The following is a 143243-nucleotide window of genomic DNA, read 5'->3' as shown; positions in this document are numbered from 1 at the left end:
CCCCAGCTTCCGGCCTCTCCGGAATAAAAGGAGCGTCAGGGACCCTCTGGTTCCACATTTCTTATTTCACAAACACGAGAGGGTTAAGAACGTGTTTGAGGACAACGCGGTTGGTTTGAGGCCGAGCCAGGATCACTTCCGCCAGGCAGAGCAGCCTCACTGTCTCCCAGGACTCGCCTCTCCCAACACGTGTTTTTAATAATTAAACGCAGGGAGAGACCCGGGGCAGCTCCGGCGGAAGAGGAGTCTGAGCCCTCGGCCCACCCCGCGGGCTCTCCCACCACGCACAGCGCAGAGCTCGGAGCCACCTGTCCCCAGCCTCACGGGAGCCGCCTCCTGGAAACACCGTCAGATGGACGGTTCTGTCCAAGGTCTCTCTCAGGACAACCACCAGCATCCAAAGCCACTGGGTCGGCGGTTCCACTTTTCCTCGCTGGAGGAACCCTGTCTCTTTTGTTAATCATATACAGTTTTTTCCTTTTGTTTTTTACTAAGGTGAAATTCACATAACATAAAAATAACCATTTTAAGGTGAACGATTCAGTGGCATTTAGCACATCCACAATGTTGTGCATCCAACAGATGGGCAGCCACCAATCTGTTCTGTCTATGGATTTTTCCTTTCCCAAAATTTTTCCTTTACCAAAAACATGGGAAAAAATTGACGCTGAGGAAGAACACTTATTGATGTGAAAAGATTTGTGATATCTTGCAAAGTGGAAAAAAAAAAGCAGACCTCAAAATACCCTGCTGAGTAAGCCACTAATTTTGTAAATGTGTGTATTTTATAATTTGATACAAATATATATGATTTTATGATTATTCACAAATAATTTGCAGTCATAAGTATGTGTAATTTGTGTGTGTATGTCTAGGTGTATACATATCTTTAAAACCATAAGATCATTATCAAAATATTCGTGGTGGTTATCCCTGGGTTGCAGGATAGAAGAGAGATATTTAAACTTTGGTGTTTTCTGTGGGGTTTTTTTCCCCAAGTGTTTTGCATTGCGTAGGAATTGTTTGTAATTAGAAGGTGAAGGAGAGCTACGCAGTGGGTACATCTGCCTTTATCTTGGCCAATTGGCAGTAATCTTGGATCTGTGCAACCTACTGTTTAGTTGAACATTTTGAATTATATATAAACTGAACCATCTGTAAAGTTTTTACAGATTACGTTATTTGGTTGTGAAAACTGGTTAAAATAAAACTGATGCATCTTAACACACATATACACACAAGGAAGGTTAAGTGTCACTGAGGCTGATTTGGAGAAAGTCGCTTTGTTTGGTTGGTTGGTTGATTTGGCTCCGTTTGATCGGACCTGGTTTGAATGTGGCCTTGAGACAGGTGTGCCTTGATCTTGGGTTTTTGACCCAACTAGGAGGAGGACCGTAGGACATGTTTAGACAAGGATTTCAAGGACTTTTGCTAAGAAAGGGAAGGTGAGAAATGGGTTGGTAGTTAAGAAAGTGGAGTCGAGAGAGGATATCTTTTCTTCTATTTTAGAAGTAATTCAAGACATACTTATGTCATGGGTGTATTTTGGAAACACCTCTTGTTGTGATAAGATTCTGTTATTGATGTCAACTGAAGAATCACACAATTTGTAAGTTTAGGAGACTTTATTTCTTATAAAGGGTTACAGCCTGCAGGCTGGGAAGCGGACCTCCAGCAGAGGCAGAAAGAAGGAGGAGGCGTAGGGCAGGAACTTGTGCTGAGCAGGTTAGTTAAGTATACGTGTTCAGCAGGTCATGGGAGGAACTATGAATATTCACGGAGGAAGGTCATGTGCACGTGTGATAAGCAAACATGCATGTTACCTATGTCCCTTGTTCACTTTGGGGTGGAGACTTCACATTTAAATGTGTTATGATTCGGCCCCATATGTCAAAATTAAAGCAGGCACAGGAAAGCACTCCTGGGCACAGGCTCCGTAAACCAGCCAGAACCAGCCGTGGCCAGGGGTCTCTCACCAGGAAGAAGTTACAGAAATCAGTCTCTTGTCTGATCAAAGCTGTTACAGCCTGTGGGACACAGAATGGGTTGGATGAGCTGCGGTTGTTTCAATATTGCTTATCCCAAGGCCAGGGCTTGTTTAACTGCTAAAGAAAAAGGAAAAAACCTCATGGCAGCTAGAACACAGTTTGTTCTTTCAGTGTAGGGGTGTGTGACTTAACCCTTGCCTGGGATGGCCTGAGGTCTTGTTTATAATTCAGTACCGTATTGCCACAGAGTCCGTTCTCTCTCACCGAACAGAATGTTATGGGTTAAATCACGTACCCGCAAAAATTCATACGTTGAAGTCCTAACCCCTACAGCCTCAGGATGGGACCTTATTTGGAAATAGGGTCACTGCGGATGTGATTAGTTAAGATGAGATCATATTGGGTGTGCCTTTAATCCAATATTACTGGTGGCCTTATAAAAAGAGAGGAGATTGACAGGAAGACCCAGACACATGGGGAGAAGTCCACGTGAAGACAGGCAGAAGTGGGAGTGATGCACCCATCAGCCAAGGAACCCCTGGGGGGTTAGGATTAGGGTTAGGGTTGGGGTTATGGTTAGGATTAGGGTTAGGGTTAGCTCCAAGGAACCCCTGGGGCTGCCAGGACTGGAAGAGACCAGAAAGGACCCTCCCTAGAGGCTCCAGAGGGAGTGCAGCCCTGCTGACACCTCAGTCTTGAACTTCCAGCCTCCAGAACTGTGAGACTAAACTTCTGTTGTTTTAGCCACTCAGTTTGTGGGAATCTATGACAGCAGCCCTGGGACACTCACAGACAGGATGAAGATGGGCTGTGACAGGAGGAGGCCATGGCCAGGGACATGTCTAGGCAGGAAGCTGCCCCCTGCATGTCCCCAGTGGATGGTGATGACAACAATAGGGCAAGGAAGGAGGTCCCAGGCTTTATGCTACAAGTGAACCTGGGAACACAGCCGTGGGGCATGGTCTTCCAGGCAGACTAGGGGGAAGCTGGAAGATTCTAAAAAAGTCCCTGGGGCACCATGTCCTGCACCTAGAAGAACAGTGGTGGCGAGAAGTGGCCTGAACACAGTGTGAGGGAGTCAGGAGTCTCTGCACGCTGGAGAGGGGATGAAGACGTCCCTGGGAAGACCAGAGACCATGACAGGAGAAAGATGGCCAGGAATACTCATGCCTGTAGCAAATACCCCCAAAAGGCCAAACACAAATCCAGGGAGCGGACTTGACCAGTTGTCCCATGGAATATTCCAGGAAACTCCACAGGGGTGCCCCTAGGGCGTCCTCTAAGCTCTTGAGAAGAAGCAGGAGAAGGTGGCAATTTGATAGATGGAGTCACCTGGACAGAAGGTTGCCAATATTGGCATGGACTACGTTTGCTGTATGGGACTAAAACTAAATGACCACCACCTCTGTAACTGAGTGGCCAGACAGTTCCAGTCACAATTATAGCAAGTGCCAAAATCCTTAGGCTTTTCTGATATCTTAAATCACGTTCTCTGTATGTCATTCTATCTGACTATTTCTTTGTACCAGTTTTCTATCTTTCGTTGGACTGATCATGTTTTGCTTGTTCCATTTTTTCCTAATAGTTGAGAAATTAGTCATTCAAATTATCTTGTAGATTTTCGCCATGCCTATTTAAGTAACTGCTTTGGTATCTCTTTGTAGAGTTGATCCGAATCTTCAGCCTTCCTCACACCCAGACAAGAGTGTGCGCCCTCTCCCTGCCTCTGTCCCTTCTGCCGTCACCTCTGCTGATATCTCGATGCAGCAGCTGAGATCTTGGTTGGTTCATTGTTGGGTTTTTTCTCAACACTCTTTTAGACTTGATAATGATGTTTCCGGGATTCCTTGTTCACTATTGTTTCTCATAACCTGGGTCTACCCCCAGAATCATTTTTCATTTTGCTGGAGGATATCCTTGGCTAATTTTTTCAGAAGCGGTTCTTGGGTGATGAACTTGTGTTACTGCATGTCTGAAATGTATTTTATTCCTACACTTGAGTGACCTCTTGAGTTAAGAATTATTTTTTCTTAGAAAATATAATACTTTGAAAATATAATACTTCAATGTGATCTTCTTGCTCCCAGTGTTGCCAAGGAGCATGTTGGGGACAGTCTAAATTCTCATTCCTTTGCAGTTCATCTGTCCCCGCCCCACTCCCACCCATTTGGCCCTGAAAGCTTTTAGCTTTTTCTCTTTACCTTTGGACCATGATAAGCACTTCAGGAATCTTTAGTTTGCTCTTCCAGTTTACTAATTCTCTTTTGAACTGTGCCCATTCTGCTAGTTTGCAGACGGAGACTGACAGACATTTCTTGAAATATTAATAATCACAGTTATAGTTCTCATTTTCAGAATCTTACATTCTTTTTGATGGAAGCTTACTTGTGTTTCTTGGTTGCAATTATCCACTTTTATTCCTCTGAGGTTATTAGTTAAATATCTCTTCAAGTTTCTACCCAGTTTCTTTTGTTTTTCTTTTGGTATGAATTCTTCCGGGTGTTAATTTTGGTGACTATGTGTTGGTGTTGGCTTTTCGTAACTTCCGGTGGTTCCCGGTTGTATGTTCATTTTGAAACTGGAGATTCCGTGATAGGGTGTCTGGCAAATTCATCCTCCAGCGATTTTGAAGAAGGGGCGGAGTAAGCTGGGTATGCAACAGAGAAAGGCCGGCTTCTGTGCGGGATCCAATACGCAGCAACTGATGACATAAGTGAAGCCAGACAGTGAACATCATGCTGTCACTTGGGGAGGCAGGAGGATTCAGGAATGCCAGGATCGGCTCCTTAAAGTCCTCAGAAAGCACCAGCAGATATTCCCTCGCTTTCACCTTGAGCAGACCCCACCCGAAGCAGGGCTTGGGAAGGCAGAACAGGGTCTTTTTTTTTTTTTTTTTTTTTTTTGACAGAGTCTCGCTTTGTTGGCCGGGCTAGAGTGAGTGCCATGTCGTCAGCCTAGCTCACAGCAACCTCAAACTCCTGGGCTTAAGTGATCCTCCTGCCTCAGCCTCCTGAGTAGCTGGGACTACAGGCATATGCCACCATGCCCAGCTAATTTTTTCTATATATATTTTTAGTTGACCAGATAATTTCTTTCTATTTTTAGTAGAGACGGGGTCTCGCTCTTGCTCAGGCTGGTCTCGAACTCCTGACCTCGAACAATCCACCCGCCTCGGCCTCCCAGAGTGCCAGGATGACAGGTGTGAGCCACTGCACCTGGCCTAGGACAGAGTCTTTGAGGGTAACAGAGGAGGAATACCTCCAAAAGTAGCCGCAAAATCCAACTCCTAAATGTAACAGCATTTCCTTAGAAGTTGAGTGAGCAACCGCCTGGCATCCCCAGGACTGGCAGGTCTCCCAGGGTGCAGGACTTTGGGTGCTAAAACTCAGGACAGTCCCAGGCAAACCGGGATGGCCGTTCTCCCTGCTCGGAAGGCAAGACCTGCTTAGAGCCCAGGTAGGCATCTGGGCAGAAATAGAAGCCCCCTGAGCCAGGGCAGGGAGAGCTGTCCAAAGAGGCTGCGTTTTGAACCCTTTGCAGTAGTGACAGAGGAGGGAGCCCGGGAGACAGAAAGCTGGGGACATTACCTGCGTCCACTCCTCCCTCTAGTGGACTCTCTTGTTCATAGTCCGGGAGAACCCATCTCACTCAACCATGAACAACAGAAAAGGAACATGCTCGGCCTCCGCACAAAGGTGCTATTAAAAAAGGACGAGGAAGAGCAGCTTAGCTTTCCCACAGACAATAAAAACACCCCCGACAAATGAAGCGCAAAATGGATGAAAACCGAAACCCAATAATTCAAAGTGAGCTAAAACAAATTAAGAAAATAATTGAATTTCCAAAAGAACAACACAAACGTGAAATATACAAGCTTAGAGATTATGAAAAAGAAATTGACAATACTTAGAGCAAAAAACTGAAAATCATTTTAGAAACAAGGAATCAATTATAGGGAGGACACGAGAGAATAGACAACATGGAAAGCCCAGGAAGGGATGTATTTTTAAAAAGAAAAAAGAAAAAGAAGAAGAAGAAGAAAGAAAAAGTACAAATAAAATGAAACAGAATCAAGAAAGATTTTTTTTTAAAGTAGTCAAGAATGGGAGAGTCACAGTGCAAACAAGATGGTGTAGAGTGAACTCTCCTTCTCTTCCCCACAAAATACAGCCATAGACCTTAGACTTGGGACATCAGTCCATAATTAGACTCTGGAAAGCGGAGAGAGGAAAGGAGGCTGGCTAGGGACCACAGGACTGAAGGAACACAGTGGCTCTGTGTCACAGGGTCCTACCCAGTGACAGATGGCAACCCAGACCTGACATCCCCAGAGCCCTGTCTTAGCAGCAAAAGATAGTCTCGGTAGACACATTCCTCCTCTGAATCATAAGGGACTCCTGCCAACACCAGTGGCCCAGTCCAGACTGGGAAATCACCCTTTGTCCCTGCAGGCTCCCCTCCCCCACGCAAAGATGCTTGGTGTCCTAATGACACCAACAGGGCAGGGAGCCTGCCAACAACAAAATACTTGACCTGGGGAGAGGCCTTTTGTCCCCATGGAGCCAGAGAGCCCCTTCCCCCATACAGAGGTGCCAGGTGACTCAACAGGGGAAAGTGCCTCCCACCCATGCAGGGGGCACCAACAGAGATCAGTGGGGGCCCAGCTGCACCAGGATGAGCAAAGCAGCCAAATCTCACAGCACAGACTCTGAAAACTAAACTGTCGTTGCAACCAGAGCCTGCAGAGTAGGCGAGGACCTGCGTGCTAACCCTAAACAGAGTGACTGCCTGCTGAAATAGGAGATTAAAATAGGATCCTGTGCTTCTTAATGCAACAGCCAAAATGTCCAGGATAAAGTTTAAAATCATTCATCATCCCCAGAACCAGGAAAATCACAACTTGAATGAGAAAACATGATTGACAGACGTCAACACCAACATGCATCAGATGCTGGAATTTTCTGATTTTAAAGTTGCCATCATTAAAATGCTACAGCAAGCAATTACAAATGCCCTTGCAACAAGTAAAAAAATATATATAAAATCTCACCAAAGAAATAGAAAATACTGAAAAAGAACTAAGTGGAAATTATAGACCTGAAAAGTACAATAAACCGAGTAGAAAACTCACTGAAGAGGCTCAATAACAGTGAATATGACAGAATAAAGAGTCAGTGAACTTGAAGATAGAACAATAGAAATTACCCAGTCTGAAACGCAGGGAGAAAACAGACAGAAAAAGAATGAACAAAGCTTCCCAGATCTTTAGGACAATAACAAAAGATCCCACATTCTTGTCACCTGAGTCCTAGAAATAGAAGAAAAAGAGAGGGGGTTGAAAAAATATTTGAAGAACTAATGGCTAAAAATTCCCCAAATTTGTCAAAAAAAAAAAACAAAAAAAAAAAACCAAAACTACAAATTCAATAAGCAGAGCAAACTACAAACAGGATAACCTCCCCCTCAAATAAAATCCATACCAAGACAGATTATAACCAAACTCCTGAAACCTATAGACAAAGGAAAAAAAATCTTGAAGGAAGCCAGAAAGAATGATGCATCCCCCTACACAGGAAACCGATCCAAATGAGCACAGACTTCTCCCCTGAAACCACGAGGTTTCCTCTCAGTTGGGAGAAAAGTGGCACAACATTCTTCAAGTGCTAAGAGAGGAGAACTGTGACCCCTGAATTCCATACCCAGCAAAGATATCCTTTAGGAATAGAGAAGAAATGTTAAAATTCTCAAACAAAGGAAAGCAATGATAATCTGTCACCAGCAGATGGCCTACCCTTAAAGAGTGGGTGAAGGATGTTTTCCCAACAGAAAGAAAATGAAACCAGAAGAAGGTTGGGAACTCTAGAAAGGAAGACCAATGGAATTGGGAAACAATAGTGGTAAACTTAATAGACTACTCTTCTCCCCATGAAATTTTAAAATCATATTTTATGGTTGAAGCAAAAATTACAATACCATCCCATATGATGCCTAACATGGATATCGGAAGTAGTCATGTTCACTGTGTTTTTAAATTTGGAAGAGTTAAAGGACACAAATGGAAGCAAAATGTCCATACTTCACTTGAAGTGGGAAAACACTGATACCAGCAGACTGTGATAAGTCACATGGGTACGTTGCGATACCTAGAGCAACCACTACGAAACTATCCAAAGCAAGACACTCAAAGCATTACAGATAAACCCAGGTGGGATCCTAAAAGCGTTCACATAGACCAACAGAAGGCAAGAAAAGAGAAACAAGAAACAGAAGAAACCAACAGAAAACAAATAATAAATTGGCCGACCTAAACCCCACCATATCAAAAATTACCTTAAATGTAAAGGGTCTAAGCATACCGAGTAAAAGATGGACATTATCAGAGTGGATTTAAAAAAATCACAACCCAGTGATATGTTTCCTACAAGAAATTTACTTCAAATGTGAGGACACACAAAGACTGAAAGTAAAAGGATGGGAAACTATATATCATGCAAACATTAATTTTAAAAGTAGGTGTAGCCATACTAATGTCAGATAAAGTACCCTTCAAACAAACAAAATTGCCAGAGACAAAAAGGCCCTTTCATAGTGATTAAAAAAAAAAAAAAAATCAATCGACCAGGAAGACATAATGATCCTAAATGCGTAGGCACCAAAGAAAAGAGAGTCAAAGTACATGAGACAAAAGCTGATGAGGCTGAAAGGAAAAAATAAACGAATCCACAGTTCTAGTTGGGAACCTCAACACTGCACTCTCAGCAATCAATAGAACTAGTAGGTAGAAAATCAGCAAGGTTAATAGAAGCCACCAACGGAGTCTACTTGACATATATAGAACACTCCACCCAACAACAGAATATACATTTTTTTCAAACACAAATGGAGCATCTATTAAGATAGACCATATCCTGACTGTGTCGTAAAACAAATCTCAACAAGTGTAAAAGAATTAAAATCCTACTGAATATGTTCTCTGACCGCAGTGGACTTCAACTGGAAATCAACAATAGAAAGGTAACAGGAAAAATCTCCAAACACCTAGAAATCAAATAACGCACTTCTAAATAGTCTGTGTGTAGAAGAGAAAGCCTCAAAGGAAATAAAAAATAGAATTGAATAAAAATGAAACTGGAACATATCAAAATATGTGAGATGCAGTTAAAGCGGTGCAGAGAGGAATTGTGAAAGCTAAATGGTCCCATTAGAAAAGAGGAGAAGTCTCGGATCAATTATAGATGCCCAAAAAAAGAAATCTCGAGGTACTTTCCCTGGAGAGTACTACCAAATATTTATAGCATAATTAGCACGAATTTTGTACAATGTCATCTAGAAAATAGGGTAGGAAGGAAGGAACACGTCCATACTAGCTGTGGCGCTCGTGCAGGGGCACCCCCCGGAGCTCTAGTCCAGAGCCTGCACAGCTACACGTGGTGGCGTGTGCAGACCGTAGTCTGCAAAGCCCAACGCGATCTGGCCATGGCTGCAGCCCAACTTTAGTTCTGCTTTCCAGGTACAATGAGTTAACTGCGGTGTCTTCCAGGAGGCCAGGCTGTCTCTTACCTCCGTGGCTGGGGTTGATTCCATTCAACAGAACAGAAATCCAAAGCTCGGAGAGGCTGAGTAACCTGCCCACGTCCGTACAGCCCTGCCAGTCCCTAGGGCTGAACAGTGAGTAGGTAACGAAGCTACCATGTTCAGGGGGCAGAGTAGATATCAGAATGTCAATCATTCATCTGTGATGAGCATCAGAACGGTCAGACTGGAAGTATTTCTCCCTGTCTGCATTCTCTCCCTGCGTGTGATGACAGGTTCTGTGGAACTGACAGGAGAAATCATCTTATAAAGAACTGGAAACTTCCAAGGTCAACATGAGCACGTCCTCTCCGCAGATCCATATGCAGATCGAAAGGCGATGGCGCCAGCTCCAAGTCACAGTGTGCATTGCCCCCGGGGTGGACACAACATTGCTTGAGAAATGCCTCTTTCCTCCAACATCTTCATCAAAGCACCAAGGACAGAGGAGGGCGAATGCAAACCCCCAGGAGATGTGGAGTTCACATCCAAACTGGCCTGGGACTTTAAAACAAGTGAAGCTGTTCATTCTAGTTCATAATCTATCCATAGGGACTTGCATGTGAAAATGCCCCTCTAAATTACTTTACCACCAGGTCAAGTTGAAACTCCCCGAGGATGCGCCATGTTCACTTTGGGGCTCAGTGTACCCCAGTGCGGTGTCACTCAGGGCTATTACCACAGATTGAAAGCACTTAGATGGGACGTGTCAGACACCCTCCAGTCCTGCTGTCCTGGGGCTCTGCTGTGCCCTTCTGGTGACTTTGGTTCTCTCTGCTCTAGCCCAGCTCATGAGTGAGATACACTTTGTTATCAAAAGGCAACCGTATTCCTCTCTTTTTCTAGTTCTTCTAAGACAGGTGCACACATCTGCAACAGCCCTCAGACACCCACAGCACCTCCCTAGGTCTGCGTCACACTCTGCGTTAGTGTAGAAGGCACCGCCTCTCTGGGGAGGCTTTGAAACATGGGACTGCTTCCTGTTCGTGTTTCCACTCTTAAGCTGTCTGATTCTAGGGCTTTCTGAGCTTTGCAGCGAGAAGCCATGTCCTGCCCAGACCCGTCCAGGACCCCACGGATCCTTTCTGCTCGTGTAGTCATTTGCTCCTCCTTGGAGCTCTACTCCCACCTCGGAACACTTGATTGCTTTCTGTTTCACGGGTCCATTTTCCTAGCAGACGCAGAGCTAATGCCAGGGTTCCCCCCGCCCCCCGACCCCTTCTAATAGCACAGAGGAAAAACAGATCTTCCAGATGTAGGAGTTCTCCTGACAGCTCAAAAAGTGATGGATGAGCTGGGGTCTCCATTCATCAGAACATCAAGGCGTGAAGCTGGCACCTGCCACTCAATCTTCTCGCGTGAGTCTTCCTGCAGTGTAAGACCACACTTGGGTTTGGAAGCAGAAACACTGTTGTCTTCTTGTCAAAGCTGGGTGCACATGTCCGTTCATCCAAAGGTGGTAGGAAAAAGGTGCAGATGGAACAGTTAATTGGACTATTTGCTCAAGGTGAACTTGAAGGAAAAAAAAAAAAGAGGCTGTAGACAGGTGCGTGTGAAAATCAGAGTCCCCTTCCTGCTTTTCCCCACTGTACTTAGGGGGCTCTGTAGTGGCCAAGAAGCCAGGTGGGCAATGTAGATGTGGCGCTTCATTTTCTTATCACTTGTCCCTGCGGTTGCCCTGCAGACACCCCTGCAGAACCGCCTACTCCCTCCCTGCAGCCTCCCCTTCCCCCTGACGACAAAGGCTGAGGAGTGGCAAAGAGAACCCGGCACTCCATAGATCAGAGTTCTCCTCCAAGCCCACGTCCCAACACCCTGGGTCCTGGAAACATCGCAATCATCTGTGAATGCAACACGATCCCCGTCAAAGTTCCAGCTGGATTTATTTAAAAAACTGTACAACTGACTCCAAAATTTATATGGTGGAATAATAGGCTGCAAACAGCTAAGTCGAATTAAAGAAAAAGGGTAAAGCAGAGAACTTTCCCTACCAGACATAAAGACGGGGACAAACAACAAATCTCTGCTAGTGCCACCAAACTCCTGGCCCGGGCTTGTGCATAGTTAGAAAAAGCCACATGGCCAGGCCCACTAGAGCCACCAATGGGCCCCCTAGTCACCAACAGCAGCTCCCCCATTCCTCCCACTGCTTCTTCCCAATTGTCACCGTTCTCGTCAAGACCCTTCTCCGGCACCCCGAATTCCTCACTCTGTGGAGGCAGCCTGGCCTCTCACTCCACGATGATTACAGCCTTTGGGTCCGAAGTCCTTGTTTCTGCTGTACTCACATCTTTCCATAGAGGTGACCCCACCTAGAACTGTCTGTCCACCTCACCTTCTTCCTGACTCCGCTTGAGTGAATAAACCAATGTCCCACTGGGCACAGTGGCTCATGCCTGTAATCCCAACACTCTGGGAGGCTAGGGCGGGAGGATCACTGGAGGCCAGAAGCTCAAGACCAGACTGGGCAAAATAATGAGACCCTGTCTCTACAAAAAGTTGTAAAGTTAGCCGGGTGTGGTGGTGCACACCTGTAGTTCCAGCTACTCAGGAGGCTGAGACAGGAGGATCATTGGAGCCCAGGAGTTCGAGGCTGCAGTGAGCTATGACTGAGCCACTGCACTCCAGCGTGGGCAACAGAGCAAGACCCTGTCTCTAAAAAAAAAATAAAAATAAAAGATAAAAAAACAAAATGTCCCAAATACATACATTTGACTTTATCATCAAAAATTATCTCTGGCTGTGACCAAAGCGTCTCCAGCACTGTGATGGCCCCACAAGGCAGATTACGGCTGATTGAGAAGCAGGTGGGTAGGAGGAGCAGAGACCTGGAGCTTTGGGTGGGGTGGAATGTTCTGGATCTTCATCGTCAGGGAGGTTTCGTGACTATACACATTTGTCAAAATTCATAAAACTGCATGCTGAAAAGGGTGAGTTTCACTAGATGTAAACTGCACCTCAATAAAACTGACTTATACACAAAAACATAAAAATAAAAAATAAATTATTTTTATCCAACAGTGGCCACTTTCCTTTTCAAACCCCTCCTTTTCATTCTACACATGGCATTTCAGATGCCGCTAACCTAAAAGATGATGCGCACCAATATCTCTCCTCCATTTCCCACTTTCTCTATTCGCCAATTTTCTCTTCATTTTCCCCTCAGCATAGCTTTTCCTCTCTTCCCTTAATAGCCTCCGTGCTATAATTAGTCCTCTCTGATAATTCTTTTATCATGTGTGTTTTATTTCTAAAATATTCACTGCCGTGGCTGTCCCCTGACGCTTTATTCCCAATTCTCTGATCGCCGTTTTTACAATCATACAGTATTAATAATATCTTCTATTTTGGTAGTGCCTTTTTTTTCTGTCTGATGAACAAAAAGTACTTTGCAGGCGTGTTGCATCCCTGCGAGGCAGTTAGGGAAGGAAAAGACGTTTTGCAGATGGAAAACATACATAGACACGAAACATTGTGCAATATGCTGTCAGCTGGGGTGGGAAATGACCAAAAATGAAAATGCTATGAGGATACGGTGTTTACCTGGGTAGAATTCTGGGATTTCTCTAATACACAGGCCAACTTTGCTAAATCCCACGAGTCATATTTGTAAACGTGCAACTCATGGGCCCAGGACCAGACCCCAAGCCAGCACCAACCCCACTGTACAGGTCATCCTCTGTATTAAGGTCCCCCTGCCCCCAAGGCCAAGCCACAAAACAAAGACATTCTCCCAGCAAATATGGGGTCTCTGGGTTGTGGGACTTGCCTGACTTTTCCTCCTCTCTGGCAGGACCCTCCCCCAGAATCCACTGTACCCCACCCCCAAAGTCAGCTCCCAACAGTGTCTGTCAATCCTTACAGCAAGGTGGCCACATAGGGTACAGACCACATACACGGTGACCAAGGTGTGCAAGGGGCTTTGCAGCAGACCTGACCAACTGCCACTAGTAGTGTTGCGACTAACCAGCATTGTAACCACCGCGCCGTGAGCGCCCATCCGTGGCAGGCACATCGCACCCGCCGGCTTGTTGCGGATGCAGGAGGGGAGGCAGGGGAAGGTCACCTGGTCGCACCTGGTGAGTGGGATTTGGACCAGGAGGCTTTGCGCCGACCATGAGTTTTTCTTTACATGTATCATCCACGCAGGCCCTCGGTGAGGTTGGCAGTGGATTCCCCTAAACCCTTCGTCTCCCTGATCATTGCCCCACCCCTTTTGCAAAAGCAGCCATGGCAGTATCCCCCATCCCACCTGCTCTTCTTAATTGGAGTGATGGGGGCCACGTCCCCTCCCCTTGAAATTGGGCAGGCCTCTGTGACCACCTGGACCCATAGAACAAGGCAGAAGTGACGTGTGTGACTTCCAAGGCCAGATCGAAACCCACGAATGTCACGGATGTCTGTTTCACGTTGAAACCCGGCCACTGTGCTGTGTGAAAGCCCAAAGGAAAAGCCATGCTGTGTTGTCTTCCGGGCAACAGGCCTCGGCGGGCCCAGACTGCAGCCCGCGTCCCCCGCCAGACACGTGAGAAGGATACCTGTGGACGACTGCAGCCCCCAGCCGCCAAGGCACCAGGCATCGCGGAACAGAGACACCACCACCATCCCTGCTGATCCCTGTCCGTGTTCCTGCCCCACAAAATCCCGTAAATACTGGGCCCATTGGTTACACGGCCAGAATAACTCTCTTGAAGGACCAGATCTTGAGAAGAGGCACCATCTGTCCTGTTCTCTTGTTGGTCCACTTCGTTTCCAGCGCAGTTTTGGTCTCTGGACGAGGAAACCCAAGATCCCAGTCAGGGACAAGGGGGAGTGATGGCATTCACCCCAGCCCGGGGGGGAGAGCCCGGGCGCCTTCCGGGAGGACCAGCACATGCCTTCACCTCCCCAGATAAGAAGCTGTCCTCCTGGGCTCTGCTGGCCTCTTTTTTTTATCCTTTTTATTTTTTGTTGACACGTAATAGTCAACAAATAGTGTATATTTGTAGGATACAGAGGCAGATTTCGATACATGCATACAATGTGTAATGATCAAATCAGGGTAATTAGCAAATACATCACCTCAAACATTTATCATTTCTTTGTGTCTTGTGAACATTCAAAATCGTCTCTCCTAGCTTTTTGAAAATATACAATAAATCATTGTTGACCATATTTGCCCTGCAATGCTAGGAAGCGCTGTAACTTGTTCCTCCTATTTAGCTGCAACTTTGTATCCGTTAACCAACCTCTGCCCACCTTCCCCTTCCCCTCCCTACCTTTTCCAGCCTCTAATAAGTACAATTCTATGCTCTGCTTCTATGACATCAATTTTTTAGCCCTCACATATGAGTGAAAACATGGGGTGTTTATCTTTCTGTGCCTGGCTTATTTCACACGTGGCATCCTGTGCTCCAGGGCATCCATGTTGCTAGCGACAGGATTTCATTCTTTTTCATGACTGAATAGTATTCCACCATGTGTATATCTCATCCTCTTTATCTTTTCATCCACTGATGGGCTCTCAGTGGATTCCAAATCTTGGCAATTGTGCATAGTCCCGCAATAAACATGAGGGTGCAGGCATCTCGTCTACATACAATTTCCTTTCCTTTGGATAAATACCCAGTACTGGGATTGCTGGATGGTACGGTTGTTCTGTATTTTTGGTGTTTTGAGGAAGCTCCATATCATTCCCCGTAGTGGCTGTACTAACTTACACTCCTGCCAACAGTGTGCAGATGTCCTCTGTTCTCCATGCCCTCGTGCCGGCCTCTTTCCAAGCACCACCAACACCCAACACAAACCCTGGACGGCCATGGGGTTCTTCTGGCATATTCTGTCTCAGCGAATTATGCACCATCTACTCAATGAGCCACACCAAAAACCCTCAACCTCACACACCCGAGTGCACACACACATACACACACGTCCAGCAGATGATCACCTGCGAACCAGCTCTGGGGTCTGACCAGATCAGCCCACTGTCTCTTTCCTGGGTGCCCACGCCAGCCTCCTCCCTGGCCTCCCTGCCTCTAGTCCAGCCTCCCCACAGCGATCAGAACAACCCTCCTCAAAACAAGGTGGGGTGCAGGCTGGCCACCTCTCTCCCCTGCTGACCACTCCCTTTAGCATCACTTGTGGTGGCGTGGCAGAGGCGGAACTGAAAACACAGTGAGGAGAGCCACCATTTCATGGATATAAGTAGATTTTATCTACATACAGCAGATGGTACTGTGCACATCACTGTGAGCCATACATCTCTCACTTGATATACTTGGAAGATTTTTCCAAATTAATACATATATTTTATCTCTCTCTCCCTCTCTCGTTTTTTTTTTTTTTTTTAAAGACAGGGTCTCACTCTGTTGCCCAGGCTAGAGTGCAGTGGCATCATCACAGCTCACTGCAGGCTTAAACTCCTGGGCTCAGGAGATCTTCCCTCCTCAGCCTCTCAAAGTGCTGGGATTGCAGGTGTGAGCCACTGTGCCCAGCCATAAGTCTTCTTTATATATTTTGGACACTAGACATTTACTGAATACATGACTTGTAAATATTTTCTACCATTCTGTAGGCTTTTTCTTTTTGTTCTTTTTTTTTTTTTTTGAGACAGGGTCTTGCTCTGTCACCCAGGCTGGGGTGCAGTGGTGTCATCACAGCTCACTGCAGCCTCAAACTCCTGGTCTCAAGTGATCCTCTTGCCTCAGCCTCCTGAGTAGCTGGGATGCGCACAGCTAATTTTTTCTATTTTTAGTAAAGATGGGGTCTTGCTCTTGCTCAGGTTGGTCTCAAGCTCACGCGATCCTCCTGCCTCGGCCTCCCAGAGTGCTAGGATTACAGGTGTGAGCCACCATGCCCGGGCATCTCATTATTTTTGATGGAGGTATACTATGCCATTATGTGAATGCAAATTGCTTTTTAAGAACTTTTTCCAACAACTTCATTGAGGCATAATTTACATACGATAAATGTGCCCATTTTAAGTGAACACTTTGATGAGTTTTGAAACGTGTATGCATCCATGAAATACTTTCTTCATTGTCGATGTAAGGGCACATTCAATGCCTAGTACAGTATCCACCACATAGTAGGTGCACAATTAAATGTCTGGCGAATGACTATGTGAACTAAGGGGGAAAGGAGCGAATGAGTGAGCGGCGTCAGGGGTCGCATGTGACCTACACACATGGACTGACCTGCCGTGTTAATATTCATTTCACCAACTCTAATCTGTGAAATCTCTGAGCTGCTCCTCAAGGTGTCCAGGGGCTAATAGCTTAGCCCTCTGTGGCCTCACAACAGAAAAACCACTGGCAAAGGGTCACGTGGGTGATCGTTGTATTATTCTTATAACTTTTCTGCAGGGAGTTAATTTTCAGAAAAATATAGGTGGAAAGCACTCTATTTGGTGGCTCTGCCTGCTCTCAGGAAGATGTCCACCCCAAGACCAGCACCCCCAAGGCCCAGCCTGACCTTCAGCAGCACCTATTGCCGTGAGCACCGTGATGCTCATCCCAGAATAGGGCCGCACCTGCCATAAGGTCGGCGCTCAGTAAATATTCGTGGAATGAACAGATGAATGAATGAATTAGTGAATGAATGCATCAGGAGGGTTGGGGCCATAATCCCAAAAAACACAGTCCTGAACACCATAATCCCGAATGTCGAAATCCAAAAGGATCAAAATTCCTAAAGTCTAAAATCCCCAAAATCCCAATCCCAAAAGTATAATTCTGGAAAAAAATAGTTTCAAAAATTCTTTTGGCCGGCACGGTGGCTCACGCCTGTAATCCTAGCACTCTGGGAGGCCGAGGCGGGAGGATCGCTCGAGGTCAGGAGTTCGAGACCAGCCTGAGCAAGAGCAAGACCCCGTCTCTACTAAAAATAGAAAGAACTTATCTGGCCAACTAAAAATATATATAGAAAAAATCAGCTGGGCATCGTGGTGCATGCCTGTAGTCCCAGCTACTCGGGGGGCTGAGGCAGGAGGATCGCTTAAGCTGAGGAGTTTGAGGTTGCTGTGAGCTAGGCTGACGCCACGGCACTCACTCTAGCCTGGGCAACAAAGCGAGACTCTGTCTCAAAAAAAAAAAAAAAAAAAAAATTCTTTTAAAGACATGCATTTAAGGCCAGGCATGGTGGCTCATGCCTGTAATCCTGGCACGCTGGGAGGCCGAGGTGGGCAGATCATTTGAGCTCAGGAGTTCGAGACCAGCCTGAGCAAGAGCAGGACCCCGTCTCTACTAAAAATAGAAAGAAATTAGCTGGACAACTAAAAATACATACAGAAAAAATTAGCCGGGCATGGTGGTGCATGCCTGTAGTCCCAGCTACTTGGGAGGCTGAGGCACAAGGATTGCTTGAGCCCAGGAGTTTGAGGTGCTGTGAGCTAGGCTGACGCCACGGCACTCTAGCCTGGGCAACCGAATGAGACTCTTGTCTCAAAAAAAAAAAAAAAAATGCACATAAAGACATGCATTTACAATCTTAAAGAGGATTTATTTGAGAAACATATATAAGCACCACAGAATACATCATAGGCCACTTTACTCAATAACATAGGCGATAATAACATGCATGTTTTTGCAAGCATAAACAGGCATAGGAATGACAGTTGCGTGGGTGTCCCAGTTATGAATATATTCCTAACGAGGTAGGTCAAAAGGGGAAATGTGTAAATGCATATCGCTACGGTTGGTAATTGTGCGCTCCCAGGTTTATAACTGCCTTCATCTGAAATACCCTGTCGGACAATCCAAGTCTTTTGATGAGCTCGATCAAAAACTGCATGGGTCACCACCACGTGTGCAGTCGCCCGAAGAGAAGTTTTATCTTTCACAAATTCAGATGTACAAAAAGGACATCTCTATGTTTATTGGGGAAGTTTCAACATTTTTATGTACATGCACAAGGCTTATACACAAAGTCAATGTTGTGATAATGCTCTTGTGTGGAGTCAACTTTGAAAAAAATGCATAAAATGAACTTGAACTCTAGAAATGTCATTATACAATTTATACCTCCAGTACTGGAAATGGCGCAAAGAGGAAACACGTAGCAAAACACATCGGCGCTGTCTGCGAAGGGGCAGAAGTCATGACACGATGGAATAGTTTGGCTGGGGAGAGTTCTTGGATTTTTCGCCTGCATTTTCACTCCTTCTATGAACTTCGAAACACTTGCCGCACTTGTATTTGGAGAGTGGTTGTGGTCTACAAATTTCATAAGTATATTCTGTCCATTGGAAGGTCTGGTTATTGCTTGGCTGTTGCAATTAAGTGATTTTCTGCTTTCCACAGCACCAATAATAATTAGATTTTAAACTTTGATGGTTCCCCATTAAGTAGCCTCGTACACCATCACAGCCTTTTTTCGGAAGAACAGCTTCACAGTTCTCTTTCATTGTGTGATAAGGAATATGGTACAGTAAGGGCAACCTTTGGCTCCCCCAATACCAAATCTTAATAGTCAGGGTTCTCTGGGGAGACGGCATCAATAGGATTTGTACACAGATTACAAGAGGGGATTTATTAGGGAAATTGGCTCACAAGGTTATGGTGGCAGAGAAGTCCCACTACAGGCCATCTGCAAGCTGGCCACCCTGGGATGTCAGTGGCGTGGCTCAGTCCAAGCCCAAAGGCCTTGGGATCCAGGGAGCCAGTGCGGTAAGTCCTGGAGTCCGAAGGTCGGAGAGCCCGGAGTTCTGATGTCCAAGGCAACAGAAGAAAAGTCTGTGCCCACTCTGGAAGACAGAGACAGACCGATGTGCCTCCTGTGTGTATTCTCCCCGGGCCCCCGGCTGATGGGGTGGTGCCCCCACATGGAGGGCAGATCCTCCCCCCCATAGTCTGCTGAGACTCACTCACAAGTCTCTGCAAACACCCTCACGGACACGCCCAAAATAATGCTTTCCCAGGTTTCTAGGTATCCCTGCATGCAGTCAAGTTGACACCTAAAATGAAGTCCACAAATCCACCCCTGTCAACCTGGCACCCAAAGGCAACTCCTGAAACACGTTTAATTTCCAAATAGAGACGATGACAAGGTGACAGTCGTGCCTAACAACGACCGAAACCACATTAATCCCTTCCCCAGAATTTGGCTTTCAGTATTTCAACATCTGGAATTTGAACTTTTGGCAATAGTGATTTGGGGGATTTTAAACATTAGGGGTTTTAGGCTTTAGGGATTTTGGTCTTTAAGGATTTTTGATATTTAGAGATTTTGATCTTTCAGGATTTCAACATTTAGGATTATGGCATTTGGGGTCATGTCTTTTGTGATGGGCACAGAATCAAACCTACGCAGATAACAAAAACACCAGATTTCTTTGGGTTAGGCAGGAAAAACACCAAAGCAGAATAGTAACACTGGCTCATGTGTTGCCCCAAACCACCGAAAACCCTCAATGACAGGTGACATATGGAAAGAATATTTGCCATTTAATTACCAAAGCAGTACTGCACCCAAAGTCTTTCCAGATATGGAGTCCAAGAAGTAAATAACAGTAACAGTCATTCTTTGAGGCTGAAATCACTTCTTTGGAAGACCAGAGACTCCATTTGTTCACTCGTTTGTTTCATATGTACTTACTGGGTGTCAACTATGTACCTGGCATCCTTGCTCGTACTTTAAATCCTTGAGACTCTACGTTTACATTTTAGGAGAGAAGTTTCTCCCCCGCAGGCTGCTCCCTGATTTTCTCTGAGGAAGGGGGTTATGAAGCACCCAAGGTGATGTCCCCACGGGCACGAGGTAGAAACGGCATGGACCGTGGTGCAGGAAGGACACATCCCACGATAAAGACCCTCGGATCCTTACAGGAAGCCTGGGGCAGTGAGGGTGACCCAGCATTCCCACTCCCTAGTTTGTTTTTAATGCAACCCCTTCCTCTAGAACCTCATCTCCCCCTGAATCATAGCCCGACGCAGTCAGGCATCACACGGACAGGAGCTTGGGAAATGGACCGTTTTGATTAATCGTGTTTCTGGTTGACGGGGAGGGGGCAGGGGGCTGAGCTGAAGCCGTCCTGCCCTGACCCTTGGCCTTGTACAGCTTTCTGCTCTGCAGACGCAGCATCAGCCGGGCTGCACGATCCCATCTGTCCTCACGTTCTCCCCATTCCACAGCTGGGCAAACTGAGGCTCTGGGAAACTAAGTTCCCTGCCCGAGGATATCCTGCGTGTGTCAGCAACAGAGTTTGACTCCTACGCTCAAGCGCTTGCCAGCTGCGGCACGGGCGTCCCGTGCTGCTGGTCCCGGGTCTGTCCGTGTGTGAGCGCTGCCATGACAGGGGCTTAAACAACAGACATTCGCCGTCTCCCAGTTCTGGAGTCTGGACGTCTGGGATCAAGGTGCCGCAGGTGTCAGACCTGGGGGCTGGTTGTTTCCTTCAGAGGCCTCTGTCCTTGACTTGCAGGTGTTGTCTTCACCCTGTGGTCGCCCCTCTGTGCCCGTCTGTGTCCTAATCTCCTCTTCTTAGGAAGACACCAGTCATGTTGGATTAGGGTCCACTCACAAGACCTCATTTCACCTTAATTCCCTCTTGAAAAGCCCCATGTCCATACACGGTCACAGTCTGAAGTATTGGGGATTAGGGGTGCAGCACGTGAACCTCAGAGGGACACAGTTCAGCCAGTAACATGGAGGGACCACCAAAGCTGTGTGCCTCTCCACCACAATCCACGGCATGACTTGCTTCCCTGAAGCTTCCAGAATAGTCACCATGCAGATAAAATTATGCTGTTTCTAAGATCACTCTGACACATTCAGGATTTTATCTGGACAGGGAAGGCAAGCACTGAAAAAGAAATCATGCATTCTATGCAAATAAGAGTGAGAATATGGTATGTGTCAGTGCGTGTAAACCCCAAATAATCTGTCTTCCAGACTTGGGGCAGTAAATCTCTGAAGTCTTTGAAAAATACTAAACCTGTGGATTAGAAGCAATGCTAGAATTTGTATTCCATGGTGGGGTTTTTTTCCCCCTTACCTAAAGCTGAGAGTTGCAGACACCTTTGATACCCTTTGCCAGCCCACCCCCTCCTGTGCCCACCATTTAAACTCCCTCAGACTGACTCAGGGCGCCCACTGCTTACCGCCCCCCACCAGGTTCCGGGCCCTGATTCCTACTGGTGTCTGCCCGGGGATCCCCGTCCCGACCCAAACCTGCTTCTCTGCCTTGCCTCATTCGTCCTTGTCGTCAGGAAGCAAGTGTCTCAGGGGCTGTCTCAGCTGCTGGGCTCTGCCCACGAGAAAGCCTGGGAAGACCCCGATCGGGATCACAGCTGAGCTCAGCGCCCACCCCAGCCGCCTGCCCCTCTGCAGACCCTGTTCCCCCAGAGCCCCGCAGAGGTGGGCGAGGACCGGGCCCTCCCCGCCCTCCCAGCCCCCACACCTACAGCTCTCCAGTTTGAAATTCAAAGCCCCCTTTCATCTGGCCCAGACCTGGCCAGCCTCATCTCCCTTTACACACAGGCACACCACACACGCACACACACACAGGCACACGTTCCACACACGCACGCACGCACGCACGCACACACACCACACACAGCACACACATCCTTCACACATACACATGCACACAAACCACACACAACACACACGTCCCTCACACACAGCACACAGCACACATACATGCACATGAACACAAACCACACACAGAAGCACACACATCCCTCACACACATATGCACACACCACACATGTACACACGGGCACACATATACACACACGTGCAAACACACATGACTCACACGCACACCACACACACTCACTTGGTGTACACACACACGCCACCCTCTGATCCTCCCCGACCTTTGCTGACCCCTCAGCCTGAGACCCTCCTCACTCCTCCTCCCCCTGTCAAAGAGCTTCTGGTTTCTCAAGCCCCAATTCCAACGCCACGTCTGCCCTGAACACCCCGCTGCTCTCCTGCCTCACCCTGCGCCCTGGAACAAATGAACCCTCATGTGATCATTTGTCCCAGACGTGGCCACACAGGGGCTGGGAAATGGCCTTCCCAGGACTGCAGGAACCTCCCTCCTCCTCAGGGGCAGGGACTTGACCCCCCAGACGCCCGGGCCACCCCCGAGCCAGCGCCACGCAGGCGTGCCCACCAAGGAGGGGCCCGACTCTGGCCTCTGGCCCAGCCCTCCCCACCCCGGAGCGTCTCTAAGCTGCTATATTCTTGTCACAGATCCAGAGCAGCCTCTGCTTCTTCCAGCCACAAATCCTGCGTGACACACCTGCTTTCCTCTGGGTTCCAGAAGATCTTTTTCAGGCCTCTGCTGTAAATCCTGCTTCGGTGGCCATATATTACATCCCGCCGTGCCTGTGTGTTCTCGGCTACACTGTGGTGCCCCAAGGAAAGGGTCTGTCTCGTGCCCTCCTCTCCCTTCACTTTCTTCTCCCAATGCCTGCGGTTCACAGGAAGGCTGGCCACTGTGACAAACAAGCCTGAACGTTCGGAGGCTTAAAACACCGGAAAGTACTTCTCGTTCACGGGACAGGCCAGGGCAGAGTGCTCTGCTCCACGAGGTCACTCGAGGCTCCGGCCTCCTTCATGCCACACCTTAGGAGCTTGTCTGCTGTGGATGGGTCTGGGTCTCCTGGACCTCCTGGCTGGCCACAGGGAGGCTCGTGGGACAGAGGGACACAGGACAAGCAGGTGTGCTATGGTCTGGGCGTGCTGGGGACACTCTGGGGGTGGGCAGACAGGTCCCACAGAGGGAGAGAGAAGCAGGGTTAGTGGTGCATTTGAGCCCAGGCTACCAATCAGAAAAGATTCCCTCCTTCTGAAAGGGTCAGAGAGTCCCCCTCGAATGGTGTTTTTCACTCCTAGGGACAGAGAGCCCTCCTTCTCCATGGAAATACTAAGAAAGGAGCAATAAACTTCCCCACAATCGGAGGCTCCCACCGCCTGGCCTGAGCTGTCCCACCAACTCCAGGCCACCCCTGTGTCCAAAACCCCCTGTAGCTTCCAGCCTCTGGGCCTTTGCATGTGGTGTTCCTTCACTGTAAATGCCTGTCCCTTCCGTGTCTAAGTGGAAAAGTCTTATGCACCCTTTCAGACCTGATGTAAATGCTGTCTCATCTCCAGAACATTCCCTAACACCCAGCTCCCCGCAGTGTTGGCTCTTCCCACATCTGTGCCCCGACGGTACCATGTCACTCACGTGGGTGTCGTTTCTGCCCACGCTTTGGGCCTGGAGGGCTGGGTCCATGCATAGGACAAAGCATGTATTCAACACATGATGTTTTAATGAAGAAACAACCAAATGAACACGTCCAACCTGTTCTGGCTTCTGCCCCCTGGAAGAAATTCACAGGCGGACCCACCCCCGCCCATGCCAAAGCCTCTTCCCTCCAGGGCCGCGGCCTTCTCCACGAGGCTGTAGAATTGGCAGGATGCAGGCGGCATCTCTTTATTTTCTTAAAAGGGGAATTTCTCGTCCTCATGAATGGCTACTCCTTCGTGATGCAAATAATCACCTTTCTGTGGCCTGAGAGAAGCTTGCGTTTAATCTAGCCGGCAGATGTCTTCAATGGAAGGATCCAGTGCAAATAAAAGCATGGGGCCGAAATGTCAAGGAGCTGAGCCACTCCCTGATCAGCACGCCAGCAGCCCCTGGACCGTCCCCAGAGTGAGCAGGAGAGGAAAAATGAAACACACTCCCGTCCACCTCCGGCTTCCCACCGCGGTCACCACCATGCTCTGTGTTTGCCCAGCGGTTTACGCTTTCTACAAACACTTCCTTATGCAGATCTCCTTTGATCCCTACCACACCCCTGCAAGGGCGAACTGCGGGGCTGATCATCCCGTGCTATCCCGGCTAAACCCTCGCCGTGAGGACGAGACTGAACTTACTCCGGCAGGAGTGCAGCCCGCCGCTGCCTCTGCGCTGTGGCCAGAATCAAAGATGAACTGAGCTCCCCGGAGCAGCAGGACAACCAGGAGACACCGGCATGAATCAGGCTGCCAACATCTGCCCAGTAGAGAAAGGTCTGTCTGGGAGAGGGGGCTGCGGGGTCCTGCTGGTATGCATGCAAATTAGCTCAGCCTTCCTCAAGAGCTGGCACTCTGATGCCTCCCCGATCCCGGAACTCTGAGACCCCACGGTGGGTGGAGAAAACCCGTGAGTGCAGGACACAGGCTTCCAACTAGGGTTCTGCCGCAGATTGGCCGTGCGACCTTGAGAACAGCGTCAGGTCACTCTGAGACTCCAGGAAGATGACGAGGTAGGACTTGAGTGGTTTCCAGCCTTCAGAGTCTCAAAGCTCATGACATCAAGGACCAAAAAGACCCACATTTCCAAGAAAGCTGTTCCTTGTTCATCTGCATCACATGAACATGTATGATATGACAAAGCACCGGCTTCCAACCTAGATTTTATCTGGTGTCACCAGTGAAGGGGTTCTGCTTCTAAACCAGACACTACCTGGGCAGAAGAGCGGAGAGGGCAGGAGCGTGAGCCCTGCCACTAGTGTGATCTCGGGCAAACTGCGAAACCTCTTTAGTGTCCCATCTGCTTATCTGTAAAACAAGTCTATGAAACGGAGCTGAGAACAGTATCTACATTAGGGTATACAGTCGCTCTGAAGGTTAAATGAGATGATACAGCACCCGACATATAGCAAATGCCGAGAATACACTGGTATGATTATGGTCGTTCTCATTTAACAATGATGATAAAGACAATTACTTCATGGTTAGCTGACTTAGCTATTAGATGCAAAACTAACATTGCTATATAGAGATAAGCGAAAAATGCTTGAGTTCATCAGTTCAGTTTAGAACTCTGTAACATCCAGATTTGGAATTTTCAATTCAGTCTCTGCCCCACGACTTGTCACTTGCCACCTCAGCTCCGATCCCTGAAGGACACCAGATCCTTTCTGAGCAACTTCTAGATGCAACCAGCTCACCCTCAGCTGCTCCCCCTGGAGCCCCCGCCCTGCCCTCACCGTATCTCTGGGCTGCACCGTTTCTTGGCTACTGGATTAAGAAGCACCAACCCCCTTGGGCAGGGCCAGCCCATAAACACTTGCCTTGTGACCCCATAGTTCCAAAGAATATCGTCAGATGAGTTTCTGACTCCAGCACAGAGGTGATGGGAGTTATTTTATCTCACAATATAATGACCATCTTGAATTGGTTTTTTTTTCCTCTTTATCAATGTCAAGATTAGTGATCACAAACGTACAAGCCTATAGCAGCAAGGCAGGTACCATAATAAGCGAAGACACTGGGGAAGGGAATGTGGTACTACATTGCCACCTTGCTTTGGTTTTGCTACTGCCATTGGCACAGGCCTTGGGATTGATGGAGGCTGTGGTGTGGCGTGGCTGGGGTGTGGTGGAGGCCAAGGCTAACTGGGGACACATATAGATCAGCCTCTGTTTTCTAATTTGGGGATGAAGGCCCAAGTTCTCTAGTCCCATTGATTTTTTCATATTTTTAGGTAAAACAGCCCCAAATTTAAAACATTGGCTCAATTTTTTTTTTAGCACTGTGGGTCAAATAAAACATAACTGCAGGCCAGATTCAGCCTCTGGGCCACCATTTGGAGAGCCATCGTTAGGCTTTCTCCACTCAGTCCTCACCATCACCTTCAGTGTGTGTTGACAAGAGTGGAGAATGGTCAGTGTCACCATGTATGGTTGTCTAGGGTGTGCACTGCCCAAGGGCATCACACCTAAGAGGCTGCCATTTCTATCGCAGGCATCCTAGATTCATACTATGAATTTCAATGGATTTCCAGCAGAGGGCAGTAACATGTCACACTCTAACGAAATCAGCCTATCGTGAAAATTTTCAACAGTTGGCAATGAAGTGTCACAGGGAAGGGATGTCCTTTTGTAATTCACACAAATGTGTTCCAAGAACTAGCAGCACACCTGAGGGCAGAGAATATGGAAATTAATGGCCCTATTCTTTCCAAGGAGGTTGTAACATGGAAGTTCCAAACACCAAATGAGGGAGAGGTTACAGAGGAACTGGAATTTCCACATTGCTGGATAAAGTGTAAACCGATACACCTCTGTTTGGCAGCCCCTAAACAAGTTGAACATACAAATATCCATGATCCAGCAATTCCACTAGGTGCATACCCAATGGTGTGTGTACACATGTGCACCCAAAACACGTTCCACCCCATTCATAGGCACGCTCTCTGTAACAGCCCACACAGGAAGGACCCCAAATGCCCAGCACTAGTAGAAGGATAACAACTGTGCTAGATTCTCATAGGGAATACTATTCAGTAATGCAAACTGCTGCTGTGCACCGTAATACGGACAGGCCTCATAAAAGTCACATTAAATCAATGAAGCCAGGCACAAAAGAGAACATCACATGTGATGTCACTTCTATAAAGTGTAAACAGCAGGCAAAGCTAATCTCTGGTGTTAGGAGTTGGGATGGCAGTTTCCCTTAGGGGTGAGTGTTCAGTGGCTGAAAGGAGATACAAGGACTAGGAAGGCTGTTTGGTTTTGGGGGGGTTTTTTTGTTTTGTTTGGTTTTGTTTTGTTTTGAGACAGAGTCTCGCTCTGTTGCCCAGGCTAGAGTGCCGTGGCGTCAGCCTAGCTCACAGCAACCTGGAACTCCTGGGCTCAAGCAATCCTCCTGCCTTAGCCTCCCAAGTAGCTGGTGCTACAGGTATGTGCCACCATGCCTGCCTAATTTTTTTCTATATATATTTTTAGCTGTCCAGATCATTTCTTTCTATTTTTAGTAGAGACAGGGGTCTCGCTCTTGCTCAGGCTGGTCTCGAACTCCTGACCTCGAGCGATCCTCCCGCCTTGGCCTCCCAGAGTGCTAGGATTACAGGCATGAGCCACCGCGCCCGGCCAAGGCTGTTTCTTGCTCTGAGTGGTCACAGGGGTGAATTCACGTTGGAAAAATCCACCCAGCTGTGCACACTCACGCTTTGCGGGTTTCTCTGTGTGCATGCTGTACTCTGATAAACAAATGCCTCACAAGACAATCACGTGTGTGTTAGGCAGGAAAGGGGAAGGAGGGGAGGGAGAAACAACCACCATGTTCACGCATCACTGCTTCAAGGTGTAAGGTTCATTCCGGAACTGCCCGGAATTGTAGGCTTTGCATTCTTGCAGAGGAAACCGGCTTCCTTTGATTGGCAGTGTCAATAGGCCGACTTCCCAGATTTGCTGACCGGGAGTTTTCACTTCTGGCTGCCGCTAAGGCCGGATTGGCATTTGCGATTCTGAACTGTCATTGGCCTTGCTAGTTTTTCCGAGGAAATGAAAATGCTACGCCGGTATCAGCATATCATTTAACAATTTATCACCACGCCGGAGCCTGACAAAGTTGATTTATGAGTCCAGCAAGAAGAGCAACCACCCATCCCCCCAGTTCAGAAATGGAGATGCTCAGGGGATTCCTATGCAACAGGCGACAGGCAGGAAAGGCCAGGAGGTCGGTGTAGACTCGACGTCCCCAAGTCCCAGAGGATGACTGTGCAGACTCTGTCCCCGCTCCCTCGAGATCCTGCCTTGGCTTCTGCGTGCTTTCTCCTGCAGAGCGGCTTTGCCTGCACACGCAGAAAGCGGGAAGTGCTGGGTTTTCAGGCCTCAGGCCAGCTCTTAGCCAATGACAGACAGATTGGAGAATGTGAGAGCCCAGCTCCCCGGCCTGCGTCCGGACAAACCCGGAGACGTAACTTTACAGTCTTCCAGCAGGATCAGGCTGGGCCTCCCTGGGCGGACTTCACCAAAGGGCCTCGCCCAGGCTTGGCTCCTGGGTCTTCTCCTGCTCCCTCACCAGCCTCCCTGGGACCACGTCCTTAATGAATGACTTGCACACAAACCCTCACCTCCGGGTTTGCTTCTGGGAAACCTGACCTAAGACAGAGGGGGAAATGGATTCCAGCATCTTCTAGATTGAGAAACCTGAGACCCAGAGTGGCCTGGCCTCCTCCCCCCGCACACACACAGGCCTGTGTATCAGGTTTCTGCAAACACCAGCAAGTGGCTTGCAACGCGCTCGCAAGCGGCTGTCATCATTTCCAGGATTTGCCATTACTCAAGTTGTAATGTTTTCTTTTCGTACACAGACACAGACCACACTCCAGGGCTCATTCCCATCTCCGTGGCTTGGAACTCGGAACGCATTTTCCAGGACGGCTAATATCAGGTCGGCAACGGCCAAGTGACAAAGCCTGTTCCCAAAAACAGCCTTCTTAACCCATGTGTTGCTGAACCTTAATCTGAGTTCCAGTTTGAGAAGGAAAAGGATTTTTCCCTTCCTAGACTCGGGTCTTCTCTATGGTGCCGCAGGTTAGGAGCTCACACTCCACTCACCAACCATGCACCCGAGAACAGCCCACTGGCCCGCTCTGCCCTCCAAAAGGGCATCTGTCCCCATCTGTCCAAGGGACACAAGAACACCCACCTCCCAGGATCACATGAGAGTTATTCAACAATGATGTGAAATGGGAATGAGCACATGGAAAATTGCTCAACAGCGTTAACCACCAGAGCAAAACAGAGAAAATTACACTGCAGCACCAGATGGGGCAAAGGCAGGCTCTGTCCCATTACCTGGGAGCACAACTTGGTACTGTGACTTTGGAGAAATATCTAAACAGAGCTATTGCTGCCCCGTGCCCCAGCAAGTTCACTCATTCCCAAGAGAAACAAGGGCACGTACCCGCCCAGAGACATGTTCAGGCACGGGCGCCACTGCTGTGTTTGCAACAGGCTAGAGACAGGAACAGCCCAAATGTCCATCAACCGTGCATGGCCAGTAGCCTGCGGTTACTCCAACAACAGAACACCTCGCAGCAACAAGAACAATGGGCTACCATGCCGTGCAACGACCCGGATGAATCTCACAGACACTATGCACACCAAAGAAGCCAGACATAAAACTGTATTACTATACAATTGCATTTAGGAACAGTTCAGAAATAGGCAAAACTAACTGTCTTAGTCCTCTGGGATGGCTAAAACAAAGTACCACTGACTAGGTGGCTCATAAACAACACCGATTTATTTCTCAAAGTTCTTGAGGCTGGAAGTTCAAGAACAGGGTGCCGGCGTGGTCGGGTTCTGGTGAGGGCTCCCCTCTGGGTTGCAGATGGCCGGCTTCTTGCTGTGTCTTCAGATGGCGGAAGGAGCAGGAGAGAGCTCTCTGGAGTCCCTTTGATGAGGGCACTAATCCCACTCATGAGGGCTCCACCCCCATGACCTAATCACCCCCAAAGGCCCCACCTCCTAATACCATCACCATGGGAGGTAAGGATCTTAACATATAAATTTTGGGGGACACAAGCATTCAGCCCGTAACACTAACACTAGCCCCTGGGGATAGAGGCAGAGCATGGATTGCCTTTGCACGTGTGTTGGTGGGGAAGGGGGATGGGAGACCCTCTGAGAGCTGGAAACGTCCCAGAGCCAGATCTGCGGGGGCTCCATGGCGCTGTACTCTTAAGATGTGTGCACTTTCCATTATGTAAGTTATGCCTCAAATAAGAAGAACAGACAGTGAAGAAATGTGTTTCAAGGATCTAGTGCAGTGTCCATCACATTATAATCAGCCCTCAAATTAACACCTGCTAACATTTGCCAAGTACATCCCAAAGCAGATTCTCGAGATGTACTTGGGTCACCTCATCTCTCCCTCCCTTAGCCCCGGCCCCCCACCCAGCCCTCCCCCGCCCGCCCAAGTCCCAATACCTGGGACTGTGCTAAACCGACCACTTTGCAACCCAACCTGAGCCTAACAGGCTCCTACACCCTTGTTAGGGGCTGAGCTGTGTCCCTTGCAAAATTCACATGTGGAGCCCTAACCCCAGCACCTCAGAATGTGACCTCATTTGGCAATAGGGTCTTTACCAAGCTGATCAAGTTAAAGTGAGGTCAGTAGGGAGGGCCCTGATCCAATATGACCGGTGTCCTTATAAAAAGGGGAAATTTGGGCAGAGACAGACACGCATAATAGGAACGAGATGTGAAGGGACCCAGGGAAGGGGGCTGGACCTGGTCCCTCCCCCACGGCCACAAAAGGAGCCAGCCCAGCCAACACCTTCCTCTCGGTCACTGACCTCTGCCCTAGAAGGGGGTTGAACCTTGAAGGCGTAATGAAAGAAACCAAACCCAAAAGGCCATGCACTGTATAAGTCCATTTATAAGAAATACCCCGATAAGCAAATCCATAGAAACAGCCAATTCGTGATTTCCAGGAACTGCGGGAAGAGGAGGGGAGTGACGGCTTGATAGGTGTGAGGTTTCAGTTTAGGCTGATGAAAAAGTCCTGGAACTGGATAGTGGTGATGATTTCGCAACTGAGCCGTACCCTTTAAAATCGTTAAGATGATACATTTTATGTCCTGTGTATTTCACCACATGAAGAACAGAGAGTTACTCTGTGGCTCAGGAATTCCACTCCTAAGTATATATCCAAGGGAATTAAAAACATATGCCCACACAAAATCTATCCCTGAGTGCTAATAGCAGCATGATTCATAATAACCGAAAGGTCAAAACAACCCAAATGTCCGTCGGAGAATGGCTGGATAGATGAGCTGCCCAGGGCTGTCATAACAGACATCACAGACCAGGTCATTTAAAATGATAGAAATAGAGTTTCACGGTTCTGGAGGCTCGGAGTCTGACACCAAGGTGTGGGCAGGGCCACCCTCCCTCTGAAACCTGTATGGGTGGCGAGGGGTCCTTCCTTGCCCCTTGCAGCTTCTGGTGGAGGCCAGCAACCCTCAGCATCCCTTCGCTTACAGCTGCATCACTGCCATCTCTGCCTCCACTGTCACGTGCTTGTCTTCTCTCTGTTTCTATGAACACCAGTCATATTAGACTAAAGTCTCAGCCAGACACAGCAGCGCATGCCTGTAGTCCCAGCTACTGGGGAGGCTCAGGCAGGAGGATCGCTGGAGCCCAGGAGCTGGAGGCTGCAGTGAGCTATGATGACACCGCTGCACTCCAGCCCAGACAATCTAGTGAGACCGTGTCTCAACAACAACCAAAAAAAGGCTCACCTTCCTCTAGCCTGACCTCATCTCAACTAATTATATCTGCAACAACTCTATTTCCAAACAAGGTCACGTTCTGAGGTACTTGGGGTTAGGACTTTGACATTTCTTTTTGGGGGACACAATTCAATGTATAATGATGGATAAACAAACTGTGGGATACCCGTACAATGGAATATTATTCAGCCCTAAAAGGGAATGAAATTCTGATGGGTGCCACAACAAAGGTGAAACTTGAAAACATTATGCTCAATGAAAGACGCCGGACACAAAAGGCCACTTACTGTATGATTCCGCTTAGATGAAATACCCCTAACAGCAAACGCTTAGAGACAAAACGTAGGCCATAGAGGCTAGCGGAAAGAGAACAAATGCTAATGGGTGTGGTGCTGATTTTTGGAGTGTTGAAAATGTTCTGGAATTGAATAGTAGTGACAGCACAACTTTGTGAATATACTGAAAACTACTGAATTGTACACTTTAAAAGGGCCAATTTATGGTATGTTAATTACATCTTGATATAAAAAAAGACCCTGTTAAAAGGATGAAAAGGCAAGCTAAAAACTTGGAGAAAATATTTGCAAACCACAGATTTACCAAAGTATGTTTAGAATATATTTTTTAAAAAAGGAATGGTCAAAGATCAATAGGAAAAAATAAACAATCTAATTAGAAAATGGGCAAAAGAAATAAAGAGACATTTCACTGAAAAAGATGTACGGATAGAAATAAGCCCATGAAAAGGTGTTCAACATTAGCCACTGGAGAAAGGAAAATTAAAACCACAATGAGCTATCTGGGCAGCTATCAGAATGGCTACAGTAAAAAAACAGTAACAATATCAAATGCAGTGAGGATACAGGGAAACTGGATCCCTCAGACGCTGCTGGTGGGAATGTAAACTGGTCCAGGCACTCTGGAAAATAGTTTGGCACCGGCTGTGTACGTATCATACGACCCAGAAATTCCACTCTTGGACATTTATCCCAGAGAAAGGAAAAGTTACGTCCACACAAAAACCTTACACAATTCTTCAGAGAAGCTTTATTCCTAACAGCCCAAAACTGGAAACAACCCAATGCCCTTTAATGAAACTGTAACATCCATACCCTGAATACTACTTAGCAATAAAAAGGAACAAACCATTAATATATATAATTACTTTTATGGGTCTCAAGGGAATTATATTGAGTGGGGAGGGGAAACCAATCTCAAAAGGTTACATGGCATATGATTCCATTTATAAAACTTTCTTTAAACTACAAGATTATAGAGATGGAGAAGAGATTAGTGGTTGCCAGCGGTTAGGGGTGGGTGGTGGGTGGGAGTGTCTGTAACATGTCTGTATCTTGATTGTGGTGGCAGTCACACAGATCTGCACAGGTGATAAAAGTAATACACAAAACACATACACACGCATAAGTGTATCGCTATGGCTGGTAAAACCAGAACAAACTCTGTGGATTGTAGCAGTGTCAATGTCCTGATTGGATAATGTACTGTAGACATGCAAGATGTTAGCATTGGGGGAAACCGGATGAAGGGTACGTAGGAACTCTCCGTCCTTTTTTATTTTATTTTTTTGCAACTTCCTATTAATACCATTATTTCAAAACAAAGAATGTTTTTTAAACAGATGGTTTATTTATAAAAACATTGAATAGCAAATGTTGCTTGGACGCTAACGGGTACGAACAGAGTTTAGCCGTAAGCAACCAGTGTGGCCACAACGGTGTCTCACTGCCTCCCACAGACCCCAGAATGAAACCGGATGGGAGGTGTCAAATGTGTCATGGAAGGCTGTGTCCCAGGATAAGATACGCTGAAAAAATGGCAGGGCTTTTAAGGACGGCTGCTCTGGTTACGCTCCCTGGGAGAGGAGAAAGGAACACCGCTTCCTTAACACAAGGCCGCTAGACAGCAGAGGAAGAAAAATGACTCGACTCCCATGGTCCTGTCACCTTCTCCAAGGCAGTAAACAGGCTCCTATGGGAAACAACCCTGGCTAAATGGAGAGAAAAGTTCAGGGAGTTTATCTGTAACAGAATTTATCTACCACAGTGGAAACTAGGCAACAATGTAAATGCCCATCGACAGGAGACTGATGAAATAAATTATCGTGCATGTCCACGAGAGCCATGGGCAGCCCTTCACAACGGTGGTTTCCCAGCTGAGCCCCACATTTAGCAAAGGAAGAAAGGGACTGCCTGGGCCCCGACTCCAGCACCAATCAGAGCAGCTGCCTTTTACCTATTTTATGAAGTGAGCCTCCCTTTGAGATTTTGTTTACTTTTTTTAAGCTAGAAACCTACCAGTTAGTGGAATTTTTATTGATATAAATAGATTATTCATAGCATTTATCTCTAGGTAGTAGAATCACAGATGAGATGAGCCTTTTCTTTTCCTTGCCTTTATTTTTCTTTTTCCCACAACAGATCTAAATTCCTTGTTTTCGAAAGAAGGAAAAAGTAAGTTACGATGTCCCTATTCTTTGGTTGAATGCCACGGAAAGTAACTCAAACTAATCAAAGTGAAGAAGTCATGGGAGGGATGTTGGTGACTGAGAAAAAGAGTGAGACCTGCCCACCCAGCACCCATTCCCTCCCTCTTACAGCCTGGTTTCAGTCAAGCAGGAATATGTTCAGTTAAATCACACTTCTCAGCTTCCCTTGACATGGGTGGAGGGGAATCATGTGACATTATCCTGACAAATAAGGTATAAGTGGACCACCACTGGGTTGGGATTCTGGGGAAGTTTTCTTTAAGGGGCTGAGTATGCTGATGGTGCCTTTTAACCACCCTCCTGCCTTCTTCCTCCAACCTGGAATACCACCGTGATGGCTGGCGCTGCAGCAGCCGTAATGACCATTGTGCAACCTTGAGGACAGAAGCCTGGAGGACACAGAGGATGGATGGAACAGAGACACAGGGAGAGTCTACGATGTGGGTGACTCCAGGGAGCCACAGACCAGACCTGAGCTGCCCATTTCTGATATTTAAGTCACTCTTTTGCTCTCATGCAGGACTCACAGGATCAGCAAGGATCTGGAGAAGCCAGCTTGGAAAGGGACAAGAACCAAGACAGCTCAAGGATTGAGAAACAAGAACCACAGCCAGGGAGGTGTGGACAGCCCCGTCACCGTCACATGATTCTCCTTCTTGAGGGAACAGCTGGGAATGTAAACAGTTGGTATCTAAAAGCAAGCCACACCCTGCCCTGGGAGCTAAGTTACAGGTTGGGGCAAGGACGGAGACCATATAAGTCTGTAAATTTTCCTTCTAAAAGTCCTCTTTGGAGATTTTTTTCTTGTTTACCCTTACAACGACGTTGCCAGAGTGCAGCTGACCCTCTCAGGGTCCCAGATAAAACAACAGTTGTGAGTAGATGTTCCCACCATTTCGCCGTCGTGAAGGATTTCTCCACCGTGCTCGAGTGTAGACTGGGAGGATCCCTTGTGCCCACATCAGCCTCCAGCCTCGCCAGCTCAGAGCTCCGGGTTGTCTAGACATGGGGCGAAGCCAGTCTCAGCAGAGCGGCAAGCAGCATCAGAAGTGTCTACGGACCACTTAGCATACTGCTCTCCCCTCCCCATGGTTTTGCTTTCTGCAGTTGCAGTTACCCGGGGTCAACCACGGTCTGAAAATATTAAATGGGAGATTCCAGAAATAACAATGCATGAGTTTTAAATTGCACGCTGTTCTGAGACGAGTGACGGAAGCTCGAGCCCGGCTCCATCCCACTCGGGACGTGAGTCAGCCCTTTATCCAGGGTGTCCCTGCTCTCTGCACCCCCCACCTGCTAGTCACTGGTAGCTGTCTCGGTTGTCAGGTAGACAGGTCACAGGAAGAGTTAGTGCCATAGAGTAAGAGACTGCGGGGGGTGGGGGGGGGACCACATTCACTTAACTGTTATTACAGTATATTGTTATAATTATTCTATTTTTATTTCTTGTTTTTAATCTCTTACTGTGCCTAATTTATGAATTAAACTTTATCATTGGTATGTATATATAAGAAAAAAACACAACATATATAGGGTTTGGGACTATCTGTGGTTTCAGGTATCCACTGGGGGTCTTGGAACGTATCCCCCACAGACAAGGGGGGACGACTGCAGTGTTTGATAGGAAATCAGAGAATAGTAAAGCCCTTTGGGGTCCTGGAATTTCCATCATTTTGTAATTTTCAAAAATATAAGTGTGTCTTAGCCCCAGGAGGGGGGTTAAGCCCTAATTTTGACACATCCTAAGACAAAGGGCCCCCCAAGATGGCCTAAGGACGACAGGGAAGAGCCCACTGACTTTTGGCATCATCATCATTTTGCCCCAGATTTGGTCTGCAGAGGGGGCTCCAGCTGGGTCTAGCTGGGGTCATGTGATACCCTTTGGCCTGGGGAGGGCAGAGTCCTGCTTACAAATGCCACCCCAATCCACCGACTGGACCCAAAGGGAAAAGGGCGGACAGTTCCCCAAGGAGAAATCAAGGCGAATGGACAACTGAGGAACTGGGGGGAAAAAAGTCCATTCCAATTAATTTAAAACTTTTTAAAAAAGAAAACTGAGGATCCAGAGAGGCAGGGTGATACCAAGAAAGCACATCTGAGCTTTAAAAGAGTTTGAGTTTCTGGGCCCAGATGGATTCTGTGCTAAAATCAACCTGAACAATAACATGATTCTCTCAGGTGACACAAAGGGAAATGAAACAGTCTCTGACGTCAACGAGTTCCCAGTCTAGCGAGGGAGCAAAGATGCACCAAACCCTACAATGATCAGTAAGAACCGGTTAAAGGTAACCAACCAAAGCACCGTGGGAGAACAGAGAACAGGGTGGCTAACTTGACTGTCAATATCAGAGTGGGCTTCCTGGAGGCGGTGATGTTTGAGTCGGTGATGAGGACAGAGAACAATAATCTTTGAATGTCATGCTGGATTTTTCTATAGAAAACAGTGTCGTTGAAGGTTTTTGAGCAGAGGACTAACCTGATCTTATCTCAGCAGCAACCGAGAGATTAGATTGCCCCAGCGGGAGAGATTAAAGGTTAGGAGATCGATAAGAATGTTGTTGCAATAATTCAAATCAGCAACAGTGAGGGGCTGCTTTAGAGCCCTGGTAACGATGACAAACCACATTCCTGAGCTAGACTGGGCAGATCTTGCTGAATAATTGGATGTTGGGGGTCAAAAGGAAGATCATGCAAGATTTCTGTCTCAGGTGATGGGGCAAATGGTGGTGCTATTAATGAGTAGCTCAGGGGCCATGTGCAGGGGAAGAGGATGAGGTTGGTGGAGGTCAGGTAGACCTTGGGATGTTTCGGAGGTGGAAATGTTCTACAGACAGTTGGAAATCTGAGTCCAAAATTCAGGAAGAAAATGTCACGGGTCATTACCTTTGAGCAGTGGAATTAGGGATGATTTTTATTTGATTATTTTTAGGATCCTTGATAGACATGTGTTACTCTTATAGTTACAAGAGAAAATATGCTATTTTTTGAGAATAACTAAACCAGGAGGCAGGTTAGGATAAGGGAAACGAGGATGACTGCTCACACGGCAGAACTTGTTAACAAGAGTGCAGGATTAGAGTGAGTTCAGCTCAGACCAGCAGTTTCTCAGCATTTCCTCTTTGCTGGGCTCCAGAGGCACTGCAGCAAACAGGACAGGGAGGGACAGATGTGGTCTCCATCCTCAGAGAGCCCCAAGGAGCAGGAAGGTGCAATGAGAAGAGAGATGAACAGATGTCCCACTTTGCAAAGAAGCAAAGAAGGGCAGATTCTGGAAGCTGCAGAACTCTACATCTATGGCTGGGCAAAAATTCTAAGATCTTGTCCACCCCGGGGGGGACCAGGCACAGATGGATGGCCCTTCAGAGACAGCCTGGATCCAGCGAGGACACGCCTACAAAAGGAAGCGCCTTTCCCTTCCTGAGAGGGGAAGACCAACGAGATTGCATGTCCGGATTGCAGCCAGACGTCTGACAGAAGTCTCTCGGTATTCCTGCGGGTGAGCTGGACACATACAGGCTGGAGGGGAGTCGAGTGAGCTGGGTGAGGCAGGGTGACCACACGCAAAGTTTTGATTAATGGGTTGATGCCAACCCCAGGAAAGCTCTCAGGACCTCACCGCTCTCCTCTTGGCTCTGTCCCGTTTATCATTTTTTTTTTTTTTTTGACCAGGAAAACAGATATTGGCTCAGGATAAAGAAAACTTAAACAAGGAAACCTCTTTGAGAAAAGAACTGGGATGCCTTTTATGATGGGGAACTGTCATCACTATGTGTGTTTGAGGAGACCCCAAATGACCAACCTCCTTCCAGGGACACGAAACACAGAATCCAGCCCTGGATGAAAGATCATAGTGATGTCCTCTATGGCTGCGGTCCCCAACCTCCGGGCCATGGAGCAGTAGTGGTCCACGGCCTGTGATAGACCAAGCCACAGTGCTTGCCCCCACCCCCCCACCCTCATCCGTGGAAAAATTGTCTTCTGTGAAACTTAGGAACCAGGGACCGCACAGCAGGAGGTGAGCATCAGGCTAATGAGCGAAGCTTCATCTTTATTTACAGCTGCTCCCCATTGCTCACATCACTGCCTGAGCTTGGCCTCCCCCCTCCACCATCTTCCATAGAAAAATTGTCTTCCTTGAAACCAGTCTCTGGTGCCAAAAAGGTTGGGGACCGCTGCTCTACGATCCTTCTCAACGCTAAGACCCTCTGAGTCTGCAAGCATGCTCTGGACACCGCCACCCAGGAGCCCGCCATCTTTGCAAACTCACTGTGTCTACCCTGATGCTCTCATGCTAGGGACACTCAGTTCTGTGGGAGGCATAGGGTCTTTCAGCCAGCGACAGCGGGTTTCCGTCCCCCACCGCACTGCCCAGGTGTGTGCACTCGAGACAAGTGACTCTGTCTCTCCCTCAGCCCCAGTTCCTTCCCCTGTGAAAGGCACTAATAGATTCTACCCACCCCTTGGAGTTGTGGGAGCTCCATACGGACCTGCTGTGCACACCACGTGTCTGGATACCCCCGACAAAGACAACTAAGCCCTGAGCATCCGTCAGGTGCCAAGTAGTCAGCGAGGAGCTGGGTATTCGAGAGACAGAGCCCCCGCCTTTGTGGCATTCCCTACCCAGGGGAGAGATGGATGACAAATATATAGACAAAGTCGGCAAAGAAGCCAAAGAATATATATTTACAAAATGAGGAGGGACCTGGGGGGGAGGAGTCAGACGATGCCTCTCGGTATCTGATAAATGGTGGTCCACGCCACCAGATCAGACGGCTCAGTCTGTTTCCCCTGAGTGGGCACCTGCATCTCACACCCCCTGCTGGTGCACACCAGCACGTGAGCAAGCTGGTGCCACCAGGGCCCCTCCACCGGGCCCCTCCCAGCCAGCTCATGCCTTCCCCCACCCCTCCTCCAAGGGCGGGCAGCAAACAGGCTCCTACCCCGCCCCCCAACAATGAAACTCTCAGGACCCAGGTCCTCCACCCGCCCCCAACGCACACTCTTGAAGTGTGGGCCACCCAAGGCCCTCTATGACCCATTAATGATGCTGAGAGTCACAACATACACCATCTATGGGCTACCTACTGGGTGCCGTGCGCGTTCACGGCTTCAGTTCTCACCCAGCCCCGTGTGGCTCCTCCCCACTCACCGTTCAGGGACCTCAGTCGGCACAGAGAGGAGAAGGAGCCTCCCCCCAGGTCACACGGGGATCTGAACCCAGGCCCCGATGCACCAATGCACCGGGGTAGAAGGCCCTGCCCAGCCCACCCGTCTGTCCAGCTGGGAGTCCTGTCCTGAATGCCTGCCTCTTCCTAAAGCCTCCATTTGTTTTGAGAAGTTGAAGGGAGGAAAAAAATGCCAATAAGCGAATGAGCAATTCAAAACATTGTTTTTATGCCAAACATGCCTATGTTGCAGAATAGAATGCAAAGTGTAAGAGCATTTTTAAGACAACGCTGGGAGCTTTGGGGGGAGTTTCAGCGAGGTGGATCCTGAGCTTCTCATTCCCTGTGTCTCGGGGAGCCAGGTGGCCACTCCCACCCTGCCCCTGCTCTGCATCCACCCTGCCCACCTGCTGCTCCTCAGTCCTCTCATCCACAGGGTGTCCCCCACCCCCACTCTTCCCCGGACCCCACCCTCTGTCCTCTGAACTCCCTCCTGTCCTCCTCCACCCTCCAGCACGTTGGCCACTTTGTAAACCACATCGCACTGTTCGCTTCGTTTTCTAGAGTAGTTTTCAATCTCTCCAAGGACATCAGTGGCCCTTTGCAGGCAAGAGCCCACTGTTGCTTCTTGGTGTGAACCAGACTTCCCAGGGCCACACCTTGCACGTGGCACACACACTCAGGGAACATGTGCTGAGCACTTCACAGGCAGGCGTCTCCCCACAGTCTGGGGCCATCCCTACCAAAAGTCTATGGCCCTCTCTGAGAGACACACATGTCACAAACTCTGGCTTTGATCGGCTAAGCCTAGTTTGTTACCAGGGAGAAGGGGAAAGTATCAAGAAATCTGTCACTGCCACAGAAACAGAGAGCTGTGCTTTTGCTTTAAAGTCATTAAGCAGGCTCCCGGCCCCCCACTCCGCCACTGTCCCTTAGATCTTACCTCCAGCCGAGGTCAAACCCCTTCTCAGGTCCGTTCTCGGCCCTCCCAGGCAGCACTTGTTCATAGTTCACGTGTACTTAGGTGATGCTTAATCAAAGTTTGCTTTCTTTGCATCAGATCAGTGTCCCCTGCACTTAGCAGGCTGCCTGTCACATAGTTGGCAAATGTTGGCCAAATGATTAAAGGAATGCCCTCTCACCCCAGCGCAGGAACACGAGCCTCCCAGCAATGCCCACCCGAGCCGTGCTGTTGAGAGGTGCTCAGGGCAGGTGCTGGTCTGATGCCCGCTCCAGATTTATTCCAAGAGCTAGAGCCCAGGGTGGGGACCCAGGGAAAATGATAGGCTGCTTCGGTGGCTACAGCCAGACTAAAGGGGTGAAGGCAGGAAGGAGCGCTGCGGATGTTCTGTTCAATCCCCATCCTGCACTGCCATCTCCAGGGCACTGAGCCCTCTCCAGGATGATCCGAGCTGCAGCAAACTCGGCTGGGAAAGCGCAACAGACATCACCCTTGTCACCAGGGCTTCTGACCCAGGAAGGTCGGAGCACGCTGGGAACATTTGCTCATCCATACGCTCCCTTCGCTGTGCAGTGCTGGGCAGAGAGGCAAAGCCAGCTGTTCAAAGCTACCAGAGACAGAAGCCAAAAGCCCAGACGCCCACCAGCTGCCCGTCTCCTACGCTATTAGCAGGCGAGACCTCAGGGCCAAGGCAGGCAGTGCCCAGGCCAGCGCTTAACCCCCAGCGACGGACCCAGGCAAGCACCTGGGACCTGACTGGATCTGCACTGAGTACCACCTACATCTCAGGGGTTCTTAGAACTCTCCAAGTGATCCAGTAGAAAGCAAACTTTGAGAGCTTTGCCTTTTATGGGGATGTTTTATTAGGACCACATTAAATTTTACTAATATGTTCGTTAATAGGTACTAAAACTTTTTTTCTCCTGAGAAGATATACAAACAGCCACAGCACATGAAAAGATGCTCAACATCGTGAATCATTCGAGAAATGAGAGTCAAAACCACAATGAGAGACCAGCTCACACCTACTGGGATGGAGGTAATTTTTTAAGTGGAAAATAACAAGGGTTGGTGAGAATGTGGAGACATTGGAAGCCTCGTACATTGCCAGTGGGGATGTAAAATGGTGCAGCTGCTGTGGGAAATGATTTGGTAATTCCTCAAAAAGTTAAACATAGAATTAACATATGGTCCAGCAATGCCACTCTTAGGTCCATACCCCAAAGAACTGAAAACAGGGACCCAGGTACTCGCACACCCATGTTCATGGCCGGATTATGCACAGTAGCCAAAAGGCAGGAACAACCAGAGCATCCACCAACAGATGAATGGATAAACAAAATGTGGTCTATCCACACAACGGAATATTATTCAGCCATAAAAAGCCATAAGGTACTGACGCATGCTACAACGCAGACGAAACTTGAAAACAGTCTGTGATAAGTTAAAGAAAAGCCAAATGGTGGCCAGAAGCAGTGGGTCACGCCTGTAATTCCAGCACTTTGGGAGGCCGAGGCAGGAGGATCGCCTGAGGCCAGGAGTTCAAGACCATCCTCGGCAGGAGAAAGACCCTGTCTCTAGAAACAAATGGAAAAATTAGCTGGGTGTGGCGGTTCCTGTAGTCCCAGCCACTCAGGAGACTGAGGTGGGAGGATAGCTTCAGCCCAGGAGTTGGAGGCTGCAGTGAGCTATGATGACACCACTGCACTCCAGCCTGAGAGACAGGATGAGACTTTGTCTCAAAAAAAAAAAAAAAAAAAAAGAAAGCCAGACATGAAACAACAAATATTATATGATTCCACTTATATGAAATATCTAGAACAGGCCAATTCCTAGGGACAAAAAGTAAAGTTAGTGCTTACCAGGAGCTGTGGGGAGGCAGAATGGGTAGTTTTTGCTTCATGGTTACAGAGTTTCGGTTTGGGGAGATGAACATTTCAGAAGTAGGTAATGGTGATGGTTGCACAATGTTGCAAATATAATTAATGCCACCAAATTGTGCACTTAAAAGCAGTTACAGTGGCAAGTTGTACGTTACTAATATAGGTAGTGTATTACAATGTAAAAAGTAGTAAAAAAAACCCAAAGTGTATTCAGAACTCCAACACTCCCCATCTGCCCACCTGCACCCACCCTATTTCAACCACCATCCCCCACTGGGTCACTGCACAGCCCCCTCTGTGGCTCCCTGAGCCTGTCTTTGTCCCACGACCTAATAGTCCAACAAAGTAGTTGAGTCATCATCTTTAACAAGTCCATCAAATCATGTCATTACTTTGATTAAAACCCAGCAGTAGCTCTCATCCCACCCAGGGTGAAAGGCTGAGTTCTTAGGAAAGCCACAAGACCCCCCCCAGCCCTCCCCGCCAGCCCCCCACACTCCAGCCTTGGCTCAATCTCCACGTGTAGGTCTCTGAGAACTTGAACCCAACGCTCCAAATGCCTTTTCCCGGCCCTGCACTTCCTTTCTCCACAGCTCATCGCTTTCCAACGTGATGGTACATGCACGTATTTACCAGGTTTCCCCTCTGTAGGCAGGATCGTGGTCTGTTTTGTTCTCTGATGTTGCCCAAACACCCCCTGCCCCGCTCCGGACCCGGTGTTCATGGACACGACCATAATACGTGTTCCATACATACTTCCTGAATAACTGAATGAGTGCTCGTTCACAGACTCACAGACGCCAAATGCCTGGACCATGTTGATTAAACGGTCTCCAGGTGTTTGAGAAGAAAAAAGCCTGCACATCCCACGGCAACTGCCAAGTCAGGAGTTCGAGTCCCAGTTGGTCAGTGACTTGGAATCCTGGCACTATCTCTAATAAACTAGAGGTCACTCGAGAAACTGCTGAAAACCGACCGGCCTCCGTGTCCTTATTATTAAAATGAGAAGCCTAGACAGGAGTTATTTTTAAAATTAACTTTCTTTCATTTTCTTGAGTCGGTAATATATACACATGGAACAAAATTCAAAAGGAACAGAACTGTGACCAGTGACACGTCTGTCTCCCTCCCAGCTCTGTCCCCACCTGCCAGCTCCCTGTCCAGGGACGACTGTTACCAGTTTCCTCAGCATTCAGCAGGGACGTGCACATTCACGCAGACACGTGTGCACAGCCCACTGTTCTCATACACGCTCGCGGAAGACAGGAGAGCCTCGTCCCCAAATTTCTTTCCCAGGCAGATTCTAAGCCCTGAGTCAGAGACTCCTCAGCCAGCTTTGTGTGTCTCTGCCAAGCCTCAGGTGCTCTAGATTTCACCTCTTCATTTTGTAGACCAAGAATGCGCCTCTATGGCTCTTCCAGAAGCTGTGGCTTGCAGGGACCACACCTTGGCACCCTTGGACACTCTTCTGGCTTGTCAAAAAGTGAGTCAGGCGCCTTCTCAACCAGCTCAGACAACCTCCATTCCAATCAGAGGATTTTTTGTGTCTTCTGGATCTTCAAGGGAGGAAATGATTCAGAAAGATTTTGCACATTTTTTAGTTTGTTTTGGGTATTTTCATTTTAGCTTCTATTGTATAAGGGACCTTTGCTAAAGAGCTGTCGTTTGTCGGAATTCTACTGATTTTTAAACATTCATGTATTTACCCACCCACCTTATGGAATTCTTCTTACTGTTCACGGCAGTTTCCTGGAGACCATGAGGTGTAGGTGTAGGTGTAGGTCATGGTCTGCGCAAAACATTCCGGTTCTTCCCAAACTATCTGCAGTGAAGGACCGTGTTTTGGTTGTCTTCCAAATCTGTTTTGTAAAAGAGGTAACAAGTCCGCAGAACCCATTCCTGGATGTCATTGAAATATTTCTAAATGCTTATTTTCCACTTCTGAACTTATCTTGTCAAGAGCAGTGAACATCTGGCAGACAAGAGTGGTCCACAGCCCCCACTTTGAGTATCACGGCTTTAAACCTGTTCTCTAATGTCATTACAGGACGTTAGAATTCCATATCAACGGTCTATTCTTTAATGTTCAGCTACCAAACTTGAATGTTCAGCTACCAAACTACTGCAAGATGATCAACAGCGATTATGCTAAGTACAAAAACATGGATCCGTGAGTTTCCTAGTACTTGGTCATATGCATGTGTGGTTAATACACTTTTTATGTCTAAAATCAGAAAAAAAGAGAAGAGGAAAGGTTAAAACCCCAGGGATATTTATACTGATATTGAAAGAGTTTATGGGTTTTCTCCAAGCTGGGGGCGTGGCGGACGAGGTTGAACCTGAGCCAAAAATAAGTTTTAGAAATTCTGAACATACTACAATTTGGTGGGGAGGAAAAAACTAAAGTCTCAAAACAGATGCCTCAATGAATAGTCTCCTCTTATTAATACTGTTCACTAGTGTCACAAGTGACATTAATGGCCTAATCGTTCCTGCTGCACCATAATTGCCTCCAAGTCTGAGACACTGTAATTACACGTTGAACCACACGTGTCTTATGAGATCTTCCCAGCACACTCAGGATGAGCGGCGTCTGGGATTCCGCCAGTTCCACGGCTTCATTGGCAGAAGAACAAGTCACCTGCAGCTGAGAGGGTGGGGAATTTTCCTGTTGGATCCTCAGGCCCCCGCCATGCTGGCTGGGCCTCCCACCTGCAGTTCTGATTCCCATGGGTCTTCGTTCTAAAACCAACCATTGGTGCCACTGAGGAAGGGGGATGCAGCCAAAGCCTATTTCTCTTTCTGCTCCAAGCACCTTTCTCCCACCCAATCATTGCGTTTCATTTGGTTGCACTTTGTCATCTATCATTAGGGGCCTATTTAGCTCCATTTAGAAATGAGGTGTGACACAAACACACATATATTTTGATAATAGCTCTTCACCACTGTGCTAGTGGGACCCCCACAGTTGACTAAACCCTTGTACTTACTCCCTCTTTCACCTCCAACAAGTTCGGGAGGTGGGGGGAGGGCTGTCATCAGCAGAAAAGCCATCCAGCCTGTGGCTTGAATCCTGGCTCTGCCTTCCTGAACGTCTGCTTCCTACTGTGTAAAATGGGACTAAGGGTCGCTGTGAAGAGCTGTGTTAGTGTCTATAACTGGGCGCAGTGGCTCATGCCTGTAACCCCAGCAGTTTGGGAGGCTGAGGCAGGAGGATTACTTGAGGCCAGGAGTTTGAGACCAGCCTGGGCAACACAGCAAGACCCCATCTCTACAACAAATAGAAAAAATTAGCTGGCGTGGTGGCATGCACCTGTAGTCTCAGCTACTCAGGGGGACCTCAAGCCCAGGAGTTTGAGGCTATAGTGAGCTATGATTGTGCCACTGCACTCCAGCCTGGGCAATGGAGCAAGACCTTATGTCTAAAAATAATAAGAATAATAACAATAAAGTACCTGGCATGTTGTAGGTGCTCGACAAGAAGCAGTTAGGAACACCAAGCACCCCCTGCCAGGCAAACCCTGGGTTAAATCCATCCATTCCTTCCACAAGTATTTACCGAACACTCCCTGTGGGCCAAAACCCAGGCTGGATTGGATGCTGCAAAGACAACTGCAAATGGGGCACACATGGTTCCTGGGAGTGGCCCCGACAAATGAGAAACAGGTAAACAGACAAACAAGATAATTTGAGACAGCGATGAGAGCTGTGAAGACAACACAGGATTGTGACATACAGGGTTTGTGCTACTTGAGGGTGGGACTGTTAAGAAAGGTCCCTCTGAAGAGACATTTGGGCCAAAACTTGGCTGTGACAATGCCCATCCTAAAGCCCTGTCCACCGGCAGGAGCAGGGCAGGAAAGACGTGGTACAGTAGGACTGGATCTGCTCACGTCCCAAGCCCTGAGTCCCACTCCTGCTCTGCTGTGTGCCCTGGGGCCGGCACTCCACCCCGAGGCACCGTTTTCTCTATCTGTAAAAAGAGCTAACATCACCTGCTGCAGTGATGGTAAAACACGGCTCCAAACAACCTGGACCCTCCTCTCACTGAGAGGTGGCATCTCTGTCCCCTCTCCTTGAATCCGGGCAGGTTTCTGATGGCTCCAACCAAATTTGACAAAAGTGACACTATGTAGTGACTTTTGAGGATAAATCCTAAAAGACCATCGTGTAGTTCCCGCCTGGTTCTCTCAGAGCCTTACTAGACAAGAAGTACAACTAAGCCACATGCGGGCACTTCTGACAATGGCAGCCCTATCTGACCTCTCGGCCGTGTGCCAGCATCCCCTGCCAGCCACAGGAGTGAGCCATTTCGGATGTCCAGCCCTGTCCAGCCTTCAGATGCTCAAAGCACCCACCAGGATCTGACGGCAACTGCATGAGACCCCAAGCAGGAATGGATTAGCTGAGCCCTAAGCAAACTCCTGACCCATAAAATTGTGAGCCAAATAAAATGATTATTTTACCCTAATAAGTTTGGAAATAATTTGTCACACCGTTATAGGAATGAGAGTGCCTATCTCTCTGCCTTCTTATCTTAAAGTTCTCCCTTGCATGCATGTACCACCTGGCCCAGTCTTGTTTCTATTCCTCAAATACACCAAAATATTCCTGGCCCCAGGGCCTTTGCACTTGCTGTTCTCTCTCTTCCTGGAAATTCCGTCCTGCCCCCTCTCAATCTTCCTGTTGCTGTCTCCTTCATGCCTAGGTCTCAGGTCAAAGGGCCACCCTCAGAGAGTTCTTCAGGATCACCTGATCTAGGTTAGATCCCCAACCACCCCTACCCTAGCTGTAATCAGATCACCGAGTTTGCCTTAACAGCACTTAGCACCAACCACCTGATATTTTTGTTTGTGTTTGTTGACTATATCCTTGCCAGAGTATGAAGTCTGTGAGAGGAGAGTCCTTTCCTGTTCTGGTCACTTGTGTCTCTCTCACTCCTTTTATAATGCCTGGTAGCTACTAAGGACACATGCCAATAAAATGAATGAACAAACGAGAAAGAAACAGCCATGAGAAGATGAGGAGAAGCATTTCCACCAGGGAGAACAGCAAGGAGCAGCCCTGAGGCTGGGGTGTTCTAGGTCAGGAAGGCAGCCAGGTGGAGCCGGAGGGGTTCTAGATGACACAGGCCGGTGAGACTCCTGGGAGCCTTTTAGATCACAGAAAGGATATTGTGATAAGCCTCACAACGTGAGCTCACCTGTGTTGTGTGCAGTAAAATATGCACAGCATAGAACTGACCATCGTAACCATTTGGGGGTGCACAGTTCAGCCATTAAGCACGTTCACATTGTTGTGCAACCACCACCACCATCCACCTCCACAACTTTTCCATCTTCCTAACTGAAACTCCGTCCCTGTCAAACAACTCCCCTGACCCCGGCACCCTCCTTTCTACTGTCTGTCTCTGTGGAATTGATGACTGCGGGGACCTCATGTTAAGTGGAATCACACAGTATTTGTCATTTGGTGACTGGCTTATGTCACTCAGCATAGTGTCCACAAGGTTCATCCCTGTGGTAGCAGGAGTCAGAATATCTTTCCTTTTCTTAACTGTGATGAAACAGAAAGAACATAAGATGTTCTTCCTTCCTTTTGACGACCGAACAGTATCCCACGGCGTGAGAGCAGTGGGGGCACGGGGTGGGGCTGTCCTCCGGGCAGGTCAGCCTTAAGCTGACGACCACCCACCCCGGCCCACCCTACCAGCAAGGAGCCCCCGGGCGCGAGCGCAGGGACACGCAGCTGGGAGGCGCGGGGCGGGGCGAGGCAGCGCCGCGCGTGAACCCCTCACGTTCGACCCTCCCCGCCGTTTCCTGGCCGCAGCGCGCGACCCCGCCCCGGGGGAGGGCTGGCCGCCGCCCTGTCGCCAGTGCGCAAGCGCGGGAGGAGCCGCGCGGCGCGGCCCTAGGACGCATGCGCGGAAGACACACACGCGCGAAAGGCTCCGCTTCCCCGGGTGTGAATCCACCGATCCGGGGTTTCGGCCCCGCCGGGAGCTCTGTTTATAAACACACCGCGCGGCCGCCGGCCAGGAGTAACCCTAAAGGTAGTGGGGTCGGAGGTCAGAGGTCAGCGGGCGCGGGGGCGCCGGCAGGGAAGCCGGCTCCGCTACCCTCGAGGGCTGTAGGTTGCGCGGCGTGGCTGGCTGGACGGCCCTGCAGCGAGCCGGGGCTGCCGGGGCGCCACGTGGTGCGCACGTGGTCCGGCCCAGCGCGGCGGCTCTCCTCCCCCACTCCGCCGACGGCCCGCAGCTCCCCCTGGCGGTGCCGCGCTGCGCGGGGCGCATGCGCGCAACGCGGCGCGGGGCATCTTCCGGGGGTCGGGTGGCCGGCGGCTTGTTGCCGGCGTGGGGTGGCTGCGCGTGGCCCCCGGTATGGCGGGGCGGGGACGGGGTGAGGACTGGGGGGAGGGGCCTGCAGGACTCCGGGAGAGGCACATGGAAGTATTCCAGAAGTGTCGTTTCAGGTTTTTTGTTATATTACCTACTTTTATAGATTTTATTTATGAAATTGTACATAAAAAAAACACTGTTGGGCGTTTCCTAAGCACTCAGTCAATGGTAGTTTTTATGGCTGTCGCTTTTTAAAAAAACAAAGCTTTATTAATTCTAAAAAGATTTCAGGAGGTCTATAAAGATCAGAAAGAAACTTCCTGACTTTTTCTGCCATTTTTTCATTGAGGCTCAGAATTGCATTGCCACTGCTGGTGGTTCTGTAAAATTAGTGTTCCTCAGTTTATCCACTGCAGCAACATCTTTTAAATACAGTCACGCGTGGCTTGACAACAGGATGCCTTCTGAGAAATGCAGTTAGGCATTTGTCCTTGTGTAAACATCCCAGAGTGTCCTTACACAAACCTAGGTGGCACAGCCCACTACACGCCCAGGCTGTGTTCTGTAGGCTGCTGTGCTGAGTGCTGTAGGCAACTGTAACACAAGGGGAAGTATTTGTGTACCTAAACCATGGGAAAGGTACAGTAAAAATACGGTATTTTAATCTTACGGGACCACTGCTGTATACTCCATCCGTTGTTGACCAAACATGGTTATGCAGCCCCGGATACTGCTCCAAGCTCTGAGGTGCCTGGATCACCTCTAGGTAAGAGGAAAATCCAAAAGTGGTTAAATTATAAAGAAAAGCCAGGAGGTACTTATCCTAAAGGTCAGGCTGATGCTACATGTTTAAAAACCAGCTGGGGAAGGAAAGAGTGCATATGTACATACATATATTCATGTATTTATTTTGAATTTTACTGATACGAAATGTGTAGTAAGTATATGAATTACAAATGATTATAAAACACACAGAACTCTTTTTTGTAAATTCCATTCTTGATTCTCAGAGAATGCTTTCATTTACTTTTACTGAACTCTTGTATCCATGTCCAACCTGTGGTGGAAATTGAATTGTAATCTGCCAAATGATTTGCCTGTTTTCCCAGTAAATTTATTGTCACTAAATATGTGACATGATTTTTGGTATTTTCACTTACATTAACAAGTAAGAAATGAAGCAAGAAAGACATAGAATAAAACTATTTGTTCAACAATGATGTGAGCAACTTCTTTGCTGTATGGAATCATGGTTTTCCATTACAAATATTCCCTCAGCATTTTGTGCTATTCACGATATAATGGCTACATGGCCAGGCATGGTGGCTCACACCTGCAATCCCAGCACTCCTGGAGGCTGAGGCAGGAGGATCACTTGAGCCCAGGAGTTTGAGGTTGCAGTGAGCTACAGTGATGCCACTGCACTCTACCCAGGGCGACAGAGCAAGACTCTATCTCAAAAAACAAAACAATGTAATGGCTACAGATGTGACACATTGTTAATTTTCTCTATTACTTTCTTAGTAATGGGCTAGGGGTTGGTAAACGTGTTCTGCAGAGTCAGATAAGTAAAGATTTTACGCTTTGCCAGACACATACGGCCTTTGGCACATAGTTTGTTTTGTTTTGGTTTAACCATCCTTTAAAAATGTAAAAACTATTTTTAGCTCATTCAAGGGCCAGATGTGGCCTTTAAGCTCTGAATTGTAGCACTTTCCTATTTTCACAGTGTAAATGTCTCTGGAGTGGGTGATGTCAGACTACCAACATGGAGCATCTGAACTTGGAGTTGGGAGAGTATTTCCAGTATACAGTTAAAATTGATGCAGATAACCTCAGGAACAAAGGAAATGATGAGTTTTGAGACCTTGTTTTCAACAGAATTGGTTTCACTGTAAGTTTCTGTAATTTAATTTTAATTTTTAATAACAGCTATGTTTAACAGCCAGCTCACAGAATTGCTGAGAACTTTAATAACTGGCTCTCGTGAGCCAGCTCTGAGTCAGCACTGGTTAAGTGGAGATGGGATCCTGGGGTGGTGGATAGTGTTCTGTTTCTCAGCCTGGGCTACAGTTAGCCACCCTAAAGTGGCCCCCAATAAGTCACACCCTGTATCACCCACTTCCCTTGAGTAGGGCAGGGCCTGTGACATTTTCTAATCAGTGGAATATGGCAAAGAGGGGGTGTCGTTGCCTTGATCAGGCGAGGGGCTGCTACTCCCATCACTCGCACAGTCACATGACATTACCTGAGACCCCATCTTGGCTGCCTGGAAAAGCAGCAGCATGTTGGGAACTGCCCTTGGAGAGGACCCCATGACAGGGGACCATAAGTGGCCTCCAGGACCTGAGGGCACCTCCAGCTGACAGCCAGGAAGAAGCCAGGGCTATTGGTCATGTGGCCATGAGGAAAGGCATCCTGCCAGCAGCATGCACCAGCCTGGGAGATTATTCTTGCCCAGTGGAGCCTCCAGATGAGAACGCGGCCTGACCAGCACCTGGATTCAGCCACATGAGACCCTGAGCAGAGGACCCAGGTAAGCTGTGGTCAGATTCCTGACCCATGTTGCTTTAAGCTGCTAAAATGTAATCCTTTGTTGCACAGCATTAGAAAACTGATACATAATTATTCAGCCGATGTACTCACCTTTTTGTATGTGTGTTATGTTTCTCAATTTTAAAAGGTTAGGGGGAAAAATGTTAACATTACACAATAGAAAAGGTCAGGGCAGAAAAGAACTGTACCCAAATGTTGGCAAGAAGGTGGTCTAACTCCAGGAGGAAACCGTGGTGGGTTTGGTTGGCTTGTTTGACCCTAGAGAGCTTACTGTCGTGACCCTGTGGCCTCCCTGGGCTGAAGCGGTTGCAAAGTTGGGAGCCAGATTGTGGGGCCCGAGTTTTTTCCCCTTAGCTTCAATGCTTCCTCCTGCCTGTGTGTCTCAGCAAGTCTCGATTTGCTCGTCTTTAAAATAAGATGACAGTGGCACCTGCCTCGTGGGAGGATGTGGTGAGCCAGTCATTTCAGTGGACCACACTAAGTGGCCAGCAGCCGTTGTAGCCCTCACCTGCCATGGAGCTGTCAAGGGGGCCAGGCAGGGGGCTGAGTCCAGCTCTGGGATGAGGCCTGGATGTTTCTACACCAGGGGCGGCAATCCCGTCCCCATGCCAGTGAGTGCTTCAGGAATCTAAGTCTGTCATTGTCCACCATCCCTGAGCCGTCCGGAAGGGTTATGCATTCAGTTTGCAGGGGCATAGGGTCGGAGGTTCTGGAAGAGGGTTTCTATCTTCCAAGAGGCACCTGTGGAGAGAGATGGTCTTTCCTTCTCCAGATGCCATTGGGGAGGATGAGCCTTGGGCAGCCGGGGACAACACAGTCACCAGGCCCCCAGGCTGTCTCTGAAGGAGAGCAGAGCCGGCCTCGCCACCCACTGAGGGAGCTGGAGTCCCCGAAACTCCCCCTACATCCAGACCCAGTGACATGGACTGACACACTGCAGCATTGTTGAGACCATGGCAAGTTGGGGTTTCTGGTACTTGACAGGCTGAACTGGCATCCTGATGGGGCAGCTATGTAAAGCCCTTCCCCGGGCTGTCTGCTGGGAAGTAGGGATGAGGGACAGTTGACACTAGATCCTGTGTCTGCAGCTCCCCCTGGACTTGGGCAGGACGGGACCGGCATAGTGGCCGGCACTGTGTCACAGCTGACACCCGCTGAGGCCTCCTGTGTGCTGGCTGCAGCTGCTTTCCCGCCGTCCACAGCGCGGCGTTGCTCAGGCTGCCATACGATCCCATAGGCCGGGCTGCTTCAACCATACAAGTGTGTCATCTCACAGTCCTGGAGGCTGCAAGTCCAGGATCAAGATGTTGGCGGGGTTGGTTCCTCTGGGGCCTCTCTCCTTGGCTTGTAGATGCTGACCCTAGGATACCAGTAGGATTGCATTAGAGCCCACCCTCATGACCTCATTTTACCTCAATCACTTCTTTGAAGGCCCCGTCTCCAAATACAGTCACCTTCTGAGGTACTGGGAGTTAGGGCTTCAGCATGGGAATTTTGAGGGGACACCATTCAGCCCATGATAAACCCCCACTTCACAGATGAGGACCCTAAAGCAGAGAGGCCAGGCCATGTGCACGGACCACATGGCTACCCAGGGGCGGGGCTCACCCCTGGTGCGTCCTCCCTGCTGTGGACTGAATGCTGTGTCCCCCCAAAATTCACGTGTTGAAACTCTGATCCCCAACATGATGCTGTCAGGAGATGGAGTCTGTGGGAGGTAAATAGGTCACAAGGGTGGGGCCCTCATAAAAGCATTAGTGCCCTTATAGAGAGAGACACCAGAGAGCTCGCTCTGCCCCACTCCTCCCGCCACGTGAGGACACAGTGAGAAGGTGGCCATCTGCAAACCAGGAAGTGGGACCCCATTAGATACCAGATCTGCCAGCACCTTGATCTTGGACTTCCAGACTCTAGAACTATGAGAAATGGATGTTGTTTAAGCCACCCTGTCACCGGTGCTTTTGTTACAGCAGCCCAGGCTGACTGACACAGTCCCCTGCACCAGCCACTATTCTCAGCTGCCTCTGACAACATGTCGTGAAGCACCTACATGCTGGGGTGAAAGTGCTGTTAGCCGTGCTGTTTGCCCTCCATGCTGTGCCTACTGACATATTTGGAGCCTAGCGAAGGCTCCATAAACGCTGCTGCGCATCTGAGCTTTGAATTTGCACAGGATGCCACCGTCATGGTCAGGTACTTGGCAATTGTTTAATGAATGAAGGAAAAGCGCTGGACTCTGAGAAAGAGAACCTCCCCAGTTGGTCCACACTATAATGTGACCAGAACAACCTTCTAACCCATGCAGCCTCAGGGACAAATGCAACCCAAGGGAGCATCTAGCCAACGTGGAATCCACAGCAGTGGTGGTTTCCAGCCCGGGCCTGCAGGCTGTCGCTTTCCTTCCTGTTCAGCCTGCCACCTTCCTCTCACTCCCAGAGCTCACGCTGCTTCTATTGTGATATTAGGTGCCCATAGTGTAGCCCAGGCTGGCCCGGGGCCATGTCCCTGTTCGCAGGCCCGCATCTTCTCCCAGCCATCCCAGCCACAGAGGCCTGGGGCTCAGCAGCCCTTGGAGCCCCCCAGGCCTCTTCCTGGAAGCCTGGATACCACCGGCCTGGCCCCTGCATGTTTGCTCTTGTCTGCAGAATTTCACAAAAGAAGCCGAGGGTCCCTAGGCCCCAACTGCAGCCCCAAGAGCTTTGCCAAGGAGACAGGCCCCCACTGATGGGCGGGCGAATCTTCCCAGGCCGGCTTAGGTCGTGAGGTTGGCCTGGCAAAGACCAGACGAGCCGGATGAGAGCCGGATTGCAAGCAAGCAGCTCAGCGGGCTTTATCGCCATTTTCTGCGGAACAAAGGCCTGGCTGGCCCCGGGAGCTCACGCTGCTTCTCTATTGAAATCTGGAGGTGGCTCTCTATTAATCACTCCCCTCGGTGCCTCAGAGGCTGAAAAAAAGAGTCAAACAAAACCTCTTTTCTAAGCAGGAAGAGCTTTGCAGGGGCCTGAGCAGAAAGATTCCCCCAACCCTCGCCAACCTAACATTAACGAGTCGCCTTGGCCTCCTGGACTCGCACGCAAACAAGAGAGGCTGCCGGGCTGCATGGAGAGGGGGGTTTGGAATGCGACCAGCTCCACTCAGTGCAGGAAGCAGGGCCAGTGCGCCAGGGTCTCGCCTTCACGCGGCCCTTTCCTTGTTTTAGTTTGGACACCAGAAAGACCCAATTGTATGATTTTTTTTTTTTTTTAAGTACATGTATATTAGGAGCATGGGAGAGAAAAAAACAAAAATCCCATTTCCTTTCTTCCTTAGATATAACCTTGAACCACAACTCCTTTGTCTCTCTTCTTTCTGATGTTGCTGTTCTGCATTAACCAACAGCTAATATCTCATAATTCATCAATCTGTAAACATGAAGTTTGGCTTCTGCTTTTAAACAGAAGACTACAGGCCAAAACGCCAAGCAGTCATTTCCCCAGACAAGTCCTCATGGCCCCGGGGACCAGGCCTGCTACCTGTGCCCGTGCATGCGGACTGTCCTGTTGCGGAGAAATGCCACCCGTTTAGCCAGAGACTGTGGTTCCCACCAGGCAGAAGGGGCAACAGCCCTAGATTTTTATGCCTCCCAGTGGAAGCACATTCTTTTTCATATAAATTTATTTAAAAATAAAAAAGGAAAAAGCTGGCTCCAATTGCATTTGAGTGTCAGACATTCATATCTGAGGGCAGAAGTCCGTCCAAAACAAGTGCATAACATCAGCTTAGAAAATCAGATGCATAGAGATGCAGCAATTCATCGAAAAAGCACTGTCCTTGGCCTAGCAAGGCAGGGCTATACTTCAAAGTATAGAATTTGGCATGGCTTGGATACGGCAGTCATCTTATGAATCTAAAGCAGAAATAAGACACGACAGAAACAAAGTGTGCACTACAGTGAGAGATTGCGTGGTGGCATTGTTCATTTGTTTGTTTTTGATCGCAGCACAGTGGCAGCTGGCACTTAATATGTATTTAGGAATTATTTAAATGCTATGTGGTAAGTGGTCCCCAGTCCTTCAGCACCCTGCAGTAAGATCATACATCCCCATCTTTTGCCATGCAGCTTTGCATGCCTCCCAGTAGAAAAGGTGGCATTATATCCCCATTGATTTGGGGCCTGGCCATGTGACTTGCTTTGGCCAGTGGAATTCAAGTAGAAGCCCACACTGTGCTAGCTCCAAGCCAAGACCTTAGGAAGCACAGTAAGTTTCTGCCAGTCCTCTTATAGTTCAGCTGTCTATGATAAGAACATGTCCTGCATGGTGACTGGCCCAAGGAGAATGAGGAGCCCACGGAGGAGACCTGACCCCCGATGGCAACCTGGAGCCAGGCCCAGTTGAGCCCAGCAGAGCTGCAGCCAAGCCACAGACCCCTGATGGAGAGATATGTGCTTATTGTTTAAACTGCTAAGCTCTAGGGAGAGGGAGCTGTTTGTTATGCAGCCCTATAGCAGCAATGGCTAACTAGGACATAGTATCTATGTTTCCAGCTGAGCTGAGGCCAAATCTGATTTTGCTCATGGTATCCACAGCTAGTTGTACTTTTTCTGGCATATAGTCGGGGCTCAATAACATTTAGTAAATAGGTGAATGGGATGAGTGACACCTTTTACTTGGAAAACTCTTCTCTATTTTCAGAATGCTTGGATGCGTTAGGTTGGCCAGACAATTTGCTCTTAACCCCATTTTTTACAGATTAGGAAATGAAGGAAGGTCAAAAGTCTCGCCTCTGTTCACACTGACAGTAAGTAGGGAGAGGAGAGACAGAGCCTGACTCGCCCAGAACTTCTGTTGTGAAATTTGACTATCTTGGTGGTAAGCACACATGCTGTGATTCCTCAAGTACAAAGTTTGATGCAGTTTCATCCACTGGATTACAGGGCTTTTTAAATGCCTAGATTCATTTAGAATTTACTATGTGCCAAAAAGTGTCCCAGGCTCTGAGGCAAAGGGTAAACTGAGGCAAAGAAATGACCCATGCACATACCTGGGGAAGGGTCTGAGGGGACTGCGGTGCCAAGGCCCCAAGGCCTAGGCAGACTGAATTTGTTTGAGGAAAGCAAGGAGTAGTTTTCTGTGGCCTCTGTTAACAAATTACCTCCAGCCGGGAGGATTAAAACAACAGGAATTTATTCCCTCCCAGTGCTGGAAGCCAGAAGTCCAAAAGCAAGGTGTGAGCAGGGCTGCACTCCCTCCGAGGGCTCCGGGAAGGGTCTGCCCTCGTCCCTTCCAGCTTCTGTTGGCTCCAGGAGTTGCTTGGCTGTGGCCACAGGGCTGCAGCTCTGCCTTCGAGGTCACTCCGCTGAGGCAGAGCCAGCAAGGGGTGGGGACGGAGACCTCGTAGGGCCTTGGGGGTCGCTATCATCACTGTGGCTTTGGCTTTCCATGAGACGGGAAGCCGCGGAGCAGGGGAGGCCTTACACTTCCAAGGAATCACCTGAGTGCCGCGCTGGGATTACACAGGAGGGACGGAGAGATAAAATGAGGCCAGCAGGAGGCCAGGTCAAGTCCAGGCGGAGGGTGGTTTGGACCAGGGTCATAGCAGTGAGGGGGAGTGGACAGCGGTAGAGGCTGTGCCTTCTGCAGAGGTGGCGAGGGGGCAGCTGAGAGGGTCTTCTGTGGATCCTGAAGAGAGAGGACAAAAAGAGAACTCAAGAACTGTGCCAAGGTTTGGAGCTGGGACCAGGTGGCCACGGGCCAAGCCAGCCCTGCTCGTGGAGTCGGTCCCCTGAGCCGCACACATTCTCCGCTGTTTCACCGCCTACAATGGGAAGCGCTCTGTCCCGTACAGCAAATGAATCAAATCACCAGCGCAGTGCAGGAAGGGACTGAAGGTTGTGCCACCCTCCCAATTTACAAATGAAGAACCTGAGGCACACGCCAGTGATGGGGCTCCTCAACCACCATGATATACCCAATGAGATGCCTGGCCAGGGCTCCGAGCCGGGTGATCCGGGCGGGAGGTGGAGTGCTTATCTCTCCAGCGCCTGCTGGCCTGTCTCTGTGCCGGGCCCTGGGGCTACACACTGGATGCATTTCCAGGGGGGTTTACGTGAGACAGCGCAGGTGCGCTAGGACATTTGCCCCGAGCCTTGACCAGCAGGTCGGGTTTGCTGGCTGGAGCTGAGGCAGAAGAGTCCTTGTCCCTGGAACTTGTGACTATCACTTTATATGGCAAACAGTGTGAGCAAATTACCATCAGAGAAGCTTGTCCCCACTTGTACCACACGTGTCCTTAGAAGAGGGACGCAGAGGGACTCAAGTAGCCACAGGACCACAAAGGCAGACACTGGAGCGATACAGCCACAAGCCGAGGGACGCCTGGAGCCATCGGAAGCCGGAAGAGACTGGGGAGGACCTGTCCCAGAGCCCTTGGAGGGAGCACGGCCCTGCCAGCACCTTGACTTTGGACTTCTGTCTTTCAGAGCTGTGACAGAATACACTCCTGTTGCCTTAAGTCTCCAGTTAGTGGTAGTTGGTTACAGTGGCCACAGAAAACAGATACTGATACAGTCACTTTTGCTGGCTTCTGTGTGAGGAAGTGGTGGGAGATGTAACATAGCAAAGTGGATTCCAGCGCAAGCTTTGGGGTTATATGCCACAGACTGGCCCCAGATCTGCGGCCGACGCCCAGTGTGGCCTCAGGCAGGTTCCGTGGCCCCTGTCTCTGTCCCTGGTCTGTACACTGGGACGAACAACGGCTCGGGGCGTTGGTCAGTGAAACACACCTCCTTCCATTTTTTTCAAGCACCCAGTTTCAGGCTTTTGTTTTCCTACTTTTAAAAGAGACGTAACTCTGTAAGTTCTATGTATTGTCAGAATATCCTCCCCACCCCCACCAGGGCTGGCCACCTCGGTGTGACTGTCCCACTGGGAAGGTTGGACTTCCTGCCCTATTGGCAACAGGCACAGCCTTGTCATGCATGTGGGCCGGTGACAGGTGACTGGAAGTGCCGTGAGCCACTCAGGGCAGAAGCTTTAATGACAATGCTGAGGTTCCACTGTCCCCACATCCCTCTGCACACAGGGCCAGTGTGTCTCAGATGGCAGCTGTTCCCTCGGCCTGGCTTGTGGAGCCGAAGGTGACCCACCAGGCACCCAGCACAGGAATGAAGAAGGCGTAGACCCAAGCGTGGCACAAGTGAGAGATGCGGAGGCTTTTTGTTGTCTTACTAGAACCGAGTGCTATGGTCTGAATGTCTGTGTCCCTCCAAAATGTTCCTGTGTTGAAACTTAACCCCCGTCATGATGTTAGGAGGCGGGTGGAGACCTCCCAGACGGGACTAGTGCCCTTGTAGAAGCAGCTCCTGAGAGCTGCCTCGCCCCTTCCGTCGTGTGAGGACCCCTTTAGCAGGTGCCATCTGTGAACCAGAGAGCCGCCCTCACCAGACACTGCATCTGCTAGCGCCCTGACCCCGGGCTGTGCAGAGCTGTGAGCGACAGGTCTGTGTCCGTACGTATTTGGCCACGCCAGCCAGAAAGAGACTGAAACACCTAGTGAAAGCTGACCGGTACGCACAGGCATGAGAAACAAACACTTCCCTTTTCTCCTGATTTCACCGTAAGAGGAACAACAGCGTGGAGACGCTTGGGAGCTGACATCTGAGTCTCCCCCGGAGACCGCAGTGTGGAGGGTGCTGGCGGGTGTTGTTTCGATGGCTCCAGAGGCCAGAAGCCTGAAGCCAAGTGTGAGTAGAGCCGCGCCCACCCCGGCGCAGACTCCCCTCCACCCTGCGTGGCGTCTCCCCTCAGTGTGTGTCAGTCCCTGTGTCCACATTCCCCCTTTTCATGGAGACCCACCCTAGTGATCTCATCTTCACTGGGTCACCTCTGTAATGACCCTGTCTCCAAATGAGGTCCCATTCTGAGGTCGAGGGGTTAGGACACCAGCGTATCTTTTTGGGGGACACAGTTCAACACAGCAGAGTACCCACAGGAGGAGAGCACAGCACTGATCCCACTCTTCTTCTGTTTATTTTATTTTTATTTTAAGAAAAGCTGCAGATCTCCATATGTTTGCATGTTGGCCACTAATTTGTTAAAACCCAGTGGGGGGGCCGTCAACCAAAGAGGTGTGGAAGCAGAAATAGGCCCACGGGGGCCATTCTGCAATCTCTGGATTAGTTGAATTCCCTCATTCTCCTTTTAATTTATTAAACAAATATGTGTCAGCCTCCCACCCCCACCTGTCACGGGCCCAAGACTGGAGGGCAGAGGAGGCCTGAGTCCCAGCCCAGCCCTGTCACAGGCTTGTTGTGTCACCTGGGCTGCATCCCTCCTCCTCTCTGAGCCTGTTCCCCAACTATATAGGGGGTTCCCCAGGGTCCCCAAGGCCTGGAAGGTCTTTTTGTGACAATTTGGTGAGCAAGCAAGGCTAGGGGTTTGCCGGGTGCTCCTCGGCCCAGCCGGCCGGTGACCGAGTGGTGGGTTCTGCCCCACCACCGTGGATCTGTGGCTCCCACCATCTTCTCTCATCGTTCGCGGCAGGTTTGTCAGAAACAGGCAAGTTCTATGCGGAAAAGCCGGCTCTAGACGCAGCCTCTGGCTCTCCATGGAGTTTCTGATCTACCAGGAGACCACTCCAACAACAAGGTCGGTGTTGTTGCTTTTATTAGGTGTGGTGGGTAATTTTTTTATGTGTTAACTTGGCAGAACCACAGTGGCCAGATAATGGGTCAGACATCATTCGGGGCGTTTCTATGAAGGTGTTTCTGAATGAGACTAACATTTAAACCTTAGAGTAATGTCATCAGTAAACTTAGAATAGCTGCCATCCAGTCACTAAACTTAGAGTAGGTGCCGTCCAGTCAGCTGAGGGCCAGAATAGAACGCAGAGGCCGACCCTCCCCGTCATAAGAGAGAATTTTCCGGCAAGCTGCCTTCATACTTGAACTGGAACATCCACCTTCCCGGGTCTCCAGGTAACCAACTGCCGATCTTGGACTGGCCAGTCTATAATCACATGAAGCAGTTCCTTTCAACAAAGCTATTCACACACACATGCACACATACAGTTGTGTTTCTTTGGCGAATACTAATACATCACTTTTCTGATTTTTTACCTGTTTTTCCCAAACCTATAACCAAGCCTACACACACACTTCATGTCACCAAGAATGAGAAGCGTCCTTAGGTTCGAAGTCCTGGACACCTTCTATGAGCAGTAGTTGCCCTGTGCTGAGCGCTTGCCGTGCACCGGCTTCAATCAGGCAGGTGTTACTTTCCTGTTTTACAGACAAGCATACCAAGGGCCCCTCGGGTCAAGCAACATCCCCTGAGGTCACAAGAACGAGTCACTTAGGAAAGAGCTAGGTTTGAGCCCAGGTCTGTCTTGCTCCAAAGTCCATGTTCTTGCCCCCGAACTTGGCCTCTTGAACAATGAGGAGGATTCAGGTGCAAGGGCTGGTTTCCCACGTCCTGCTGCCTTATAGACCATGAGGACACCATCTCCCATAGGATGGTCAATACGGCGCTTCAGCCTAACGGTCAGGGGCTCTTATCTCTAAGAAAATAAGCCTGAGAAACAGGTATTACTTGACTTGTGATGGGCAATGCCTACTCACTCCTCAGAGATGAACAGAATTAAATGGCTGGGACTTGTCCACTTTGGGTATTGCAGTAGTCAGGGTTCTCCAGAGAAACAGCCAATGGGGCAGAGAGAGGAAGAGATTTGTTAGGAGGGTTTGGCTGACGTGATCATGGAGGTGGCATCCCATGATCTGCCACCTGGAGGCCCAGGAAAGCCAGTGTTGTCATCCCAGTCTGAGTCCAAAGGCCTGAGAACCAGGAACACCGATGTCCGAGGACAGCAAAGACAGGTGTCTCGGCTAGAGCAGAGAGCGCCAGGTGCTTCTCCTTTACCTGCTTGTTCTGTCCAGGCCCTCGACGCATCGGGTGGCGCCTGCTCATATGGTGCTGGTGGGTCTTTACTCAGTGAACTGATTCAAGTGCTAATCACTTCTGCAAACAGCCTCACGGACACACCCAGAAATAGCGTCTTACCAGCTACCTGGGCATCCCTTAGCTCAGCAAAGTTGACACATGGAATTAACCATTGCAGGTGTATGGATAGTCTAGCCTAGCATGTGCTGTGATCATATGGCAGGGAAAACCCTATCATAGCAGTCAAAGACTACTTTTGCTATCGTGAGGTTTTTTCCAACTAAGAACATGACACTCTAGCAGAGGAGATGGATGTAATAAGGGCCCCACAGTGCTTCACAAGGAGCAATCGCACCTGTAAAGGTAGGAAACTTCAGGTAGAGCTGAGGGCCTGCTCACTGTTACTCCCCAGGAAGAGTTCAGGAACCCGGCTGATCCTTAAAAAAATTTCTAAAACCCACAAATTATTGGAAAGTTTTGTGTTTTGCTTAACAGTTTACAGCACAAACCAATGCATGGGTCCTACAAAAAATGCAGAGATGTTTTTCTAACCCCATCCTCAACAGGGGCTTGCTTGCTTTTTTTTTTTTTTTTTTTTTTAAGACATAAGAATAGTGAGGAAGGTTTGCACTTTGGTACCCAACTCACACCCTTGTGCTCTGGTGCTCTCTTGCTATTCTTCCCAAAGCACAAACTTACAGTGTTTTGCAAAGAGCAATCAGTAAGTGCATATACTATACAGTTGCTACAAATGATGTCAACAAAGAATTTGTAATAACATGGGGAAATACCATATCAAGTGGAAAAAAGCAAGATAAGAAACTGAAAGTAGCCAGCGGTAAGATTGCACAGGAGATTAGTTTCTTTTATATATATATATTTCCCTAATTTCCTACAATGAATGCCTGTTGCAGTTCTAATTGAGAGAAGTATAGTTTTTAAAGTGAAATATAATAGAAACTGGAACGCTCTAATATTCTTTTTCTTCCGCATGCTACCTTTTTTTTTTTTTGATGATTGACTTTTGTGGTCCATTTAAGTTCCTTTTGTTCAATTCTTGATATACTCACTCGTTGCTTGGTAACAATCATCTTCAAGGAGGCCTCTTCCTCGCTGGCACTTAGTAGTAAGGCTGTGTTGCACAGTAGTCTGGTGTGAGATGGTTTCAGACCAGGGCAATGGCAAAACTACCTGAGTAATTTCCTGGACATGGCTACTCCTGGCAACTTCCCAAAACATTGCATTTAACAACTGGACTAGAAAGAATAACACCTTAAAGATTCGTGGTTCCTTGTTTCTGCTTCGACAGCCAGGTGTGAACATCTCTGCTTCTCTCCATTTTCTTGCATGCATGCTATTCTCTGCCCTGTTGCAGCAGACACCTTCTGGTTGCCTACATAGCGCCTGACCATGCTTTTCTAGCCAGAGAACCCAGATCTTGCCCAGGTATTCACTTTCTACCAGCTTGAGGGGAGGTGGACCCCAGCCTCTAAGACAGAATCATGGCAGAACCAAGAAACGCAAGGTCATTCCTAAGCCCTTGCCGGGAGTTGGTTCAGGCACAGGCACATGGTGTCATTTTGGCCAATGAGACAAGAGGGGATGTGTGCTGGGGGAAGGGAGAGCCCAAGAAAAGGGTCTCTGTTCCTAAAAAGAGATGAATAAAGCAAAAATGGCCTCTGGATCCTGACTCATGAAGATGGGAGGCCTAAGGTCCCAGCAACCACCTTGAAATCATTAAAGCCAACACACCAAGGACAGAGGATCAAATGGCAAAGAAACTGAGTCCTCCAAGGCATCGCAGAGTCAGAGTCAGCCCACCCAGGATTGCCCCACCTGCTAAGTTCCTATTACGTAAGATCATAAATCTCGTTGGTGTGGGAGCACATTGAGTTGGGCTTTCTGCTATCTGCTGTCAGAAGCCGTCTAACCAAGCCAGCACTTGAGTTAAGTCCGTACGTGGTGTGAGTCCCCTGAGCGCCCTCTCTGCAAGGTGACCCACTCCTCCAGGGTCACCCCCACACTCAACGGACTACACCTGTGACCCTGGTGTAATTATAACAGTGCCTTGTTTTACTCTCAAAAATGTCCCAGTTTCAGATGATCAGTTATGTCGGTCACTGTTATGGGTTGAATTTTGTGCCCTCTGAAATTCACATGTTGAAGTCTTAACCCTCTGTACCTCACATGTGGCCTTATTTAGAAATAAGGGCATTTCAGATGTAATTAATTATGATGAGGTCACACTGGAGAGGGCAGGCCCGTGACCCAACATGACCAGTGTCCTTATAAAAAGGGGAATTTGGAGACAGGCAAACACAAGGAGAGCACCACGGGAAGATCAGAGAGATGCAGCCACAAGCCACGGAGCTGCTAGAGGCTGGCGAGAGGCCTGGGCAGACCCTGCGCCAGCATCTCAGAGGGAGCGTGGCCCTGCCAACACCTTGATCTTGGATGTCCAGCCTCCAGAACCACGAGAGAATAGATTTCTGTCATTTAACCCACTTGGTCTGTGACACTTTGTTACAGCAGCTCCAGCAAACTCATAGGATGGAAATCAGCTCTGTCAGGAGGCAGCCATGGCCCAGGGAACCTTCTAGACAGGAAGTCACCCCCGTGTGTTCAGAGGATGGTGATGCCGGAGGAAGGCCGAGGGGGCCCGTGGTCTATGCAACAGGTGAACCTGAGAACACAGCAGCGGGGCTCACTCTTCTGCCCAGTTTGTGGTGCTCTGTTCCGGCAGCTCTAGCGAACGAATACGGCCATCCTGCCCACAGGTGGTGTCTGGGGAAGAAGGGACCATTTCTGGCTGCAGGTGACCAGAGGTGTTGCCATTTGGGGTGGGGCCTTGAAGGGTGGGTAGGATGTCCACAGGCAAGTGCGGCTTGTGAGGAGAGGCATGAAACGCCCAGGGAAACGTGAAAAAAGGGCAAGATCATAGACAACCCTGTTAACACATCCTGACAATAAGAAAATGGGTGCAAGGAAACAACTAGACCTGAAAACTCCTCTGAGACGGAGAATCCTGCTGCTGTGAGTGGCAGCAGAAGAGGAAACAGGGACCCTCTCTTGACAGTCCTTTGAGGTTAAATTAAACCCCTGGGAAACCTCCAGACTCAAACACGCTTAGCAGCGCGGTGTGGCGGGAAGATAAATGGAGCACATGGCTTTGGTAAGAGCAGCCTGCAACATGCACACTATCACTTACGCTCCACACCCAAGGGCGCTTGCTGCTCTCACTGGGTTTTCAGCTGAATGAAAGAACTGCTGTTGGGCCCTTAAGGAGAATCAGACAATAGTTTTAACAAGCTACATCATACAAACTGCTTGTTCTTGAAAGTTCAACAGTACATCAGGTAAACAGATTATAAGATTACTTCCAGGGCCAACTTCACATGCTTAGACTATTTGCACTGCTTTGTCCAACTCGCAAGCAGGGTGCTTGCTGTAGGGTCACTACAGGACCGTGTGGCACACATCAGACTTAATGATGAAATACTGAAAGTGTTCCCTTTGAGACCAGGAACTGGCAAAGGATGCATTTCTATTCAAAATTTTACTGGAGGTGCTGACCAGCATACTAAAGCAAGAAAAATCAGAAAATTAAGAGTTTAAAAATAAAAAGAAAACCAAAACTGTCATTATTTGCAAATTATGTGATTGGGTATATGGAGAACTCAAAATTATCAACAGATACATGATTAGATTTAATGAGTTGAACAAGGTTGCTAGGTATGCAATCAATTGTATTCCTATATAGCAGTTACAAACAGCAAATGATGTTTAAGAAAAAATACCATGTAAAGTAGCATAAAAAGTATAGAGGACATGGGAATGAATTTAAGAAAAGATATGTACAATATCTGCAGGGATATTATAAAATCTCATTTAGAGGCATTAAAAAGGACTAAATAGATGGACGGATGCACTATTTTTCGTGGATTAGAAAACTCAGTATTGTGAAGATGCCAATTCTTCCCCAAATTGATTTGTAGATCTAATGTAAGCCTAATCACAATCCAAACATTTTTATTATGAAACTTGGCAAGCTTATTCTAAAACTTAAATAGAAACACAAAGAGCAAAGAATAGCCAAGATAAACCCACAGAAGAACAAGGTGGGGGCACTGGCCCAACCAGATTTTAATAATTATTTGATGCTATGACACTTAATACAGTATGGTATTGATTTAAGTATATACGAGTATACCAGTGAAACAGGATGAAGAGCTCAGAAACAGATCAGCTACTTTATCATAAAAGTGTCACTGCAGAGCTATGGCGAAAAGACATACTTTTCAGTCAATGGTGCTAAGAAAACTAGGCATTCATACGATAAAAGAAATTGAACCCTTGTTTTATACATATGGAAAAATCAATTCCAAGTGGATTAAAGAATTAAATGTAAAAGACAAAGCTGTAAAGTTGGGGGTTTTTTGGACATAGGGTCTTGATATGCTGCCCAGGCTGGTCTCAAACTCTGGGCTCAAGCAATCCTCCTGCCTCAGCCTCCTCAGTATCTGGGACTACAGGCAAGATTAAAATTTTGTTTTATTTTTTATTTATTTATTTATTTATTTTGACAGAGTCTCTCTCTGTCACCTGGGCTAGAGTGCTGTGGCATCAGCCTAGGTCACAGCAACCTCAGACTCCTGAGCGCAAGCAATTCTCCTGCCTCAGCCAAGATTTAAATTTTAAACAGACATTATGGGAGAATATCTTCATGATACTGTGGTAGAAAATAATTTCTTAGTTATTAAAAACATTAATCATAAAGGAAAATAGTGATAAATTTGACTGAATTAAAATTAAGAGCACGAGGCCCCAGGTTCATTCTCCAGCACATCCACCAAAAAAAAAAAAAAAAGGTGTTCATCAAAGTACAGCAAAAAAAAATGAAAATGAAAAGGCCAGTCACCAAGTGCTGGAAGATATAACCAACCAGGGCTAGTTTTCCAACTATTCAAAGAACTTCATACCAATAAGAGAAAACAGATGACCTAGTAGAAAAGTGGGCAAAAGAGACAATCCAAATGGCCAATAATAATTCACCCTCATTAGAAGTCATGCAAGTGCCTATTAAAACAGTAATGAGCTATATTTATCCCCTCCAGACTGGCAAAAATTTAAAAGTCTCAGTGAAGTGATGGCAACGATGTAGAGTAATAGGAATGAGTACCCTCCAGGTGGGAGTGTAGATTGGTACAATAACTTTGAAAAACACTTTAGTATTACCTAGAAAATTTGAACTTTTCATATCCTATGACTCAACAAATCTACTTCTGTGTACATAACCCAGAACAATGATTCTCAAACTTTAGCATGCATTAGGATCTCCTGGAGGGCTTTTGGGCCCCACTCCCAGAGTTTGAGTCAGTGTGTTTGGGGTGGGACCTGAGAATGTGCATTTCTAACAAGTTCCCAGGTTACGCTGATGATGCAGGTCTGGGGACCACACTTTGAAAACCACCAGCCCAGAGAATCACATACACTAGGATACATTTGCAAGAACGGCTCATTCAGTAATAACTAAAAATGTCCATCAACAGTTGAATGAATGAAGTATGGTATATTCGTACAATGGAATACTACAAAGCATTGGAAATGAATGAACTATAGCCAGAAGCAAAGTGTAGATGCATCTCCAAACAATTCCCAAAGCCTGACATAAAAGACCATATATAGTATAAACGTAATCATAAAAAGTTTTAAAAAGCAGTAAACTCAAACCATGTTACTAAAGGTTGCAAGCATATGTGATACAACTGTAAGGAAAAGCAAACAACTTATGATCAAAACTATTGGCAGAGAGGCTTCCTCCGGGGAAAAGGGAAGTGAAGTGAAGTTGCCAGTTACTAAGTTATGATCTCTTGGCTTCAAATCCACCCTTTATGCTGGGCTTTGTCCTGCACCATGCTTTTCTGTTCTTAGGCTCTTCCCATAGGTGGCGCTAAAGATGGGCTGCAGGGCCGGAAGAGGAAGGAAGGACTTCCTCCTTCCTGTTCCTTTCCTTTGGGTCTCCACCTGTTTCCTTTCCCTTTGAGCTGGATCCTAGCAAAAACTTCTTTACTCTTGCATCATCAGGTCCTTTCTGTAGCAGCAGCTAAATCTTGCCTGCCATTTTTCCAACACTTTACAGAAGCGCCCTCGTTGTGACCCCCACAGTCACCAGCACTTGCCAGCCCCGTCCTCATAAATTGGAGTTTCAGCTCCTCTAAGTTCCAAAATTCCAATAATTCCAACTTCTTCATTTTGTGCCTTCCCACGCTGTCCCCCAGGTGTAGAATCTACTCCATCCAGTTGCTGCCTCCAAGATACACTTAGAATTCTCTTTTTGCCCTTTTGGTTACCTAGTTTACAATCTCATACCTAGTCAGCAGTTCTTCATATCAGGTTCTTTCTGTTAAAATAACTTGGTGCCTCATTTTCATGCTTGTTCCTTCATGGTCACCTCTAGCATTGAGCCCACTTTTCATGCAGCCAGGAGGGGACAGGCAAAAGGGAAATGGCACTTGTCAGTTGATCTGCCCCTTTCAAAGAGCTTTGTAGTGGGATGACCAGCTGTCCCTGTTTGTCCGGGTCTGAGGCGGAGGAGTTCTTCAGGATGCAGGGCTTTCATTGCTAAAACCAAGAAAGTCTGGACAAACAGATGAGTTGTTCCCTCTAAACTCTGTGACTTCCATGTAAATATGTTCATCATAATGTCTCTGGTCACCTCCGGCTTCAAGGAAGGCTGGGATGTAGGTTTTTAGCTGGGCTCGTTACCACCCCCGGCGAAATCGGAGTTCTGTTCATTAGGAAGAGGGCAGAACAGGTACTGGGGAGGCAGCTAGAGGTTCTGCCCTTTAAACTTCAGACTGTGACCATTAACCACCCACAACACTGCCTGAGATCACACGGCTGTCATCAGAACTGTGACCAGAAGCCAGATCTTCTGATGGTGGCCCCCCACAGGGCACACTGCCTATTTTCCTCCTTGGAACAATGATTCATTTCTGACAGCTTAGAGAGAGAATCATTTCCATCTTTTAGCATTTTCAATCTTCAATGACTAATTATATTTTCTAGGTCAGATGTTTATGCAGTAAAGCTTTCCCCTATGTATTGGAGAGTCATTGAGTGAAAGGGGTCACCAGATGGAACCATGGCCATTTTATGTATGCTCCACTTTTCTTCTGTGTTTGCAGTCAAGCTTGGTTCTTTGCAATTGGGAATCTGGGTTGTAAGTTCCTAGTTTTGAAGGGGGCTCAGGAATCCCATGTCCTATACTCTCTTTTTATTTTGTATTTACTGGTACTTTACTCAGACATGAGTTATCATTTTATCCTAGATGTCTTTATTCTAGGCATCCTTTGGGACCTACAATTACTCTTACTGACTTGGTAAAGAAATGCTTGCTCGGGAAGATTTCAAATCCAGTAAAGCATACGCCGGCTTACTTTCATTTCAACAGCTAGCTGTTTTTGCTTTATGGCATTAATATACATAAGAAGAGGGAAGCAAAATTATGTCATAGTTTTTGGTTTTGTTTTTTTTTTTTGCTACCTTAAACTTCGTAAGACTCTCTTAGCCAACTTGGTGTTTTCCTTGGAAGCATTCATCAGGCAAACCGTACAGGGAAAGTATGATCAGTAGATGTTAAGACAGCAAGGGCTGCTGGGCCTGGCATGCTTCATATGCATTTTGTGCCCCGCCGTACATGGTCACTAGAGGCTGCATATCTGCAGGGTACACGCAAAACAGGAGGCTGCATCTCATCTGCTTTCGATTACCACCTCGCCGAGTGGGATTGGTAGAACCACGCTTCTCATCCATGGCCCATTGTTGGGCTGGAAGCCAGGGCTTCTCAAATTCCATTTCCTTCTCTAGGAGACGAATTTCTTCATAGATGTGGGAAGCTACATTTGTTTTTTCCTCTTCTCCCACTTCAAAACAGGAATATGTTAATATATATTTAGAGCGAGAAGCAAGCAGTTCCTACATCCGGCATGTGATTCACTAACGTCGTATTTCATTTTCTCTCCTTGTCTCCATTTAATTCCTTCTTCCCTGGTCAGAGCTCTGAAAATTTCTAGTTGAACTCCCACGCTTTGATTTTTTTTTTTTTTCATTTAAGCTTTGATTATAATTTTAGGTTGAACCATATGAAAGTAATGATAATTAACCATATTTGACCGTTTTTGAACAGCAGTTGCATGTGATTCAATCTAATCCTAAATTGCACGTATAGAGATCTTGCTTACTGTGCAGGACAGTGCACAAGCTCTTACACACATGACCCTCAGTTAGTCTGGAAGCTTACATGAAGTGGGGAAACTGAGGCACGCACAGAGATTAAGTGACTTGTGCAGGGTCATGCAGTTAGTAAGTGCTGGAGCCTCAATTGGAACCCGGGGGTCTGGCCACAGAGTCTGTCCATGCGCTCAGTGACACCAGCATGCCACCAGCTCTCAAGGACAGAAACATATCATCATCTGCGTGGGTTATAAAGCATTTTGTACAAAAGTACTGAGCAAAAGCTTTTTGCTTATGTGTAATATTTTAGTAATTTGCCCTTCGATTAATAGCTTGCATCAGTTTGCAAAGATTGGGGGTAGGAAGAGCTGCAGTGAGCTTTGGTGTCAGACCGGCCTGAGCGCCAAGCCCAGGCTCTGCTGTTTGCAGCGGCAGCGCGGCCCTCAACCCGGTTACTTCACGTCTTCCAATCTTAGTTTCACTTTTCTGCTCTGTAAAATGAGGCTAGTAAAAATGCCTCTCCCCGGGTGCCTAGCACAGCACCTGGCACACAGTAAGTGCTCTATAAACGTCAACTAAAATAAATTATGACACAGCAAATTGCAAAAGAAAGAGCTGGGGATTAGTAATGGGGAGGTCTGCTTCTGTGACTAGCCTGGTGGTTTTTTTCCACTAACAGTCTCTGTGACCTTGGACTAGTTGCTTGAAGTTTAACTGTCCTTCTTCTCAGGGATAGAAGCAGCAATGACAAGGGTCTCTCCAGGCACGTCACAGGAGGGGGTGAGCGTGGGAAGTGAGTAGGGTGTTGTGGAAAAGACCCTGGACTTGCAGGAGTGAGAGTCCCGGGCTCCAGGCCCCCTTCAGCAGCTTGGAGGCCATGAGGCTTGGGCATGTCACCCGTGCCGTTTGACCCTCAGCCACATGGCCATAAACTGGGAAGGATCATGATCTCTCCCTCTGTTTTGGCATCTGTGAGCAAATCAGACTTTAAAAACAAAACAAAACTCTGAAAATGATAAAAAGTAAGGTGTTAAGAGAGGAAGAAATACTTGATAAAATGTATCTTATATATTTCCTGATACATAAATTTGTATTTTGTTCTCCCAGTGTTTATTTCTGGAAGTAGCCAGGCCCTCGGCTGGTGGAGACTGGCTTGCAGGGCTGGAAGCGGAAGTGTTCAGTGAGGGGCTTATACCAGGACCTCCCAGAAGGGAAAAAGAAAGGGGGGACATTCTCAGAGGAGGTGGCTCCCAGCCCCAGAGGACGGGTCACAAGCCAAGGTCAGGCCGGCAGGATGGCTCACACCTGTAATCCTAGCTCCCTGGGAGGCTGAGGTTGGGGAATCGCTTGAGCTCAGGAGTTCAAGACCAGCCCGAGCAAGAGCGAGACCCTGTCTCTACTAAAAATAGAAAAATTAGCCGGGCATCGTGGTGCACCCTGGTAGTCACAGCTACTGGGGAAGCTGAGGCAGGAGGATCGCTTGAGCCCAGGAGTTTGAGGTTGCAGGGAGCTGTGGTGACACCACTGCACTCCAGCCTGGGCGACAGAGTGACACTCTTTCTCAAAAAAATAAAAAACAAGCCAAGGTCAGGGAAGGATCCAGATGATGGGCCGTTGTGAGCGACAGGGACCCACATCCTGCTCCCTTTGAAGAACTTCGAGAAGGGTCAGCGGAAACTGGACTTCCCAGCCTTGCCCAAAGATTCCTGCACCCGAGCTTAGCCATGCAGCTGGGGGATACTGAGCCTCAGGGGGCCGTTCGGCCTCAGACAGTGGATGTATCAGCAGAGGTCAGTGCGGGCCAGAGGCCCCAGCCTGCTCGTTCAAGACCTGAGATGTTGCCTTTGCACGAGCCTGGAATGGCGAGAGAGGACACCCAGTGATGCCTGAAACTGAACTTTGCACTACTTCTACACCCAAAGAATTACTGGGACTTTTTGAAGAAAGAATGTGAGATTTCCTACATCCCATATGATGGCTGCAAAGTCATACTTATCCAGCCATTCAATAAATAGTTTCCAATCACCTGCCCTGTGCCAAGTCCTGTTACAGGTGCTCAGGCTACCCCAGCAAAGAGAAGCGAGCACCCACCCTCCTGGGGCTTATATACTAATGAATTCTTTGCACATTTTACATTTATAAATTACTGTAAAAATAGAGAAGATCACAATTATGTAGCTCCTGCTGGGAAGTCTGGACTTTGAATAAATAGCATAGTTTCAGGTAAGCAGGGAACTCCAGGCTAAAGTCTGATGGATACATATTAATAAATAACAACTAAAAGTCTGCTATTGTTCAGTGCCCTTCCTCACTGCAGAGCTCTCCAAGGCAGAGTGGATGCCGTGAAGAGTGAATAAAAGAAAGATATCGTAATGGAACCCTGAGGAATAAATAACCCTTGGAACAAATACTTGGTTCAAAGAACATGAAGCTATCCAAGCCAGGTTTGCAATAAGCAAGGTCAGGACCAAACATCTCTCTATTGGGGAGGTCTCTCTTTAGACCTCCAAGGTGAGCTGGTGGAATGCGGCCTCCCAGGTGAAGGGCAGATACGCGGGGTTGGAAGCTGGTGTCTCCCGAGAACGTGTACAGTTGCCACTGCCGTTCTCGTACTGCTCAAACACTTGGCTATTTGTCACTTCAGGGTAAAAAATGAAGTGTGCAGAAGGGCCCCATGAGCTGCAGTAAAGTCTGCTTACCATGACTCCACGTAAAACGAAAACCAAAATTTTTGAATTTTGCGAAATTTTGTGAGCATTGTAAAAAAAAAAAAGATATGATTCAGTCTTTACCTATAAAGATGATCAACATAAGTTAGTTTAACTTATATTTAACTGAATTTTATTCATACAAAATTTACCTAATTTTTTAACAGCTCTGAGATACAATTCACGCACCATAGAAATCAGCCATTTTGCATGTGCAAGTCAGTGGCTTTTAGTCTATTCACAGAATTGTGCGTCCACCACTACCGTTAATTTTAGAATGTTTTCATTACAATAAAAAGAAACCCCACACCCTTTGGCCATCACAGGGGGCCATCCCCCCCTGTCAAACCCCCGTCCCATCCAGCCCTAAGCCAACAATTAATCTACTTTTTGTCTCTAGTGGATTTGCCTGTTCGGGACATTTCATATGATGGAACCACACAATCTGTGGTCATTTGTGACTGGCGTCTCGCTTAGCACAATGTTTCCAAGTTCGGCCATGTTGCAGCCTGCATCAGTACTTCATTCCTTTTTATTGCCACATAATATTCCATTGTACTTTGTTTATCCATTCACAGTCCATGCACGTGGGGTTGTTTCCACACGTTGGCTATTGTGAATAGGGCTGCTACAAACATTCCCGTACAGGTTTCTGAGAGGATGTATGTTTTCATTTCTCCTGAGTAGATACCTAGGAGTGAAACTTGTGCAAATTCTTAGAATGAAAAAAAAAGAATGAATTAACTGTGGGGTTTTTGTTTGTTTTTGTGTGTTTCTGTTGTGTTTTGGGGGGGCAGGGGTCGGTAGAGACCTGGGAAGGAAGCTAATGTAAATGCTCAGTTAGGGATGATGTTTACATTATAACAACATTTCTTTTCCATCACAGCTGCGCAACATTGGGGCTTAGATGTTGAGGACCCTACAATGTTGCAATTAAAAGTTGCCTTCTTTGACTTGGAATTGGAAATCTAACTTTACATGTTATTTCATCAGATCCCAAAGAAACCAACTGCCATTTCCATCATTGAAGTCTCAACAAACATCACTGTGCACTGGCCTGGCCACCAGTGGGAGGAGTGTCTGTTCCACGAATTCCTACCACATCGTAATAAAGAAGTGGGAATAATGGTCGAAATTTTCCTTCGTTTCTCCCAGAAAAAAAAAAAAAAAAAAGGTAGTTTCCACTGAGCAATTAGATTTTTTGGCTTATGGGCAGTGAATCTTGTAACCAACCATATTTCCTTCTTTGTTTTGGCTGTTAGGTAGCTCAGAACTAATTGGGATCCATCTCGACCAACTTTGTTAAACTTTAAGGTTTGTATTTTGTGTACTGACTGTATCCTTGGCTTAATCCTGTTTTTTTTGGTCACTATTTCCCTGTTTTCCAGTTTCCTCATTTAACAATTGGCTTTTATTTTTATTTTGAGATATATATGGGTAAGCTATCAGAAATGCTTTTTTAAAATATATTAATAGTTCAGCTGAACTTACACACCATGATGCAATTGGCAAAAGTCAGACTGTGGGAAATTCTAATGAACAAATGACCTAGTTTCTTAAATACATTGAAAGGGGGCAAAAAGGAAGTGGAGGGGAAACATAGACGAAAAGAGATTACAAGAACCCTCCTGTGTTGTGGTTGGGAATGTCAAATCCTGCAGCCACTTGGGGAAACAGTCTGGTAATTTCTCCAAAAGTTAAACATACACTTAGTATGTAACCCAGCGATTCCACCCCTAGGAATCTACTCGAAAGAAATGAAAACACATGTCAAAGACTAGTCTGTGACTGTTCATACCAGCAGCATTATTCATAAAACCAAACACTGGAAACATTGCTGTGTCCGTCAACTAGGGGGTTGATTTTTTTTAAATGGTAGTGTAGTCATGCAGTAAAGGATTATTAGCAATAAAAAGGACGAGTGGCTGATACGTGCAACAACATAGATGAACCCACAAACCTTGCGCTTAGTGAAAGAAGCCAGACACAGGCCGTGTGTTGTGACACTGTGTGAAGCTGGCAGATGAGGTGAAATGAGCAAGGGGAAGGCGGATAGGCGGTTGCTTGAGGCCAGGGCTGGAGTGAGGATTGACAACAAGGGAACAGGAGGGAACTTTCGGGGTGATAGAGATTATGGTTTATGATGATGACTGGACAACTGTATAAATCTGCTAACAACCATCCCACTGACAACAGCAGAATTTTATAGTATGTAAATTATACCTCAATCAAATTGTTTAAAAAAAAAAATGAACATCCAAACACTGGCCAGAAATCTGATAATATTAAGGTGCTATTGTATTAGAATCCTTTTAGGGATAATAATGGCATAGTGGTTATGTTTTTTTAAAACGAGCTCTTTTCTTTTAGAGATACACACTGAATTCTATGAAATGATACAATGCCCGAGATTTGCTTCAAAATAATGCAGAAGGGTCCAGGTGGTGACAGCCGAAACAAAAGTGACCATGAATGGATCATTACTGAAGCTGGTTGGTGGGGGCATGGGAGGTTGTTTTACTGGTGTGTCTTCTGTTGTGTATGTTTTCAATGTTTCCATGATTAAAAGGTTTAAAAAATAAACTTGAGTCGGTAAGAAACGAAACAGTGACCTGACGCATGTGGCTGGAATGAGGCAGTGGACATCTACTGTTCTCGACTACTCAGCACGCCCTTCCCCTCTGCTAACGGCAGCCAGACTGTGCTCTGAGGAGCAGCCAGCCCTCTGCACGCAGCCCACGAGGGTCTGCCTGCCCCTTTGGCCCAGGCCTGGGCACAGAACCTCTGCAGAGCCCGTCGGCCTCCCTCCCCTGGGGAGTCTAATCTTGTGTAGAATGATGCAAGAAGGGGAAAAGCGCAGAGCTGATTAATCCCAGTGGAGCCACCCTGAGACACCGGCCTTGGGTCTTTGCTGCTAAATCCACACAGCAGCCCTTTCTAATGCCTGGATCTTGGCTTCAGTTATGGGAACCACCTCATATCAGGCCAATAAATTCCCTTCTTGTTTAAGTTGGCCAGAGCTAGTTTCTGTGGCTCCAAAGCAAAGCGTCTATGGCAGAGCGTCTGCAGGTCAGCAACGGTTCTGCGTGCTCCTTTCCCCACCTCCCTTCGCCTCCGACAGCTCCACACTCAGAACCCCTTGGACATTATTTTATTTTATTTTATTTATTTTTGAGACAGTCTCGTTCTGCTGCCCAGGCTAGAGTGCCATGGTGTTATGGTGTTAGCCTACCTCACAGCAACCTCCACCTCCTGGGCTCAAGCCTCCCCAGTAGCTGGGACTAAGGGCATGTGCCACTATACCTGGCTAATGTTTTTTTTTCTATCTTAGTTGCCAGGCTAGTTTCTTTCTATTTTTAGTAGAGATGGGGTCTCACTCTTGCTCAGGCTGGTCTTGAACTCCTGACCTCAAGTGATCCTCCCACCTCGGCCTCCCTGAGTGGTAGGATTACAAGCGTGAGCCACCATGCCTGGCCACCCCTCGGACATTATTAATAAAACTTACATAAGTCCTGAGCCTGTAGTAGTGTGGTGGTGCCTGCCTGTAGTCCCAGCTACTTGGGAGGCTGAGGCGGGAGGATCCCTTGAGCCCAGGAGTTTGAGGCCAGCCTGGGCAACATAGTGAGACTCTATCTCTTAAAAAAAAAAAAAAAAAAAAAGGAAAAACTTACACAAATTGAGCTGATAGCTAAAAGAGGAAGCAATACAAACAATACAAAGACAATTGATTTATGAGTCCATGCTCTGCTAAAACACAAATTCAAAGCATTGTCATTAAGACAGAAACATCTATTGGGATCAAAAAGGTTTCATTGGTCTATAACAGCACTAAAAATGTAATGTGAGCCACAGATATAATTTCAAATTTTCTAGTATCAGCATTAAAATGGCAAAGATAAATAGGTGAAATTAATTTTAATAATATATTTTATTTAACCCAATATATCAAAATTATTATAGTCAAAATAAAAATTATTTTATTTTATTTTTTTAGAGACAGGGTCTCACTCTGTCACCCAGGCTGGAGTGCAGTGGTGTCGTCATAATCACTTCAGCCTCAAACTCCTGGGCTCAAGCAATCCTCCTGCATCAACCTCCCAAGTAGTTGGAACTACAGGCATAGGCCACCGTGCCTGGCTACTTTTTAAAAATTTTTGTTAGAGATGGAGTCTCGCTATCTTGCCCAGGCTAGTCTTGAACTACTAGCCTCAGGCAATCCTCCCATATCAGCCTCCCAAAGTGCTGTGATTACAGGCATGAGCCACCTCACCCAGCCCCAATATAAAAAATATTAATGGGATTTTCCATTCTTTTTTTTTTTTAGCTAAGTCTTCAAAATCCAGTGTCTGGTGTGTGTCACACTTAATGGCACATCTCAATTGTCATCAGCCACATTCCAAGTGCTCAATAGCTACATGTGGCCAGTGGCTAACGTATTGGAAACTCAGGTGTGTAAACTCTCCCTCGGGCATTTCTGCATGTGTTGTCCTGGATCGTGAAGCCTTAGGGTGGCCACCATACCTGCCCCACTGCACTCTCAGGGTTCTACCTAAAGGCTCCTGCCAGGGCACAACTGTGTGGCTCATCCTTGCTCAGCAGTTTTTGTCTGCAGTGGGGACTCCTACGCTGTGATGACCAGGCACAAGGAAGGCCTGACCCCACGCTGACCACTGAAGGACAGGGAGCCTGGCATGCTGCATTCACCAGTGACAAAGGCCACTAACGGGGCCTGGCGGACGTCTCTCTAGAAGAGCTGGCACTTAAGATATTAAAGAATGGAGCAGTTGGTGGTGGAAGCAGAAGCTTAACCTTCAAAGAGCAGCAGGTAGTTACTGAATTACCATTTGCAGTTGACTTCCAGTCTCCAGGTGGGCATGGAAGGAGCTTAGTTGAACTCACCGTTCCATCCATCTAACGCGGAAGAGATGAATGAACTGAAAACCAACACCTCTTCTTAGATCATCAGGGAAGTGAGGTCACAGAGCAAACCACTGCCCCAAAATTGGAGAGACAGACAGATACAGCGTGGTGATGGCTCATGCCTCTAATCCTAGTGCTTGGAGGCCAAGGCGGGAGGATTGTTTGAGACCAGGAGTTTTAGGCCCACCTTGGCAACACAGCAAGACTCCCATATCTACAAAAAAAAAGGTTTTTTTAATTAGCCAGGTGTAGTGGCATGCACCTGTAGTCCTAGGTACTCAGGAGGCTGAGGCAGGAAGATTGCTTGAGCCAGAGAGTTTGAGGTTGCTGTGAGCTACGACCACACCACTGCACTCTAGCATGGATGTCAGAAGAAGATCCTGACCCTGTCTCCAAAAAAAAAAAAAAAAAAACAGAAAACGAGGAAGCGAGGAAAGGACAGGTCTAAGAGGTAGAAACTCCGGGGAGACCCAGTCCTAGGGAGGCCCCCATAAGTTTGTGAGTTTTGCCTCTAGAAACCCTGCCAGATTATCACAGTAAAGATCAGACAAAAACAAAACAGAACTCTCAAGCTTCAGCAGGGGAAAGGGGGACACAGCCATCTCGAAGTACACTGGGGCATTCAGTTATCCTTCGCAGGGCATGCCCTCAAGGGAAGCGGCCTTCGCAGAGCCCAGCCGACTGGGGTTTAGCAGAGACAAAGCAATTGCTCATCTTCTTCTCATGCCTTAATTTCCTCATTTATAAAATCAGGGTAATAGCCATAACTGGTCTCCCAAGGTTGTTGGTTGTGAGGATGAGAGGATTCATGCTCGTGAAATGCCCTGAGTAATGCCTGGCACACGGCACATGCTCGGTACACATGTATGTGCCATTGACATTCCTATTATCATCACCTCCTGCTGCTAGACAAGAGGGACACGCAGATACTGGTGTAGCTTGGGATCCTGATGACTGTCCCATCCCCAAATTGCATCTAGTCCCAGAATTCCCAGGTGAGGAGCTTTTGGTGGGGGGTCACTGTGGAGCTGGTATTTGGGTTAAGATTCTTGCCTTCCTCATTTCCAAGTCTGTTCTTGCAGAACAGGCTTCATTTCTTGAGGTGACAAGAGTGAGTTTCTGAGTGTCTTACAGCCCCACTGACATCATCTCTTGGAATCCTCACTTAATGGTAGAGGAAAGTGAGGCCCAGAGAGGCCAATGACTTGTCTAAGGTCACACAGCTGGTGAATGGTGGAGCTGGCCCCAAAGTCTATGCCCTTTCCTCTGCATCATGATGCTGGTTTGATTTAATGCAGCAATGCAAGTGTTTCTATTAGTTTCACTTCACCTGTCCATCCAGGTCAGGAATGGACTTATTCAAATTACTTCCATTGTTATCACTAGCACATTGTCTGGCTGGTGAACAAATGTAAGGATCATCAACTCCCCTCTGGCATCCGCACCTCTGTGCAGTCCCCTCCCATATTGAATGGGGCCAACCTGTGTAGCCACTAAGATATTGTGGATGAGGCAGAGCAGGACTTCCAAGGCTAGATCATAAAAGACCCTGTGGCTTCTCTTTATTGCCTCTTGGATTCCTTGTTCCAAGCGAAGCCATGTTGTGAGGACACTCAAGCAGCCCAGTGGAGAGGTCACGTGGTGTCCTGCCAATAATAGCACCAACTTTCCCAATGTGTAAGGCACTGCCTTGGAGGTGGAAACTCCAGGGTCAGGCAAACTTTGAGAAGATGCAGCCCCAGCCAACATCGCGGTGCAACTTCACTAAATCCTGAGCCAGACCCATACAGCTGAGTCATTCCCAAATTTCTGACCCATAGAAACTGGGAGATGATAAATGTTTATCATTTTAAGCCACTAGGTGTAGAGTCATTCATCACACTGCAATAGGTGAGTAACACACAGCACCTCCAACACCACTGTACTCTGTCAAGAATGTTTTTCACCCTTGCTTTGGTTTGAACATGCTTCCTGTGGTGTTGGAGTCAGACTTCTATTTTCCAGAATTGGTGTTTAAGAAATACATGCGAGTTCTAAATGCAGAGTGGCTGTAAAAGAAAAACCAGTTAGCCTGTGAGAAGCAAGCTGAGGAAACGGTTCATCTCGCGTAAGTTTCTAGGCAATGTCTCAAATTAAGGACAGGTAATGGTAAGTGGGTAAGGAAGTGTTTCCATGGAGGATTCTGCCTTACACACACACACACACACACACACACTCTCACACACACACACACACACACACACACACTTCTGGCCTCCCTGTCTTTTGCAGTAATACAAAAATGCAGTCCTTTTGAGGAACAGTCAGAGTTCCCATAACTGTGTGATAGGAAATCCTAGGGGACAGGCAGGAGCAACACTGGGGATGCAGGAAGGATGCAAGGAAGACATAAAAGCAGCAGGACATGACATCCAGTGGACAGGAAAAGGAAGGGGACAATGAGAAGACAGAAGAATGGTGTGAGTTCCCCAGTCATTCACCAAATATTGAGCTCCAGGCCTCCGAAGACACGAGTGTGGACCAGTAGCTTTCAGACTGCGAATCTTCTCCTCCTTAGCGTCATCCACCTGCTCTCAGATGCAGCCGGTACTAGGGTTCAGGGATCTCCATGAGGATCCTCTCTTGTGATAGGGACCATATTCTGCTGCCTTGCATGTACTTACCTGGGAACAACAGTCAAAGCAAGGATCCCTTAAGGGAGGGGAATGACCCCATGACTGCCTCTCCTTGGTCTTGCTAGTCAGCTACTGTGTGCCCAGCACATGGTGCATGGCGTGATTCCCGGACTTCAGAAGGTAAAGGGAGGAGAGGGTAGAAGTAGCAGCCCCGCCACACTGTGTCCTCTAGAGCAGCACCGTGCAACAGAACTTTCTGCACTGTTCGATGTCTGCACTGACCAGTACAATAGCCATTAATCACCTGTCGCTACTAAGCACTTGAAGTGTGGCTCATGCCACTGAGGAACAGAATAGTTAATTTTAGTTAATTTTAATTAGAGTAGAAATTTAGGTAGTCATATTCGGTAAGTGGCTTCTGAATGGACAGCATAGCTCTTAAGTCTTGTTTGGGGTTTATAAGCAATCTCTCTAGAGATTTAAAAAAACTTTTAAATTAAGGTGCAATTCACAGAGTAAACTTATCTTTCTAGTGCACAGTTCTGCTACTTTTGTCAAATATGTATAGTTCTATAATTGCCAGCACAATCATCATGCCCACCCCACCCCCAAATACCCTGCATGTCACTTTGCGGTCAAACTCTCCCTGGACCTCCAGCCCCTGGCAACCACCCATCTGTAGTTTTGCTTTTTTTCCAGAATGTCATAGAAATGAAATCGTACATGGTCCACTGGAGATTTACCCATGTTGCTCTGTGTATGGGTATTTTGCTTCTTTTTATTGCTACAAAGTATTCCCTTGTATGGTTGTGCCACAGCTTGTTTATCCCTTCCCCAGCTGAGGTGCCTTTGGGGTGTTGGGTTGTTTCCAGTTTTGGGTGATTATGAATACAGCCACTATAACATTTGTGTAGAAGTTTTTATGTCAACATAACTTTTCATTTCACTTGGATAAATGCCGAGGAATGGGACTGGTAAGTGTGCAGTTTAACTTTGTAAGAAATTGCCAAGCTGTTTTCAAAGTGGCAGTACAATTGTGCATGGCATTAACGACGTAGGAGAGTTCCAGGGGCTCCGCATTCTCACCAATGGTTGATATCGTCGCTTTGATTTTTAAGGGCTGTTGTTAATAGGTGTGTTATCCTATTGTGGTTGTGACTTGCTCCCTAATAATTGCTGATGTTGAGCATCTTTTCATATGCTTGTGTGTCACCCAGATATCTTCTTTGGTGAAGTACCTGTTCACATCTTTTGCCTACTTTTTTTTAACATTGTTTCCCTAGATATTTTATTGCCTCTTTAGCAATAAAATTAAATGAATTGTGCCTTTAACACAGCTTTAAACACCACCTGCCAACACAGCATAGTTGTCTTGTGGATGGCTCGGTGCATTGGAGTTAGTTCTGTTCTTTTTGTTTCTGCTACCAACTCCCCAGGCTTCTGTCAAGGTGAGAGGCTGGGTGCTGAGGGGCTCCAAGAGGTTGACTAGGTTCTTTCTTGAAAACTTTGTATTTTTCTTTTTTGGAGTGGATGCATTGTGAGACAGCTTTAGCATGCCCTCTCGACCTGGGGGCAGTGAGAGAAGAATTCATTTTCTCATATTTGGGTTGTTTAATGCCTTTTTAGTGGCCTTCTTATTTAACCTGCTCTGTGGAAGCCATCACTATATCCAATGACTTACTGTGTAAGGAAAAAGGAATTGCAGATGACTAAATAGGTGTCCAGACTTGCCAAGGTTACTGTGAGTCAGCCCTGTGAGCTCCTTGCATTACTGTTGCAGAGTTTCTTGCTCCTTGGGAAAAGAATCATCTAGGTTTGTCAGTGTGTGCACAATCCTTTACATTAAATATTAAGTTAGGCCTGAGGTGCCTGGAAGTACACACCTGCCTCTTGTCATCAAACAGACCTGTCATTAAAAAGCGAGAAGTCACCTCAGATGAGTCAGAAGGAAGAACCTGGGAGGTTGTATGTAAATCAATCTCTCTCTCTTTTTAAAATTGTGGTAAAATACATATAACATAAAATTTAGCATCTTAACCATTTTTAAGTCTGCAGTTCAGTGGCATTCAGCACGGCCACATTGGTGTGCAACCGTCACCACCATCCACCTCCAGAACTTTTTCCTCTTCCCAGACTGGAACTCCAGACCCATGAAACACTCACTCCCTAACCCCCCTTGCCCAGCCCCTGGCACCCTCTGTTCTACTTCCTGTCTCTCTAGGAATTTGACTACTCCAGGGACTTTACATAAGTGGAATCATACAATATTTGTCTTTCTGTGACTGGCTTATGTCACAGAGCATAATGTCCTCAAGGTTCATTCATGTTGCAGCAGGTGTCAGAACTTCCTTCCTTTTTAAGGCTGAATAATGCTCCATTGTGCGTGTGTACCGCGAGTGTGGATGCGCACCCTTCGCTATTGTGAATAGTGCTGCTATGAACATGGTGGGTGCAAATGTCTCTTTCAGACCCTGCTTCCAATTCTTTTGGGTGTACCCCTGTCACTGTTTTCTGCTAGGCCACCCCATTTTTCATTCCCACCAACAGGGTGTGTGTAGATCTCCGTATGCGATAGCATTTCCTGAATCCTTCGCTGGGTCTGGTGGCTTCCAAACTGGCCTCCCACAGTCACTCCGGCTCCTTTCAGGGTCCGCACGCAGCCAGAGTGACTGGATTTCAGACAAGCATGCGGGTGGCTTTCCATTGCTCTTGGAATCAGACCCGATCCTCCCGATCCACCTCGGCCCCTCCCTCCTCTTTGGCCTAACCTGGTTCAGGTGACGTGGCCGCTCGGCTCCACCCACAGTGGCCGTCTGTCTGTCCACCCCGCAAGGCCCGGGCTTCATTCTCCAGCCCCTGCGATCCCTCCTGGAACGCTGCCCTCACACTCCCAGGCCCCGCCCGGATCCGCGCAAGCACCCATTGGACCTCGGGGAGGAGACCCCTGGACCCCTGGACGTCTCTTAACAGCTTCTCCTAAAAGTGTGTCCCGTTTACCTTCCGTCTGCATCCATGTATTCAAGCATGTGAGATTGGATCAATACCTATTTCCGCCCCAGACTGGAGAGGGGGTCAGCAGGGAAGCTTCCCACCCCAGGCAGGCCAAATCTCCCTTCCGCACTCGCCTGTGCCACAATCCCTCACGGGACTTACCACAGTTGTGATTTCACATTTAATAGAATGTCTTTATTCGTGCCTGTATCTCCCACTCGACTGCCAGCTCGGCCAGTGCGGGAACTATGTCTACTTTCCCACCCTCAGTGGTGATTAAATGAGGGAAATGCGGAAACTTCACCGTTTTAGGGGGACCTGAATTAGCAATGCATGACCGGGATACTGAAGTCCTAAAGGGATCCGAATGATACCCAAATGTGTCACTCCGTGTTTTCAGCTAAGATCTCTCTCCCGGGCATCTGCAGCCCCGGGGCCTCGCGTGGGTCCAGCGTACTTGCTGAGCGGACGACGGCTCCAAAAAGGAATAGAGGGGCCCAGGGGTCCATCGCGAGCACCCCTGGGCAAACTTGGTCTTCAGTTAGTGTGAAAAACCCTTAATTTGGGTGCTTCTGGGTTGGTGGATGGAGCGCCTCGAGCCCCAGAGACTGATGAGGTCATTTGTCCCTCTCTCCAGTGTCCCAGGACCAAAACTCTCTTGTTAGACGTTTCTGGGGTGCCCCTGACCCCTCGCCAGGACGGAGGGGAGGGCAGTCTGCAGCTGCGGGCGAGGTGCCAGCCACAGGGGCGCCCGGGTCCCGCAGCCCTCGGGCCCTGCAGCCCCCAGGCCCCCCAGCCCCCAGCGCGAGCTTCGCTCCAGCCCCGGCTCGCGCGCAGCGGGCGGGGCGCGAGGGGGCCGGGCAGGCTCCGCTCCGCGCCGGCGCGATCCGGCCCGGGTTTCCGCGCCCACCCCGCGTCCCGGCCTCCCCGCCCCCTGCGCCGCCGCCGCCGCCTGAGGCCTCCCGGAGCTGCGCGAACATGGCCGAAGTCGGCGAGGACAGCGGCGCCCGCGCCCTGCTGGCGCTGCGCTCGGCGCCCTGCAGCCCCGTGCTGTGCGCCGCGGCCGCCGCCGCCGCCTTCCCCGCCGCCGCGCCCGCGCCGGCCCCCGCGCCCCCGCCCGGGCCGCCCGCGCAGCCCCCGCCCGGGCCGCCGCCGCCGCCGCCGCCGCCGCTACCGCCCGGCGCGATCGCTGGCTCCGGCGCGGGCGCGGCGCCGGCCCTGGTGGCCGCGGCGGCCGCCTCGGTGCGGCAGAGCCCGGCGCCCGCGCTGGCGCGCCTGGAGGGCCGTGAGTTCGAGTTCCTGATGCGGCAGCCCAGCGTCACCATCGGCCGCAACTCGTCGCAGGGCTCGGTGGACTTGAGCATGGGCCTGTCGAGCTTCATCTCGCGGCGCCACCTGCAGCTCAGCTTCCAGGAGCCTCACTTCTACCTGCGCTGCCTCGGCAAGAACGGTGTCTTCGTGGACGGGGCCTTCCAGCGGCGCGGCGCGCCCGCCCTGCAGCTGCCCAAGCAGTGAGTACCGCCTGCGCCCGCCCGCCCGGCCTGCTCCCTGGCCACCACGACCGCGACCCCTGCCGGCCTGGACCTCGGCGTCCCCCCCCATCCCACCCGGCCTGCCCGGGAGCCACGGCGACCGCGACCCATGCCGGCCTGCCCCCCGGGGCCGCCGGGACCCCTGCTGGCCTGCCCCCGGGCCACAGCGACCGCGACCCCTGCCGGCCTGGACCCAGTGTCCGCCCGACCCCGCCTGGCTGGGCCTCGGGGCCACCCTCGACCCCAGTCCCTACCTCCTGAGCCCTCAGGATCACCCTCAACCCAGCCCGCTCTAGACCCCCGGAGTCACCCCTGAACCCCGGCCGGCCTGGGCAGCAGAGTCACCTGGTCCCTATCCCCGCCGGGATGGACCCCAGTGGTCACCCCAAACCCCGCCTGTCCTGGGCGTGGGGATCAGCCCCAACCCAGCCTGGCCTGGACTCCTGGTGTCACCCCCAACTCGGCCTGATCTGGGCCCCTGGAGTTACCCTCCGCCCCGGCCACTCTCACTGGGCTGGGCCTCAGAGCCACCCTGGTCCCCATCCCCGCCGGCCTGTCCCGGGGCCCTGTGCCGTCGGGTCTGGCCTCTGGGCGGCATCTGGCGGCGGGAGGGTGTCGCTCGGGAAATGTGGAGTTCCCGGGGGCATCGGCACCCGCAGAAGGCCCGAGGCTTGGGGTCGGAACCCCCGGCAGTAGGGCCGGTCTGAAGGGTCAGAGGCTCGCGGGGAGGGGCCCGGACGGGAAGCGCCGTGTTTCAGTGTACCTCGCAAACACCGCAGGGAACGTGGGGCACCTTTGTGAGCTGCTCACATGGGGCAGTGGGACCCGGAGCTGGACCGGGCGCTTCAGAGCACAGACTCCCTAGGCCGGAGGGGGCTGGATGGCCACCCCGCTCCAGTGTCCCCTCCTTTCCGGTTCCACACTCCTTTCCCCACCCCAGCTCTGCCCCCAGAGATCCGGGATCTCAAGATCTGTTGATCAGGAGAAAGCCTAGTTAATTACTCATTTCCTCAGTAGGCACTTTCTTTTTCTATTTAGTAATTGCTTCTAACGCCTCGCTAGTGTTTATATTTCTTCACTGTGGTTCATGTTCAAGAGCTGTCTTGGACTGTCTAATTACTCTCTTTTATAAGTGCCTTGCATCCAGGGAATTTTTTGCTGGGGTAATTCCCAGAGCTCAAAGTTCATTTCTGTAAACTTCTTCCCTTTCTAGGGTCTTGGCATGTATGGTTATAAATTTATGGAATAATTTTTAAATGCAACATCAACAATGAATCACTGCCACTTAGCCAGTGAGAGGAAAGGGAAACTTTCATTTTCCAGCGTGAAAGGTGTGCATTTATTTCAGTGAAATCAGAACTCTGCAAATGACAGAGTTACCCTGTGCCTCAGTTACTTCTCTGTTCTGTCTTTTCCATAACCCACACTCTCCATTCTGGGTCATCAAGTGCATTTCCTGGCCAGTGTCTCTAGTGAGAAAATGACAGGTAGACAGCCCCACCCCACCCCCCAACCTTCCCCACTTAGAGGCTTGTTCTGCCAGTGCACTTCTATATGATTCAGGTTCTATAAGTGCTTCGATTAAACAATTTTGTTTTCGGGGTTTTCTGTCCCAGCTGTTGAACAGGTACACTCCTGACTAGGGCTCAGCTTAGTGAATCTTGAAGGAGGCTTTCACACTCTCTAACTCAAGGGGAAAAAAATTTCAACCCATGGAGTTCTCGGATCGTCTACGGAATAGGCCAGTTCCAAGTGTATTATATATGAGATGTTATTGGTATACATGGTGCCCTGCACATTTATACTACAAGGAGCCCACATTCTTAGTGTGTGCATTATGGACCATTGTGGGAGCTGGCAGGCTGAACGTTTGCCCGCTGTAGATGCTCCACGGTGCCCGTCTGCCTTTATTTGACTCTACCTGTGCTTCTGAGCAAGACCCATGTAGGCAGTGATGTAAAATTTACAAGAACAGAACAAATGTGCAGAAGGAAAGACATCAAGTGGGGTGCCCATGTCTACACTCCCAGAGAGATGCTGTTTGCTTCTGAAAGCTGTTGACGCCTGTCAAAAATGTTCAGCAGTTCGAGTGGTTTCACATTGTGTTTTATTGTAGAAAACTTAAACCTAAGTAGTCACATATAGAGAATGGGCTGTTGTGAGCTTTTTTAGAGTTAGGTCAAGGTTCTGAGGCCTATCACATTGAAAGTAATCAAGAAATTTTAATGAATTAAGAGCAAGGAAATTAGCTGCATAAATTCTTGTCACCCAGAAATGGGAGATTCGTTATCGAATGTCATTAAAAGAATGTCAGTAATTATTGTGTCTATTTTCTGTCAGGCTTCGGTACCCAGTGTTGCCATTAATATGTGAAGTTTTGAATTTCTCCACCGTAAAGTTCAAGTTCTCGTGTTGGAGTTCTGTCGACCCGAATATGCCTGGCTTCAGTGGAGATTTTGCACTGCGTTGGCTCCCGCACTGTTTCCCAAAGCCTTCTTCACCACCCCTTGGGACAGGTGACAGCCACATTGCTGACATTTGCACGCACCACGCACTGCCCTGTACAGCTCCCACTCAGAATTTACCACCAGAATTTATCCCCATTTGTTCCTAGAAGTATATCTCTCCAAATCTTCAATATTTTTAATTATCAGTAGGAACAAAATGACTTGTGGCCCAGCGTAGGGCCAATCTTGCTGTGCGGCAGTCTCTCCCGCAGGGGTGGGGAATTGCTCGGAGTCGTCAGGCCGAGGGGAGAGCGTGGTTCTGATCCACGTTTGCCTTGTCTTGGCTTGGCGGGACTGTGCGGGCCACATCTGCACCCTTTCGTCTAGCCATGAGCTCACTGCATCTGGGGCCGAGAATTTGTTATCTTTAACCAGAGACGGAGCGCAGGAACTGCCTGGCAGTAGGTACACAACAGCTGGCTTATGTCTGTTGGATGAACAGACTAATGACTCAATGAATTTGCAGCTTCCATAGGAGTAAAACAATGTCATTGATTCTGACTGGTTTCCTAAAATGGACAGTCAGCACGGTGTGGGGAAATTCGGACAGCCGCCTTTGGTTTACAGGTGGGTGTGAGGGGTATGTGTGTGTGCATGTAAACTATCCAATTCAAAATTCAAAACATGTGTTTTACATGTGAACCTAAAGAAAAGACCCATACGTACCCCTCATTTGCTCTTCCCTCTTTTTCTGCAGCCTTTTGTCCCTCGATACCTTTATAGTAAACGTGGATTACTTGAATAATGACAATGAAAACACGACTTCTGTTTGTGGTAGCTTTCAGTGGTAAGGTTTATATGGATGCCTTTTATTTCCCTTATGCTTTATTTGTGTTTTCTAAATTTTCTACAATGAGCCTGGTTACTTTTTTGTTTTAATACTTTTTATTATGGAAAATTTTAGACATAAACAGAGTAATGAACTTCCACATACCTGTCACCTGGTGTCCGGTGTCCGCAGTTGTCAACTCAAGGCCAGGCTTGTTTTACCTTCATCCCCCAATCCTCCCTTCTTCCCCCTAGTTATTTGCAAGCAAATCCCAGGTGTCATCTCAGTCTGTCTGTAAATATTTCAATATATCTCTAAAAGATGAGAATTCTTTTTTAAAAACATGGTGGGCACAGTGGCTCACGCCCGTAATCCTAAGCACTCTGGGAGGCCAAGGCAGGAGGATCTCTTCAACTCAGGAGTTTAAGACCAGCCTGAGCCCTAAGCAAGAGCGAGAACTGGTTTCTACTAAAAATAGAAAAAACTAGCCAGGAGTGGTGGCGCACGCCTGTAGTCCCAGCTACTCGGGAGGCTGAGTGAGGCAGGAGGATCAGCTGAGGCCAGGAGTTTGAGGTTGCAGTGAGCTAGGCTGATGCCACGGCACTCTAGCCTGGGCAACAGAGTGAGCGTCTGTCTCAAAATAAAAAAAGAAAGAAAGAAACTTAACCACGATGTCATTATCACACCTAAGTGATGAATGATAACTTCACCAAATACTTAATCAGTGCTCAGTTTCCCTTCCTGTCTTCGCGATTTCTTTTCTTACAGTGTGTTTATTTGCGTCAGGATCGAGTTAGGTCCAGACATGGGGACTGGTCGATGTGTCTCTTCATCTCTTTTTATCTCCAGGCTCCATCTCGCCCTCTTTTTTCTCAGGGGTCATTTGTCCTGTGTAGTTTCCTGGACCTGCTTTTACAGACTGGATTCCAGCGGCGTCCGTTAGATACCTGCTCTGCCCTGTCATTCCTGTAAATTGGTTGTTAGACCCAGGAATTGTAACAGACTCAGGTTTGATTTATTTATTTATTTATTTATTTTTTTTTTTTTTTTTGCCAAAACTGCCTCATAGGTGGTGTTCAGCATGCATCTGTCAGGAAGCAAAGATGCCTGGGTGTCTCTCTTTTTGTAACAGTAGCAGCTTTTGATGGTCATTGCCTGGGTCCCCTAATGTGTTTATCGCCTGTACTTTGTAGTTCATTTTGGCTGCAGTGCCAGGCACTTGGCTGTGCTGACGTGCTCCGCCCGCTGGGAGACACGTTGTGAATGACAGATGTTACGGATCACAGCTTCTGCATGTGTGCCATGAGTAAAAGTCATCAGTTGTAACCACCAAAGCATGTTACTACAGAAATGTTTTAGGCCCTCTGGAAACATACAGAACGTAGTTTCTCATTGCTGTCTCCAACAGATCACTTGAAGAATATCAAATTTATTATTAATAAATTGATATTTATTGATAATATATATTTATTATCATACAAGTTACCAGGTTGACATTATTTTGAAATTAATTGGGAAATGGGCCATATTTAGTGAAGACAGCAAGTACGTGTTGGAATGCCCCATTACCCAGCATCTGGGGGACAGTCACAGCGTTCCTTCCCTCCTGGGGGCCTCACCTCTGTCACTCCCCTTGCCCAGGCCCAAGAGAGCTGCTGGGTCCTTAAGTGACCCGGTGCCGGGGTCATGGTTGGTTGGTGCAGGAGTGGGCACATGTGCTGAGCTGGGTTTTGCACTTGGGACAGGAGAGGGTGTCAGATCTGTCTCTTTCTGGTGGCCGAAGCTGGAAGGTGTGAATGCTCAGCTTGTGCTGGTTCTCTTCACAGAGAGAGACCAGCCTGCAGGCAAGCGGGAGGAAGAGCTGTCGTCAGGGAGGGGTTGACCTGTTGGTGACAAGAACCAAGACAGTCCTGAGGCCTGACTCTGAGACCTGGACGGGGTGGCCCGGGGACTGGAGAGGGCAGATCCAGGTGCAGGATCTTCTGGGTGACCATTTGGGCAGTTGGATCAGCGAGATGTGGGGAGAATGATACCCGCTGTGGGGTAAGGCTGGGGTTGGCGGGGGTAGCTGCCAGGTGGAAGGAGGTGAAGGTTTAGTTTCAGTTCTGTTGTGGCTTGATAGTATGGTCAAAATACAAAATTGCAGCATCTTCTCTAAATAAAGCCTTTATTCTGGTTTCTTGCTAGTTGGCAGTTACTGTGTATCACATGTATTTGTTCCAAGTGAGACCGTCATCTTGTTAAAAAGTTACTTTAAAAGGGTTTGTGGGAGTGTAGCAGATTGGGAGCTAGTACATTGAGTCTGTGTTAAAAATATGAGCCACTTTCTAGTATCTAGTTTGCAAAGTTTTGGGGCTTATCACCCATACAAGAAAATGCATATAGAATTTTAAAAATCAATCTATGAGAAAGCTGTTATTTATCATGTAGTACTATGAATTGAATTTACAATAGCTATATGAAAGCCTTCGTCATATTGATGGAGGAATAGGGTTGATAAGTGCAAAAAGTGTTATCGTGTAGAGTCTCAATGCTGTTCATATTTAATACTTTTGAAACAGACACAGCCATGTTTAAAATTGTGTGCTGAAATGAGACTAAAGCATTTGATTTGGAGATACAGTAATTTGCTATTTGCTGTTTTTGCATCTTGTGAATGTCAGAGGATAAACTCGCTAAATTAATGACAACTCAAATTGCAGCAATGCCTCATTTCCATAATTACCCTACATTTAAAGCATTTCATATTAAAATGAGAGGATTATATAAAATGCTTTTACTTTGATTTCCTGGAAATAGGCCCTTGTATTGTGACTTGTTAGGAGATCTTGTAGTTAATTTTCATTGCCACTATTACTTTTCATGAGTTTCTAGTTTCTTGGTAAAATGTTGCTGGATAATTAAAAAGAATGACAAACGGAATGTGTGTGAACACAGTCGGTGAATTTGTAAAGGGAAGCCAAGACGACGTGATGTGTGGGTCTCTCGGAGTCTGGGGAAGCAGGTCCCGAACCCGCCTCGCTTGCCCGTTTCTGAACTGCTGACCGTACGCGTTTTCCTTGGACACCGCGGGATGAGCCCAGGGGTGTTTTGCTTCACTCAGACACAACTGTGCCATCTTTAAATCATGAACTGCGTGCAGATGTGTGGCTTTTCCCTCCTAAGCATAATTGCCAGTAGTAGGTAGTCACCACTGATCCATAGACATACAGAGTGCGGATGAGTGTTTTATACATGATTTGATTACGAAGAATCTTGTGTGCTCCCAGTCATCTGTGACTTGTTTAACCTTGCTGAAAAAGGTGTGAAACGGCTTCCATTAATTTCCATTTAATTTCAGCGGGCTCTCATTCTTCCCTATGCTGCACAGCTGCCCTGCCCAGAAACCTCGATGGCTCCCTAGTACCCTGGAGTGTGGGGCTCTGTCCCTTAGCCTGCCACCCTAAGTGTCAAAGGACACAATTATCTTTGGGGCAGAATTGCCTCTGGACGTTCTTTGCCTATAACAGCAGTTCTCAGATTTGGGGGGCTCAAGACCCTTTTATACCCTTACACATTGCCGGGGACCCCAAAGGGCTTTGGTTTATATGGGATATATCTGTTGACATTGACCATATTAGAAATTAAAATGTACATATTAATTCATCTACTTAGAAATAGCAAGAATAAGTTTATTTCAAAAATAACTATTGTTAAAAAAAACTTATTAATATATTTCCCAAAACAACCACAAAAAAATTTAAATAGGAGTTTTTTTGTTTTGTAAAACTCTGTAGGGTCTGGCTTAGTGGAAGACAGCTGGAGTCTCATAGCTGCTACATACAGTCTGTTGTGTTATGTTGTTTAGGCTGAAGTATGCGAAGAAAATCCAGCCTCCCACAGATACGCGGTTGGAAAAGGGAGCAATTTTTCGTAGCCTTTTTATAAAAGGATGTTCTTTGTGGATGTTCTCTGATGCCTCACCAAAACCGGACAAGTGGTAGTTTCTTAAAGGGTAACTGCAGTGTGAAATATGAAACTAAGTGGATGGATGTTTTGTGTTCTGTTACATTAAAATCCATTGCTCTGTCTCGCATTTTGAATGAATCTTTTACCCGCATGCATGATTTTGCAACATTGGCCATTGGGAAAATTTTGATGGAGTTAGGCAGATCGTCTAGTGTCGATACATCTTATTATCCAAAACAAAGCCTGTTTTATCCTCGGGTTCAGTTGGTAGTTAAACTTGATCCCCTTGAGCCCAATAAATCATGTTTTTTAAAAATAGAAATCTTTTATGGGAACAAGCTTTTTGATGTCACTTAATTTTTCAATCTATTTTAAAAGTTGAGTGACACAGCATATTTTTTAAATGAACCTCTTTTAGAGCAAATGTAGGTTCACAGCAAAAGCATATTTTTATAGTTATAAAAAGTTATGTGATTTAGTCATTGGCCTTATTAGCATATTGAGGCATAATTTAGCTAAATTTAGTATTTCTTAGGTGCGTCACTTCTTGATTCTTTCTAGGCCACTGTCCATCTTCTCGGTCCCCGAAGCTGCCTCCAGTGGCCACCCCCCTGACCCCCGCCCCCATCCCGCTCCTTCAGCCACAGGTGTGGGCCCCCAGAGGACAGCAGAGTCACCGGGAGGCAGCACAGGGCGACGGTGTCCTGGGTGAGTCCTCAGCAATGTCAGCGACAGAAGGTGTTTTTATAGGAACGTTCGTTGCGTGCACGGGCTTTTATAAGCACGCGTTGGAAAAACTGTGCCACTCTTGATAAACGTAAAAACTGCTTTTCTCCCTCCCCAGTCTGGTAGGAAGCCCTGGAGGAGATTTGTCTCTTCCCCTCTTCTCAGTATTCCACAGAGGACAGAACTGGTCTCTCTGTCTGTTCTGAAAAAGCTTTGCTTTTCTGTGGTTTGTATCACAGCGACAAAGCGTCCTTACTGTTTTTCCAGTGGACAGGGGTAGTGGTGAGGGGGTCCCCATCGCCTTCTCTCGCACAGACACATTCTGGGGCTTGCGGTTTTTGTTGTAGTTGTTGGCAGCATATAGGATTCAAAAACTAATTTCTTAGCGTAAGTTGGGATTTTGTGGCAGTTTTCTCTGTCAGGTGGCCCGTGCGGGTCTCACTTGGTGGCTGACCCACGGGGGTCAGTCGAGTCAGAGCCGCAGTCAGAGGCCAACTGACACTGGAAACACGGGCATTGGGGTGACCCGGGCTCAGACGAATGCTCAGACTGTGGGGGGATTAGTTGTCTATAGAAAACCGTCCCAGAAATACACCCTCCTGTCATGTGACTTGGGTACAGTTTGCTGATGAAACGGAGGAACCTCTTACATGTTACCAAGAAGCTGTGGCTGGAATGTGGTCAGTGAAAAAATGACTTGGGAACTTAGTAACTCTTCGGAGCTGGCTTTGAAAGAATGTTAAAACGAAAGCTGATGCAGAAACAAAGCCAGTCCTAGGTACGAGGCTGTGGAGGGAGGAAAGTGGAGAGTCAAGTCTGGACTCCCCACTTCTGCCCCTGGGACGGAGCGTCGGGCTGCCTGGCCGGTATATCCCTGTGGCTGGGAACAGTGACTCATCACAGCCTGACGGAAACATCTTTCCCTTAAGAATACGCAGCTCCCGTTGGTTGGATTCCTTATTAACTGAGCTGCGTTTGTAGCCCCAGTCTGGCTCCTAATGTGCAAGAAGATTCTAGTAAATATTCAGCTTCTTTGACAATTATGTTTTTCTTTGTCAATTGTGGTGTAAAGAGACTTTCTGGGCCTGCCTACCTTGGATTGGCTAACCAGGGATGCCAAGGAGAGTCTAGAACTTTCTGCAGTGATAAAAAATATTCTCTATCTGCACTGTCTTCCGTGGCAGCCACTGGTCGTGTGTGGCTCTGGAGCATCTGAAATGTGGCTAACGTAGCTGAAGGACTGGATGTTTAATTCACTTTTAGTTTTTAAGTTAAAATAAAATGACCACATGTGTCTCTGCTTATTGGTTTCCTTAAAGAGGTTACAGATCTGCAGCTTCCTGGGGCTAACAGGTGTGGCCACTATCTCAGTTTACCCCATTTATGTCGGAGGCACAGGTGTGACTTTCTGCAGTGTGCTCCCAGGTGAAAAAGGTCAGGGAGGTCCAGTCTGGGCCGCGCGATTCGGGCAGACCCAGCAAAGTTGTCTGCGGAACCTGCCAGCCAGACCCTTGTTAAAGGCTCTATGTGAAATGTTTTGCTGCTGACCAGGCTGATAACCCCTGACCACCGATGGTAAGTTAGAGTGGAAGGCTTCTGTTTCCCCTTTATTACCCTACTTCTTGAAGCCAGAGGAAAAAAGTAAATCGTATGAGAGGTGATCCCTGCAGTAATAAAAAGGAGAAACAAGTGTGCTTGTTTAGGAGGGAAAAAAACTCTTGGTGGCCCTCTCTGGCCTGGATTGACTCTGCACGTTGGCTGTTGATGGTTTACACGTGAGTCCAGCTCCTTATATTTTGCTCATCGCCTTGCAGACTTTAACATTCCTTTATAAACGTGTGTATGTGGCGTGTGTCTACTGTCTACACATCACACAGTTGTACCAGGTGGCCCTGGTTTAATCAGCCCTCATTGTGCCTGTGCTTTGAGCTCATGGGACCTGCCCTGGTGGGTCATTATACATTGGTGTGAGCGTTGGGTAGCACCACGAGGGCACGGGCTGGTTCTTTTGTGAGGCATTATGTTCCCAGCACCCTGCCCAGTGCCAGGGAATACTTGCAGACATAATCTTCCGTAACCTGTGGGTTCTTCTAATAGGTACGTTCCCAGATCTTTCTCATGGAAAGTCCAAGATAGGTGTTTGTGATTGGTGGGCAGAAAACACCTCTTACAAGGGGTGATTCAGGGACTCAGGCAGGCACTGTCGGGGGACTGCAGCAGGCTGGGTGCAGCTACACAGGCTGCAGAGGCATCTGCCTCTGGAGGGAGAGAGGGAGGGTTGCTGGGGACCAGGGGAGGCCAGGCCAGGCCAAGCCAGAAGCAGCGGATTTCACTTTCACTCACACCACTCTGTCCCTGGCCACTCCAAGGGAGGGCAGCGGGCCCAAGAGGGAGACGGCAGTTGTTTGCTGAACACCCAGCCAGTCTCTGCCGCATTTCAGATGAAGGTAGCCAGCTGCAGCCTGTGGGCCAAAACCTGCCGGGTGTTTGTAAATAAAGTTTTATTGGAGCACACCATGCACCTTTGTTCACATGCTGTCTGTGGCTGCTGCAGAGACACACGGAGACACGTGGTCCACAGAGCCTGCAGGGTATTTCCGTCTGGTCCTTGGCGGGAGCAGCGTGTGCGCCCCTGCCCTGGGTCCCAGTCTCTGTCGTCTTCTGTGTCCGAGCATTTATTGAGATTCATCCAAACCTTTGTGTTACTGGGATTTCTTCACATAGAGCCCCTGTGTTTCTTGTCATGTTTAATCCGAGGTATCTTATGTATTTGTTTTGGGAATATGAGTGGGATCTTGTTTCTTAATATTTTCAAACGGTTAGTGTTTACATGTAGGAAAGGGAGGGGGAGTGTGTGTATTTTCTTTGGCATAAGTTTTATAACACTAATTTTTTTTTTAATTTTATATTTAAAAAAATTTCAAGCTTCCAAAAAGGTTGTAAGACTAGTATACTAGCTGCTGTGTGTCCTCTGCCCAGATTCGTTCACTTTTAGACTTTGCCGTGTTTGCTTCAACGTTTTCTCTCTCTGTTATTTGAGAGTGAGCTATATGGTGCATGCACCTTTTCTTAATACTGCAAGATGTATTTCCGAAGAAGAGGATGTTTCACATAACCACAGCCTCTTATTAAATTCGGGACCTTTAGCTGATCCCGTGCTGTTCTCCAGTACGCAGTCGTACGCCACCGTTGTGCCACCGTTGTCGGTCGTCCCCATCAACAGCCTTCGTGGCATTTTGCCCCCAGGGGGTCCTGCCCAGGATCGAGCTTTGTGTTCACTTGTCTTGTCTTTTGCCACTTTTTCGTCTGGAACAGTTCCTGAGGCTTTTTTGGTCTTCATTGACCCTGACATCATTAAAGAAAACAGGCCAGTTATTTTATGGGTTCTCTCTCAATTTAGATTTGTCTGATTTGACAAAATCCTGGTTAGAATGAGGTTAAGCATCTCTTGCTGAAGTGTCAGGAGGGGGTCGTGTGTCCTTCTCAGGCTCCTGCAGGGACCTGGGGTCCTCACCCTCAGGGTTAGTTTTGGTCACTTGGTTTAGGTGTTGTGTGACTTTTCTACTAAATAAATAGTTACCTTTTTTCTTTTGTAATTAATAAGTTATTTTTGAGATTCAAGGCCAGTATAAAATACTACTTTTGTATCTAGTCACAGTTACTGTTTCCAGCAACAGTTTTTCAGTTCACGTGCTTGCATTTCCTAGGTCGTGGTCCTCATCTGCAAATAATGATCATTTCATCTCTTTCTTCCACATTTTACATCTCGTTGTTTTGTTTTGTTTTGTTTTGTTGAATTGGCTAGCACCTCCAAATAACATGAGTAAATTCCATGATGATGAGCTCCTTTCTTGTTTCTAGCTTGAAAAGGAATGTTTATGGAGAATTTGAGAGTAAATACAGCTTTCACTGCCTAAAAGCCACTTCCTTAAGGAGGCTCCCCCCCCACCCCGTCCCCGGCTGAGGTTGGATCCCATTGGCGGTGTACTGGTAGCCCTGACACCCCATCAGCACCCCATCTGATCCTGTGATTGTTGTTGTCATTGTTTGTACTTGTATTTATCTGGTAACCCTGAGTGTGGGAGCAGCACCAAGTTGTTCTTGTTTACTGCTGTAATCCCATTGCATGCCCAAGTGCTTAGCACATCATTGGCACTTCGTAAATGATTGTTGGCAAAGCAAGTGAACAAATAGGAGAGATCTGAGTGCAAAACTAACCTGGTGTGAGGAAGTAATCAGAGGTTACATTGTCTTAACTTTTTGAAGACCTAGCCTGGTCACTTTAGCTGGGTGCCCTTGGGACTTAATCACTGAGCTCCTGTTTCTTCATCCATAAAATGGGTACGCTTCCTCCTTCTTAGATGATGATGAGAATGACAGGAGATGTGTTAGAAGTACTTACCTCAGTGCCTAGCACAGAGACAGTGCCTAGCGAATAAACGCCCCTGCATTTATGCACCTGTTGTCGTGAGTGAGAGGGACGGCGTTCATTCCGTGACGTGTCTGGATGTCCGAAGTCAGATCTGTTCAGTGTAAAGGGAAATGTTGCCATGCTTTGAGCTGATGACGGTGGGGTAGACTGGCCCTCGGGTCTGGTGAGTGCTCTGTCCCCAGCCTGTGCCAGCAGCTGGTCACCTGGCGAGGGTGTCCTAGGTAGCGTTGTGCACTGGCTGGAGAACAGGCTGGATATCTCCAGGGTCCCTCTGGGCTCTGAAGTTTGTATGATGAGAGAAAAATCATAGGGTTTGTTTTCCAATGTCTTTCTGTGAGCTGCCTGTCTAGAGATTGGGAGCTCAAAGTACAGGGCCTCTGAAAAGACAAACTCAGGTTTCACCTTGAGTTCGTTTGAATAACCTTTGGAGGGTGCAGGACTGGCGGAAACTGAGGGGGATGCCGAGAGGTATAAGGCGGGTGCTTTGATCCCGGGCCAAAGTGTAGCCAGCTCCAGCCTTGACGTGTCCTGACCGCAAACTGGGATGGGGGGGTGGTTCGAGAAGGAGGGTTATGAATTGGAGATGGAAACACAGAATTGATGAAATGATTTATATGTATTTTAAGGCATTTAAAAGACACAGCAAAGTACAAAGTAGAATTTATAACAAGAACTCGAGTACCCTCCAAGGATTGGCACTTGTTCACATTTTATTATAATTTTTTCAAACCCTATTTAAAATAAGAGAAACATAGCCTTGCAGGTGGCGCCGAAGTCTCCCGTGTTCTCCTGTCCCGCCCTGTCTCTGCCTTCTCCACAGCAGCCCCCTGGGGAGGGGGTGTTCCGCTCTAGTCCTTTCCCCTGCTGCGCACACTCACATGGGTGTCTGAGAATAATTCATTGTTTAGCTCTGTGTGGCTTTTCAAATCTACGTAACTGGGGTCACACAGTCTTGTCCATGATCGTATTTGTGCTTTCTACTTCTCGGAAAACATCACTTTGCAGGTGATGATGCCAGACGGGGCCCTGGATGTGGCTTTGCAGCCTCACTCTCCACCTTTCTCCTCCCCTCTTACCGCTTACTAGAGGGGCTTCCTTCCCATTCCTCCAGTGGCCACGCCGACTCCCACCGTGCTCCCCTCGGTGTCAGGTCCAGTGGTGCCTCCCCCGTCCCTCGTCCCTGCCCCCAGGGCTGCACGGACAGCTCACCCCTCCCAAAGATGCACCTGCATCTCTCGCTGGAGCTGGGCTAAGACAGGCGTGCCGCTCTCTTTTAGGATGTTCTGGGAGGGCCCTTCTGAGGCAGTGATGTTTCAGCTGAGGTCTGAGTTACACGCAGAAGCTCAGGGGAGGGGAGTCCAGGAGAGACCTCCAGCAGTGGAGCCTCAGGCGTGGTGGCTCTGGGGCCAGGGGAAGGAAGCGGGGACCAGAGGGAGCTGGAGATGGGCGGGTCAGGGTCCCCACACATGGAGGGGACAGATGTGAGGCCATGCCCAGGCACAGGGACTGGGCATTTAGGATGTTAAGCAGGTAGGGCTTGGTGACAGGCTGGTTCTGAGGGCACAGTCGGGGGGTAGGAGACTCAGCAAGGTCAGTGGCCCTGCAGGGCTGCTCTCTAGCACAGGGCGGGGTCCCGGCATCCTCACCCTTCATGGACTCCTCTGGCATGGCCTGACCTTGCCACACAAGAGGGAAGGAAAGTTACATAAAATTGAGGGTACCCAGGAGACTTGGGTGGATTTTATTCATTTTAGAGTTGGGGACAGAACATCATTAAGAATTGTTTTTACCATATATGGCAAAACTAAAAGCTTGAATGTTGAAACCACATTCCCCGGTAAAAGCCCAGGCGGCAGCAGGCCCGGAGCTCCCTGCAGCTCAGAAATGCCACTCAGACGCTGGAGTCCCTGCAGCACTGGGTGCATTTCTAGCCTCATCTTCCAGAACATTGTGACTGGAATCAGCCTGCTGAGAGCTCTAGAGATCACCCTGGCCGGGATTTAATATGGGGAAGGGAGAAAAGAAGCCCGTGGTAGTCACATAACATTACACCAATGAGGGCTGAATACTGCCTCCCTCACTGTAAATACAGAAAACCCAAATACGGTAGGAAAAAACTCGTGTCTGTGTTCTTACATGGGGAAAATTGGCTGTTGCTTGCTTAATAAAATAACCTGGGAATAAAGTACTCACACAACTAGTGGTTGCAGGCTTCAGATCAGCGTCTTACCCTCGATGCTTTTGCTAACAGCGGCGCTGAAGCATCTTGCTCAGAGGACGGCCAAGTGCTTTGTTCGTAAGTGTCATCCGTTTCAGAGGCTGATACGCTGAGGTCCATACAGCACGGGCTGTCAGTGTCCTAGGAGGACCCACAGCAGTGAGCGCAGGACCCTTGCGCAGAGTGCTGCTCCTGAGGCCAGCGGAGGGGCCAGCATGCACCCAGGGTCCAGCCGTGCCTGGAGACTGGGGTCTGGCTGGCAGTTCCAAACAAAACCCAAAGGATTTGTCTCTGGCTGAGAGAGCGTCCTGTCCTTGGCCCTGGAGAGACCGACAGAGACAGACGCGGTCCCTGGGACAGGAGCCTACGAGAGGGCTGAGGGGGTTGAAGGCTGGAGCCTGGGCGAGTCAGGGTTTCACAGAAAGGGGGGGCACTGATGTGTGGGGGCTGCCCTGGCGCATCCTCACAGAGTGGGGAGTTGGGGGGGCCCTGGTGCATTTTTACAGAGAGTGGGGGGAGGGGGGGCCCTGGCGAATCTGCACAGGGTGGGGAGTAGGGGGGGCCCTGGCGCATCCGCACAGAGTATGGGGGGTGGGGGTCCCTGGTGCATCCGCACAGAGTGGGGAGTGGGGGCTGCCCCCCGTGGGATCTGAGGGTGGGAGCTCCCCAGGCCTGGCAGGCAGGTGGACACTGGACCCTGCCAGCTGCTCCCCAAGCCTGGCCTGTGGTAGCTGCTCTCCTGGGGGGGCATTTCCCTCCACATCCAGGCAGCCTGTCCTTTCCACAAGTCAGGACCCTCAAGTGTTGCTCCCAGGATCCCTCTGGCTTCTTGGAAGTGCCCTGGGGGGAGCAGGGGGAGGCTGAGGGGCTGCCCGGGCGCAGGACAGTTCTTCATCTGTCTTGTACGTGGGCTTTCGTGGAAGGGTTTCCCCAGCATTTACCGATTATGACTTAGGAGATTGTATCAGTCCAGCAAATTTAATTTTTCTGAAAGAGATTGGTTTGGTTTGTTTTTGAAGTGCCTGTAAGGGTTGCAGTGGGTACCCTGGGGGGGTTTAAGCAAGGTCACCCCCTGTCTGATGCTGCTGCGTGGCCTGGGGTGGGGCGTAGAGACTGCCCAGAGAGACCAGGGGCAGTGACGGTGGTGGGGGCTCTGGGACTCAGCCACTCCCAGAACTTTCTCAGGAGCCCTCTCCTCTCCGCCCACCACCCCCGGGCCTAAGCCGTTCCTCTCCCAGGTCCACTGTGGGAGGAGCCTCCTGACTCATTTCTTTCACTGTGGTAAGATACACATAAAATTGACCCTTTTTAAGTGAACAGTTAGAGAGGCTTGAAGCACATTGTTGTGCAGACCTCTCCACCATCCACCTCCAGAACTGTTCCTCTTCCCAAGCTGGAACTCTGTCCCCATCAAACACTTAACTCGTCAGCCCCCCTGCCCCCCACTGCAGCACCCAGCCCCTCCTTCCTGTCTCTGTGGATCCGATTCCTTGTTGTACCGAGTCCATTCCCATGCACCCTGCAGCCAGTCTGAGCCTGTGCGTCCGTGGTGTTCCCAGCGTTTGCATAAACTCTCCACTGGCTCCCTAAATCTGTAGTCATCCCCCAACCCTGAGTGCCTGTCTCTGCCACTTCCCCCGGGATTCTGCCCTCTGTGCTGGCTGTCGCCTGCCTAGGCAACACCCCCCAACCCCGCCCTCTGTGCGGTTACCCTCATCACTCCTTAGGACCAGTCTGGGCAGTTAGTGTCATTTACGATTGTGTATTTTTATGTGATACATTTGTGTGTCCTCCACCACCTTCCTGCCGCATTAATCTCAAAGTTCCTTGAAGGTCGGGACCGTGTATGGAAACGTTTCCATCACTGTTTGTAAGGATCGATTTGAACACGTGACTAGAGCCAGTAGCAGCGGCACCTGGGAAGAGGTGAGCTCAGGCCTCCCCCTGCGGTGTGCTGGTCCTGGGGGCCGGGGCCTGGCGCGTCGCCTGTGAACGGTCACTGCAGCCTGGACGTGAAAACCCAGGGAGGGGCTGCTGTGGGATCCTGTGCCCATGTGGTCCTGTGGTCTCTCTATACTGTCCGGTCTGTTGGTTTTTGTCTGTCATGGTGGAAGAGAGTCCGAATATATTAAACCTAATTCTGTTCCACGAGCTTCTCACCTTATAAACTCTCAGCCTTTTCAGAGTCACACTGTAATTCTAACATTCGGCAAGTCAGTGCCCATGTTTGTATTTGTCCTTTTTTTCATCAATACTTTTATCAACTTTTTTATTGTAACTCCTTGTAGCTTTCATCTTTTCAACCTTAAGAGTGGCAATTTCATTTTGTTTGCTGTCATCTAAGAAACTAGGGAGATGTGATGTATTTTAATCAATATAACTGTAAAAAATGGGTAAAAAATGTTAAATTTAGTAATTTTTTAAAGGAACAGATTATCTCTTTGGAGAACTCATCTATCTGAAATGACTTTTTTCCAGAGGACTCCAGATAATTAATATTGTTGAGTTAACAAAAAGTTGTCTTGGCCGGGCGAGGTGGCTCACGCCTGTAATCCTAGCACTCTGGGAGGCCGAGGTGGGCGGATCGTTTGAGCTCAGGAGTTCGAGACCAGCCTCAGCAAGAGCGAGACCCCACCTCTACTAAAAATAGAAAGAAATTATATGGACAGCTAAAAATATATATAGAAAAAATTAGCCGGGCATGGTGGTGCATGCCTGTAGTCCCAGCTACTCGGGAGGCTGAGACAGGAGGATTGCTTGAGCCCAGGAGTTTGAGGTTGCTGTGAGCTAGGCTGACGCCACGGCACTCACTCTAGCCTGGGCAACAGAGTGAGACTCTGTCTCAAAAAAAAAAAAAAAAAAAAGTTGTCTTAAACTTTTTAAAGGTTTTTCTAATCAGCCTTCATTCTCTCATTTTTTTAAAGTCACAATTCCTTTGACAAAATTCCTTTTGTAGAAGCCAATTTTAAAAGAAAGCCAAAAAAGTGCACTTTAGCTTTTATGTTATATATCTGTATAAACTTTATTATCTCAAACCTTTTTCTATTCTATATGTAATTCATGCTTATAGAAAAATGGGGAAATACAGAAATGTGAAAAGGGGAAAAGCCACATAACTCTCAACAAAGATGACCAGAAATACCATTTCAGTGCATTTTTCTTGTGTCTTTTTATTTTTATTTTTATGTTTTATTATTTATTTGTATAGTTTTTTAGAGACAGGGTCTTGCTTTGTCACCCAGGCTGGAGTGCAGTGGTGCTATCATAGCTCACAGCAGCCTCAAACTCAAGCGATTCTCCTGTCTCAGCCTCCCGAAAAGCTGGGACTACAGGTGCGCCCCACGACACCTGCCTAATTTTTAAATTTTCTGTAGAGATGGGGTCTTGCTTTTTGCCCAGTCTGGTCTCAAACCTGGCTCAAGTGATCCTCCCAAAGTGCAGGAATTACAGATGTAGACCACCGAGAGCGCATTGTTGCTTTTTTAAAAATCTATAACAGGAACTTTGTTGAAACTACATATTCGAACATTCACAACTGCTGGTGATCAGAATCCCAACTGGTAAGGAACTTAAATACTTAAAAAAAAAAACTACTCTATATAGGAGTGCTCTGTTTAAATATGTAGATTAAAGTGCTCGGCCTCCCTAAATTAGTTTATATCTGTGACACTCCCTACTGCTAAACTGAAAAAGAACGTGGTCACAGCAAGGTTCCAGGAATACAGGCCACGGGGCGGGGCCCGGAGCAAGGTTGGGTCGGGCAGGGCTGCCGGATGTCGTGGCAGCAGGGCTTGGTTTCTGTGATTCCCTCTTATCACGAGGGAACCTCCCCACCTTCCATGGGGGAAAAACTGGATCAGATAATGCTGACAGTCACCAACGAGCCAAATGTGATTTTTTGGTTCTTTCTGGGTTGTTTTGAGAGTAGAGAAAAGTCAGAGACATCAATGTGTATCCTAGTTACAGACTTAGCACAGGGGTGAAGCGTTTGAAGAGTTACTTGAATGAGGAATTAATTCCTTTACTTCGAATATCAGCTAAGTCATCTTTGACCCCCGAGGTCAGGGTTGACCTTCCTTAGTGGGCCTGGATGCCCGGCCAGCACACCTGTGGCCCTGTCTTCCTCTCGGCCCCCTGGGAGTTCCTTCCCGATGGGGGCTGTGCCCTGGGCTCAGGTTCCACCTCCACCACCTTCCGTAAGTACTTGTGAAAAAAAATCTTGAGAAAATAACAGCTATTCTGCACTCTAATTGAATTCCATGGCACTTTCTTCTTAAAAATAAAAACTAAAACCTAAGGGCTTTCTGCCCTTGTCTATAGTGGAGAAGAGACACGTGTGGACACCTGGGGTCTCTGGAGGGGGACAGGATGCTGGGCAGGGCCCCCTCTCCAGTTGCAGAAAAGTAGCAGCGTCCCCTCCCGTTTCCTGTAGCGTCACTCATCCCTGTTTGTCATAAAGCCCTGGTGCTGAGGACGAGGACCTGCACAACACCAAAGGAGAGGAATTTAGGACATTTGGGGGTGGCGCACCGGGAGGGCGGGGCCGGCAAGGCAGGTGTCTGTTCAGTTTTTATTTCAGAGAAAACTGTTATGATGAACAGGCCGTGAGGGATAAATCAATGGGACTGAGGGTGCAATTTACATAACAATTAAACCAGTTCAGTGTATCCTGCAACTGCTAGAACCAGGCCTCTCCCCGGGCGGGTATTCAGTGTTATTAATCTGTTTTATGACCCAGTTTCCCCAAATGGATAATTTCGCCTTCATAGTGTTAAGATATATTTAGCGACTCAGGTAGCAGCAGTAGCAGAGGGTGGATTTAAAAGTCCATGCAATGGCCTGGTGCACTTTCTTCTCACCGTTTGCCTGGAAAAGCCGCCTTGCCAGGGGATGGCCTTGTGGTTAGAATGTCCCATTCTTCTGATTGATGTGTGTGGAACCGTAGCCTGCCGTGTTTCAATATGCAGTGTTTCAAATATTTTCTGAAATCGGAGTAAATATGGAGGGAGAGGTTGCCCCGGCAGAGGAACCCCGGTTGTAGCTGGTGGGGGAGTGAATTGGAAGGGCCATCGGGTTCCCTTTCTGAGGGGAGGGGACCTGTTCCGCTTCCCCGGAGTGTTTGGAATGCGTTTTGTGAAGGGCAAAATTCTATTTGGTGCTAACTGCTGTGCTACTCCGCTTTGCTTTGGTTTTATCCGGGGTGGCTGAGGTCTCTACAGATGAGCCCGTGTTGCTTTGTAAACATGATCTGGCTGCCAGCTATGGTCCCAGCTGCCCTTAGGAAACTGGAAACTCTTCGATGGTCAGGCTCCTCTTATCAGTGGCTGCTGGTTTGGGGAATTAACTAGAAGGCTAATCAGAGTGGTCTTGGGAAAAGGCCATTCCCTGGGGAAAGACTATTCCCTTGGGAAAGATTGAACAGGTTGAACTCTAACTTAACCTTAAATTATCCAAAGTCATTTTCTAGATTTAGTGTGGAATTTTATATGTCAGAACGAGAACAAAGATGACCAAGAGTAGCAAACTGATGCCATGAAATTAGAGCAATTTGCCCTGAATGTGATAAACTTGGGCTTCCATGTGACCTGGGAAGGCGTGCTCTCCCTAGCGTGTCTGTGGCTGTGGGAGGCTGTGTCCCACCCTCCTCTGGTCTCCCAGCCTGGGGGCGACCCCTGTTCCTCCTGGCTTCTCCTCCTTGGTGCACCTGGGTGGGTAGGGGGTGGCAATCAAAGGCTGCTTCTGGAAAAGAGGCTACTGGGACATCCTGGCTCCTGAGAGCCATCGCATGCCTGTCCCTACGCATGCTGGGGAGCTGGACCCTCCCCCCCCACCTTGTCCACACTGTGTGTTGCCTAGAGCTAGAGCGTCGTCCCCACCCCTGTCACCTGGGAAGCCCCGCTCTGCCTTCCAGACCTGGTCAAGCTTTATCTCCCCCCACCCTTGTTTTACCAGGTCACAGTGAGGCCCCAACTCTGTCTCCTGGTCGATGATCATGTTGCTGAGTTCATTGACCTCCTTGGCTTCAATCAAGAGTTTCTATTGAGGAACTTTTATTTCTGTTCCTAGGGCCTGTGTTGGGCCAGGCACTTGACAAGTGCTGATAGATGTTTGCTGGTGCGCCGACGGCTGGACCAGCACAGTGGACTGGGCCGTCTCCCGCTGGCTGCGGCTGAACCACCCCTGACCACCAACCACTGCTGTGCTGGCCGGCATGTGCCTGATCCACAAACCCCCGTGCGTGGGGCTTGGTTTCATGGCAGGCGTGTGTGGTCTGCTAACACAGGAGAGGTGTCAGAAGAATTTAACTGTGGTAGACCGTGAATTAGTTTTGCCACAATGAAGTTTAATTCACATGATAAAAAAATGTCAAATTGTGTATCATGCCATTGGCTTAAACATGTGCGCAGTGAAATTCCACAACGTACTAATAATTCCTGACATTGAGTCACCCCTGGTATTGTCCTGAATTAGGAATTGAGAGTTAAAAATTTACGTAGAGGACTATTTTATACTCACAATTTAAAAATCGCTGTGGATCTCAGAGAAACTGGTGCAGCCAGGTTTACGGCTTCCTGCGGTTCGTGCTGCAGCCGATGTCTCCTCGCTTTGGAGGGCAGGCGGCATCGAGGGCAGGGGCAAGGCCGCCCCGCAGGGCGAGGGGCACCTGTTCTGGGATAGTCTGAACGGGCCACGGCTGCTTTTAATAGAAACTGAACTCAGATGAGCCACTTAATCTCCACCACTTGGAATTACAGCGATTCCACATCGTGAGTTTCTCCCATTGGGCCACATTCCGTGGCCACTGGAGAACCGTCAGAGGCTCCCAGGGCAGGCGCAGGTAAGGTCAGAACCAAGTTTGAGGGTCACAGTGAGACCTTCAGGAGAATAGTAACGACAAAGCCTCCTACGCTCACCAGTCCTTACGGTGTGACCTGGCTGAGGGCATCACACTCTCTTATCCCTGTCACCCGACTTTAAGGGGTGGGTGGTGTCACCACATGTGACCAGAACAACAGCCCTGGGTCACACATTGGGCTGGGCCCAGCAAGACGGTGCTCGCAGGATCTCCAGAGAGCTGACAGCTGACGCGCAGACCGGGACCTGCCGAGCGATCAGGGAAGAAAGATCACGGCCAGACAGTGGTCGGGAGACGGGAGACGGGCTGGGCCTGGAGTGGGGCGTGGGCGGGGACTCCAGGAGGAGTGTTGTGGAGAGGCCAAGAGGCCAACGGGGGAGATGGGAGCAGGGAGTTCAAATTCTTTGGTATTCAGAGGTGGATTATCTGTGCTTATTTTTTTAATCAGTTCCTTGTTTTTTATCCACCCTCTCATCATGACGGTTCACTTGCCTTTATCCATAAGGGGGGAGGAGAGCAGAGGTGGAATTCAGACGCATCCACTCCCGCGCCCTGTAGAGCGACTCCTGCCTCTCGTGCGGTAATTGACGTGAAGCGATTTACTCCGGCATTCGGTCCCTGTCTCCATAAATACGGTTACTTGACGTGGAAACAGGAAGAGGGCGTAAATTGGTATTGATTGCCCGCGGTCTGGGATAACCAAACTGAGGATCGGCTGCTCCTGTCGGGTCCCCAGCACCATGCACCTGCCGTCACTGATGCAGGCGAAGGAGACTGTTGGTGTCAGTTTGGTCGTTTACCCTCAAGGAATAAACATTTCTGAGAGGAGTGGAATCCACCTGTTCTACTTTACGTGCTTCCTTGGAAAAGAGTCCTAAGAGTTCAAATCAAACCACTGCTGTCAGAATTCTGGATTTATTATTGTCATCTTGAAAGTGGTCATGCCTGTATTAGATTTAAATGTACCAGCGATCCAGCTTCTCACTTTACAACTGGAAGGTTTCTACCCTCTCTCCTCGCCAGTCTGTCGCTCTCTCAGACAGGTGATACTTGGTTCTGTTTATACTCCGGAGTGTGTTCAAATCCATTTATGATTAAACACTGCTCAAACAGCCGGAGTGAGATTTATTGACACACGGCGGGGTTGATGGGGATGGAGTGCCACTGGGGGAGGCGTCACCTCTCTCTGTTCTGTTTATTTCCAGTTGACAAGAGATGACATTTATTTTTAAATTGTGGTCATAGTTCTGTGACTTCTGCAGAACTCCAACTGCAGATTTCACTTTACAACTACAATGACCAGGGCTTCCGCGGGCTGTGCCACTCCCTGGCCCTTTAGGGTGACAAACTTCCCATCTAGAACGCACAGTCACTTAACTTTGGTTCAGGTAATTTATCCAAGTAAATCTGTGACTTATTCTCTTCCTGCCCTATTAATTTGCCAGTTACTTAATGTTCTGAAATAGTCAACAAAGTTCGTAACTCTGTTTACAGCCCGCTCTGTAATTTTAAAGTAGTGAAAAATATTTCTTTCATATAATTATTTCAGCATTGTTGTGTGGCAGCCCAAGCCGGGCCCCGGGCTTGGCGTTCCCCCCTTCACCGAGCTTGGTGTCTCGGAAAAGCTAAGGCGGAGAAGGAACGAGAAGACTGCACAGCTGCGGCACTGCTCATTCTAGAAAGGCCCGTGCCAGGTCAGGGACCCAAACAAAAGGATTTTCAAAGCCATATCCTTTATTTTGATTTCTTACTCATCTTCAAGGTGTTTTTTTAAGTCGTCTATTTTTGGGCCCTGAAAACGTGCTTTGTGACTCCCAGAACTGTCACCTTCACGACACAGTGCAAGGAGAGCGAACATCATCTGTTCTCGCCGGCCTTATTTTAGCTTTGGGAGGAAAGGCTTAGGTTTGAAGACAATTCTTCTTACAATTCTTCTTACATTCTTTTATAAAAGTCAGGGTCCTTTTTTTGTTTCGTTTTCACAAGGCACATTTATGAAATTTGCCTTAAATATTTTCTGAATAGGTGACACATTCCCACAGTTTGAAACTCAGAAGGCCCGCCGTGAGACGATTTTCTTTCTCTCTCATCCTGGTTTCCCTCCCCAGGTAATCAGTTTCTGGGGTCTTGTCCAGGAACAGCACAAAACCCCATCCTCTTTCCACCCCGAGTTCCGTTTCTCCGAGAGAACCGTGTTTTACGTGTGCTTGCAGGAGTTTGTGTGCGTGCGGAGGGGACTCCGGAGAATCTTGTCGTAATTCTGTCGTGCGTCTTTTTCCTTGGTGCAGAACAAAAACCACAGCAGTGATAATCAGATTTTACACAGGCACGGAGGGGTAGCCTTTCTGGTCAGGTGAGTTTTGTGGCTTCGTCTAGTGCAGATGACATTCAAAGCAAGTGTAGATGGAAACGTGATATAGTGCATGGGTGTTTCATTTCGAGGACAGCTCATCAGTGGTGGCTTCAGTTTGGTGGCAGAATGTGTCTTGGAGAGAAGCTGGTAGGGTCAGTCCCGGGTGTTCTGGGGGCTCAGGTGTGGTGGCCCAGGTGCGGGCTCTGGTGGGATCGTTGTGTGGGTGGCCAGGTCGTCCATGCAGCCCGGCCGGGCCCAGCCTTCCTTGTTGACAGCAGTTGGCTGGGACTTGGGCCTGTGCTGGCCGGTGGCAGAAGCTGGAATGCCCGACCTTGGGGAAGTCTCCACTTATCAGCAGTCAGCTTCTGACTCGGGCAGAGCCAAGTTTAGAATGAATGAAGAAGATATTTTGAAATGCTCTGGTGTTGTGAAATACGGAACTTTGTGAGTTCCTGTGGTCGTCCGCTTTGTTCCTCGCTGTGACTCACTAGCAGGGATCAGGTCTTGCCAAGTCACTCTGTGGCTAGCACTGTTAAATTGGGTGTCATTGACCAAAACACTGCCAGGCACCCTGAGGTTCTCTTGCAGCAATTCCACCCGAAAGAGTGCTCACCGGTAGCTGGCTCTTTGAATACAAGGAAGTGTAGGAGAAACAAAACACGGGATACAGCCTATCACAGGATGGAAGCTCCCCACGCCAGCCTCAGCCCCAGCGTCTGCACCTGAACCTCACCTCAGGGTCAGAGTTGTCGGTGGGCAGAACAGGTGCCTCTGAAGAGCCCTTGGGGTCGGGAGCCTGGCTGTCGCCTGCGAGGAGATGTCTGACATTCCAGCACACCCGGAGCTGCACAGTGGTGAGAACGCACAGGATGCAACAGCTCAGCCCACTCTGCCCAGTTCTGGGGGGAAGGGAGAGAGTGTCCTGCCTGTGGCCTGGGCCGTGACCGCTGGTACAGCCGGGCCCTGGTCCTTCTTGTCTGGGGCCCACCCTGGCTCAGAGCCGTGGGGCACAGGCTGCGCTGTGCGGAGGTAATAACCGTTTGTTTAACCCCTCACTTGTTGAGGGATGTTTTAGTTTTTCCCAATTTTTGGCACATTACAGATGAAGCTGCTGTGAACGATCACAGGTTTCCAGTGCACACAAGTTTCACTTCTCTGGGATAAACACCCAGGAGTGCAGTTATTAATTCCCATCATCGGCGTCTGTTTAGTTTTTTAAAGAAACTGCCGAGCTAGCATTTCAGAGTGGCTTTCGCATTTCATACTCCCTCCCCCCCTGGATAAGAAATCCTGTTTCTCCGCGTCCTCGCCGGCATATGGTGCTGTGTTTTGTGTTTTGGCCATTTTGACAGGCGCGTGGCACCATCCTAACCGGTGGAGGATGTTGCACTTCTCACGGGCTCGTTTACCATCTTAGATCCTCCTCGGTGAAATCAGTCTCTTCGTGTATTTTGCCCACTTTCTAATTGAATTGTTTGCTTTTTTATTACTGAATTTTGAGAGTTCTTTGTATATTCTAAATATGAGTCTTTTATCTCATGTGTGGTTTGCCAATCTTTTCTCCCAGCCTGTAACTTGTCTTTTTATCCTCTGCTAATGGGCTGTTTTTGCACACCAGGAGTTTTAAATTTTGAGGAAGTCTGATTTGTTGAGGGTTTGTTTGTTTGTTTTGAGATAAGGTCTCACTCTGTAGTGCCGTGGTGTCATCCTAGCTCACTGCAGCCTCCAACTCCTGGGCTCACGTGATCCTCCTGCCTCAACCTCCCGAGTAGCCGGGACTACAGGTGTCACCATGCCCGGCTAATTTTTTTTTTCTAGAGATGGGGTCTCACTGTTGCCCAGGCTGGTCTCAAACTCCTGACCTCAAGCAATCCTCCCGCCTCGGCCTCCCACAGTGCTGGTTTTTATCTTTTATGGGTCCTGTTTTTGGTGTCACATCTACGAACTCTTCACCAAGCCCTAGATCCTGAAGAATTTTTTGAATTTTGGATTTTGAATTGTTTTTCCCTCACAGGTTTTTCTCTGGCTGCTTTGTCTTCAGTTTTCACAAGCTTGGCATGGATGTCTTTGGGTTTATCCTAGATGGGTTCACTCGTCTTGAATCTGTAGGTTTATCTTTTTGCCAAGTTGGAAAATTTTCAGCCATTACTTCTTCGAATCTTCTTCACCCACTTTCTGTTCGCCTGCTGGGATTTTGATGACCTGAATGTTAGATCTTTTGTTACTACCCAGTGTGTCCCTAGGACTCTTAATAATATATTTTCAGGACTCTTTTTTTTTTTTTTGAGATAGAGTGTCGCTTTGTTGCCCGGGCTAGAGTGAGTGCCGTGGCGTCAGCCTAGCTCACAGCAACCTCAAACTCCTGGGCTCAAGCGATCCTCCTGCCTCAGCCTCCCAAGTAGCTGGGACTACAAGCATGTGCCACCATGCCCGGCTAATTTTTTCTATATATATTTTAGTTGGCCAGATAATTTCTTTCTATTTTTAGTAGAGACGGGGTCTCGCTCTTGCTCAGGCTGGTCTCGAACTCCTGACCTCGAGCGATCCACCCGCCTCGGCCTCCCGGAGTGCTAGGATTACAGGTGTGAGCCACCGCGCCCGGCCCAGGACTCTTAATAATATATTTTCAGTCTCTTTTCTCTGTTGTTCGGGCCATTTTTACTGTATAGCTTCTCACCGTTGCTTCCACTGCCCTTCTCATCTGCTCGAGCCGTGCACGGAAGTTTCGTTTCAGTCGCCGCAGTTTTCGGTCCCAGCCTTTCCCCAGTGGGGACGGGTGGCTCCAACGCTGGCCAGAGTCACCAGCCGCAGCCTCTTCCTCCCCAAGCTCCAGTCGCTCCATGAGGGTTAGACGTGTTCACAACCCGCTCTGTGAGCCGCGTGGGAGGCCTCCCACCGCCATAGTCTTTGTCATCCCTCACCCCTCGGTCAAGTTTCGTAGTTTCCTTCCTGCGGGTCCCCCATTGTCACAGCAAGTGTTACAGCGGGTGGTTCCGGGGACAAACCAAGCGGGAGAGTCAGAGAATCAAGGTTTATTTGCCGGCAGGCTCAGAGGGGTCTCGCTACCAAATTCTGAGCCCCGTCTACCTGATTTTTCCCACTTTTATTAGGTTGGGGTGGTCTGAGGGGTGGGGTCTCAGGTGGCTGATGCACCAGGTAACAGATGGGGGTCTTCCTTATCAGCGTCTCTCCTACTTTTTGCTTTGCTGTTCTCACTGCTGCCCTTGGAGTTTTCCACTGAATTAATAGCAGCCTCTGTGCACCCTCAGCCGCTTCTCGTCACCACGGAGGGGCTGCCTGTCCCATCTGTGCAGGAGGTTTGCTGCGAAGCAGCTCAGGTCTGACCCAGGATCCCGGCTTGTGTGTTGTGGTTGACACGGGCTCCAATGGTTGGAAAGCCCTGCTAGAATTTCCCGGCCATGTGGCCCCGAGGATGGTTTGGCCCCTCGAGGGCCCTGGTGAGGAGGGGGCTCCCTGCGACCCGCAGACCTGTCTCCTGTGGCTGCACAGTGGCCCCATAAAGGGACGTGAATCCCAGTCTTGAGCTGTCAGCTGTCATTAGCCTAAATCACAAAGACTCTTAAACTTTGAGAATAAGAATAATTCCGGCCCTCCACAGAGGGGGACCCGTGGATGGCAGCGTAAGGGGCAGTTTTCTTTCCATTTCGTTTCCCCGAGTGTAGGGAGTCCCCATGTGCCGACCCCGGGCCATGCCCTGGGGGAGGGCAGGTCCAGGGCATGGCAGGGTCGGGGAGGGGTTACATGCGATGCGCGCACACAGGATGGCAGCCCCAGGGAGGGGGCTGTGGGGCCTGCCGTGGGCAGGGCCAAGCGGGGCAGAGAGGACACAGGGATGGGGGGAGATGGGCAGGCCCCTGGGGTGCTGGGAGTTTGCATTTTCTTCTCAGAGTGGTCGACGGTTATCTAAGCTGAGGAACGACCTAATTGGGCCCAGGGTTTCTCAGGGTCAGGGAAAGTGCAGGGTGACCATCCAGTGGCCTGGGAGCTGCTGTTCAGTCACCCCTGAGGGCCCTTCAGGGCTCGGGTGCAACAGGAGATGGTGAGGAGACGCCAGAACCTCTACTCGTTTATTTTTCTTTTCTTTTTTTTTTTTTTTTTTTTCCAGCAAATTTTCTTGGAGAATGCTCGTTTATTTTTAATCTCCCTTTAGGTGTATTTCTCATGTTTTATAGCGTACAGGTTAGTTGAGCACATCACATGCATAATTTATAAATAAACAGCACACTCACATTTTGCACGCAGGATGCCAAGAGGCCTCCGCTCCTCGCCGTCAGGAGAGCTGGGCGGTGGTGACCACGCTGCAGCCCAGGAGCTGACAAACGTGTGGCTTTCCGTGGGACGCGTACAGTTTTAATTTTTTAACTAAAAAAAAAAAAAAGCCTCTAAGTACTTCAATTTTCCCTGAATTAGTCCTTAAAAAGAGAAAGAAAAAGAACTCTGCTCCGCACTGCCTCGGACCGTGGCCACGTCCCTGCAGGTGACTCCTCCCGGCTGGCGTGGACGGCACACCTGGGCAGGTCCCTCGTGCACCGTCTGTCTCCTGGCCCCTTGGGTCGTGGCCGCAGCTGAGCAGCCTAAAGGCATTGAGTGCAAAGGGCGTGGTGGCGCCAGCTCAGCTTGGACCACACGGGAAAGAGTGATTGGATAATTCCTGAGATACTTAGTGAAGGAACACAGGAAAATTGTGGAAGAAATGAAAACTAAGTAAAATGAGAGAAGTCCATACTGTTTTCAGTTCCGTGTGTGTTTTGTTTTTTAAAATTAGACTTAAGTGTAAACGTGTCCCTGTGTCCTGTGGCAGGCGTGCACCGGTGCACCTCATGGCCGCCGCCTCGGGGAGGTGAGGGAGGCGTGACCAGGGGACCCTGCAGGCCGTCCCACCAGCCAGTGGGACGTGCTGGGAGAGGGGACTTTGGTTAGGCCTCAGGGTTGGGGCGTGTCCTGCGCTGATGCAGCGAGTGAGGGAACAGGATTAGTAAGTGCTGGATTTAGCTTCCCCGACATACATGCTAGCGCTATCGGCTTTCTCCGTCCATCCTCAGTGTCCCTGCTTCAGAGACGCCGCCTGGCTTGGTCATTTACAATCTATTGTTACAGAAGTTCTCCAGGGCTTTGCCTGGGTTCTCATTGCAGCCTCTTATGTACTTTGGCCGTATTTCCTCAGTGAGCAAATACTCTTCTGTGAATAGGTTTTCCCTGAGATCTTGGCCAGAGGATGTCCAACAGCCGGGTGGCGATGGTGACGGTGCCAGGTGATCGCAGCGTGCCAGGACGGGCACAAGAACACCCTGGCCGCACACCCGCATACGTCACGGGCACTCCCATGTATATTTACATGCAGTTTCTAGTGTTTTCTCAGAAACATACTTTTCCTGCGGTGTAGCAAGGAGGTGGTTTGAGACCCATCCGGGGTGCTTCTTCTCCCGCTCTGGGGAGCGCCGACTGCCTGGCCTGGCTCTGGGGTCCCTCCCTGTGCCGCCGCAGCCACAGGCCCTCCCTGGCGCTCTGCCCCTCTGGCTGGGGGTCCAGCTCCCAAAGAGAGTCATCTAGTTCAGACGCCTCGTGGGCAGAGATCGCGTGGTCAGACGCGTGGAGGCTTCGCTTGAAGAACCCCCGAGCCTTGCGAAGCTGAGATAACGGTACCCCAGCTCCAGGGCCGTGGAAGTCAGCGGGATGATGCGGTCAGGGCGGGTGTGTGTCCGCAGTCACCGCTGGGGTGGGTGGCTGCAGGGGCAGTTGTGCACAGGCAAGTGGGCCCGATTCCTAAGGGATGACTGCAGCGTGTCCCCAAAGCGACAAACTCAGTGATGAAAGAGCTTATTGGTAAATACTGCCTAAAAACATGGGCTTAATTTGTCTTCTCAAAGCTGTTTTTGTTTTGGGAGGGGTTTGCTTTTTTTTTTTTTTTTTTTTTTTTTTTGGATGTTCCTGGCTGACTAAATTTGCATTCTTCATTCAAGGACCATCTTTGCATAATCTTGCTGAGTTAGAGGCATACTAAAAATAGGCAAGGGAGCCCTTGTGCAGGGCCGCCGTGCTGGTCAGGTCTGTCCGTCCCTGTGCCTCCTGGTGGACGCCTGCTCCTACAAACACGGTTCCCCTTGTCGCCATGGCAGGGTCACCTCCCGCTCAGGACAAAGCATGAGGACTTGCAGGAATGCAGGGTGCATTTCCTTTCTCCTGCTCTCTTTCAAGCAGATGTTCAAAATAATTACCATCAGCTTTAAAAACTTAAAATGATCTTGCATTTTCTGCTTCTTTGTCCAGGGTTTTGGTATTTGGGGTCCTTGATCTGTGAGAGTGAAAATGATAATGATGTTGCAGAAGAAGCTCTTGGTGCGCTGTGTGGCCGGGTACCAACAGTGCTTGAAACGTCATCCCTTTCTAACTCAATTCTATGTACCGTGTCCAGAGTTTGCTTTTTTCTTTAGTTAGGGAGCTCTGACTTATTTTCCTTTGAAATCTGGGCAATTTTGTTGTGTCCAAAGTGTATAAAGCAACAGAGGTTTTGTGCCTTGTGTGTGCCTCTGTTCTAGACCACATCCAGCCCGGGCTCCTGCCCAGCTCCCACTGTTCTGTGAGGCTCTGTTTGCAAGGCAGCCTCGTTGTCCAGAAAGGTTGCTGATGCACCGGTCATCACACCTCCACTCTAGGCCAGAAGTCAGAGGGAGGGTGGTGGGCAGCCATCCTCACTTGGCAGCTGTCTGCCTGCCACTCAGGGACTTCTGCGAGGCTTCCCCTCTCTTCTCACTGGTCACACCCAACTGCAGGGGGAGCAGGAAATGTAGTTGGGCACGTGGCCACCCAGAAAAACAGTGGGGGCAGGGAGAGGGGAGCCGGGTTTGAGGAGGGCACCGCATCCTCTGGCCCATCCCGCCGCCGCCCCCAGCACCCACCGGAACCCCGGCCCGGGCCGCTCCCTGCGTTTCCCGAGGGCACTCTGCCTCTGTGTCGGTTTCACACACTGAAGGCTGGGTCAGGGGGAAGGTGAGGGCTGCTTCTGGGGAATAACAGTCCTCAGGCTTTTGCCCAGGGCCCCAGAACACCCCACAGAATGCTGACCCCATGGTTTCCCTTTTGCCATAGCAGGAAGTGAAAGGAACATGGAGCGGAATCTCCCTGGACTGCCGGGGCCCTGCTTTTGTTAAGACAGCAGCGGGGTGATGTAATCAGGTTGTTTTTTACTGCTGTGGCCCGAAGTGAAACCCCAGCAGCGGGGAGAAGGCAGCCTCCTGCCGCCATCAGAGCGGGGAGGGCCCACCCTGGGCTGTCTCTCCTGATGCAGCAACCAAGGGCCCAGGGCTCGATGGCGTGGCTGGGCCGAGGCTCACGCTGTATCTGTGGCGACTCGCTGGCTGGGACTCGCCTGTGCTCTTGGGGTGTGTAACAGTATCTGGAGAGCAGGAGCTGCCCAGAGCTCGCTTGGCAGCGGACACGCCCCGGCTGGCGACCGGCCCCAGTGGGTGGCGGTGCCGATTGCTGATGATTTCTCAATCTCTGCCAACTGCCGTAGCTCCCGGGGCCCTGGCGCGCCGCGGGGTTTCAGTTCTTCAGGGAAGTGGGCTTGAGCCAAGCGTGGCGCTCGGGCAGAGGAGCCGAGGCCCTGGCGCACGTGCAGGCGAGGGGGCCCTGTGGCATGGGCCCCTGGTGTGCGGGAGGTGTCCCGTCTAGGTCTGGGCTTGGCCCTGGTCAGATTCTCCATGTTAGGGACGTAAGCTGAGCTCCGGCCACGGCGACTAAAGCAAGGAAGTCATTTGTCAAAGCATTTAGACACTGTCCCTGTTTTGTTTTGACAAATGGAACTTTTTTTCTAAATAGCAAAGACCTTTTGTCCTTTATTAAGGTGTAGTTGAGGTTTGCATTTTGGGGTTCTCTCTTTTGAGCTTTGCCGCTGTCTTTGAGGATGGTATTAAAAGGGAAAGTCTTAAATAACTTTTAATTTGGATAGTAATTAGTGCCTGTGTGAGGTGAGGACAGGAGGTTTTGACGTGTTTCGCCGAGAACGTTGCTATTTTGGGCAGACTGATGCTTTCATTTAAGAAGGACAAGGCCGTTGCTGCAGAGTCCGTTTGAGCCGTTGGTGTCGCAGGAGGACGGAGCCGCCCCTCCCGCAGGCCCTTCCCGGCTCCGCCCTCGGCTCCTGCAGGCATTTCCTCGGCAGAGCTGGAAGGCTTGGGCCTTTGGGAGTTGCCGAATCCGGAAAGTGAACATTGCACGCTTGTTCCTGCTTTCTTTTCTTTTGTTTCTTCTTCTGCATTTCAACAGCTGTCTGGTCTTCAGGGTTGCTCTTTTGCCCACACAACGAGGAGCCCTTCCTGTGAGAGCCTCAGATGCCTGTGTTTACATTCAACCAAGTGTCCAGAGAAGTGGACGTTTGGTTAATGTGTTTAAACTGCTCAGTGCACAGTGCCTGGCATATTTAACAATGGCAGATAATAGTTATTAGCTACTATTATTATTATTGAATTCCACGTTAATTAAGGTTTAGGCGAAAGACTCTTGGTTTTGCAAGTTACTCCAGCCCGGTGTTCTGCTTTGGTGCTTCAGTGGGAGGTCCGAGGGGGACCCACTGCCCGGTCCCCGCGGCTGACTTCAGGCCAGTCATTCGCAGTTGTCTCGTCGGGGTTTCACTGGTGGGGTGTGAGCCGGCGCTGAGCAATGCTCTACCTGCGTAGATTGTTACTTGTTTGGCAACTGACCCACCCTGCGGCCACCCCGGCCCCCTTCCTGGGCCTCTGCGAGGTCTCCACGTTCATGCCTAGACACCCGCGCCCTTCAGGAGGAGAGGAAAGGTTGGCTATAAAATAGAGATAATCACGGCATCTGTTTCCAGATCGCGTTCATATTGGAATGGACAGATACTGGCAGCTGCACAGACAACTCTGGTGCCCTCCCCCACCCACATCCAGTGCCACTTTGATCCTGTGGCAGCCCGGAGACCGCCCAAGGCCGTGCTCGGGATGGCAGTTGGGCTGGCTCAGAAGCTTCTGTTTGCACGTGAGCCTCTCTTTTTAAGATGGATTTGGTTAGTTCAGTCGGTAGCCACCCCTGCCCCTACGGTGTTCGCGGAAAAGTGATGCGGCCCTTTCCCACCTGCCGAATGGTCTCTGGCTCGCTCACTAATCGAGCCTCCTAAACACAGTAAAGGCAATATTGCCACCGTCCTTTCACGGTCAACCCAGGATCAGAAAAGTCTAATAATTAATTTCTCTGTGGTTTTTGGAAGATCCAAAGAGTACATTTGAACCAGCACGCCGCCCTCCACGTTGCCTGGGCTTTTCAGCACTGGTCTCCTTCTGCATGTGTGATAAGCTTGTTAATATGTATTTACCTCCAGTAGACTCTCAGTTGCTGAAAGAAACACATCTGCATGAATTCTTACTCATGTGCACAAAGATGCACATGCTGTGTGTGCAAGGTACTGGTCACCTGCTCTGTGTGACCCACGTGTGGGGTGAGCAGAGCAGCAGCAGCTGTGACTCCTCCTTGGGGAGTTTGGAGTCCAGTAAGGGAGAGAAAACCTGTGCCTGGCCGGGCATGGTGGTGCACCTGTAGTCCCAGCTACTGATGAGGTTGAGGCGGGGGAATCTCTTGAGCCCAGGAGTTTGAGGCCAGCCTGGACAACATAGCAAGATCCCACCCCCCCACCCCACCCCCCCCAAAAAAAGAAAACCTGCTTCTAAGTTAGGTGTGGGGAGTGAGCCAGGGAGTTCAAGGAGGGCTGCCTCGATAGAGAAGGGGCCTCTGGGTACAGAGCCTTGAAGGGTATAAGTCTATTTGGACAAACCAATGTCTTGAACGTAGGATCAATCAGGTGCCCAGTGAATAATGATTAAATTGAATTACTGTGAACATTTTAAGAAGATCTGTAGAGTAAGCCATTTGGACTTTTATAAAGTATTTTCTTTAAATTAGTTTAGAGGCAAAAGATAAAATGGACTTGCACTGCTCATCGAGCAGGCTCTGCCACCGGGCGTGCTCTGTTCTCCGGAGCCAGCCCAGTCTGGCCGCTGCCTGGTTTCAGCCGTGCAGCACAGGCCGAGTTCTGTTTGGAATTAAACTTTAGGAAGCTGCCCTCGGGCGTCTCCATTCGCCCACCTGGACGATACTTGGAGCTTTTTAGGCTAATCTTGAAGGAATTTGCTTTTCCAGATATATTGGACGTTCTGCCCCATTTGATTTTCCCAACCATAAAGCTTGGGAGCTTGACTTACACAGTGATTTTTTTTCCCTTGGTTTGTTTTAAATCTGATGGATCCCCACATAGATATGAGAATGTCCCTGGAAAGACATTCTGGGTCCTCCCCACCCTCCTGATCCTGTGTTGCTGGCAGTTCTGCCAGGCCGCTCGGGGCTCGAGATCCAGGCACCCTGAGCTCTCTTCCTTTGGGGATGCACAGGCCTCAGTGGTAAAGACGGAGGTCGTTTTACAGCCTCCTCTCGGACCCTCAGGATTGTCTTTAGGAGTGGTGGGTAGTGGGCTTTCTTCTGAGGCGGCACACAGCCATTTGTGCCTGGCCCCTGTTGGAGCTGCCCCTTGGATTTAGGGGGGTCTCTGGCAGTTCTGTAAACTTGCCTGAGAACAACGGCTTCTGGAGGAAAGATTCTCTCAGGGAGTGCCCGCTAAAAATGCAGATCCCTGGAGCCTGCCCCGATTTGGCTGAATCATGGTCCCCTGGGAGTCTCTTGGCCCCTGTGGGTGATGCTGTAGGAGTCACCTCGAGTCCCCTACAGCCAGACTTGGACATAGTCACCTACTGGAAGAGCGATCCTCCTGAGAAGGGAAGGGGCCGTGAGACCCAGGGGTGCCTCCCTTGCCCTCTGCTGCGGTGGGGTGCTCAGGACTGCTGGGCCCTGGGAGCCCCACCTAGCAGGATGTGCCCCTGAGCCCTGGGGAGGCAGGGCGTTGTGGCCGTGCTCAGCCACCTCAGTGGGCCTCTGTGGGCATCCGTCCCAGCTCCTTGGGGTCTCTCGCCCCCTTCCCCACCCTGAGGGGTAGAGACCAAGACTTCAGTTTTAAAAAGAAACCCTGACTTTGGTCAGACCTTTGCACTGCATGTTAACCTTTCAGCGTAGGGCTTAAGTATCTCAGCGTCTATTTTCTTTTTTCCAGATAGAAGTAGCTTGTTGGCCTGATTAGAAAAATAAATGCATTCTCTTTATTTAAAAAAAAAAAAAACAACTAGGCCATAGGAAAACATAAAGAAGAAAGCTAAGTCACTTATAAATAAGAGAACCAGTACTCTATTTAATTTGCACACCCCCACGCACCTCCCCGCATTGTTGTTACACGAGGACTGAGGACTCAGAGCTGAGTTAGTCCAGAGTCACGCCTGCAGCCCTCCCACACGCCTGCTCACCCAGTCCGCCACGGCCCAGGAGAACAAGGCAGGGCATCCATGTGAAAGGGAGGAAACCAGGGCGTGGTCAAGGTTGCAGCTTTGATTCGCGGAGCAGGGATGAAGGTGTGGTTTCAGACATTATTTCATTGCCTCGCACAGGCACCAGCACTGACTTCTTTCAGGGGAGCAGGCAGAGTGTGGCAGGGACCCTGTACACCTGGCTGTCCAGTTGGGGACAGTAGTTATTCCACCTTCCCGGAGCCCTGGCCACTTGTTTCCTTCGCCCTTCCTAGTTTGAGTTTGTAGTCTATTTTTCCAAAGCCACGTGTTGGACATTCTTGCAGCGTTGGTTCATCTGGGATTTGCATTCCTGTGCCGTTTTGTGCTGCTGCTTAGCACGCGGGCGAAGTTGGGGTCTCTTCAGCAGAAAAGCACCCACAGCCGCAGCCACTTTTGTTCCTTTTAGCGGGTGTTCCAGAAAAATGTATTAAGTTTTTAACAGAAAGAAGATATTTTAGGTTAGAAAAAAAATGTAAGATTGTCAGAATTCTTTGATTTGGCGATTTTACATGTAAAAGTTTCTTTCAATACCATTTCCTGAACAGTCTTATTTTTCTGTGGGGTTCTTACAAAACACAGCGCCTCTGGCATTCCGATTTCAGGCCTTGCGTAACGTGGCCCAGCCTGGGAGAGTCACCTGATTGCGTGTGCGGGGAACACGCGGGTGGAGGGGTGAGGGGACCTGGAGCAGCTGCCGGCTGTCCCTGTGGGCTGTGCCCAGCTGATCCCAGCCTTCCCGTCGGAATCCCAGAGGTCTTTCCACTTTCCACCCTCAGGTGGGGCCGGGGCCTGCGGGATGTCCTTCCTCCCCTGGGAGTGGGACCACGTAGCAGAGCTGGGCCAGGCTTAATACTTCATTGGGTCTCTGAAAGACACGACCCTTGTCAAAGTTTACAGTAACCTGTTATCAGGTATGTAACAGCTTTTCCCCATTCTTGAGTCTTTTCATTTCTTAAACGATGTGGTAACAACACACAAAGAACATTTTGTAGGAAGAGAGGTCTGCTGCAGTGCCGCCTCGTCCGGGGCCGTGTGCATTTCCCCTTCCACAGTAACAAGGGTGGTGGAAACACGTTCCGGAGCCCACTCGCCGTGTTCCAGGCGTCGTGGTCAGGGCTGGCGTTCTCGGCATTTCGACCTCCAGCCACACTGAGGCCCCATCGACCAGTGAGGGGCTCAGATCCAGTGACTTGTCCCATGTCCCCCCAGAGTACTCAGCCCATTCTCGCACCGGGTCTGTGTGATTTCACACCCACGCCTGTAGCCACCGCACTGTCACTTGGTCACCTGCTGTTTTCATAAACACGCTCACGTTCCTCCATGGACCAGTGTTTAGTGGCTGCTCCTGACGCACTAGATGCTGTGTGTGCTTCTGCTTGCTTTGCTTGGGCTTTTTAATACTCACAAGAAGGCTGTGAAACCAGCCTGAGCAAGAGTGAGACCCCGTCTCTACTAAAAATAGAAAGAAATTATCTGGCCAACTAAAATATATATAGAAAAAATTAGCCAGGCATGGTGGCTCATGCCTGTAGTCCCAGCTACTCGGGAGGCTGAGGCAGTAGGATCGCTTAAGCCCAGGAGTTTGAGGTTGCTGTGAACTAGGCTGATGCCACGGCACTCACTCTAGCCCGGGCAACAAAGCGAGACTCTGTCTCAAAAAAAAAAAAAAAAAAAAAAAGAAGGCTGTGAAATGCACACTCTAACTGCCCCGGTTTTACTGATGAGGGAAACAAGATAATGCGTTAGGAGATTTGCCCAGAGACCCACAGTGCTGGAAGGTGTCCTTTTAAACGGCCGCACAGCCGTCCTCCACCAAGCGCACCATCGTTCCTTCTGCCATCCCCCGCGGGGAGATCTCGGGCTGCTTAGAGTTTTTTAGCAGATTCATAAACTAAGATGTGAAAGAAAATGTGCTTTGAAAACCCGCAAGCAAGGTGGGTCCTTGCTCAGAGACGGGCAGGCTACAAAGCCCCTCAGTCATTCCCCTCCTCGCTGTCGCTCGCCAGGCTGTGTGGCAGTGCCCTCTCAGGTGGGCTTCTATGAATCGGGGTACTGTTGTGTTCACTGGTTAAATTTTTTAAGAAGGGTACCACCGTTAATAGTTACATTTGTTACGTAATTTGAATTAACGGAATTTTGAGTGATGTTAAACATTTCGACACCTGTCCTTTCCAGGACGGGCGGGCCCTGTTAGCCCCCGGCCCGTGGGAAACCCGAGTGCTGTTGGGCCCCCCCGCCATCTCCCAGGTCCCCTCCCTCCCAGCTGCATTCCAGGCTTCTCATTTCTAGTGGCCAGGCTGCTTGGCGTTCACCTTGAACCCTCAGTGACTCTTGTTCACACAAAGGTCTTAGCACAGTCCCCTGTTGCGTCTCTTGCAGGCCCAGGGGTCCCAACCAGGAGGGTCTGTGACCCTTGGGCACATCAGAGCCGTGGGGGGGGGGGGAGAAGGGCTTATTTAGGCTGTGCTGCCCCGGCCCAGAGCGCCTGGGACTCAGGGGACAGTGGCATCTCGTGGGTGTGCTGGGGACGGAGCCGCTGCACCAGGGGCGTTGCGTTGGCCTGTACTTGAGTCATCATTTCTCTAGGAGACTTGGTTCCTTGGGGACAGAGACTGGCTTCTCGCAGACACGACGTTGTGCAGCGGTTAGGAGACAGCGAAGACCTTTATAGAGTAACTACTCAAATTCAAATATGAAACCTCCTGGACAGAGCCTCAACAGTTTCCCTTTATTTTCTTTTCTTTTTTTTTTTTTTTTTGAGACAGAGTCTCACTCTGTTGCCCAGGCTAGAGTGAGTGCCGTGGCGTCAGCCTAGCTCACAGCAACCTCAAACTCCTGAGCTCAAGGGATCCTCCTGTCTCAGCCTCCCGAGTAGCTGGGACTACAGGCATGCGCCACCATGCCCGGCTAATTTTTTGTATATATATATTTTAGTTGTCCATATAATTTCTTTCTATTTTTAGTAGAGACGGGGTCTCGCTCTTGCTCAGGCTGGTCTCGAACTCCTGACCTCCAGCGATCCACCCGCCTCGGCCTCCCAGAGTGCTAGGATTACAGGCGTGAGCCACCGCGCCCGGCCCCTTTATTTTCTTTGTCTTTTCTTGGAGAGGTTTTGAGTCTGTCATCTAACCTTCCGTTTGAAGTTTCCTCTGTCATTTTTTAATCGTCCCAGATTTGTTCTTCCCTAGACATGCCTCTTGCGGTCCTGTCCTTGGCCGGCAGATGCAGTGCCTTTCTCTTCTCGGGAGATACAGTTGGTCTACATTGTTTCTGCTCCCAGATCCCTGTCCTCGTTCCCCAGACGTCTGTTCCTGTGGAGATCGAGGCGCTCTGGCCCCCTGGCTACCAAGCGAGTGGCCATCGCGCTGGCCTCAGGGCTCTGCCTTGGGAAACTTGTGGGGGGCGGGAGTCTCACGGTTCTCGCGGGGAACTTCAGGCCAGGAGTCTGTTTTCGGCCGGAATGTCGTTCCCTGCTGCTCTCTGTGTCCGATGCTCCAATCCAGGCTCCGAGGTTCACCCTCGCCAGGACGTAAACTTGTCCTGCTGGGTAGGGGGGTCTGGGGAGAGGCGGGATCCATTGCACTGACTTTAAAAGTCTGCTCCGGAAGCTTTCACGTGTACTTTCTTCTCTCTCTGATTTGTTCTTTGTGTCTAGAATGAAGTTAATTGTGTTTATATCATCGGGAATTAAATGAGCTATTGTTATTTTCCTGAAAGCTTTCTGGTTGGTGGGGCAGGTGGTGGGATGCCTCTCCTCTAAGGACGAGATCGAAATGAAGTGACACGCCCCAGGCCACTTGGACTCGTTGCTGGTCCTGCAGTGGCAGGACCCGGCTCTCTGCGCGGTGATCTTTGACCTGATGCTGCATAAGGCAGTCTCATCTCAAACCAAGTCCGTACCGGTTTGGCCCAACTTCCAGGAGCCTTTGGCTTCCGGATGGCCCTGGCCCGCACCAGAGCCGGACCTTGGTGTGGGAGCTTTAGGGCAAGAATATTTCTAAGAACAGCTTCCTGGAGATAAAATTCACATACCACACAACTAACCCTTTTAAATTGTTCAATTCAGTGATTTTTTTTTTTTTTTAGCATATTCAACCATCACCACAGTCAATTTTAGAATATTCTTATCACCCCCCCCAAAGAAACCTGTCCCCTAGCGCCAGTCACTGTCCACCCCCACCCCTCCCCCCTGCAGCTCCTTTCTGTCTCTGCAAGTCGGCCGAGAGTGTTTCAGAGAGATTTCCTCCGAGGCTGGGCGCTTGCTCATACAGGAACCCCGCTCTGGGCTGGTGGACAGAGGTTCTCCCGCGTGGTCATACTCAGCCTCGCAGGGATTTCCGACGGCAAAGGCAGGCAAAGACAGCATGTGCAGTTGGGTCTAAGACTGCATGCGCAGCCCCTTCAGGAAAATACGTCAGCTGCGAGACGTGCTCATTAAAACCCCAGCTAGGACCCTACCCCTGAGTGAAAATGTGACAGGCAGAGTTGTGACTGGCAGGCTCTGGGACCACCCTGGGGAGTTGTCTATTTCAAATTAAGTAGCATCCTTCCTGGTGTTTCGCCTCCTCCCAGTTAGGAGATAACCTGCCTCTGGATAATTTTTGGAAGAGTGAGTCAGGAAATGCTTTTAAAATAGCTGTTATAGCAAATAATATGAAAATGTTTATTGTTAAACCTTAATTGGAAGACTATTACAGTAGGAAATTGTCCTACTAATCATTTATAGACGGTATTAGGTTTTGCCTGACGTACCAGCATCCCTGCCTGTCCTATAAAACATCGTTTTGTTTTATGAAAACGCAACCTAGGCACATACCATCTAGAACCTTAAGTTTTTTGAACTGGAAAGCACCTTCAAGGTGATCTCTTCAGACCATTCCGTTTGTTAGTGAGGAGGGGCTGGGTCAGGTGGCTCCGAGGCGATTTTCTTCTCTGGCGATGTGACCCGCGTGGTGCGTCCCCCCACCTAGCGGCTCCCATTCCTCGCGGTGAGACCCAGGGCACAAAGCCAAGAAGCAGAGGGAGGGGTGGGCTGGAGAGGCCTTCTGCCCTCTGGAGTCGGGGAGTGCTCTGGCCGGACCTGGCTTTTGGACTCCCAGTCCAGAGGGGCCCACACGCCTCCTCTCGTCCCGTCTGGACCTGGTTTTCTAAGGTCCCCATCCGCCCTGGCCTCAGTCACGGGCCCAAGCCACATCCTCCTTCCAGTTGGCCTTGAGGGTTCTAGTGTGATACGACCTCCTGGTAGCACAGGGGCTTCCCCAGTGCAGAAGGCGAAACTCCTCACCGCGCCCCTTCTGGCAAATGGTGAAATATAGCTCGTTTTGTCAGTTTGCAAGAATTGAGGGGGACAAAACCGGTAAAGGGCCCTAGGACCGTCTTTAAATACTCGTCATCATTACTGCCTTCCCCATTGGCACACATGCACGCACGCACACCACGCACACTCAGTCTCATCAGCGCTGTCGTTCTCGGTGGGGCTCACCTGACGGAGCCCTCAGCCAGATTCCCGGCTCCAGGCCTCTCCCCTTACTCCTGTGGTCAGGGGCACAAGGCCCATCCTCGGCCCATGCTGGCTCCGTGGCTCACAGGCGCTGACCGGCCTCCAGGACTGCGGAGCCGGGGGCCTCACAGAGCAGCCTAGAAAAGTGGGTGCTGGGCCTAGTAGCCAAACACTGATGGAGGGAATTTCCATCGGGCTGTGGGAAACTAAAGAAAGTGGAAATGACATCACACGTTCCTTTATGTATGACTTAAGAAGAGAAAATTGTAGAATATTTTAAAATAGCCTTGGGCTACCCTTTAAGCAGAGCCACAGGGTGGGGGAGGGATGATGCCGACTGGCCATTAAGGGCCCACCCACCCCGCCCCTCCCGTTTCAGCACCAAGGCGGTGCCTCCCGGTGCCTCCCGATGCCTCTCACCCTGGAAACAGGGTCAGAATCCCTCTGCCCTGATGTTGTGTTTGGAAATACAGACCCGGTACCCAGGGTCGGACAGCAGCCGGGTGCTTGCCCTGCCTTCACGGCGAGGTCCTGCCCTGCTCTGCCCCGTGTCTCTGCCCGGTGTCTCGGGGAGCTCGTACTGGCCCAGCCAGGCAATTTCGGTTAATGATTTTCTCCGTTGGGTGTGGGTAGCGGGGCCTCAGGACAGACGTGGGAAAGAACAGCGCGTGGAGTGCTGAGTCACTCCCTTTGAAGCGGGTCCCCGGGAAGGGTATCTCCCCAGGCAGGAGGCTCACAAGGACCCCATGGTTCCCTTTCAGGACCGCAGATCATATCTTAACCTATTCTTAAATCCTGCTTTTAAAAAACCATTTTGCTAAGAGCAAAGGGGTCTTAAAATAGAAGGGGCATTTGCTCATGTCCGTGCAAGATGTGAGTTAGATTTGCTATTTAAACGTCGCCACGGAATTAAAAACAGCCAGGAGTAGACCAGGCAGCCAGCTGTCCCGAGGCCCATGCGAGTTCCACTACAAAAGGCCTTAATGCTTCTCAAGTGTCAATCCCAGCATGAGCTGAACGCCTTCTGAAACTGTTAGGCATGGGTGTGTATACACATTCTATCTTACCTGCCTGCGTTTTTCACAGGGAGCCTTTTCTAGACAGTTGTACAGGAGACTGTTTTAATTGGGTTTATTTTCGTTTGTTTTGTTTTTTAACTAAGTCCTGCAGTTAGCAGCTTGTTGGTTTGGTAACTTGTCAGTTTAGAAATTAGAAGGTGTGCCGGGTAAATAATGCCCAGATTTTTAATAGGTAGAAGTTTCTCCGAGCCAGATGAACCTAGGATAGTCCTCGCTGCCTGCTCATCCCAGCACGTGGGTGCCGACTTTGACACTGGAGGCCGCCTCGGACTGCCACCAGCCCCGGGTTTGTTTGCACACGGTCGTCCCCGGCAGAAAACCCAGGGCTCGTGGTTTTCAGCCCAGGATTGATTGTGGAGCCCGTCTGTTAAGCTCTGGGTTCGGGGTGCTGCTCTCTGGGACTCCCTCCTTTTGCTATGTCTCCTACTTAGCTGAGGGAATCTGTCTTTAGAATCTCTGCATAAATGGCAACTGTGGTATCTCAGTTTTCCAGCACGTTCTTTGGGAGGGGGCGAATCCCACCTGGGTGTGACCGCAGCTGCTGTCGCCGACAGGAAGTATCTGTCCGGAGCCTCTGCGGGAGGTGGCGCCTGTCGGTGCCAGGCGGGGTGTGTTTCTATCTCTGTTCCCATGTACGGGGGAAGGACAGCTGATGTCCAAATGAGTCTAAACTCGTGTTAATAGCATCCTAACAAAAGCATAAAACATACTCTTTGGGGCACAGGTTCGAGAGTTAAGTCACAGTTCTTTAGATGAAGGAGACCACACCTTGACGGGATTGGGGTTCTCTTCCATGTCCTGCTTTCCTAACGCGCTGCCCCCCCTCCCGCCGCAGGTGTACCTTCCGGTTTCCCAGCACGGCCATCAAGATCCAGTTCACGTCGCTGTACCACAAGGAGGAGGCTCCGGCCTCCCCGCTCCGGCCGCTGTACCCGCAGATCTCTCCTCTGAAGATCCACATCCCGGAGCCGGATCTCCGGACCCTGGTCAGCCCCGTGCCCTCCCCGACTGGCACCATCAGGTAGGTGCCCCCAGCCTGGCCTCGGGCCGCCGGGAGAGGGAGTGAGGCCGTTGCGCCTGGTCCTGTGCAGTGCTGGGGTCGACGTCTCCGGAAAGTCGCCTGTGCATGAAAGTTACGAACCAGCGTTAAGTGCATCAGGGACCCGACTACTTACATAAAATCTCTGGTGAATTCTCTTATAAAGTGAACAATCACTACCTAATAATCACTTTTCCAGTTTGAAGTTTTATATATTAGCGTCTGTTAAAGCATGCACAGGTTTTTTTTTTTTTTTTTTAAGACATTGAAAAGTTTTAAAGTATGTCTGTGTACCAGGATTCGGTGAACTTTGTTTTTCTAAGCTTCATTTGTGGAAGTTCTTTGTGACATTTTAGAAGCTAATCTAGATTATGAAGAAAGGAAAGTCCTCAAACTTTCTCTTACTTGAAGGTGAACCCCTGGGGGAAGGTTTCAGGGTGAAAAGCAACCCGTGGCCCCGAGGCACAGTCACAAATACCTCTGGGGACCGCCCGGTCCTGGGCAGCTCCTCATCCTGACACGCAGGATGTGGAAAAGACGTGTGCTTGAGGGTCAAGAGTTAATAAATTTGAAATATTTTACCGCATCATCACAGACATTTTCAAATGAAACTGGCTTTTCCCTCTTAACTCCATGTCCGTGGCCCTGAAGATGCTATAGCTGCTCAGTCGGGTGCTGACGCACCAGCAGTTGCCACTGTCGCTTGTATGCCGAGTCCTGGGATTACTGTGAAAACCGTGTGGACCTCACATGTACCCTGGAAGGGTCTCAGGGCACACCTGTGCCGTCTGTGAGGCAGCTGCAGATTTGCTGTCCCTGTGCCCCGCCATACACAGGCACACTGGTGGCCCTTTGCTGCACCTTTAAGGCTAAGTTTTTATATTGGTTTCTCTTTCAACATAACTATGGGGGGGTTGGATTCCCCTAGTGCCACCTCAGTGTTTTACTTAAGCTTTTTGTTTTCCTGCAAACTTTTCCTTTTCCTGTAAACTTCAGTTACAAGTTGGGAATCATTTGCATTGGAGTTGCTTGGAGTCGGCTTCCTTTTTTCCAGAGCCAGCAGGTAGGGTGGCCTTTTCCCTGCTGGAGAGAAAAGTTCACGGGCAGCATGTGAGTGGCAAGGCCCAGAGCTCAGGTCTGGAGTCTGAGTTGTGACATGTGTGTGGCCAGGTGTGTGACTCGGCCAGGTCACTTGAGTGTCACTGGTCCTGTGTTCCCTGTCTTTCAAGCCAGCACTCTGATTTCATATGATGATAAATAATAACTTACTAGAAACCTAAGTTTATTAATGTGTCTGGTCCTGTGCTTAGCACTGCACATGCAGTATTTTATTTAGTCCTTAACAGCTTTATGAGAGAATGTTCTGGAATTAGATAATGATGATGGTTAACAACTTAGTGAATGCATGAAAAACCACTGAACTGCACATTTTAAATGGATAAATTATATGTTATATACATTGTATCTCAATAATGCTATCGGATACCTTATATATACTTAAGTCTTTCTCCAGTGTCACTTGAAAGCAGGTGTCATGATGGTAGCCGAGACCAGCTCATAGCCTGCCAGGAGCTCAGAGGCCTGTTCCCCGCTGTGTCCACAGTGGCAGCGAATGGCCCTCCGTGTCCAGCAAGAACCAAACCAGGCACGTGTTCAGGGCCTGTGAGTGGCAATGGGGTATTAATAATCAGGTTCTAATCCAGCCAAACAGAAACTATTTAAGAAAGAAAAATGTTTCAGTTTGTACCTGGAGGGCTTAATGAAATAAAAATATTTCCCAGTAATGATCCAAATAAAAATAGTGGCCAACTGGTTAAGATACTCAGTAAGAGGTTTGCATGTTAAAGTAGCTTTTGTTTTAGAAGGGAGGCCGTGGTTTGTAAAGGAGCTAAGAAAAGATATTTTTTACTAAGCAGGTGAAGCTCTTCTGAGAAGTTAGGCTGGTGGTGCAGGGACTGCGGTTTGAGCCCGGGTGGAAGCAGCTCTGGGTTCAGATCTGACCTCCTCTAGGGGCTGGGGTGGGGGCGGCCTGGTTCGCGCCCTCCCACCCTGTCCCGTCCAGGGCAGGGACCGGATTCTTGCTGGGAGAATTATTTGCAGAGAAAGTAGTGAGTTTGGGACAGGCTTTCTCACTTTCTGGCCCTCGATGGTTGTAATAAAAGGATCTGTGTTTACATCCGTTTATCTTAGCGCTGTGGAATTCAATTGAGTGTTTAGAAACCTCAGAGGCCCTTGAGGTTTTGCCTGCCAAGATCCTTTTCAGTCTGAGTTTCTGTCGTAGGGTGGAGCCGAGGTGTTTACAAACACTCCCCGCCTTTCCTGCCGCCCTCCCGGGAGATCGGGCCGCGGAGGGCGGTGTCTGCGCGGTCGCCCGGGCTGTCCCCTCCTGGCTCCGCCCCGCCCCGCCCCTCCAGGGGTCACTTTCCTAATTTGGTGGCCTTTGCCTGGGCGCCGTTGGCGTGATGTGGGCCGGGCTCCTGCCTGGTGCCCGCCCAGCCCCGCTCCTCCCTCCAGCCGCTGTTACCTGGAGGGGCCCCACAAGGGACCCCCACCCCCTCCCCGTTTTGCTCTGGGCTTCTGTCTTCTCGGTGTTTCCCAGGGTGGGTGGGGCTGTGTGCGGTTGGTTTTCTTCATCTTTCTTTCTTTTTTTTTTTTTTTTGGTTTGTTTTTTTCTGCCCTGAAGTACTCCACCCAGAAGATGAATGAACGAGCTTTGAAATACATTCTGCTATCTTTAGCAGCATTCTGACCTTTCTCCTTTTTGCAAAAAAAGACGAATTTTTAGGAAAGAATGAATTGGTTAATCATTTTCTAGGTTTTACAAAAACAGCCACCAGTCTGAAAAGTGCTCCTCTGAGGTAGAGTTGGGAGGGAACTGCTGAAATTCGAGAGAGCAAAGGCACTGCACAGAGAAAGCCACTTGTTTTTGCTTGCCAGGGCGAGATTTTCAGAGCTGTTTAAGAAGGCTTTTCTTGATTTCTCTAAATGCCCCAGGAATGGATTTAGGCAGAATGGAGAGATCAAAAATGAAAGTAACTTGTGAAATTCAGCGAAGGTTAGCAGTGCATTATAGAAAACAAAAATTAAGCAGTTTAATTCAAAATCTAACTCTTTCGATCACGATCTTTACGTATAGTTCTACTTTATTGCTGGATAACGTTTGGCCCCAATTCAGTTGGTGGCGTTTTGTAATGATAAGAGAACTTTTGAGTTCGGAGGTTATTGGATCTGCATTGGAAACACTGTCCTTTTTCTGACACGCTCTGGTCCTTCCTTCGGGGTGGTTCATCTGTTCAAAGGTTATTGGCTGTGGCCTGGCTGGCCTGGAGGCCTCATCATTTGTGGGTCCCCCCTGCACCCACAGGTCGTGCCAGCCCCCAACCCCACCCCACCTTGTCCCCCTTCCCATCTGAAAGATTTAGGGAGGTAAAAATTTCTGAATTCCTTTTATTTATTCATTCTGCCTAAATCTGCTTCTGAGGTGTTTTGGGGCTCTCGAATGTCGGGAGTATTGAGTGAAGCTTGATACTGAAACTCCTGCCTCTGCTGTAGTGTCTTGAGACCTGGACGTGCCCCAGGGCACAGGGACAGTGTTTCTTAGGTGTGGAATAGGCTGTGGGAGGGCCTCTGTGGGCGTGTCACGCAGGGACAGCCCTCGGGGCAGCAGGAAGCACCCACTCGGGTCTCAAGTCTGGTCTGAGAAGAGCCAACGTGCGGGCAGCTTGCTGAGTGTTTGTCACTGAGACCAGTTAATTAAAAAACAAAAGTCTTCCCAGGATTTTACAGTGTTGAATTTATCTTAAGGGAACACAAACATTTTTTAAGATAATTCTAAGAAATCTGCCTCCGAAAATTTTCTTTCCTTGTTCTTTTATTTCTTTTTCAGATTACAGAAATACTCAGTGTGTGCTACACAAAATTCAAACATTTCAGAAAAAGACAGTCCCCCATTAGGACACACCCCAGAGATAACCCCTTCTCATTTGCAACCGGGCCTCCCAGCGGTGCCCTTAGGAGACTCTGCCTTGCTTTTTCAGTTTCAGAAATGACAAACGGACTTCCTATGCAGGAATTAAGGATTTAGCTCTCTCCCCCACCACCCCATCCTCCCAGTGAGATTACATCATCATTATTTGTTTAACTAGTATTAGCATTTTCTCCATTAGAACTGTGCAATAATGTAACGCTTAGCCATTTCCTTCCTTGTACTTTTGGCCTCTTCTCTGTGTGTGGTTAGACTCCATGCAGCTATTGCAGGCATATCCTGCGCTCTTTGCCCGGTGGGCGTTTACAACGGTTGGTTTCACCTTCACTGTGAAGGTCTTCCGCTGGGCCCACTGCCTCCTCCAGCCAGGACCCGGGGCTGGGGCCCCTCTGACCATGGGATCCTCTTCTGCATCCTCCTGGGAATTCCCTCTGGAGGGAGAGAGGGAGAGGGCTCTTTCCTGATTCCTGTGTCTTCCTCTTTCCTGATTTGCCCCTTTGTTTTATTAGAGAACACCTTCCAATCACTTCCTGGGAAAGGGTACAAGAGAGGTACTTATCTTAAAAAAAAAAAAAAAAAAAATCTTCCATGCCTGAAAAGTTGGTGTTACTGGGTAGAAAGTTCAAGGTTGGAAACCTTTTTCCCTCAGAATTTACACTCGCTCTCTGGCCTTGAGTGTTGCTGTTAAGGAGTTTGGTCTCTTCCGATTCCTGGTCCTCCCCAAGAGACTCTCTGGCTTCTGTGTCCCCATGCAAGGTGGCACCTCGGGAGGCTTGGGCGGTCTCTTGTCGTGCTTTGGGCATATAGTGGGGCCTTTTCAGTCCGAAGACTCGTTTCCTACAATTCTGGGAAATTATCTCTGTATTTCTGTTGCCCCACCCCTTGTCCCCCTGTCCTGGGACTGGCGGTGACTGGTGGCCTCCGGAGGCCCCTCCTTCCTCCCCGTCTGCTGAGGTGTTTCTCTTTCTGGGAGATTTTCTTCTGTCTCTCCTTCCACCCTTTCTTGGATTTTATTTCTCTTCTCTCTTTTTTTTTTTAACTGTGAAGAGCATTTTCTTGCTCTCCCAAGTGCTCCAGTAGTGTCATTACTCTCTCGTAGGCGCAGGACCTCCTCAGGCACGTGTACCACATTTGCTTGGTTTTGAGGTTTTCGTCCTCCCCCTGGCTTGTGTCGGCTTCCTCTGGTCCCCTTTCCTCTCGTGTCCTGCCCAGTGCAAGCTTTCCTCAAACAAGAGGTGTGCCTCGGCCAGCTGCTGTATTTAAGAACCGGTCCGGAAAGGCCGCTTGGAGGGAGGTGGAGGTGGAGGAGGAGGTGACAGGATTGGGGCGGGGGCTCCTTGGTGGGGCTGGAACAGGGACCCCCTGCAGCCACCATCGGGAGTCCCAGCAGGCTCCAGGCACAGCTTTCTCAGTCCCCTGCTGGGGGTGTCGACTTGCACTTGGCCGTGCCGCCCTGGCTCAGCCCCCAGGCCCTCCCTGCAGCCCCTCCAGAGCCAGGTCTCTCAGGGTCGGGGAAGGGATCTGGACTCTTCTTACAGACGGGGGTCGCTTTTATTTCAGCAGCGCTGCCCTCCCCACGCCTGGGCATCCTGCAGCCTACACCTGGGCTGCAGAGACTGGCCCTGGGGGGAGTGACCAGAGGGTCGCCCGGCTCAGGTGGCCTTGGCTGTTCCCAGTCTGAGCGCAGAGCTCAGGGGTGTGGCTGATCCGGAAGGAGCAAAGTCGTGTGCCAGGGAGGAGGCTTGCCTCAGGCTCCGGGGACCCCAGCTGGCCATTGCGGTGGCAGCTTTAGGTCTCTTGGCAGATTTGTGTTTCTCAGCTTGAATCTTACCATCCTGCGGCTGAGCAACACTTCAGGACCACGGGCCATTCTGTTCAGATATCCCTACACACGCAACGTGGTCACATTGCCAGGTGTATCTTGGGGGATCCCGGCTGTCTCGGGGCGGCGTGGGGTTGTCCTGCCAGGAACGCAGCCGGGCAGCTGCCGTGCAGGACCCTCCAGCTTTCCTCCCTGAAATGGAAACGGGAATTGTTTTTCCATAAAAAAGAAGAGAAATCGGTGACTGGTGGTCTGAACCTCACGCTCCGCTTCAGTCCCACTTCTGGGCTCAGGTCCGGGAGAGCCGCGTCTGCTCTGCGTGACCCTTGATGTCCTCACCCCGCCCCGAATCCAGACTTTCCTCGCCCTGGCAGCTGGGAACTCGGGTCTCGGCCAAGGCCGGGGCCATCCCTGAGAGTGGGGGCCCCCCGCCTTCTCTCCCTGTCCCCTCCAGAGATAATTTGTGTATTTATGCTGTCCTTTTAAGAATTTTTCTCAACTTGCTAATGGTCAGGGAGTTTTTCAGTGGAATAGGACAAAATTCTCAGCGGGAGACACTGAATTCTTGATCCATTTTCCCAGATGGCCTCTGAGACCCCTCTGTGCAGTCCCCAGGGCAGGAGCCTTGCTTCGCAGCTCAGTTGTCCCCATGCCACCAAGGCCTGGGGCCCTTGGGACCGTGCTGCACTCAAGTGTTTTATGGCCGGAATGTTCCGGAGCTCACACGGCGTCTTGCTTGCTGCCTCCCCCTCAGATGCAGGTTCAACGTCAGGGTGGCCTGGTACCAGGCGCAGCCCCGCGGCTGAAGCCAGCGCGAGAGGACAGCTGAATGGGGTTCATTGAGAAACGAGCCACTGGGAGGGCCGGAAGAGCCATGTGAGCAAACGCACGTTGTCCCTCGGCCAGGCGCCGCCGGAGAGCCTCCCGGCGTCACAGCTGCAGCCACTGCCACATGGTGCGCTGCCCCGGCTGCGTCCACACCGGGAGCTGTCGGCACAGACCAGGGCCGGTGCTCCAGAAGGTGGTGAAGAGCTTCCCTGGCCTTCTGCCCGGTTTCCAAGCCAGGCTGCGCCGAGCCTCGCTTTTATTTCCTTTTGAAATCTTTCTGTTGGGAATGACGACCTTTGGGTTTTGCCTCCTGAGGTTTAGACATAAATTTTCTACCGTCTTTTACAAAGTGACTGCTCAGAGCAGGAGCGTGGTGGCCTGCCTGGGCTCAGTGTCACCGTTTGCTGTTAGAGCTGGTGGGGGTGGCTGAGCTAATCCGCTGTCCTTAGCCCGTCTCTGGGAAGTCAGGCGTGTTTCCGAGTGACACCTCGGCTCAGTGGTACACAACAAGGTGTGACATCTGTGGGTGTCAGGATGTGCTGCGTTGGGACAGGGTGCACACCTGTGCGTCCGTCACTGGGGACTCGGCGACAGGCCCACCACGGCCGTCCTCCCACTGAGCACAGCTTTGGGCCACGTGTGTAAACGGCTGCCTTTGAAAAAGTGGACCCTTGAGTGTGTGTGTTGTTACAATAAAATCCCTTCTCTCCCTCTCCCACCTGCCTCTATAAGCTTGGGTGTCGTATTTTGGGTTCAGAACGAAATTCAGAAAAAGCCTCTTTTATCATTGTCTCCTCGCTCTACAGGCGGGCCGTCCGTGGTTGTTGATCAAAGCCCTCCACATGTAGAACCTGCCTGTCTCCACCACACTTGGGAATCTTGGCGGGAAGAGAGCAGGAATTCTCAGTTCGAGTCTTTAAAATTCTGTCTGGCTGACACGGAGTCATTACCGAGAAGGGAAAATGACCCAGAATCGACTTTAGCGTGAACACGGTTGCCACTGTTTCTCAGCCGCTGTTTTACTTTCCCATCCCTTGCTCCATCCAGCAAAGGAGATGAGCCAGGAACCGGGGCCACCACCCGGGGCTGAGGGGTGGCACCGACGGTGGGGCGCAGGATGGGGGTGCGGGAAGGCAGCCCGTGGCTCGCATGTGGAGGTCGGGAGAAGTCTTGCTGTTGGGACAGTTGGGAGGGCGTTCCAGGCAAAGGAAATGGCACCAAGACCGGGAAGAAGCAGGAACACAAGGCACATTTCAAAGCTGACCTTCCAGATGGTTCTGGGCGGGGGTGCGGCAGCCTGGGAGGCAGGGCATCGAGGGGCACCCAGGAGCACCTCGAGGGCTGGGGCGCCAGTGGGGCGATGGCGCAGGCCAGCTGGGGTCCCTCCCGGGCCTGCGAGGAGGGCGGGTGCCCACGTGTGGCAGGACCACCACAGGTGCACCTTCTGGCGGGGGTCCCTGCACCTACTCTTGGAGTTCGCCTTGGTTTTCTCTATTTTGAATAAAAATCATTTGCAGAATCAAAGCTGGTACAGTTTGATAACCAAAGCCTGCCTTGGTTTGAGGAAACAGGCCAGAGCGTATCGATCAGTGCAACAGACGCAGCTGACGTCCGCAGAGCCTGTCGGGCAGCAGGACAGCGATGCTCTCGGGAGGGACAGACCCAAGAACCTGCCCCGTGTTCCCGCAGACTTGGGATAGGGATGAGGACAAGAGCCGCCTGGCCTGGGGAGCCCTCCCACCGCAGCCCCTGTGCTGCGGTCACTGCAGCCCAGGACACGGGACGCTGGACCATGGAGCACCAGGGTTGAGCTGGTTGGTGGCCGTGGCTCAGGACAAACCCACAGGTGCCTCTTCCCTGCAGGTGGTGTGTCCAGGAGAGACTCCTGTGCTGGCGGCTCCACCTGCTGCCCCTGCTTGGTGCATGGGTGCATGGCGCCCCCGTCAGGCATCTGTCACCTCTGCGCCTCTGCGGGTGTGACTGCAGGCGTCGTCCCCGCAGCCTTTTCTCATGGCGCCATCTTGTGGACATCTGTGCACTGGCAGGCAGCCTGCAGTGACTGTCCTGAGTCCTAAGTGCATGTTGTCACGTGGAGGTCTCCGTGGAAACGAGATGCAGCCCAGCATCATCGGGTCCTGCAGGGCTGCCCCATCGGGCACTGCCCCAGGCCCTGCACTCTGGCAGGACAGGGGCCACAGCGCTCTCAGCGCCCCCCAGAGCAGAAGTTACAGCTGGCATGAAACGGATTTGCCATCTCCAGAGTCTTGTCTTTGACCCCGCGTAACTTTAAAACTCATGTCCTCTGGGTGCACTTTCTCCGTCCGTTCTAAGGGGGTCTGCAGTGTCACGAAAACCTTCACCGTTGGGAGGTGTCATGAGTTTTCTCTCCCGCTGCCGTCACCTGGGTAGGTAGGTCCTGCGTCCTACAGAGCCCCCCTTTCGGGATGGTGAACTCACAGTGTGTCCTTCTCTCCTCAGCGTCCCCAACTCCTGCCCGGCCAGTCCACGCGGCGCCGGGTCCTCGGGTTACCGCTTCGTCCAGAACGTGACCTCAGACCTGCAGCTGGCAGCAGAGTTCGCAGCGAAGGCCGCCTCGGAGCAGCAGGCAGACGCGTCCGGAGGGGACAGCCCCAAGGTCTGAGCCCTCCCCAGCTCCTCTGACGCACATGGTAATCGAGAGTGGCCGTGGGGAGTTGGTGGCACAGACGGCGTGCCCAGGGAGCCAGGCTGCGAGGGTCAGTCCTCACAGCCCGCGAGAAAACACGGTGGCTGCGGTCGGCCGGGAGAGCCGTTGCCCTCTCGTCCTCTCTCTGCCTGCGCGATGCCCGCCGGCCACTTGCTGGGGACTTGCGTGTTCCCGTCCTCGAGGCCTGGCCACGCCGCCCCCCGCCGTCTTCCCCTTGTTCCTCTGTGACTGACAGACGACCTCAGAGCTCTCATTCCAGACTTTGAGAGGAATGACACTTTTCTTCCTTATAACTTGTGTCTTGGTTCATTTACATCTGATAACTGTTCTAAAATCACTTTGTTGAGGTGAGACGTTTGAATTTCAGAACTAAATTATGACGGAAACCTAATTTTTCCTTCCCATGAGGCAAGAACGGCTATTCCTAGTTTAACCCAGGCACGTTAATGAGATGGTCGGAGGTCACCGGGACTGATGGAATCTCGACACGCGTGTCCGTGTCGGAAGGTCCTTCTCTGTCGGCAGGTGACGCGTGGGTAGCGGACCCCGAGACGCTCCCGCGTTAACCCTGTGCTCTCCGTTGCCCGCAGGACGAGTCGAAGCCGCCGTACTCCTACGCGCAGCTCATCGTGCAGGCCATCTCCTCGGCCCAGGACCGGCAGTTAACACTAAGCGGCATCTACGCCCACATCACCAAACATTACCCCTATTACCGGACGGCCGACAAAGGCTGGCAGGTGAGGGCCGAGTCCTGAGACACCTTAGGACGAGGAACCGCAGCAGGCCCATCACTTCATTTTAAAGTGACCAGAAAAGACCCACAGGGAGGTTCTCACAGGTGACACACGGGACACCCAATGTGCGTTAGAGCCGTGGTGCCGTCAAGTCCAAAACAGTCTTTTTTATTCATTTCCCTCCTTCTTATGCCCAGAACTGTGAAGATGGGTAAATACCTTGTTCCTTGTCACGCTTGCTGTGCTGAGTTGGAGACGTGGCCGTATACGTCATGCAAACACGAGGCCATGCGTCTAGGTTGCGTATATTTTCTCTTTCTGTGGGTCATGAGGCCTGTGCTACACCAGTCACCACTGACTCGTGTCACACTTGTTTCTCCAAAGTCACCGTCTCCCATTCATTGGTTTATTCCGCTCGAGCTCTGAGCTCTGTAAGACCCAGTCTTGTCTGTGTGCCGGTCATACTCCTAGACCACGGTTTGTCTTTCTGTCTCCCTTTTTCTGTGAAGAAGGGTAATGACACTGTGCTGAATTTGGTAGGACACAACCGCCACTGTGCTCTGCACTTTCCAGGACAGCACAGAGGCCCTCGGCCACGTGACGGCCTGTCCGGCCATTCTGGTCCTGCTTCCGTGGCATTGAGATTTGGGGTGGGGTGGGGTGGGGTGGGCTTTGTTTTCTGATTTGCTGGTAACTGGGGACCATTTTTGCTTCCCTGCAGAATTCTATCCGACACAACCTCTCTTTGAACCGCTACTTTATTAAAGTCCCACGTTCCCAGGAGGAGCCTGGGAAGGGGTCGTTTTGGCGCATAGACCCTGCCTCAGAAGCTAAACTCGTGGAACAGGCATTCCGGAAGCGGAGGCAGAGAGGCGTCTCCTGCTTCCGCACCCCCTTTGGGCCTCTGTCCTCAAGGTAAGCCTGGCTGTGCTGCTGTCCTCGCTGTTAGGAGAGCTGGGCTTCCCCGGCTGTCGAGGTTGGCAGGGCAGCAGCCCCCTGTGTCCCCGGATTCCGTGTCCTCGGACACAACCAATCATGGATCAAAAATGCTAAGGAAATAAAAACAATAAAAAATAACAATACAAAATACTCTAAGTAAAAACAACCACCGACGTAGCATTTACATTGTATCAGGTGTTCTAAGTAATCTAGAGATGATTTAAGGTATACGGGAGGATGCTTGTAGGTTATGGGCAAATCCTACACCATTTTACATCAGGGACTTGAGCATCGGGAAATGGCGGCATCCTCGGGAGTCCTGGAACCCATTCCCCACCCCCCTCGCCCCCCCCACCCCCGATCCTGAGGGACGACTGTATTACTTTTGGCACTTAAAAGCTCCACCTTTTTTTTTGAGAGAGAGAAAGAGAATATCTCAGGACCAATGAACTTCTATAACACAAAAGTTAACAAATAAACCGCTGCCTGGTTCTCTGACATTTTGCTTCGTAGAAGCTGAAATGTGTGTAGCAACGGGAAGGGTATCCACAGGGGGATTCTGGGAAAGGTTGCGTAAGCGTCTGCAGGTTCGTTTCTGGTGTAGGCTCTGGCATCGTCACTCCCAGATCAATCAGCCATATTGGTAACATAAGAATTCAAAAAAATATTCATCCTTTGGAGTGGGTTTCACCTGAACTGAGATTTTCTAAAACACAACATTGCTTAAATAGGAATGCGAAGAGAAACGTTATCAAACTGTTGGCCTGCGGGGGTGTCGTAAGGAGTACCACAAACCGAGCGGTCTAAGCAACAGGTGATTCCTGTCGCACAGGGCTGGAAGCTGGAAGTCCAAGGTCAGGGTGTCAGCTGAGGTCTGTGACAGCGTCTGTTCCAGGCCTATCCCGGGGCTTCCGGTGGTCGCTGACGGTCTTTGGGGTTCCTTGGCTTGTAGACGTGTCACCCTACCTCGGCCTTCTTCTTCACGTTGCATTTTCCTTGCGTGTGTCTGTTGCGAGGGCCCCTTGTGTAAGGGCACCCGTCGTACGGGATCAGGGCCCACCCTGCTGACGTCACTTTAACCAGATCACCCCGTGAAGACCCTGTCTCCAAGTGAGGTCTCACTCTGAGGTCCTGGGGGTCGGGACTCCAACATGTCTTCTTTGGGGGACACGGTTTGACCCGTAACAACCACACATGTGATTTTTTACTGTCAGTTAAGGGACAGTTACTGGGGCTTGCTCTGTGTGCCCGGCGTGTCCGGGAAACCGTGTAAGGAGCCTCTGTAAGGAGCGTGGGGTCCCATCTTCAGGAAGGTCGCCCTGTGGTTGGGGAAGCATATTTGTGCCAAGTAGAGTTTGCAGGATGAAGGGAGATCTCTCAGGCCAGGATGGCGAGGTGACAGCTTTGGTGTCGACGAGGAGGGGCTGGCCTGACTTCCAGGACTGGGTGTCGGGGTCGAGAGGGAGGTCGTAGGAAGGGGGACTGGGAAGAATAAGGCCGGATTGCAGAGGACCTCGAAAGGGCTCTTTGGTGAGAACCAGGACCATGAGGACTCGAGGCTGCAGAGTGGCCCGGTCACCCCTGCTTTGGGAATGAGTCACATGAGTGTTGGGATAAGCCGATGAGGCCGCCCGGTCACTGGATGAAGAACAGGCCAGGGGTCTGGCCAGACCGAGGGCAGCCCTAGCACCGCCACACGCAGTGGACATGGCACCATCCCAGTGACGAGGGCATTTGTCATGAGGGTTATGAATGTGACATTAAGACTGGTTCTTCTCCAAACTGCACCTGGCCGGTCCCAGCTTCCTACCTCTCAGGGCCTGTGCTGCACAAACCTGCCCGGCGTGTCCCTGCCCTTCTTCCCAGAGAAAAAAGCAGATTCTGTTTCCAGGGCTGAGTCTCAGCGGTGACACAGCCGCGCCCACCGGGCACTCGCTGGTGGCAGCTGGCGGGAACGCTTCATCTTAGAACCCGGGGGACTGGTGACGAGGGAAGCGGTGTCTCGGGTTACTGTTTATGCAGGATAACCAGTGGGGTCCCGGAGCTTGTGTGGCCCCGTCACTTGCAGTTTTCCCGGCGGAAAGCTGTGCCCGTCACACACAAGCTGTGTTTTCTGACCGAGGAGGCCGAGCCACTATTGCAGAAGACTCGCGGTGCCTTTCAGGAGATGGACGCCGTAGACCGTGGCATTCTCGGGGGCCGCAGTAACGCCGGCCCCTCCCGTTGAGTGGAGCTGCCCCCGCCAGCTCCCCGGGTGGGGCTTTAACTGCTGGCCTCATGTTGCCAGGGGACGTCGTCACTGCCCAGGGCGTTACTGTTGGACACACCTTGGGAGGGCGGAACCAGCCCCGGGGCACGTGGCAGAGGATGTGGGGTGACATCGAGATGTGTGTCTATTTAACGTCCTTTCACCCCGTGCGCACCGACTCACTGCCGTGGCCCTTTCTGTTTGTTTTGTTCCTTTTCAGGAGCGCCCCGGCCTCGCCCACGCACCCTGGGCTGATGTCCCCTCGCTCGAGTGGCCTGCAGACCCCTGAATGCCTGTCTCGGGAGGGCTCCCCGATCCCACACGACTCTGACTTGGGGTCAAAGTTAACTGCTGTTCCAGAGTATCGGTATTCCCAAAGTGCACCCGGTAAAGCCCGGTTTTGGCCTTTCTCTGACTGTGGCAGAACTGGGGACAGCCCGGGGCGAGGCTGGGTGGGCACGAGGAGTCACCGCTCTCTCTCTGTCCCTCGTCCAGGCTCCCCCGTCAGCGCCCAGCCAGTGATCATGGCTGTGCCTCCCCGCCCGTCCAGTTTGGTGGCCAAGCCCGTGGCCTACATGCCAGCCTCCATCGTGACGTCACAGCAACCCGCAGGCCACGCGATCCATGTTGTGCAGCAGGCCCCCACCGTCACCATGGTCAGGGTGGTCACCACCTCCGCCAGCTCCGCCAACGGGTACATCCTGGCCAGCCAGGGCTCGGCAGGGGGCTCCCACGACGCCGCGGGCACAGCCGTGCTGGACCTGGGCGGTGAAGCCAGAGGTAACACCGGTGTAGCTGGGTGGCCTTTGCGGGAGCTCACTGCGCTGTCCTCTCCTCTGGGACATGGCACCTTGCATCTGGGCCTGGGGGCGCACGGAGGACGGTTCTCGGGTGGCTCTCGGGCCCCTGCCCATCCTGCCTGCCGTTTTAAATCAGCATTAATTGCCCTCACATGTGTCTTCCTTTGTTGCACGGGGCTTTCCAATGCACATAGCTGTTTCCTGGAATTTTTTTTCTTCTTAAGGTGACATTGAAATAAGTTGTGAGGTCCTGCCTACAGTTGGCATTTGACATTTCCCACGGGAGAAAGAATAAGCGTGTCGACGACTGCTTGGAGCGGGCGTCTCAGGAGTCCTTAGCGGGGAGGGGGCGGGTGTCGACGGGGCGCCCGGTGCTGTCGCAGGTTCTCTCGGGGACACTTGTGCATGAAGCCCTCCTACTTGTTATTACAACTGTGGACTTAATCTCGGCGGTAATTTTTATTTCCGTCAAAACGAAAATTGCATTTGGGGAAGGAAGACTAAGCTTCGGGTCTGAAGCAGGTTTCACCCCAGACAGTGCGTTCTCTTTCTCAGACTACATTTGGTTGGTTCAAGTTAAGGTACTTAAAATGTTTTTCTAAACGCTACTCATTGTTTTATTTGGAAATGTAGTTCATCGGTGGGATTTTTCTTTTGAGAACCAAAGTTTTTCCCACCACCACCTGCACGTCCCCCGTTGGCGGACTTACTGCCGCGGCGTCAGTGAAAACCCATCGCCCTGTTGGCCGAGCGTGTTCTGACACGGTTCCCGTCCGCAGGCTTGGAGGAGAAACCCACCATCGCGTTTGCCACGATCCCCGCGGCCAGCGGAGTGATCCAGACGGTGGCCAGCCAGGTGGCCCCGGGGGTCCCGGGACACACGGTCGCCATCCTGCAGCCGGCCGCGCCCGTGGCCATCGGGCAGCACCACCTCCCCGTGCGGGCCGTGACGCAGAACGGGAAGCACGCCATGCCCACCAGCAGCGTGGCCGGCAGCGCCTACGGTGAGGCCCGCTCGGGCTCCAGACCTCGGCCTGAGCTCTGTGGGTTTGCAGTGGTCAGGGCAGCGAGGGCTTTTCCCCGTCCCCCGTCGTCCGATCAGTGCAGTGGATTTAGGAGCACCTGCTACGCTCCAGGCACTGCGATCAGGCTACGAAAGGGCGAGGGAGGGAGAAGCCAGGTCTCCACCCTGTCTGGAGCGCAAGCTCCACCAGGGTGAGGCAGGAGGTCAAAGGGGGAAGTAAGAGGGCCGAGTCAGGTGGGCTTAGGCTCCAGCGGGTGGTCCGGGGCAGGCACACCTGTGTCAAGGAGGTGAGGGGCAGCTGTCAGGTGCCCAGCTGGGGTCCAGACAGACGCAGCAGCTTGGGGGGCTGGGAGGTGAGGCCCACCGGGCAGGTTAGACAAGCAAGGCCAGAGGCCATGGCGTTGCTGCACAGAGAGGGCACCGGGCTGGCGGGTGTGGGCCTGTCCCCAGACTCCCCAAGTAAACCTCTTCTTCCTCCGCTCAGCCCTCACCAGCCCCCTGCAGCTCCTGGCAGCCCAGGCGAGTTCGTCCACGCCAGTGGTGGTCACCCGGGTGTGCGAGGTGGGGTCCGAGGAGCCAGCAGCAGCCGGCGCAGCAGTGGCCACCGCCACACCAGCCACCACCGCCACCACCACCACCGCCACCTCGGCCTCTTCCACCGGGGAGCCCGAGGTCAAGAGGTCCCGGGTGGAAGAGCCCAGTGGGACTGGAACCACACAGGCTGGGGTCATCGCAGCCGCCGGCCCCCAGGGCCCAAGCCCCGGGGAGTGACGTCACCTGCTCCGGGTGGAGTGGGACTCACCCAGCAGCGCCCCCGGAGCTGGGCCTGGCAGTGCAGGCAGCCGCGCCCACGGACGCAGGAGAACAGCGGCCTGTGGCACCCAGCGGGCAGGTGGCTCGGCAGGGGCCCCCGGACACACCTAGCTCTTTCCATTTTATCTCCTGTCCTCCCGTGGTTCAAAACAAAACACATAAATGAGTTCAGACAATTTGATTGTATGATTCTGGGAATTCTTTGTTTTTTCCTCCTCCCTCAGCACCCCCTCCACTCCCCAGGCCTCTCCGTCAGGGTGCGGGGACAAGGCTGTAGCTCAGCATCCCAAGGAAGGTGTCAGACAGCCCCCGAGAGCAAGCGGCCAGCACAGCAACGGCACGGTACACACCAGCCTCCCCGGGAAGACGCAACGGGGCGACAGGCCAGAGTGGCAGGGGCTGACCTGCTGTTTCCTGCTGTTTTTTTCCCCGACTCGTGACATAGAAAGTATCGGCATTAACTTGGAGGGGTCCCGGTTTGGCTTTGGACCCCAAGTATTTCTTTTGTGTAAACATGGAATTCAGGCTGAATCATAAATCTGAGACAAACACAAAAAAGAGAATATATTTGAGGTTTTCATCTTCAGCTGGTGGTCTGGGGTTCTTACCGGCATTAGTCCCCTCGAAGAGTCAACCTGCT

At 49.7% G+C, this 143243-nt stretch overlaps 1 protein-coding gene across 1 annotated transcript; it reads left to right on the top strand.

The window, feature by feature from the left end:
* The first annotated feature begins 83320 nt into the window (after positions 1-83320).
* On the top strand, positions 83321-142629 carry FOXK1 (forkhead box K1). Its single transcript, XM_069485826.1, has 9 exons — positions 83321-83853; positions 126521-126706; positions 135838-135994; positions 136636-136782; positions 137501-137694; positions 140187-140353; positions 140462-140746; positions 141546-141770; positions 142275-142629. Exons 1-9 carry the CDS (start codon positions 83321-83323, stop codon positions 142559-142561), a joined length of 2181 nt encoding a protein of 726 aa, XP_069341927.1. The 3' UTR covers positions 142562-142629.
* The last annotated feature ends 614 nt before the right edge of the window (positions 142630-143243 follow it).

The sequence above is a fragment of the Eulemur rufifrons genome, chromosome 14 (genome assembly GCF_041146395.1).
Source record: "Eulemur rufifrons isolate Redbay chromosome 14, OSU_ERuf_1, whole genome shotgun sequence".
Classification (NCBI taxonomy): domain Eukaryota; kingdom Metazoa; phylum Chordata; class Mammalia; order Primates; family Lemuridae; genus Eulemur; species Eulemur rufifrons.
Note: the sequence above shows the minus strand (reverse complement) of the source record. Positions and strands in the feature narration are given on the sequence as shown.

Excerpts from the sequence above, each read along its gene's own strand:
- FOXK1 (XM_069485826.1), top strand. The coding sequence starts at position 83,321 with ATGGCCGAAGTCGGCGAGGACAGCGGCGCCCGCGCCCTGCTGGCGCTG. Across the intron at positions 126,707-135,837 it reads TCCCCGACTGGCACCATCAG|CGTCCCCAACTCCTGCCCGG; the intron begins GTAGGTGCCCCC and ends TTCTCTCCTCAG. Across the intron at positions 136,783-137,500 it reads CGGCCGACAAAGGCTGGCAG|AATTCTATCCGACACAACCT; the intron begins GTGAGGGCCGAG and ends GCTTCCCTGCAG.